This window comes from Lytechinus pictus, unplaced genomic scaffold, assembly GCF_037042905.1.
Source record: "Lytechinus pictus isolate F3 Inbred unplaced genomic scaffold, Lp3.0 scaffold_20, whole genome shotgun sequence".
Classification (NCBI taxonomy): Eukaryota; Metazoa; Echinodermata; class Echinoidea; order Temnopleuroida; family Toxopneustidae; genus Lytechinus; species Lytechinus pictus.
In genome coordinates, this window is record NW_026974141.1 from 1,036,646 (window position 1) to 1,156,048 (window position 119,403).

The 119,403-nt window shown below is 36.2% G+C and overlaps 4 protein-coding genes across 4 annotated transcripts; 3 read left to right on the plus strand and 1 right to left on the minus strand.

The window, feature by feature from the left end:
* Positions 1-3,294: 3,294 nt before the first annotated feature.
* Positions 3,295-25,269, plus strand: LOC135157920 (uncharacterized). The gene is made up of 7 exons (XM_064115115.1): positions 3,295-3,303; positions 3,778-3,902; positions 4,664-4,733; positions 13,393-13,509; positions 19,427-19,612; positions 20,904-21,014; positions 22,672-25,269. The coding sequence occupies exons 1-7, from the start codon at positions 3,295-3,297 to the stop codon at positions 22,834-22,836; spliced, it is 783 nt and encodes a 260-aa protein (XP_063971185.1). The 3' UTR covers positions 22,837-25,269.
* Positions 25,270-39,686: 14,417 nt separating this feature from the next.
* LOC135157921 (uncharacterized) lies at positions 39,687-40,082 on the minus strand. The gene has a single exon (XM_064115116.1). The coding sequence runs from the start codon at positions 40,080-40,082 to the stop codon at positions 39,687-39,689; it is 396 nt and encodes a 131-aa protein (XP_063971186.1).
* Positions 40,083-62,677: 22,595 nt separating this feature from the next.
* Positions 62,678-66,191, plus strand: LOC135157922 (uncharacterized). Its single transcript, XM_064115117.1, has 2 exons — positions 62,678-62,921; positions 66,010-66,191. The coding sequence occupies exons 1-2, from the start codon at positions 62,678-62,680 to the stop codon at positions 66,189-66,191; spliced, it is 426 nt and encodes a 141-aa protein (XP_063971187.1).
* A 9,506-nt stretch (positions 66,192-75,697) lies between these two features.
* LOC129283403 (fructose-2,6-bisphosphatase TIGAR-like) lies at positions 75,698-86,277 on the plus strand. Its single transcript, XM_054919237.2, has 6 exons — positions 75,698-75,851; positions 77,740-77,777; positions 78,401-78,519; positions 80,450-80,524; positions 81,689-81,799; positions 85,302-86,277. The coding sequence occupies exons 1-6, from the start codon at positions 75,820-75,822 to the stop codon at positions 85,641-85,643; spliced, it is 717 nt and encodes a 238-aa protein (XP_054775212.2). The 5' UTR covers positions 75,698-75,819; the 3' UTR covers positions 85,644-86,277.
* The last annotated feature ends 33,126 nt before the right edge of the window (positions 86,278-119,403 follow it).

A 119,403-nucleotide genomic window follows, 5' to 3' on the forward strand; every position in this document is an offset into this window, starting at 1 on the left:
TTGACTTTGTACACGGAATCACAAAACCGCGTACCCGGGCATCGCAAATTTGGTCTCAAAAGATGCAGCGAGCAGCGCAGTCAAAAAATTTCCCGCGACGGCATAGTGATGAATTTGTCAAGGGGGGGGGGGGTCGATTTGACCCCCCCCCCCCAGTTTTATAAGGGTTAATGCTCAGTAGCCTACCTCAAAAATTTCTATGATAAATCCTTAAACAAGACAGGGCCACATCATAATCATTCTAGACTATTTGGGGGATGCATGCATCATGCATGCATGGGTATGCGGTAATGATATGACACAAGTGCATGTCAGACCCCAAATTGATCAAATACGTAAATGTGTAAAGCCAATTGTAAATTCTTGCCAAAATTTGTATCCGTTTCATTATTTGTACATTTTATTAATGATTGGAAAATTATTGCCAATAATTTTCATTAAAAAAACAATTAAAAATGTATTAAAAAAAAGTGTAAATGTACATAAGAAAAAATAAGAAAACAGTTTAAAAACAAATTCTAAAAACATTTTATATATACTGATTATATTTCTAATATGCATTTGATCAAAATTCTTCAATAAAAAAAAGCAGTTCAAGGGCTATATTTCTAGATTTATCCAAGAATGGCATAATTGATTCAAATGAAATAAAGCATATTGGAGCCCCATATATCATGTAATTTCCTTCCATAGTGCAAATTCTTCTCCCCTCCCCCCCCCCCCTAGATTGACAAGACTCAAAATACCCCGAGACTACATGTATATGTACATGTATGAGGAATAAAGTTATAAAATGTAAAAGTGTTCTTTTTAGGCATTCAATTTCCATGATTTAGAAATTTTGGGGGAAATACTTTTCTGTTAAAAATTCAGTATCAAAACTTGTCATCTCTTACTTACTCCAAAAATGCATTTAAAACATAAATCAGACTATATAGTTTAATTGATTTATGAAAAATTGCATCATTCGATGAAAAAAACGTTTTAAAACGATTTAAAACGTTTTAAAACAATAAAAAACGTTTTATTCGTGTTTTTTTATAAAAAACGTTTTTTATCACAACCCTGCGCGACACTGAAAACCGGACGGCGGACGGGTATCCGAAATTTTACCCTGAAATATAAAAAATAATATCCATTTGCACTTATTTGACTTATATTTAAGATTTTCAGTTATATGTCAGTTTTGAACCTATCCGATGATGGCGAGAGTCAGCGTGCGCTAATTAAACTATTTCTAAAAACCACGAAATTACGAGAAGCTGAATGTGAGTTAGCGTGAGGCTACGGCTACAAATGTAGATCGTATGACTGTGTAAGCTATTAGTAAATGACTATTATTTGAGTTATACAAGTCGGGCCTAGTTACGATCCCATTTAATGGTTGCGAGAGTATGTGTGTTTATTTTTTAGTTCCGATCGAATGAAATAAGATGCAATGAATTTGACCGAGGCGAGTGTGAGTGCGAGTCTTCTTTTACTAAAAGTCTAAAACCAGACAGGCCTACATCATTCAGCTCACGCACGTGCTGTCCTGTCTGGACGTGTCTGGAGTGAATCGTCCTATATATATTTGGTCACATTACACTCGCTACACCTTCAAATTGGATCGTACTTGGAATATTTTCATTTTCATGTCGGGTTTCTCCCCATTCCCCAATTTATAGCCAAGCTTCTCATTTCTCAACTTCTGAAACATAATCACACTTCTAACAAAGATTCAAGACAAGATTTAATCACAGTAACAGTAATTAATCACTTACATTCATCACCAGTAAGTTTTACTGCAAATTAAACACGTCGATTCACAACCGACCACAATAATCATTATTAATGACAGTTCAAGAAAGAAAAGGAATGATTCATTATTTCGGATTTGATAAATAAATCAAAAGAAACAAAATAAAACGGCCAATCAACATGTATTTGACGTTTACATGATTTCAAAATTATCTTCATTCATATCGAAAGTTGATGTGCGAAAAAAGTACTGAAAATGAATATTTTCGTTACGCATTTCAATGTAAATAAATAACAAAAAACAACATGACACACGCAGCCAACATTCATTCGACGTTTTCATGGTTTAAAAAATGATCATCTTCATTTGTAACGAAAGTTGCCATGAGAAAAAGTAGAATTTATATTGTATTTGATGAATAAATCACAAAAACAACATGACACACGCAATCAACATTTATTCGACGTTTTCAACTTTTCATAGTTTCAAAAATAATCATCTTCATTTGTAACCAAAGTTGCTGTGAGAAAAAGTAGAATTCATTTTGCATTTGATGAATAAATTACAAGAAACAACATGACACACCCGTGTAACCCGATCAACATTTATTTGACGCTTAAATGGTTTCACATTATCTTCATTCTTCACTCGCATTGAAAGTCGAGGTAAGAAAATAGACGATGATTTACGCATTTGAAATCATCAAAACATAAGACGGGAAAGAAAAACTATCTTAAGCGACACCATAGTAAAATCGCCATCGTTGTCAGAACGGAACTTTACTCCATTCACGGACGGTCATGCTCCGAAATTGATATAAGGTCATGTTTCAAAACTGATAAAAACGATGGTTTTCGGCGGGAATATATTACCAAAGAAGATTAATTGATATTGGTGATTATATTGGCGACTAAAACTTATAAATTTTGTTGGTGAGTCTTACTAAATTTAATGAGTTTTTGTGACAGGATACCCGAACCCGAAAAATGAAAACCGTTATCCGTCCACGCGGGCAGAAACCGTTCGGATATCCGTTTGGTGGCAGCACTACCCGAAACCATGATATAATCATACTAATTATAGAATAGAGAAAAGGTACTGCATAACATAAATATGCGGGTGGGTGATAATTTTAAGCAATTTCCTCATATTTTTCCAGATTTATAGGCATCGATAAAATAAAGGTATTTTTATATCTTTTTTTGTCATTGACTTAATTCTTCGCGAAATGCTCCATAAGCATTGTACGTGAAAATGCATTGTATACCATGGGTGTGTTCAATGTCGATTTTCAAATTTAAACAGTAACACAAATGATGATTGAAAACTCAATTACCAAACACGATCAGCAGTGCACTGTTCTGTGTCAAAAATATAAAGCTGATTATTTGCCAATTGTCTTTTAATTTCCCGCTTTCGTTAACGCAGCTTTAGTGTGCAGTTTGACCCATCACAAGAAAGGTCCATTCTGGCACCTGCATGTGTAGGCTCCCACTGCGAGAGTAAATTTCAAGTCGTTTCAAAACTCAATCGTGTTCAATGTCGCATTCACGATGCTGAAGGTCAGAAAATATGAGCTGATTGCGTTTACAAACACATCTTTTGACATTTAAATTTTCCTCCGAATCATGATTTGAAAGACGTTTACGTTTAGGCATGGGAATGGAGGACATTGAACACACCATTTGTTTCTCATTATATTGCGTTTTGTAATCACGTTTCAATCATGATTTATGTTGCCCATTAAATTTGGAAACCGACATTGAACACACCCCATGTTTAAGGTATGTATAGTAAAAGGAATAGGGCAATTTGTAACTGAAAAGCCCCCACTTAAAAATGTTCATTGTCATGGCAGTTCCCTGTACAGGTTTTCAAAGTCGCAGTGGTTTGAGATGAATTTACCAAAATGATTTCCCGTCAAATTAGTTCAGTTGTGAGTCACAACACAGTGAGATGATGAATATTAAAAATGTTTTCACGCTTATGTAATCCACAAGTGAGGATTTGTTCTCCCATTCTCTCTCCACCCTCAGATACGTGACACATTCACAGCATCCAAGAAATTCTTTGAGCTGTCAGAGAAAACTAAGCTGAACTACATTGGCCAAAATGACAGCAAATTCTCTATTCATGGTTTTGAAGAGACAGAAAAAGAACAGTAAGTTTATTTATACTTTTGTATGTATTTATCATGTTGCATATATACACACCATACATTTCAACTTACAAATCAAGTGAAATGTCAAATCATGCGCATTAATTTGTCCAATATTATAGATTCTATTATATTAAAACAATGTAGCAAATATTCAGTGGAGAGTTTATCAAACATGCATGTAGGATTTGAGTAAAAGATGTCAACTTCTTTAACTTTCTACATTTTATATTCTGGCATTCTTTCCAAAATTTCATGAGTACTACAAAATCCACCTTCATTGGAGTAGACGAGGAGTACTATTGTGAATTTGTTCTTTTAATAACCCAGGGAATAATTTTCATGGTATTGCACTGCAATTTGCTTTGTATTTTTTATGACTGCTATAAAACAAAACTTTGTTTATATAGCAAATTATATAGGACTGTACAGAATACAGAGGCAAGCTTTTCTCTAACAACCAGTACTGGGTGCACAGAAACGTTAATAGCGCTATTATGCTTGTAATGTTCAGGGGCCCCTGTTACAACAGGTAATGTCTCAGCAATGCCTAGTGTAAGATCAACAGGTCATATCTTGAATCAACTTTTGACATCACAACCTGAATGTGACGTGGCCTAATGCTAGCGTTACCAACGTTTTTGTGCAGTCTGTATAGGACAGCTATTAATCAAACTTCAGAAATAATATATTTTCCTGGTTGTAACCCGTTAGCCTTGCCAGTCCATGATGAAGTTTTGTTTTGTTTTTGTTTTTGTTTGTAGGTGCTGTCCAGAAAGAGAACGGGATCTCAAGCAGTGTTTTAACTACACAGTCAAAGCAGCAACAGAGGATGTATGTTCTACTTCTTCTCCCTATGTGAGGGACTTTGCTTGGCATCTTTCTATACTGATAAACACTTTCCCACCCTCCCCCTCCCCTCACTCCATCCTGACACCTCTATGACACTCATCCTGTCTCTCCCTAGCACCCCTCCCACCCTGTTTCTCCCCCTGTGAGTGACTTGGCTTGGCATCTTTCTATACTAATAAACACTTTCCCACCCCTCCTCCCCCTACCCTCACTCCATCCTGACACCTCTATGACACTCATCCTGTCTCTCCCTAGCACCCCTCCCACCCTGTTTCTCCCCCTGTGAGGGACTTTGCTTGGCATCTTTCTATACTAATAAACACTTTCCCACCCTCCCCCTCCCCTCACTCCATCCTGACACCTCTATGACACTCATCCTATCTCTCCCTAGCACCCCTCCCACCCTGTTTCTCCCCCTGTGAGGGACTTGGCTTGGCATCTTTCTATTCTAATAAACACTTTCCCACCCCTCCTCCCCCTACCCTCACTCCATCCTGACACCTGCGTGACACTCATCCCGTCTCTCCCTAGCACCCCTCCCACCCTTTTTCTCCCCCTGTGAGGGACTTGGCTTGGCATCTTTCTATACTAATAAACACTTTCCCACCCCTCCTCCCCCTACCCTCACTCCATCCTGACACCTGCGTGACACTCATCCTGTCTCTCCCTAGCACCCCTCCCACCCTGTTTCTCCCCCTGTGAGGGACTTGGCTTGGCATCTTTCTATTCTAATAAACACCCCCCTCCTCCCCCTCCCCTCACTCCATCCTGACACCTCTATGACACTCATCCTGTCTCTCCCTAGCACCCCTCCCACCCTTTTTCTCCCCCTGTGAGGGACTTGGCTTGGCATCTTTCTATACTAATAAACACTTTCCCACCCCTCCTCCCCCTACCCTCACTCCATCCTGACACCTGCGTGACACTCATCCTGTCTCTCCCTAGCACCCCTCCCACCCTTTTTCTCCCCCTGTGAGGGACTTGGCTTGGCATCTTTCTATTCTAATAAACACCCCCCCCCCTCCTCCCCCTCCCCTCACTCCATCCTGACACCTCTATGACACTCATCCTATCTCTCCCTAGCACCCCTCCCACCCTGTTTCTCCCCCTGTGAGGGACTTGGCTTGGCATCTTTCTATACTAATAAACACTTTCCCACCCCTCCTCCCCCTACCCTCACTCCATCCTGACACCTGCGTGACACTCATCCCGTCTCTCCCTAGCACCCCTCCCGCCCTGTTTCTACCCCTGTGAGTGACTTGGCTTGGCATCTTTCTATTCTAATAAACACCCCCCCCTCCCCTCACTCCATCCTGACACCTCTATGACACTCATCCTGTCTCTCCCTAGCACCCCTCCCACCCTGTTTCTACCCCTGTGAGTGACTTGGCTTGGCATCTTTCTATTCTAATAAACACCCCCCCTCCCCTCACTCCATCCTGACACCTCTATGACACTCATCCCGTCTCTCCCTAGCACCCCTCCCACCCTGTTTCTACCCCTGTGAGTGACTTGGCTTGGCATCTTTCTATTCTAATAAACACCCCCCCCTCCCCTCACTCCATCCTGACACCTCTATGACACTCATCCTGTCTCTCCCTAGCACCCCTCCCACCCTGTTTCTACCCCTGTGAGTGACTTGGCTTGGCATCTTTCTATTCTAATAAACACCCCCCCCTCCCCTCACTCCATCCTGACACCTCTATGACACTCATCCTGTCTCTCCCTAGCACCCCTCCCACCCTGTTTCTACCCCTGTGAGTGACTTGGCTTGGCATCTTTCTATTCTAATAAACACCCCCCCTCCCCTCACTCCATCCTGACACCTCTATGACACTCATCCCGTCTCTCCCTAGCACCTCTCCCACCCTGTTTCTCCCCCTGTGAGTGACTTGGCTTGGCATCTTTCTATTCTAATAAACACCCCCCCCCCTCCCCTCACTCCATCCTGACACCTCTATGACACTCATCCTGTCTCTCCCTAGCACCCCTCCCACCCTGTTTCTACCCCTGTGAGTGACTTGGCTTGGCATCTTTCTATTCTAATAAACACCCCCCTCCTCCCCCTCCCCTCACTCCATCCTGACACCTCTATGACACTCATCCTGTCTCTCCCTAGCACCCCTCCCACCCTTTTTCTCCCCCTGTGAGGGACTTGGCTTGGCATCTTTCTATACTAATAAACACCCCCCCCCTCCCCTCACTCCATCCTGACACCTCTATGACACTCATCCCGTCTCTCCCTAGCACCCCTCCCACCCTGTTTCTACCCCTGTGAGTGACTTGGCTTGGCATCTTTCTATTCTAATAAACACCCCCCCCCCTCCCCTCACTCCATCCTGACACCTCTATGACACTCATCCCGTCTCTCCCTAGCACCCCTCCCACCCTGTTTCTACCCCTGTGAGTGACTTGGCTTGGCATCTTTCTATTCTAATAAACACCCCCCTCCTCCCCCTCCCCTCACTCCATCCTGACACCTCTATGACACTCATCCTGTCTCTCCCTAGCACCCCTCCCACCCTTTTTCTCCCCCTGTGAGGGACTTGGCTTGGCATCTTTCTATACTAATAAACACTTTCCCACCCCTCCTCCCCCTACCCTCACTCCATCCTGACACCTGCGTGACACTCATCCTGTCTCTCCCTAGCACCCCTCCCACCCTTTTTCTCCCCCTGTGAGGGACTTGGCTTGGCATCTTTCTATTCTAATAAACACCCCCCCCTCCCCTCACTCCATCCTGACACCTCTATGACACTCATCCCGTCTCTCCCTAGCACCCCTCCCACCCTGTTTCTACCCCTGTGAGTGACTTGGCTTGGCATCTTTCTATTCTAATAAACACCCCCCCCCTCCCCTCACTCCATCCTGACACCTCTATGACACTCATCCTGTCTCTCCCTAGCACCCCTCCCACCCTGTTTCTCCCCCTGTGAGGGACTTGGCTTGGCATCTTTCTATTCTAATAAACACTCCCCCCTCCCCTCCCCTCACTCAATCCTGTTACACCCAGACACTTCTGGGCCCTATCTTTAATACAAGTATTGATCCGATCAACCTCAGCTATATGGAAATCCATATCTGTCATAATTTTTCTCACAGAAAATATGCACAATGTCCTACATAAACATAGAGGATCACACTGAATTTTCCAAAATAACTATGGATGTATAAGTTCACAACATATCTGGAAAACATCTGGAACTAACATGCTTTTTAGATTATGACATTGCTGGCTTTCCATAGTTTTGGTTGATTGGATTAATCGTAACTCTTTGCAAGACGGAACCCTGAACTCCAACCTTGTTTCTCTATATTAATAAGGGCTGTTAAAATATTGTTTTGTTTGCCATAACAGAGATTTAAAAAAAATGGGTCGGTCAGGCGGATTCTCTTTTTCTTTTTCCTTCCCATGTCATGGATTATAATCTATCACATCATGTGCCAGTAAAAAAAAGAAAAAAAAGGAGGCAAAGCAATTACAATTAGGGTCGGTGGGCACATTTAGTGAGGGAGGGTCAACTTTGAATAGAAAATTAATAAAAAGTTAGCAGATTTGACAAGGGTCGGTCAGGTTACTGCAAACAAATATTTGTTTTTTTGTGGCTAAACAATCCCCCATCTTTCCGAGCACGTTCAACCAGCTTCTCCCTAGCCTATAATTTAAGGGTAAATTTCCAATTTGTCCATTGCTAACTCATCCACCCATCATATACACGGCGGTAGTCTACCTTCATTTAGTCTTTAATCAATGCCATTCCGTCCATTCACATTCCATCTAACAACCATTTCGTCCAATCACCATTTCGTCTGACCATTTCATCCCATAACCAGTTGGTCTAAGATCCATTTCTTTTCATTAATTTGGCACAATTAACACTTAGTCCAGTTAGACCAAATGGTATATGGACTAAATGGCTATTGGACCAACTGGTTATTAGACGGAATGGTGAGTAGACGAATTGGCAATTAGACCATGTGGATAGTGGACGAACTGATGGTAGACCAAATGACAGTAGACAAGTTGGCAATAGGATGAATTGGAGCATAGGACATAAAATATATACAAATTACCAGGCAGTGACATTATCAGTCAGTTCAGTTCGGATGAATGCATCTGTGAGGATATCAAAACAGCTAGGTCTTCATATTTCATTTTAATTGGTCAAATGTTTGTGCAATTTAAGTCTAGTCCCACCCCAGAAAAACTTGATTAGAATCAATAGAGAAAAATGAAATGAATGAAAAACCGAAAACTTAATCAAATTTAATAATTAGATGTAAAATAAGAAAGTTTTAAAATTTTAAAGTTTCCCTTATTTTTCACTTGTACATGTACTTAGAAGAGTAAGAAGGCAAGATGGGGTAGGGATGGGGGAGGCTAACATGGATTCCATTTCCTGGGTACAGTTAGATATACAGGAATAATTATGTCCTACATAAATTAAATCCTGTGTGCTGATTGGTTTAAATAGCATCATGTGACCAAACATTCTCACTATTATGCGATGATGTTGAAAATGAAACACCCACTGAAGAAACTTTACTATTCTGTGCATCAATGATGGAATAGTGCTCTACTGTATTCTGGCGTAGACACTACCGTAATCAGCGTTCTGCATTGGCTTTTGGAAAAGGTCAAGTCAGCGCAACGGGTTATCTATATTTGGTTCAGATTGAACAAGGATTTACTACGAGTACAAGAACTAGATTATCAAGAACTACCCGTATTGCTATAACTTACTAAAGTAGGATATAAAACCAATATACCAGGCCTTTATTTCGGAAGTATAGAGGGAATATTCATCCTCGGTTATACTGGCAAAATTACTAGTAATGGCATGCCAGTCCAATCTCGAACGAATAATTCCCACTATACTTACTCAAAGCCTGGTATATTTGTATAATAGACATCTACATATAACTCCCATTATTTAGTTTTTGCAGTACTGATTATGTCGAGGCTCTTCAAAATCATACTCACAGATCTGGGCCCCATCTTACAAAGAGTGGAGATTGATCCGATCAATCGCAACTATGGACGGCCAGCAACGTCAACATATAAAATGCATGTTCAAAATTTTTTCTAGATATGAATGTATATCCATAAATTGATTGATTTCTTGACAATTTGGTGTGTTCTTTGTTTACAAAGGACATTTTACAAATTTCCTGTAGAAGAAATAATGACACTGATGGATTTCCATAGAGTTACGATTGATTGGATCGATCATAACTCTTTGTAAGACCGGGCTCAGGACTCTTATAGAAATCCTTCAACCCCAGTCCTTGTGCTATGGCTATTATTCAGCGTTATGCTTGAATCATCCCCTGGAATTATGTCTTTGTGGGATTCGTTATTTTCCATTTTAATGTGAGAAGATGACAATTGAAATTCTATATAGGTGCTTTGTAGCGCAATAACAGGAGTGCTCTTCATCTCTTTGAATAGGAATGCTTCTTTAGGCCCCGCAGCTTCATGTATTTAGTGAGCTATATACAACGTAGTCTGCCCTCAGAAAATGAAAAATTCCTGAAGGTCTAATACATAAATAGAAAAATAAGATAATAAAATAGAAAAAGAAATAGAGAGAGAGATAGGGAGAGCCTGTTTCATAGATTGCATTCATTCAGCACAAGAGAAAAAAAAAGGGTATTTGAATATTTTTGCAAGTGAAGTAACTTATATTATTATATTGAAATAGCCCCCCCCCCCCCTCTCATTAATTGCTATTGAGTTTACATTCTGAGTGAGAATGCTTTACTCGTTTACTACTGAATTGTATAATCACTATAGACTTCATATAGACACCAGCAACTTAAGATTTGGCAAAAGGTAAAGTGTGATATTTTCTATTGTTGTCAGAGGAAAGGGGGGGGGGGCAGCGGGGGTGATAAAATGAAGTAAAGCAATCAGTATATTTGATAGTAATGGGTGCTGTCAACAATCATTATCCAAAGAGGCTTAATTTTCATAATGAGTGGACAAAATTTTCTCAGATAGCACGCACTGCGAGTAAGAATGTAACATTGAAGATGTAGTGATGGATCTAAAATTTTCCGGGTGGGGGCGGCATTTTTGTACAGGAATAATTTGACAAGCAAAAAAAAAGGTTATCACTTGCGAATGTATGGCATATTCCCCTAAGAAAATATATTTATGTGTCTCTGAAAGAGATTTGCTAGTGTAAAGATGTATTTAACTCCAAGCGCAGTGAAAAGTGAGGTCCCTGGAAAATCGTAATGTTTCAAAGTTCAAATGAAGTTTACAATCATTTTGAAAGAGATACACAGCGATTAGTGTATGTTGATGGGTAACTGTTGTTGACCAATCTGTCAGGATTTAGTGCAGAGAACAACGACACATTGTCACAATGTTCGTCTTCTCAGCTCACTACACAAGTCCTGTTCATTAATGTCACGATCAGGCCCGCAACTATCACATATGAATTATGTATTATGAAATGCGCTAATGAATACTCCTCAGTCTTTACATTATTTCCTTCTGAACTCTCTACCCTCTGTCTCCTATACTTCATAAAACCATTCTGCCCTCTAACTTTCTCCCTTTCATAGCCAGCAGAGGTAAGTGAATTTGCACCTTGCATAGTTGAATTAGACCTTTAAAAAATTCTTATGCTGCCCCCATCCAATCAACCCTAAAATGTGAAAAAAAAAAAGGAGGATCGCTGTTTTTTTAAGGAGACCAAAAATATACAAATGCAATGTTTTTGTGAGAAAATATCAGATTTAGGTGAAGAATTTGCTCAAATTTTTATTCAGTGGCGCAAAAAAAAGCACTTTAATATGCGTTTTGCCATGTTTGACTGCGGAAACAAATCTCCCATGCTTGATTTTCTTTGTGCAGCGCAGCAGCGAAGGTTTTAAAATACTGACCCAACTTTCCGATTTTGGTCTGAAGAGGGCATTACTGCTCTTTAAAGGCCTCTTGTGAACACCTTTTCTAGCATGTAACATTCCTGTTATGACGTACTAAACCCCAACAGCCAACACTCCCTGGTTACACTTCGTAATTCCAAAGGTTCTTTATTCCGAAGGTTCGTAATTCCGAAACACGTAAATTGCCTATACCTCGATGTTCGTTTATCCGAAAACGTAAAAGGGTTCGTTAATCCGAACATTTGTGGCGTTATTCCGAAGGTTCGTTTTTCCGAAGGTCGATAATCGAAAACGAAATAAGGTTCGATGTTCCGAAGGTTCGTTAATCCAAAAACGAAATAAGGTTTGTTGTTCCGAAGGTTCGTTAGTTCGAAAACGAAATAAGGTTCGTTAATCATTTAGTTTTCGGACTAACGAACCTTTAGAATTACGAACCTCATTTCGTTTTCGGAGTAACGAACCTTCGGAATTACGAACCTTATTTCGTTTTCAGATTAACGAACCTTCGGAATTACGATCCTTCGGAATTACTAACCTTCGTAAATACGAACCTTCGGAATAACCGAACCTTCGGAATAACGAAGCTTCGGAATTACGAATGTATGCGACACTCCCTTGCCTCTTGTAAATCGAAGCACAAAAATTAATTTCCTTAATGGTAACCACCAACCTGAAATCTTTCCTTTCTAATAACCGAATTGCATGCCTTTTTTTTCTTTTTAGTCCAGTCAATGTGATTGTTCTAACCTTTGTGTCTGTGTCAGAACTCAAGAGTAACATTGGTATAATTACACATATCAATACAAGGGCCCTGTCTTACAAAGAGTTGTGAATGATCCGATCAACTATGGAAAGCCAGCAACGACAACTTCTAAAATGCATGTTTGTGCAAGATATTTTATAGATAAGATGTATATTCATACATTCATAATTTCCTTGAAAATTCAGTGTGGTTCTTTTTCCTTACAATTGACATTATGCAAATTATTTGTAGAAAAAATTATGACATCGATGGATTTCCATGCAGTTGAGGTTGATCGGATCAATCGTAATTCTTTGTAAGACGGGGCCCCAATGGTATTGTTTGCATTATGAATGTGATTGATCTAGCATTTTTGTCTTCTTATCTTATTGACTTTGTACACAAAAATATTGTAAATACCAGTTGTGGTATTGATCTCAAAATGAGTTCTTACAGAATCCAATAAAATTACCACCAGTGTCTGCATGTATGAATTAAAAGGTATGAGCCAAATGGCTCTGGAAGAAAATGCGTATTTGCTGCGACATGAGCAAAGTAAGCCTAGAATTCCAGCAAATGTCGGGTGTTTTTCTATGCAAATTTTGATACACTGTCCCACATATGCTTTTCTGTGTTGGTGATCATCAGAAATATTGGTTTTGAGCTATTAAGGTTTCATGATTTTACAAAGATAAGTTTACATTAATGTACCAGATCTAGTTATATTTTATATGATACTCTGGTGACGGTTAGTTAACTTTGATTTGAAATACTTTCTCATGAAATAATTGTCTGCTGCAACTACTTTCTATTACCTTTAAGTATGTGAAGCAAGTAGTTGATAGTCAGTGAAAATAACTGACAACTGTTATAAGCTACTGAAATCCATGCATCTGATTGGTTGATCTATGAGAGCAAATTATATCAGTGAAACACTGACAAGATACTACCTGAGACTCTCCTGAAGTAATATTCAGTCTCTATCTTTCTTCTTGATAGATGTGGCCCGATGAGACGATACCTGAGTTCAGACAATCGATGGAAGAGCTTTATAGATGGTGTACAAAGCTAAACCACAGGATACTTGATGTTATTGGTCATTGCCTCAAATTACCGGTTAGTATTCAACTTAGTATCAAGGCTCTGTCACGTCGTTCCGTGCAAGCCTTGCGGGTAATTGCCTGCAACCCACCCGCGATATTGCTTTGAGCATGTTCAAAACTTTTATGCGTGCAAATCAGACTTGCGTGTACTTCTGCGGGCAACTGCGTGTGAGATGCATGCGAGATTATGTCAACAGACCTGCCAACTAGTACGTTTTAGCCGTATTTAGTACGTTTTTGCAACCAAAATATGGCAGTACGTTTTTTCTTTAAAAAATATGTTTTTTGTAAAAAAAAAAAAAAAAAAAAAAAAAAAAAAATTAAAACAAAATCGTAATTTATTGAGAAAAATCATCTCTATATGTCTCTATTTCATAAAACGTACACAAATATGGTTATTAGATCAATGTAATTTCAGGTAACTTGTTTTTTTTTTCAATCATTTTGTCAAAACCAGGTTGAGATATACACAAGTTTCAATGGTTTTTTTTTTCATCTGCAAGAGCAGTGCGCATTTTAGCTTGCATGCAGCTTGAGCGCCGTGATGGGCGAGTGCGCCAAGAATTTTATTATGAAATACACTTTTTTGGGGGAAAATACAGTTTTTTGTATCACAGAATACAGTTTTTCATTCCCACCGGTTGGCAGATCTGTGTCAATGCGGGCGACCTACGGGTAGCAAAAATAGTTACCCGCAAGTCGCATGCAAGGCTTACACGGAGCGATGTGACAGGGCCTTTATCTTTGAAGGGGAAGTACATCCTGATTGATGATCAGCTGATCCTGAAAAATGCCATAAAATGAGAGAAACATATCAATGAAAGTTTGAAAAAAAGGTTGTTTTTTTTTATTGATAAGAGTAGATTTGGAGTGTGTGTCCCAGTGGATTAGTCTCCGGACTTTGAAACAGAGGGTCGTGGGTTTGAATCCCAGCCATGGCGTAATTTCCTTCGGCAACAAATTTATCCACATTGTGCTGCACTCGACCCAGGTGAGGTGAAATTGTGAATGGGTACCCGGTAGGATATTTCTTCAACGCTTTACCGCCTATTAATATGGCGGCTCAGCTACAGCCGGGGTAATAATATATGTGGGCCATCCTGGGAAAATGGGTATTATAGGTGAAATTTTGGATTTTGTTTTTTTTATGTTTTCTGGTACCTGGACACATGTACAATGTGTATACAAAATATTAGAGTCTAATTCATATTTGAATTAGAGATATGGCCAATTGAATCAGGGGTACCCCCCCCCCCCCCCCCCCCCCCCGCCTGGCTGTATGGGTCGTCTTGGTAGTCGGGCTTATTATTCATCTTTCCATGATAGGGAAATGTTGGTTCTTTTGGAACGCCCAACATATACCTGGCATAGGCGAGGTAATCTATTGTAGTGCAGACATAATTTCATATTTACACAGCTAGGCGAATACAATAAAACAAATTATTCTACATATTCAACCACACCCACACTAGAACCCACACCCACATTACATGCACAAAAACCCTTATGGAGACTATTTATCATACTATAGTTCGTCATAGCGCGAGGTTTTAACATGGGAGGAGATTCCCAGATCCAATGACCAGGGGCAGATGGGGTTGGATTATTCATCTGATTTTGTTGTTGGGGGCAGCTTATCATTCTTTTTTTTTTGGGGGGGTGCCCACCCCCACAGGCGCCGCAGAACATTTTTTGAAAATGGGAGGGGCTGTCCATGCAAAAAAAATCACAATCAAATGGTAATTTTTTACATGTTTATACATGCATTCTGGAGGGAAAAAGTGGGGCCAAAGCCCCTGCCCACCTCCATCCTAGATTTGTTCCTGCCCATAACCCCCCCCCCAAAAAAAAAGACACCACCTTGCTGTGTGTCCATACTTCACTTTCTCGCAAAGTAAAATCTAAAAAAAATCATGCTTAAGCTTTGGAAAATAAACACAAACAAAATTCAATTTTGCAAAAACAAGTTTTTTTCGGTGGCAATAAACAATAGTGAAAAGCTGATGCGAGCTACATTTCATAAAGATTTAATATGACAGCAACTCTTGATGAAATATCATCTTTCATTGAACGAGCGAATCAGGAAGCAGAAGTTTCACTGTTTTCATGGTAGTTTTCATTCGAGCAAGGGATCAATCATATCAACATTTCATGAAATGGGCCATATTTGGTTTCTTTTTAGGGATGGGGGAGTCATGAAAATATATTTCACAAATTGCTGCCAAATTATCTGGATCACTGAAGGATTTTTTTTTGTCACTTCGTTTGAAAATAAGAATAAAACTGTGCATAAAAACTTGGCTCCACATATTAAAACGACAGGTATTATAACAACAAATAATCACAAATACATAATCTTCTTTTCTCCGCTACACTCTGTACACGTGTGTAATGATATGCGTTGTAAACATAAAAAATAATATCAGAGTTTAATTATTGATATGGAAGAGACTACATACATTTACTCTCTTCTATGCAGCAGTATTAACAAAACTCAGGAATGTGCATCGCTCTCCACTGTCCAAATTTGCACAAAAAATGATATAAATCACGATAATCTCTCCTTAGTGTGTGTCTTTAACATTATCACAAACTTCTTAATACAGCAGCAAACTTACCACATTTCAATTTTCTACAATGACATCCTTCTAATGGGTCAGCAAACGTTACAAATTAAGTTGAAGTTTTTTTTATCGAAAAACTTCATAGAGTTTGTTCATTCAAAGTAAAACACGTATTCATTGTTCAATTTCCTCTCCTACCGGGGAGGCCGAGGTGCCTTGTCTTCATCTAAGATATTTCCATATATCATATTCCCTCTATTTGGAAAATCCAGTTGATAGCTTATCTGGGAGTATCTGAGAGAGTATGTCAGCAGGGTTCACCAAAGGGAATAATTTTCTTCCTCTGCATTGTTTGCTTTGTTCCGATGACTCGAATCTGCATGTTTGATGAATACATATATAAAAACAATCACATTACACTCTCATTTCTTCATGATCCATGGACATTTATCCACAACATGATATTTAACATACATTAACTTTTCACTCTTGGACTTTGTGTAAATGTTACTTGTATTTCTAATAAAGGTGGAAGTACTCCCTGATGTCATATTTTTCTACCAAAAATAACAAGATTAAACTATTGTTGGGTAAAAAAAATCCCTCCAAAATTCATGAGATGTTCATATTTAAATGTTTAATTTTGATATATCACTTGCAAAAAGCTTTCTCTGCATGAGCCTTTATCCAAATTTCTATATTTTTTCCATTTTTTATGGTTTTTATCATTTTATATTTTTTATATTTTCCATAATTCTAGATTTCATGTACTAATAGTGGTAAAATTAATTTCAAAACAATACCTTATAAAACGGCAATTAACCAAATTCGTTGAGAAATCGGTTACAACTGAATGATAAAGTCAAAACTGGCACACTATTTCCATATAGAATATAGATAAAGCATGGAAAGCTACCTGGAGCTGTGGTAATGGTGAATCCCATATCAGAGTCTTAAAGTACTTCTTGAAGGGCTGCTGTCAGCTGTATGTTGGTTCTTAGATGTCTTGTCCTCACTGCACTAATACAGTTGCTCTGTAGATCCTGTGCCTTTAACATGTTTAACACAACGAAAGAAAACAAGGCCAATTAGTTAACACATTTTCAGAGTTAAAGTTTATTTAAAAAAAAAAAAAATACTTAAGAAGAAAAAACTTTAAAAAAACAATTAAAACTATAGTAATTTTTTTTCTTCAAAAATATGTCTTTTCATTTTTTTTTAATATTGAATGATTTTGCGTAGAAAGTTGGAGAACCTCATGTTATGTAGCTCGACCAGATTGTAGAAAAAATAAGAAATACCCCACCCCCCACCCGCCCCCCAAAAAATATATTATTTTTTAATAAATTTCTTATAAATTGTGACAATCTGTTTTCTAGTTATAATTTCGATATCATTTGCACAGCTTTGGTGAACCTCATACCAAATGGACCCCACCCCCTCCGATTTAAAAGGGTACTCGGAGCTGAAAATAATTTCATCAAATGTAAGCAAATGCTGCAAATTTCATCAAAAACTAGATCTAAAAGGGTTTTTCATGCATTATAAAAACAGTTATATGCACGTCTTAATAAATATTCGTTAGATGGGCTGATGATGTCACATCCCCACTTTAACTTTTCTTATATCAAAACATGAAATCATACTTATTTTATTTGGTCATACGTGTGTGAATTATATGTAACCTTTTTGCATTAATTAATATCTAGTCTTGGAGGGGGGGGGGATAGAACAAACATAATTTCATGTAACAAGGTGAGACATCTTTGCATCAGTTTGTCAAGTAAATTCATCAAAACATGCATAGAATAATCGATATCTTTAAATTATCATAGCTCTTTTACTCCTTGTCCAATTTTGATTTGTTTTTATATTCATTTTTTACAAACTTGTTGCATGTGATAGATTATCTTAAATGGTTACAAGTATGTAACGAAGGCCTATCTAAGTAGGTGCAGATCTAGATCTAGTTGATAGCCTAGGCAGACATAAGTCAGATCTTAAAAAGGCCGTCAAAGTCCCGGACAAATACCGCGAATCGCTGCAGCAGTCTCATGTAATTTGACGTTTAAAGTCGTTCCTAAAAAAGCTCTCTCTCGATCGATCCACATAAACACGCAACACAAAATTCACATTCACGTGTTTAGTTGCCATATTCCTCGCATCGCAATTATCAATGAATTTAACAAAACAACTCAATCTGCAACATAATTTAACGTACCTTCATGGATTTCAGCCAAGGGAATTAAATCCGATCAACATATATCCGAACCCGCCACCAAATATATCGAGCCGATATCCACAGTTCTGAAAAATAAAAATGCGCCTGACATTTTTTTTTTATTTACCGCGGGTTGTTTGTTTTGTTTTTCCTCGCAACGCGCGCCAGACAAAAGTTTGATGACACGCGTATTTAAATGACGTCCTAGCGCATTTATTGTCTCTCACCAATAGTCTGGTTTTCGCGCGACGCCACACATATATTATCAAAGCGCAGTTGAGTATATGCACATAGTAACTGCGCTATATAAATGAACATATTATTATTATTATATGATTTATAATCATAGCCACACAGTCAAGCCGGGGTAGACACACAGTCAAGCTATGCTTATAGTATCACCTCCTTCAATCTTCTACATTTTCTTTGTCATAGAAAATACAATCATATTCATATTTTTTATTGTTAAATATCTTGTTATGTATACCCAGTGGTTGTGTGTCCGGACGGGTTGGGTGTCCGGACACATGACTTTTACTCTCAATTTTGAAAAGTTTACAAGCAATGTCTTTAATTCTTTTAGCACAGAATATAAGAAAATATTATAAAGAACAAATATTGATGGTGAAAAAAAACTATTCAACCTATATTTTTGGTTTATTCCTGAGATAGAAACAAGGCTTCATTTCTGTTACGTGTCCGGACACCCAACCCCCAATCCTACTATATATTTTCTTTGTTATTTTGTATTTGTAAAATTACAGGAACAATAAATGACATGAAAATGAAATATTTTACCACTATGATAACTTTGCCATTGTGGCAGTTACCATGGTAACCATGATTGTATTTGAGTCCAGAGCCTTGTTACCATGGTAGTTGCCATAATAGCCAAGTTATAGCAGTCCTTTAAGAAACGGCCCCAGATCTGTGCGGAATGCTCAGGGTGCATTTAAATAAAGAAGATATATAGCAAGAAATAAAAGATAATTGAAGGGCAATTTAGAGGAATGTTTCTAAAGCTTACATTTATAACATCAATTTTGACTGCTATATTGTCTTTCTTATTTTTCATTGTTTCTTTGCATAATGTTTTAATTTTTTTGGCCCTTTTTCTCATCGTCACTTTTTTTATTCCTGATTAGGATCCTCATTACCTCAAGAATTTACACAGAGGTCTTGGGACAAAAGCTAATTGTACTATTTTAAGGTCGCTGTACTATCCTCCACCCGAGTTTGAGAAGGTCAAAGAGAATCAGATCAGATGTGGAGAGCATACAGACTACGGTGGAATCACGTTACTCTTCCAAGACAAGCAAGGAGGTCTTGAGGTGAGTCTAACTTTACATTAATCCAGATAGGCTATGATGAATACTTAACTTGTATCAGATCATATTTGGCAAAAGTATTTTGGTAGAATCACTTTACTCATCAAAGATAAGCAAGGGGTTCTTGAGGTGAGTCTAACTTTACATTTATTAAACTGTAATCCAAGCTATACAGGTGAAGTTACAAATTGATGCAGAGGTTCAAGCCCTGGTCTCATTTTTCGGATTGTGACATTGAAGGTCTGTCCCAGATGTAAATAACCATATCTGACTGATACACATCTGTAAAAACACAAACACACACTCATGATTATAATTGCTACCAATTGAATCATATCATATTTGGCCAGCATACTCTGGTTAAATCACTTTGCCCTTCTAAGATAAGTTGTCTAGCTCCTGCCTTTGTTGCAAACCCATCTACCATCTAAATTGCTTACTTCCTGTTCCATAGAGTAATATCATTTTTATGGATCGCAGCAAAAATTGACAATACCCTTATTACTGCGTAGTTCAGTGTCATTTCTTATTTAATGTTTCTATCCAAGATATCCAAGTTTCTTTTTTTCAAGCCGTAAATGACAAATAAAAGACATCTGCTGGTACAGTGCTTTATAAAGGAAAAGATACAAAGTATTTCAAAGTGTTGAAAGGATTATCCTTTTCCCATGTCATCACCATATTGAAATTTCATTTTCAGACTTTTGTATCAAAATATGATCTTTTAGGGTTTGCATGGTGGTATAAAGAATGGAGAAGATGGTTATGCCTGGAAAGGGACTTTGTTTCTTGCATTTTTATTCCAACTCAATCTCTTAAAACTTCTGTTCATTCCACTAGATCCAAACAGTCCTCTTCAGGACTTATCACTTGGTGAACTATAAACTTAAGCCTCTTCTCCCCTTTTAGTTTTTTTTTTAAATTCTTGTACAGGGAATGGATACTCTTATTGTAGCTTTTTCTTTGGTATTAGATTGTACGATTGGTCATTTTCAGTAATAATAGTATTATTGTTGGTAGTAGTAGTAGTAGTAGTAGTAGTAGTAGTAGTAGTAGTAGTAGTAGTAGTAGTAGTAGTAGTAACAGAAGTAGAAGTAGTAGTAGTAGTAGTAACAGAAGTACAAGTAGTAGTAGAAGTAGTAACATTAGTACGGTAGTAATAATAATGATAATATTAATTATTATTGTTATTATCATTATTGTTGTTACCGGTATTATTATTATTATCATTATTATTATTATTATTATTATATCTATTGTCATTATTATTATTTCTTTTATTCCTGGTATCCAGGTTCAAGATGTTGAAGGTGATTGGATATCAGCCAAGCCGGTAGAAGATGCAGTCATCGTCAATCTTGGGGATCTTATGCAAATGTGGACAGCAGAAAAACTCATCGCTTCAGTAAGTAATAATGATGATAATAACAATGATACACATCACTGAGGGCAGTAGTAAGAATTATACCACAAGGCACCTTTGGAACTGTTCTAACATGCCCGAGGCATAGATGAGGGCATTAGGACTGTTTCAAAGGTATTAACAAGCGTGTGTGATCATTCTAATGCCCCATCAAAATGATCTATTTTTTATTAATTGATTTTGTTTTTATTGAACAGGTTGGCCCCATCAGTACCGGTAAGTAGAATATTGTTAGGTGGGCCTAGATAACATAAAATACAGAAACATAAATATACATTAATAAGGCCTGAAAACAGTTTAAATGTTTATCTCGTCTGCATAGCAGAGCAAGACTATAGGCGCTGCTTTTGCAACAGCGGCACTGTGGTCAACATTGAAATCTTAAGTAAGGTTAAGTTTTTGAAATGTCATCACAACTTAGAAAGTATATGGACCTAGTTCATGAAACTTGGCCATAAGGGAAATGAAGTATTACTTAATATCCTACTTGACTCTGAGTTTCAGGTCACATTTGTAAGGTCAAATGTCATTTAGGGTCAATGAACTTGGCCCATGTTGGGGGAGTGAATATCAAAATCTTAACCAAGGTAAAGTTTTTGAAATGTCATAACTTAGAAGTACATGTATATGGACCTAGTTCATGAAATATTGACATAAGGTTAATTGAGTATCATTAATTGTCTTGCATGAGTTTTAGGTCAAATGATTAAGGTTCAAAATTTATGTAGGTTCAATGAACTTTGACCATGTTGGTATTTTTAGAAATGTCATAACTTTGAAAGTTTATGGATCTAGTTCACAAAACTTGGACATAAGTGTAATCAAGTGTCACTGATTGTCTTGCACGAGTTTTAGGTCACATGATTAAGGTCAAATGTCATTGAGGGTCAATGTCGTAGGTATGTTTTGAAAATCATCATAACTTTGAAAGTTTATGGATCTAGTTGATGAAACTTGAGAATAAGGGTGCACAAGTTTCAGGCCACATGGTCAAGGTCAAAGGTCATGTAAAGTCTGATTTGTGAATAATTATTTTATAGTCATTTACAAAGTCAGCACTGCTTCTATATTGAATCATGTAATGCAGGCGAGACTGCCTGAGACGTTTAACTTGTCTACAGTCTGTGATTCCGTGTAAGTCCATAATTTGAATAATCATCAAGAACAGAGCAGGAGCAATTTTATAAAACCATGAAGTACAAAGCGTATGTTATTTCCCTTGTCTGAAATGTTGCCAATGGTGTGGAAGAGCTGTGGTGTAGTGGTTCTGACTGTTGCCTTGTAAACAGAGGGTCGTGTCGTGTGTTCGAATCCCTCCGTGGTCTAGCGTTCTTTGGCAAGGCGTTAATCCACACTTTGCCACTCTCAACCCATGTGCTAAATGGGTACCCGGTAGGATGCGAAAGATATTGTATGTTTGAATTTGCCAATGCCATCGTGAGGCTGCAAGGAATGCTCCCCAGGGAGTGGAAATTGTGCACTCATCGTGCGGGATTGAAATGAATCCAATGACAGGGGGTTCAATATGCTGTAAAGCGCTTTGAGCCGTTCTAGGAAAAGCGCAATACAAAAATTGGCTATTATTATTATTATTATAATTATTAATGGTCCCATTAACTTTGTATTTTGTTATAAACAGGTACATCGGGTTATCATGCCTAAGACTTCTGAACCCAGACAATCCATCGTGTTCTTTGGTCACCCGGATGATGACGCGATCATTGAATGCATCGATGGAAGCAATAAGTACCCTCCAGTAAATAGCTTGGAGTACCTTGAGAAAAGACTATATGCGACGTACTAGACAAGAACTATTTCTACATGTATATCAGATTGTTTTTATCGGCAATATTATAAACTTGTTTTTAAATCGTAATTTGAAATGGAGATGATTGGATGAAATGTATTTACATCAAGAGAACGTTGTGATATTTCGGGCCCGGTCTTACAAAGAGTTACATTTGATCCAATCAATCTCAACTGCATGGAAATCCATCCATGCCATAATTTTTTTCTACAGGAAATTTGCACGATCTCCTTTATAGCAAACAAAGAGAATCGCGCTGATTCTTTGAGAGAACAATGTATGTATGGACATACATCATATCTAGAAAATACTTTTAACAAATCTGCATTTTTGATGTTGACATTGCTGGCTGTCCATAGTTAAGATTGATTGGATCAATCGCATCTCTTTGTAAGTCGGGGGCCTCTGGATGAATGTAATTACTCAATGTATCATTGGTTACTGATAACAAAGATACTACAAAGGGAAGATCAGACAGTACATAGACCGCATAATGAAACGCTCGGGAAGAGCGCCCTACAGCGTTGTGTAAGTAACAAACTTTTTCTACCTTTGCGTATCGCGAGATGGTTGTGTACAAAACATATGAGAGAAATGGTGAAGGGTTGAAGGAATAGACGATTTTTATATTAAGAATTTTTTTTTCTTCAATTTTCCCCCTTTAATTTGTGATGAATATATTTTAGAGGTGTCTTGGTAATAAAACGTGGAATTATTCCCATGCGCCACCCTTAAGCCCTCTCCAAACTCCCCTCTCTCATTTTCCCCATATGTTTTATACACAGTCGCGTGCCGATATGCGAAGGTTTACCTACTCAACGCTGTTGGGCGCCCTTTCCCCATAAGCATTTATCAAGCGTTTCAAATAATCGTCGAAGTGTCCGGTCTTCCCCTTGTAGTATCTTTGTTGATAATCAAAAGAAAACTGCTGAATTTTGTGAATTTTTTCAAAATGGGCTGATCAATGCACTTGTTTTGTTTTAGTCCTAACATAGCACTTCATCCTCAGGCAAGAGCTTAACCTGCCTTGCTTCTCATCACTCTGTGAACGAGATGACCAATAGCTGAAAATGTCCACCAGGAGTGGGGAAGGCACATTATTTATTTAAAGGAGAATGAAACCCTTGAAACCAGCTGAATCCATATCAAAGAGAAAAATCAAAGAAACATATTGTTGAAAGTTTGAGGAAGATTGAATGAATAATAAGAAAGTTATGAGCATTTAAATATTGAGATCACTAATGCCATGTAGATCCTCCCATTGGCAATGCGACCAAGATCTGTGATGTCACACACGTACAACTCCCTCATTACTTTAGTACTTATTTCACTTATATTCTCACTTTTATAGAGTCTAACCCAAGGTGATGTGTTCTCTTTATGAGAGGACAAGTACAGAGGTTTCACAACATTATATCATTGATGAATCGTTTGTCATATGATTAGAATGAGCAAAAAGAGATGTTTTGGGGTATATTTTCAGTGTCCAAAAGGGGAGAGTTGTTCATCTGTGACATCATAGATCTTGGTCGCATTGCCAATGGGAGGATCTCCATAGCATTAGTGATCTCGACATTCAAATGCTCATAACTCTCCTATTGCTAGTCCTATTTTACTCAAACTTTTGTTGATCTTATTCTTTGATTTTTCTGCTTTCACAAAAGCTAACTTGCTCCAAGAGTTTCATTCTCCTTTAAGAGTGATATTTCATATATTATCGGAATTTTTCCTCACACATTGGCAAATTTTTAAGCATATATCCAACTTGATTGCAAAAGAAATGTCTTGAACTGAATAATTATGAATGGGGGACTTATTTTTACCTATGTTAGCATACTATAAACCCAACCCATTCCCTGCGCAGAAAATTTTAGAGTATCATTATTTTTTGCAAAAGTACTTTTTTAAAAACTCAATTTAATTTGTAAGATTTTTTTTGGTCCATTTATCAAGGGGTAAAAATTGTTGTTTTACTATCAGTTATTTCATGTTAGATATAAAGAAATAAAGGATATTTTAGGTTGCCTTTATCATGCAAGTGACATGCTATAAATAGTACAAAAAATGTTTAGGCTAAAAAAAATGAAAAAATGAATAGTTTCTTGTAGCCTTCCAAAAGCATAAGTTAACTTCAAGACTGTATGAAATAAAAACATAAATATTACTAACTGAAATAATGCTTTAGTGTTAAATATATGTGTAAATATCCTTTTCTAAACATATGAAGATGAATAGATAAAATGAAGGAGTACTTCTTTACATTACCATCTTTAAAAAAAAATTAAGATGGTATCTTTGAAGAAAAAGATAAAAAAGAGTAGCACAGGTATCTATGAATTGGTTGAAAATTAGACATTTGTACATTTTTTGAAACCAGATTGATTAAAAATGTACGGTTCGATCCCTTTTAAATTTTTTGCCTTGTAAATATACATTAGACAGTACTCGACCATTTTTTTTTAACTCCTACATTTGATGTATTTATCATGTAGAATTATGTAGGAGCTGCATCCCAGGGGAGAGGGGGGTACCCCCTCCCCTCATGATTATGTTTAACCCTACGTAGGCCGGGGTATTTTGGGAGATCATATGGCCGGGGGAGGGGCCTCCCAGGCCAAGATATGTAATAAGGGAGAAAAATATCTTATTTAATTGATTAGGCACATAATTTTATTTGTCCTGCCTCCCCACAAAAAGATCCTTTCAACATGCCCAGGTGCCGCTTCTACAAAATGTATTTGTCTTTGCATGTGCCATTGTGTGTTGACCAACTATCATAGACAAAGTTTTATTTTTCCCTATTGCCTGTACAATATTGGATTCTAGAGGGCAGTATTCTTCCTAAGCCCTTAAAGGAGAATGAAACCCTTGAAACCAGCTGAATCCATATCAAAGAGAAAAATCAAAGAAACATATTGTTTGAGGAAGATTGAATGAATAATAAGAAAGTTATGAGCATTTGAATATTGAGATCACTAATGCCATGTAGATCCTCCCATTGGCAATGCGACCAAGATCTGTGATGTCACACACGTACAACTCCCTCTTTGCTTTAGTACTTATTTCACTTATATTCTCACTTTTATAGAATCTATCACAAGGTGAGGTGTTCTCTTTATGAGAGGACAAGTACAGATGTTTCACAACATTATATAATTGATGAATCGTTTGTTATATGATTAGAGCAAAAAGAGATGTTTTGGGGTATATTTTCAGTGTCCAAAAGGGGAGAGTTGTTCATCTGTGATATCATAGATCTTGGTTGCGTTGCCAATGGGAGGATCTCCATAGCATTAGTGATCTCGACATTCAAATGCTCATAACTCTTCTATTGCTAGTCCTATTTTACTCAAACTTTTGTTGATCTTATTCTTTGATTTTTCTGCTTTCACAAAAGCTAACTTGCTCCAAGAGTTTCATTCTCCTTTAAATATGTGATGCCCTTCAGATCAATGGGGCAGAATTATTTCTAGTTGCTATTTGCAGTTATATGATATATATATATTTGTTCATCAATCTCTTCTTACAAGCTGGAGTGAGTTTATAAACAATGCACACAAGATGATAATAATCCTCATAATTTCAGTATATTTTTTTATATTTTGCTTATTATATTGGAACTTCCTTTCCTGGTGTTTTCCGGATATTATAATACATTGGTCTTTTGATTATTGCTTGCCCTCATAAAGAGAAAGCCTCTTTTATTTCAGAAATTATTGATAATACCTGTGTTAGCTACAATGTACAACCATACAACCTGGGATAATGGTCACATATATTTCTCTTTGAGCTGTATCATCATCATTATACATTTCATGTACTGTTAATGTGCTATCAATGTCTTTGAGTGCTATTCTTAATGTGCTATTTTCTTATGCACTTTTTTGATAGCTAGATGAAATGATCAGTGCCAGCCACACAGAAACGTTGTTAGCTTAATAACAGAGCGCTAACAGTAAGCCCAGTCACATCTTTCGGATTGTGACGTCAAAACATTTATTTCAACGTGTAAGTAATGCATTGTTGTAACATTAGGCATCGCTGCTACATTACTGGTTGTAACAGGGCCTCTGTTAGCGCATTGTTAGCACTAACAACGTTTCTGTCCTGTCAGTACTGATAATTACCGTTAGTTTCTTATCCAATGAGACTGAGTTTCTCTGTGCTTTTTTTATATATAAATGTTATGTGTCTGCAGATAAATGGAATTTTTGGTCTATTTGAAACCTTCTCAGATGACGGATCTCACTCTGACTATTCCATCATTCAGATTTATTCTGTGTATACTAAAACAATGTACTGTGTTGGAAGCTGCTTTAGCTCATTTGTGTTACACTAATATTGCACATGATCAAAGATTTGGAAGAGAAATAAAAATACAAAGTAAGTATACCATTTTCAATGCACTATTGTTTTTTAAAGAATATCCTATTAATTCTAGTCAAAAATTCATCATTTCACTCTCTGAATTAGCAATGAACTTCAGAATTTTGGATGGATTTAAGATGGAACACCCGTCATTAATAATGGTAATCTGTACTGAAATTTAGTTTGTTTCGATGTACTGTGAGACATAACCAAAGACTTCTTGAGTGCATGTTTTGTATGGGTCATAATTGTTTGAAAAATATTCCCTATTCTATGCATGCTACTCTCCAAAGCTATGTCAATAAAATAGCGATTTTGTTCCATTTATAAGTATTCTATCTTCATTATTGAATACTCTATGGTTTTGCTGTGCTGGTATTTACAAATTTGTTTTAAATACAACTCAAAAAGACTTTACATGCGCACTGTATAATTATCGCTGATTTAACCTCAAACCATTACATTGCAAATCTATGTTTTGAATTTGTTCATATTCACTCATACTCATGAGCAATATATACATTTGTTTATGTGCAAAAGCATGTTCACTTTTTAATCAGTGTCGGACTAACCTCTTACATTTTGATGGCCAATCCAGTAAGGCTTTTGGTATCACAAAAAATTAGCTTTGATATACATGTATATTTATAAAACATCCCTTGTGTGCAAAATGTTATGTAGCACACATTGATTAAATTAGACTCTGAAGACTGTTAATGTACATCTGCCATTTATCCATATCAACCCATTCTATAAAACAAATAATGTATAGGTCATGATGTTAGTAGCGATACAGTCATCATGGGTAGGTACAATATTTTGCTAAAGCAGTCCGCACTTGTACCTTGTACAATCGCGGTAGATACCCTAGAGTGCTAATTATCGTCACAACACACTTACAACCTGTGCATTATTTGTTTCATTTAAATCATTGGCAAATCTTTGATTCGCACTCCATTCTTTGTGAAACACCTGGGCTCGGTAACACATAGATTAGCGGTCAATCGCTAAATGGACTGACCAATCAAGGTCAATGTTACACGTGCATTTGGTTCGAAATTCTGACCAGGAACCAATCTGAAGTATTCTTTCATATTTGCTATTCATCGCTAAGCTTTGTGTTTACGGGGCCCAGGACTGTGAGTTTTGTTTGTTGATTGACTTCTGTATGGTCCTGTCACATCGTTCTGTGCAAGCCTTGTGTGTGACTTGCAGGTGACTATTCTTTGCTACCCGCAGGTTGGCCGCATTGACAGTATCTCACTTGCAGTTGCTTACTGGAGCACACGGAAGCCTGATTCGGGCGCAGACACGTTTTGAACATGTTCAAAACTCACGCAACTCACCCTTACTTGCGGGGAACGATGTGGCACGGCCCTTTGCGAAATGTTTCTCTTCTGTTATAATTATATTTCCTCAGATTTTATATTATTTGATACATAACGTTCTGGCAATGTTGTATTTAAAATTGATAATGTCATATCAGAATGATGTGTAAAATTAGAACATTGTACTTGGGGTATCAGTGGGCAATGATAAAAAGCACTTCATTCATCTTACAAAACAACTGTAAACTGATCTTCTTTACATTTTCTTTTATTTTCATATTCATACGAAATATATAAAAGGGACACAAAATAATGTGTATGAAAGATATACAAGAGAATTGGGGAATGAAACAGAGGGTGTGGGGTTTGGGATGGAAGAGAGAGACGGGGATGAAATATTGATGGAGGAAGAGAGAGAGGGGTAGAGGAGAGGGGAAGAGAGATGATTAGCGGGTAGAGGAAGAAGATAGAGAATACAAGAGGGGGAGGGAGGGAGATAGAGAAAAGAGGGCTTGACGGATTGAACAAAATAATAGAGTAGATTTAATTTAGTTTACTGATTGAAATCCATACTAACTGGATTATTCATAATTTCAACAGCAATCGTTAAGGGAGCAAATATCACAAAACAGTTTAATAAACGGATTAATAGTTAATAAAATCAAAGCAAGTTAATCCACATTATAACATTGGAATCTACAGTAGGCTACATTTAACTGCCATTTAATATTACAGGTATAATTAAACGAGAAGCAACAAATCAGTAAAAAAGTGTATACATGCTTGTGTATTGCACACTTTTGCATGAGAAAAGATAATTGGGGTTATAAGTTACAAGAGGAGAGGGGGCAGTAGGCCTATTACCACTTTGTGGATACGATAATGTAGAAAGGGCGTGGAGGGAGGGGTTTAAAGGGAATAAGATAGCGGTAGCCGATCCTGGTATTAGAAATAAGGGGGCACAAATAGCAAATTTTGAAAATACGAGGGGGGGGGGGCGTCCATTGTGTCTCCACCTGGATCGATCCACCACCTAACATTATATAGACTGAAGTGTGAGTTGTGAGGTAGAGAAAGGTCTTTGACACTTGAGTTGTATGATGTGATGTGATCCGTTGTTGGGTGTGAGAGCGATCGAGGAGGTCTTGAAAGGGAAGAAATTTTAGCGAATGTGTGAGAAGATATGAGATAGGGTGATATATCATTCGTATGGTACTGGAATATCTCTAAATGGTGATACTTTCGACAGATACAGGCTCATTTTTAATATCTTTCTCTCTCTTCCTCTTACCCTTCTTCTTTCTCTCCCCCTTCACACCACTCCCTCTCTAGGCCTAGTGGCTAAAAGTATAATGATGTTGGTAATATACATGATTTATTCATTTTTATGTATTTATTTGTCACACATACTTAAATGGGTAGCCCAAACAGCAGTGACACTGGTTTTCATCAGGGCCCTTTTTATAAAAATACAAATTAAAATATACACGAACACATACAGATACTACAAATATGGTAAAGCAATACTAAAACTTCATGTATACACGTAGTGTACCGAGCAATATGTTACAAAGTAAAATGTGAATATTATGGCAGAATCCCGGTAATGTTTAAAGGAGAATGAAACCCTTGAAACCAGCTGAATCCATATCAAAGAGAAAAATCAAAGAAACATATTGTTGAAAGTTTGAGGAAGATTGAATGAATAATAAGAAAGTTATGAGCATTTGAATATTGAGATCACTAATGCCATGTAGATCCTCCCATTGGCAATGCGACCAAGATCTGTGATGTCACACACGTACAACTCCCTCATTGCTTTAGTACCTTATTTCACTTATATTCTCACTTTTATAGAGTCTATCACAAGGTGAGGTGTTCTTTTTATGAGAGGACAAGTACAGAGGTTTCACAACATTATATCATTGATGAATCGTTTGTCATATGATATTAGAATGAGCAAAAAGAGATGTTTTGGGGTATATTTTCAGTGTCCAAAAGGGGAGAGTTGTTCATCTGTGACATCATAGATCTTGGTCGCATTGACAATGGGAGGATCTCCATAGCATTAGTGATCTCGAAATTCAAATGCTCATAACTCTTATATTGCTAGTCCTATTTTACTCAAACTTTTGTTGATCTTATTCTTTGATTTTTCTGCTTTCACAAAAGCTAACTTGCTCCAAGAGTTTCATTCTCCTTTAATACTCGTTCTATCAATTCCATTGTTGAATTTTGTCATTTTTGAAACGGCTATAAGACGCTCCTTTTCTAGTTATCCCGTAAATCGCGCCTTATACAACTGATTTGCGTTCAAGGTTCATTTCTAGCATGTCTATATAGTTATGTCCCCCTTTGACAATACATCGTTATCATGACATGGGTGATTACAATAACCTGATGTTACCTATTACAATTTATATGTTACCTTCAGTTTTTTTTCAGTTTTATTTTTTCTCATTTGCAACAAAACAGTAAACAAAATCCATCATAAATACATTTATAACAATTGAAATGTATAAAGAAACATGTAACACAATATATATATTTATCTAAATTATACATTTGAAACTTAATATGGATCATTAAATATTTGTGGCTGAAAATAACATGCTGGAAATGGAGAGGTCCACTGTGAAGCTGTGCTTGTAAATCGTGGACCCCTCAAAACAAATTATTCATTAATATTAAATTACATTATTAAAATAATGATAGTGGCCAAAAGAGGGGAAGAAAAATGTGAAATAAACAATAACATGATGCATGAAATGAGTAATTTACGAAGAATAACCACAAGGAGAGACGATGAGAAGAACATACCTGCATGTGGACTAAAATAAGAAAATGTTTCACAGGTGATGTATAACGAGTATGAAGTAGACGCGCAAAGGAAACGGATCAAAGTGTATGCCTGGTTGAGCAATGGTGACGAGTTCTTCGATATCAACAATAATAACAATGATAGTGATAATAGAGATAATAATAATGTTGATGATATTGATAATCACAATAATAATAGTAATCATAATACTTATAACAAAAATAATCATGATAATAGTGAAAACCTTGCCAATCCGTGCTAGCCTCTGTCTCATACAGTATGTGTCTATAATGACAAATGTAATGCTCTATATTTCATGATCCCCCCAGGATCCCTTAGAAATTTCTCTATTTAGGAATATGGTTAAGTATAACGGTTTTCATGGCCCATATGAGGCTCTCCTTTCGCTATTCTCCCTCCGACACCATCCGTTGCCTGTTTCTTTTTATCACTTACATGTGCCGCGAAACGGGTTTGAAAGAGGAGGGGGGGGGGGGGCTGAACCGAAAGTGGGCGGGGGGGGGGGGACTGACCATGCAAAAATCGCAATCAGAAGGTAATTTTGACGTTTTTTGTACAAGGTTTTGGAAAATATTGGGTGGGGATGAAGCCCATCCAGCCCCCTCCCCCGCACTTTCGGCTCCTGACTAATGAAGTCACAGGCCCGTATTCTGAAGTCGGGTTTAACTTAAACTCAGGTTTAAAGTTGTGGTTTAAGTATGGATAGCCAATTGTTACATAAATCACTAGGAGTCGAGATATCATATTCCAGCTCATTTGGCTCTCAAATCATTCGTAATTGTCTAGGAAGTATACATATAGATGATTGTCTTCACCATTGAAGAATCAGGATAGAGCACAGTAAGCATGAGAAACATAGAACTTAATAAAAATTTTGACACGTTTGGCTTCCCATAATTTTAGTACAGAGTTAGACCATGGTCTAAGTTAAACCTGACTTCAGAATACGGGCCACAGAGACGGTCGCTCATCGACACGCCCCCTCCCTCCTCCTCCCTTCACCCAGGAGCCGCCCCTCGATCAATCGGGAAATTTTTTTACGGTTTACTTCAATCACCTAACCTCTCTCAGTCGCTGACCATCGCCCACCTATCACCCCGAAAGACGGGTCTCCATGGTACCCATAATTCCACTGCCATTTCGAGATACCCGTTTCCATTTTCACCTGTTATGTTGTTTTTATCAGCGATCGGAGCCTGACGTCACCCTCTCGTTAATAATAAAGCAAACAGCTCTTTTGTAGGGCCTGAATGTTTTCACCCGATATGTCACCAGAGCATATGTTTAAAATCTATTCTTCATTCAAATGGCGAAAAACATGTCTATATCGGATCTATTTCCTCCCCGCCCCCTTAGTGCGTACTTTTAAATAAAGAATAACATGCGATAGTTTGTTATATTTCCCGTTGACAAACCTCCATATTTCCTCATTCGGTCTAGGTACCGACATGCTTAATAGCTTCTCTTTTGAAACAATAACACATCTTAATAAAAGTTATTTTATATTCTGATTCATTTTTCATAACAAAATAAATTGTGATTAATGGAATTATCATCAATTGGAGTAACGTTACTGTTAATGAGTCATAAATATTAGTTTTGTCATAAACGCACCTTTGATAATTAAATATAAATAGCAATTTGTTTATTTCCTGTTAGATTTGGTTCTTATAAATTCATCCTTTTTTTTCTTCTAACAGTCAACAAAAAAGCATCATAATATATACATTAATAGAATGTCTTCGATTATCTATTTTTTCACACTATAATAGAATCAAATTAATCTTAGCGTTTGATTTTTATTTCACACACACTCACACACCCTTAGTCTCTTTAGCATCCCTTCTATCCCTACCTGTCTAATGCTCATACCCCTCCCTATCTTTCTGTAAATTTTGATAACCAAACTTATCAAAGAATCTATAACAACTTATCTTCGGTCTAATTTTTATCTTGTTCCCTCCACCGCTTCCTCTCCCTATTCAATCCCACACCCCTAGAATAAAATTCTACACACTTATAGCCCCTTCCCTTATAGTGGCGGCTCTTTGGTGAGGCTGGGTTGGACAGGGGGTGACCTCAGCGTGACGTCACATTCCCCCAATTGAAAGGTACAACGCCCGAACCTTCTAATGTTCATACCCTTCTTCCTTCCTTCTCCCTTCCTTCATGACCTTCTTGTATTTATCCACTATTTGAAAAATAAAAGGGGCAGTCGCCCCTCTCCCTCCCCATAGCGCCTCCATTGTCTCCCCCTATGTTTCCAAATTTCGGGAGCCCCCTCCCCTGGTAAATTGCCAATTCGTCTACTGCCAACTCGTCCACTCACCACATGGTCTACTTTCATTTAGTCTAATGCCATTCCGTCAATCAACATTTCGTCTAACAACCATTTGGTCCAATCATCGCTTCGTCTAATCACCATTTCTTCTAAGACTATTTCGTGTCATAACCAGTTGGTCTAATATCCATCTTAGTTTCATTCATTTTGCACAAAAGTCTTAGTCAAATTAGACCAATGGTATATGGACTACATGTCTATTGGACAAACTGGTTATTAGACGAAATGGTGATTGGACGAATTGGCAATGAGACCATGTGGATAATGAATGAACTGATGGTAGACCAAATGATAGTAGACGAGTTGGCAATTCGACGTATTGGCATTAGATGAATCGGAAATAAACCCCTCCCCTCCAAACTCCCACTCTCTTGGGAATCCGTATTGCCACAGATATTCTCACCTGACCCACTTTTTCTTTTCGCACTTCCACGACAACGTTTGCAACAAGAACGTTGCCATTCTCCTCCATTTCTTCTTATATTCCCCCAATGTTTGAATTCTGTCAGCTGATGAAAATCTCTAGATACGACTCCTTGGTTTAGCAGCAGAAGAAGAAGAAGAAGAAGAAGAAGAAAACCATAATGAATTTTCTTTTAAAAGTACACGTTCTTAACCCAGTTTTCTTATGGACAAGCTTAGCACTTTAGCAATCTAGCAATCTTGCATACATATTGGGAAGAAATGAAGTGGGACACAGATATAATTAGTATCCTCAATATTTGCTCCGGCGAAGGCATTTGTAATTCACCAAGATTTGGAGGGGATGGTAATTTATATCGCGAAGTTGTATTAAGACTTGAAAGTTCGCCTGACATCTCGCTTCAAAGCACATCACATTATGCTTGATATGTTTTGTAAGTTTTAAAACAAGGTATCAATGTCTAGAATATATTACAGACATGAATACATTTACAATGTTTTTTTATTACTTCTTTTTTGGAGAATAATCATAACGTGTTTTTTTTTTTTGGGGGGGGGGTGGGACGGGGCAGACTCTCCCCTTATTCTTCTTTTGCTCGTTAAGGACACCGCGCACTAAACGATTGGTCTGCGACCCGATTTTGGAATAAAACGTATAATTTGGTGCTAGCATTTAGACATTGAATATCTTACTGTGTAATTTTCTAAATCATCTTATAATAACCTCCCCCCCACTTGAAAAAAAATAAAAAAGGCACAGACTTGTGTTCCAGGCCTATGTCTCTTACACCTTCAGCAATTACAATAGTTCTGAAAGCTTTGCAATGTATACAGCAATTTTATATAACGATTTTAGGACTGCTGTCAATTTATTCACTAGAGCTTTTCGCACAAATCCTATACACAACGCACCATTTCTTTTTAAAATTCAAGTCAAATAAAAATGACGTCTTTGTCCGACGTTTCAATGCTGACGACAAATTACAAATGTGTCGATTGTCAAGAGTCACGGACGAAACTGAAGTTTCGATTCACCGACCCTCAGGCTCGAAAAAGACTACATAGTGATTTGACTTGCTTGCAGAATTGAGCGAAAAGTCCATATCGCAACAAATCTATGGCAAGGACGCTCATGACCTCAGCTAAAACAACGTGAAGGAATACTCATTTAATATTTCAACAAAAGCGTGATTTGTTTCTAAATGATGACGTTATAGGCAGACATAATATATAGAGTAAGGCGCCATGATTTTTCATTTTCAGATTGTTACTAAACTTGTGAAAAAAGCTTATTATGGTCAATGGGTTTTGACAACCTCCTCTGTGATTGGATATTAATCAATGGTGCAGGTGCTAAAGGCTATCATTAACATCGAACATGTCAAAAAATATAAATGATTAGTGAAAATTACCAAGAATTATACTTTAGGGGCGTGTGAGGGATGTATGGGTGTGTGCGTGCGTGCGTGGTTGAAGGTACACCTGTGTGTATAAGAGTGTGTGTGTGTATGATGGACTTTGTGGTAGAGAGAGGGGGTTGAGGAAAGAAAACAGAAGGATTAGTGGACAAGAGTGAAGAGAGAGAGAGAGAGAGAATGTGAGGGTGGGAGGTTACGATAAATTGGAAAGAGAAAGTGCAAAAGCAGAAAAAGAGACAGAGACAGAAACAGAGTTCTTTCTGTTTCTGTTACAGTAACTCCCGCAGGAACTCGGCAGGACAGCTTTTTGTTTGTATAATGCCAAGCCTGGCATAACCAATTACTTATGAAACATTTCACGTCTTAGTTAATCAGTCGCAGTGGCTGACCATATTACTCTCGGGTCTTTTCATCAAAGTGGAGACAATGGCAGAGCGGGGATTCAAACTCACAGCTTCACGATTATGAGTCCAATGCTCTAACCTCTTGACCACTAGAGGTGGTTAATAATTTTAAGGAGAGAGAAAGATAGTAAAGGGAAAGATTGTAAAAACGAAGGAATAAAGAAAGAAAGAAAGAAAGATACATAGATAGATAGATAGATAGATAGATAGATAGATAGATAGATAGATAGATAGATAGATAGAAAGCAAGAAAGAAAGAAAGAAAGAAAGAAAGAAAGAAAGAAAGAAAGAAAGAAAGAAAGAAAGAAAGAAAGAAAGAAAGAAAGAAAGAAAGAAAGAAAGAAAGAAAGAAAGAAAGGATAAAATGAAGGGGAAGGATAAGAATGAAAAATATAAAAACAATAAATGGACAATAGAGAAAGAATTAGAAAGAACGTAAGTAAAGAGGGAGAGAGAGAACGGAAAAGAGCGTTTACTAAGAAAAAAAAAGAGAAACAGAGAGAGAACGAAATATATATATTTTTCACTTTTCAAATGAAAACTTTATTTACAAAATACAGTCACAAAAGTCAGGTTTACAATAAAAGAATAGTTCGACATGGATGTTTCAAGGAAATTAAGTAACACAATAAATTACAAACAAAGATGCAAAACCAAATGTTCTAAAATGAAAGAGAGAAAGTAATAAAAAATAAAGAAGGATAGAAAGAAAGACAAACGGAAACAAACGAAGATAAAAAGGATAATAATTATCGGCCCCTCACAAAATAATATGAGACAGACATGAGAAAGAGAGAGAGGGGGAGAGGGGGTGATTAATGCTAACTATAATAAAGTTCGGAGGAAAATGCATAAAATTCTTAACCCAAAATGCAAATTTAAACAGTCTTGAAAAATTGTTATGAACGAAATTATGAAATGGATATTCTATAAATAAATAAATATGACTGCTTCATTTTTTTTCATCTCTCAACTATACGAAACACTGCTAAACCAACGTGCTAAAAGATGATGTTGGATGCAAATATTTCATCAAAATGTGGGAAATGATATTGCGAGCATCCAAGCTCATGGTAATGGGTTAAAATCTTATAAAACGAGCTTCTGAAAATGGCCCCGAAATACAAATATATTTTATCTTTAAAGTATGGGAAGGATATTGAGCAAGATTTGTGGACGATCGGATTTACAGGCGGCTTCGGAAATAAAGAAATTATGCGATATTTTGGAGTAGACAGGAAATATACAGATTCGGGAAATATTGAAAAATCATTAGAATGAGGAATCCCGGAATATACATGAATTATGGTTTCCCCTATACAAGGTTGAATAGATCTGGAAAATAAGACCAATCGACCAATCATAAGGTCAATCTTAATAAACTAAGAAACAATAATCAATAAATCATAATGCTATATAGTTTAGATTATAAAAACAGGATGTCCTTTAAATTATATTTATGGTATTACATGCATATATTTATGACCCTGCATGTACCTAATTATGTACATGTATTGTAATGCGAAGTCAACAAAGAGATCTTAAGTTACTACAAGTACAGTTTTGCATCGCCAACTAGAATTCCTAGTTCCGTCCTGGTGGGGTATGGTGCGCCCCTGCTTGCTGCTCAATTCACCGACAATTTAAGGGGCAAAGTCACGGGCAATGTTCAGATTTTTTTTTAGCTTAGGGCACTTTAAATAGAGGGAAAGCTTAATATTCAAAACTTAAAAAATACAAAGCTGTTTGGGTCGGAGGTGGCCATGAAAAACACCCAAACCATTGGGCTATAGAAAATAAATATTCAATAATTCACATATACAGCAAATGAATGAAAATATTATGAGCTTGCCGTATGGGGGCACCCCCCACCCCTAATGCCTATTTTACTAATTTTATCCAATTAACTTTTTAAGGGTTGTTTAAATATAAAAACAGCGCCTGCGGTATTCTTCAACTTGTTCAAGTAATGACTTAAAAGTCCGGTTGACTGTCTTGCATATTGATTGTTATATATTATTGTAAACAGAAGGTTTCATATAAACACTTTCATCGAGGCCACGCCCACATTCTGTTTCTCTCACTGCCGATCAATATGTCAGCTATGTTCGTCAACCGTCACCGTCCTCACGCCCTTCTCCATCTCCCTCCATCTCTCTCTCCCGGCGGACCCGGCTCTAAGGGCAGGTGATTACGGCATTAAAAACCAGCAGGTGTGATTGAAAATACATGTATCACTTTGCGCCCATGCAAGTGTCGCCACCGAACGCAAATCTCGATCAATCCAAACGATTAAATGATTGATATTGGGGAAGTTTCCTTTTGTATTTGTACTAAAGAGAGTTATATAAAAGCAAGCCAGCTTGGGTAACTTCAACACATTGACAGGCCGCTAAAACTCCATCACAGACTTCAACATCAAAGGTCTGGGCTAGATTATCTCGACGTCTGATTGCTTTTTACCTTTAAAATCTACGGTTTCGAGAAAAAAAACGAGAAAGCAGTAGAAGGGAAAAGTTGAACGACGGTTACTCAACAGGTGGATAAGGATCGGCTGAGATTGGTCAGAGAGCCCCGGAGCTACGGCGCAGGCAAAGGAGAAGGGGTGGTGATTAGCAAGAATAGAGAGGCTTTTATAGATTCCAACACCGGGTGAGTGTAACACAATAAGTAGTCAAATTTCACTTCGTGCAATAGAATTTCTTAATTTGTAATGTCTTGATTTTGTGCAACAGTTGTCATGATTGTGCCATCTTGTGAGATGGTCGAATTACGATTCGAATCTTTGTTGAATTTGTAATTTTACATTGAAAGCAAAGAGAGAAGCAATAGCCAATATCTTCACAGATCATTTTTAGAAGGCAAGCTCCCACCAAAAAAAAAAATTAAAATGCAATATATTTGTCAGCATTAAGACATTCACGGAATTTCACTTAAAACAAAATCGAGTTGGCATTTGTACATGCAAAATTTTTTCATTATCGATCATCAAATCAAAAGTTTTGTTATTTCATTTTTTTAAGTGCACCACATTATTCAATCGTTAGCCTCATCATCCCTCCCTTTCCCGTTATCTAGCAGCTGTTAATATCTCAAACGACTGTCGGGTTGGTTTTTATCATGGATTATTCATGATCTTTATAATATTGTGACTATATTCAATTCCTATTCGCGTTTCATTTAGAAAGTAAATTGAATTCCAGCAAACACTGAAAAACAGCTAGATATCTTTGTTAGATGTGAAGTTCGTCGCATCCCAATACACTGCACTGTCTTGCGGAATCGCCTTCAGTATGATATACCTCATACCAGGGGCTGATCCAGAATTTTCCGAAAGGGGGGGGCACATTTTTCCGAGGACAAATTTGACAAGCAAGAAAAAACAAACTTCATTTTCAAAGGGGGGGGGGGGCACATTTCTGTTTCAACGGCATTTTTACATTACAAATTTTGATTTTGCTTCTCAAGGGGGGGGGGGGCACGGACCGGCTGTGCCCCCCCCCCTGGATCCACTAGAGCCTCATACGCAGGTGTGGATCCAAAGTGGGGCATAGGACTATGAGCCCCCGCCCCACCCCGATAAAGAATTTTAATTGCTTTTTACCATTATCTGATAATACCCACTCCACTTTATACGAAAAGACCCTCTTGGTACTGTTTGGGAGTTGTAGCTTCTTCCTATATTCGTCTTCTATTTTTTGTATTCTTCTTCACCTTTTCTCTTTATCTACTTCTACTACTCGCCCTCCTTTTCTTTCTTCTTGTTCTTTTGCTTCTTCTCCTCCTTGTTACAATATTCTCCTTCTTCCTTATTTTCTTATTCTCTTCCTCCGCATCTTCAGTCTTCTCTCGTTTCCTTATTTTCTTCTTCTTCTCCCCGTATTCCATTCCCTCCTCCTCCTCCTTCCTTTTATTTTTCGTTCTCTTATTCCCTTCTTCTTCTCCCGTATTCCATTCCATCCTCCTCCTTCTTTTTCTTCTCCGTTCTCTTATTCCCTTCTTTTTCTTCTTCTTCTTCTTCTTCGTCATCTCCTCCTTCTTCTTCTTCTTCATCATCCTTTTCTTAAAATCCTCCTCCTCTTTCTTCTTCTTGTTATTCTTCTTCTTTTTCATCATCATCTTTTTCCTTTTCTTAAATCTCCTCCTCCTCCTCCTATTCATCCTTCTCCTCCTTCTTCTTCTTCTTCTTCATCATCATCTTCTTTTTCTTCTTCTTATTGTCATTATTATTATTATTATTAATACCATCATCATCATTATCATCATCATCATCATCATCATCGATATCATCATCATCATTCTCTTGGGCCCGAGAATTTGATTGTTGAACAGTTCGAGGGGCGTCGTTCCTTTTCTTTTCCACACGTACAAAATTACGGATTCTCCTTTTCAAATAAAGATCGTCCGTGGTGTTCTATTGTTCTTGTTTACGGTAAGGAGCTAATCATCTTCGTCTCCCTTGTCCATTAACATGATTAAGATGCATAAGATGCAAAAGTAATTGTCGTCTTCGAACTATAATTCTGTCCAGATTGAATAAGGTGTTCTTAATCAAATTGTTTCTAGCACGCATAGGTCATGTAAGTTCATGATTATCATTTTGTTGTTGTTGATAACATACGCCTGTTGCAGGGTAGGATCCATGATTTTCCAAAGGGGGGGGGGAGGGCACATTTTCCCGAGGAAAATTTGACAAGCAAAAAAAAAAGTTTTCACCCCAAAATAAAGGACAATTTCATCCACGTAAAAATTTGACAAGCAAAAAAACAAGGTCTTCACTTTCAAGGGGGGGGGGAGCACACTTGTGTTTTAACGGCATAACGGACCGGCTGTGCCCCCTCCCCTTGGATCCACCAGTGCTATAATTCAGTAGTTCCAGCCATATATATATATATATATATATATATATATATATATATATATTTTTTTTTTTTTTAAGACGGTATTCAATTTCAATATTCGCGGAAGTATGTTTCATTATTTTATTACCACGTACAGAAGCTGCGGAATGGTTTTGAAAGTGGGGGTGGGAGGGGGGCTGACCATGCCAAAAATTGCAATTGGTTTTGAAAAATAGGGGGGGGGGACATTGAAAAATAACACACACAAATTGTTTTGCTTATCAGTTATATACACATCCTGGTCAGTATGCAACAAGAGAGTCATTAGTGTCTTCCTCTTACTATTTTTTTTTTTTTGCATTTTGTATTAGCGTGATCACCCAAACAATTTATAGGGGCATGACATGGCGTATGAGGCAAACATTTCTTAAAAGCTTCTAGCGAGCGAAGCGAGTGAGCAAAATTTTTGAAAACTTTAATGCAAAAAATCGATATTTTTTTCATGGAGGGGGGGGGATAGATTTTAAAGTAACATTCAGAAAATAGTATCACATATCAACCATTTCCTCTTCATTTCTTTCTTTCTTTCCCCTTTTTCTTAATCGTGGTTTTTTATATCTATTTGTTATGGGGAAAGCCCAAAGCCCTCTTCCCTAGATCAGCGAACATTATGCATCTTATTACTAGCATACCCCCAATCTCATACACACTCACACACACACATACATATATATTCACATACGCACATATACACTCCTAACAAGGTTGGGCAAAAAAGGGACAAATTTTTAACCACCACTGAGCAACATATTGCAACTATTGGTTAGAATCTGTCGAAATTGGGAAATAAAAACTAATAATTAGGTTATAAATTTGCTCAAGAATTGGATAATGATTGCCCAGAATATATATATTTTCTTACTAACATACATTACCATGATTACCCAACACAGTGGACAGTATTTTGCCCAATATTTTAAGTGTGCACGTTTAGACTATCAACATAGTCTCAATATAAACACGTCTACTTTTTTATTGAAAATTGTTAGCTCCTAACATTCTTTTCTTATGAATGGAGTATTTAAATTGGTTATTCCATTCGGTTTTAATGATATAAACTTCAATTTAAAGCATAGAGTCTCATCTACCCCCCCCCCTCAAATGAACACAGATTCCAAATTGTTTTGGGCCGAATTATTTTCCAATTTTCGATGAAATTGTCACACTGTATAATGCACATCATATTCCTTTTAGCACACCATATCCCTTTTAGCACATCATCTTATATTGATCTTTTACGACCAGTTTTGTGAAATACCCCCAAGAAAGGATAATATTTCCAAAGTACGAATCACTATGAATATAGAACAGCCTTGAAAATGTAAATAGGAGAACAAAATACCTTCAAGAGCCGCCTATCAGCTGCTTGGAAATATTAAGATGTAATTTATTCGTTAGATTTGTTACTAAATGAAATCTCACTTACCATGATAACACCGTGAACGCTTCATCCATTCATTGGCAGTGTTGTGTTTCAGCTATTGCATTAATGCATTCAATGACAATAGCTACTTACTCTGTCCCGAAATCATTTATATTATGTATTTGTGTGGAATTATTTTAAGCTACTGGAAAGCCAAACAATTATTTTGTATCCGCAGAGTCAAGGGCCAAACTTTTGTTGCCATGGTTTGAGTCTTGCGTCATGTCTGTTTAATTTCAGCGTAATACCTTATAAACCCGTAAAAAAAATCATATTTCATTAAACGAGAAAACAAATCCTGGTCGCCCTCAGAAATTATCCTGATTTTCATAAATTTCATGCAAAACGTCCCTGTTATCAGCTTGGTCCCTTAATTCACACTCTCGATTTGACCTTCATAATACATTTTATTACGTAATACCAGTTATCATGTTGTTGCGGTAATTGCGAATTCGTTTGATTATATCCTCTATACTTCTCAAAATAGCTCAGTCACATTTCGACTCGCCGTTTTATTATTTTTGTTTATTCTAACCACTGCTCAAATGCAGAAGGGGTTAGATCCATATTTCATCAAATTGGAGTGTTTTTTTGTCTCAGTGGATACGTAGCTCTATAAGATGAAACTAACGAAAAATTGATATTCCCATTAAAAAGTGAACAAAAATGGCAAAAGGGTAAGATATATTTCAGTTTGTTTGCAAAAGGGGCTAGATCCACAAAGGTAATTCTTAAGAAAAAAAATATTTGAAAAAAAATATGAAGACAGGCAGATTTCTTTTATACCCAATTTTATGTTCACATGATATACAGTGCGTCCCACAAAAAACGAAACCGAGATTTATCGATGATTTATCACAACTTAATCACAAATAAAATAGACTAATGACCTACCATTTTAAAGCTTATAATCTCCTCGTTCATCTGAAATTGCTTAGATTATATTTCATTCACGCATGAGTGAGAAAAAACAATTTGAAAAGGGGATACCAAAAAGTCACTTGGCGGGCCGTATCTGGAGTTTAAAAAGAAAACCACATTTTAAAAAAGTTCAATATCTGCTCTTTAATTTGATACCTCAGTTACAGAAAATGGTCAGGAAATTTCAAAGTTCTGGTTAATTGAAATAAGGCTTGAATTTCAATAATTTCATAAAATGAAGAGGTTTTACAGGCTAGCGTTCAAACTCCTCGACACTCCGTTTTGTTGACGATCAGCCATGCATTAAGTCTTTTGTTATCGTGCGATAGCTTCTGTGGGAAAGCGGTGAAAACACGTTTATTTAATGAAATGATGGAAATACAAGCATTGTTTCGAAGGATCATAACTTGTTTACTTCTTGACCATTTTCTGTGATTAAGGTATCGAATAAAAGAGCAGATATTGATCTTTTTAGGCATGTGATTTTCTTTTTGAAATTCAGATACCCCGCCAAATGAGTTTTTGGCATCCTTTCTTCGAATTGTTTTTGCTCACTCATGCGCGAATGAGGAATAATCTAAGTAATACCAGATGAAAGACGAGATTCTAAGCTTTACAATGGTAGGTCATTTGTCTATTTTATTTATGATTAAGTTATGATAAATCATCGCTAAATCTCGGTTTCGTTTTTTCTGGGACGTACTGTATAGAGTATCATGAAAATTTAGTTATACATGGCATAAGAATATTGCAATATGGGAGAATAGAAAAAAGAAGATTTTCTTAGAATGGTCTGAAGTGGATCTAACCTCTTTTGCAAACAAACTCTCCTGAAGAGCTCATTTGCAAAGGGGTTAGATCAATTTTTCATTTTGCGTGTGTGTTTTCATTTCTCAATTTTCAGTTGATCTTATTATACCAATTAAGAAAATTCCCATTAAAACATGAATACAAGTTGCAAAGAAAAATCACTTTTTTTTATTCAAATGGGGTTAAATCCATTTCAGTTTGTTTGCAAAAGGGGCTCGATCCACATGTTAATTTTTTGAAGAAAAAAATGTTTAAAAAATATGAAGATAGGTAGACTTTTTTATACCCAATTTTATGTTCACATGATACGTTAGTATATCATGACAATTTAGTTTCGCATAAGAATATTGCAATATGGGATAATAAAATAAATTATTTTCTCGGAATGGTCTTAGGTGGATCTAACCCCTTTTGCAAACAAACTTCATAATTATGGGACAAAATTGTTAAAGATCAAGTCCATCCCAGAAAAATGCTGATTTGAATAAATAGAGAAAATGAAACTAGCATAACGCTGAAACTTTCATCAAAATCAGATGTAAAATAAGAAAATTATGACATTTTAAAATTTCGCTTATCTTTCACAAAACAGTGATATGCACAATTCAGTGACATGCAAAATTATTTCAATGATGTCCTTCACTCACCATTTCTTTTGTTTTTTGTTGTTTGAATTATACAATATTTCATTTTTTTTTTACTTATTTGACAATAAGGACAAACTTGACTAAACCATAATAGTATTAAAGGGATGGTCCGGGCTGAAAATATCTATATCTTAATACATAGAGTAGAATTTATTGAGCAAAATGCCGAAAATTTTATCAAAATCGGATAACAAATAATAAAGTTATTGAAGTTTAAAGTTTAGCAATATTTTGTGAAAACAGTCGTCATGAATATTCATTAGGTAGGCTGATGATGTCACATCCCCACTTTCCGTTTTCTTATGTTATTACATAAAATCATATTTTTTTCATGATTTCATACTTGTGTGAATAATATGTCTCCCTTATAATGAAATAAGTTACATCAATAAATATCTAATGCACTAAATCAGTTGTCAATCCAATTTTTCTAGTTCTTGGATGAAAAAAATTGAATAAACCTAATTTCATATAATAAAATACAAAAGAACAAGTGGGTATGTGATATCATCAGCCCATCCGATGAATATTCATGACGACTGTTTTCACAAAATATTGCTAAACTTTAAAATTTAATAACTTTGTTATTTGTTATCCGAATTTGATGACATTTTCGGCATTTTGCTCAGTGAATTCTACTCTATTTATTAAGCCATAAATACCTTCAGCCCGGACCATCACTTTTAACAATACTAATTCCACATGTGCAGTGAGGAAATAATCGTTGTTTCACTTGACAATGAGGAGAAAATTAGAATATTTCATATTTTATATAATAAAATACAAAAGAAATAGTGAGTGGATGACGTCATTGGTCTCCTTATTTCCATACCGACCAGGCTGTGCATATAACTGTTTTGTGAAAATGAGCAAAACTTAAAAAATTTCATAACTTTCTTATTTTACATCCGATTTTGATAAAAATTTCAGTGTTATGCTCGTTTGATTTTTCTCTTTTATTTAAATCATCTTTATATTGGGAAGGAATTTTCCTTTAAAAAGGCTGTTTCCGACTCACCTTGCGGCCGCCGTAGCGGAAATATGACTGAGGTATTACTGCTTCAAATGTGCGATCTTCGACACCATATCACACTGTGTATATGATGGGGGGACCTAAAGCTACGCACTTTGTTTTCAAATGATAAAAACTATGCCAATTTCAATATTTGAACAAATTATCTTTCACTAATTTGTGGCACATATTCTAAAGATCATTGACCAAGAAGAAAATATCACAGAACTCACTAATACGAAAATCCCGCTGTGTTTTCCGAACACCTCTTGATTTCGCCGCCCGATGTAGAAGGGGTCCTAAAGCTACGCACTCGATTTATCATGCAAAAAAATTGTATTTCCTGTGCCTCAATTTATAAAATATGTTCACATTATTATAGGATATATGAAATTAAAGTGACTATAACTCCGAAATTCCAAAACGGCCATTGATTTCTCTGCATTTAGAGATTTAGTGCAGCCTCTTGAAAAAAAAATGAATTGGAATTGTTCGTCACTCTGCAGTCACAATTCCACACACAAAGTGCGCATTTGCCATTAAAAACTGCTTGCGCGATGAGTGGTGCGTAGCTTTAGGACCCGCGCAGCTTTAGGACCCCCAACCATACTCTTATTTATCGTCACTATTATTATTGTAACAGCAGGTATAAATTACGCCTGACACAGTCATATGAGTTTATGTGGCATAAATTTGATTTTAGATCAACCTTTGAAAGAGATATGATAAAAAGCTAGCAAAAAGATGAGTACAGTATGCATATAATTGTTCTTTTTTATTACAACATCTGCGCCAACGATTGTCAAAGTGTCAACAAATAAACAAAAAATTATGGTTATTCATCAAATAAACTTCTATAATACACTTAATCAATTATCGTTTGAACATGTTGATATGAATATAGCATTATCATAATATTACTCAATAATATTTTCGCGACCTTGCAATTTTGGATCATTTCATAATATTTATAATTATCATTCTGGTTATTGTCCAGCAACATAGTAGTAGTAGTAGTAGTAGTAGTAGCAGCAGCAGCAGCAGTAGTAGTATATAGTAGTAGTAGCAGTGTATAGAAGTATTAGTCGTAGTAGTCGTCGTCGTAGTAGTAGTAGTAGTATCATCATCGTCGTCGTAATTTTCATCATCATCATCTTCATCATCATTCTCCACCACCATCATCATCATCATTCTCCACCACCACCACCATCATCATCATCATCAACGTTACCATCACCATCAACACCATCTCCCTCCCGCTCCTCCTCATAACTTATCCTGTAATTCAACATCTATACATAAAATCCTTGTTTGCTGCATGATTTCAGAGTAGAGTGTCTGCAAGATAATATAACAGCGAGTTTTCGCGCCGCCACGCAAAACTAATTCAAGATCACAGTAAATATATTCAAAATTCCCGTCAAATGACAATGAACAGCTGGGCGGTCTTTGTCAAAAATTGGTGAACCGGACGGAGCAGCAGTTCGTCCTAAGTTTCGGAGTTGACGAAAAATTACAAATATTATGTCGTTCAGAGTCCAGGACAAGAACTTGTTATGAGTCACCAGTTTCGACAAAGACTTCTTGGTTGCTCATTGTCATGAAGGGCATTTGCAAGACATTTTCTATGTTGTTTAAAGTGTTCTGCGAATACTCCTTGATATAATACAGGAACCTACAAAGGAAAAATTATGCTATTATATCACAAGTATTATCATGACAGGCACGCTGGTGTAAACGACCCTAGACCGATCATGGCAATTACGTTATTTTGAATGGCATATAATCGGTAAGTTTGGAGTCGGTTTCATTGGTGTAACTGTATCTATGTCATAAGTCTCAGAACATCAATTTTCTTCCCCTTTTTCATAGTTTACACATGTCTTGAATGACGACTCCGCCCCCCTCCCCCCTTCGTGAAGATCACCCCCAAAATACTTTGGTCATCTTGATTCAATCTTAAGCGGTGTCTTTCAATTTTGTAAGAGGAAGGAGGGCCATTAACGCTCCTGCCAGTCACAAAATTACATCGATTATCTCATTTAGTTAGAGCGTGTTGCCCACTCACCCCTTGTAATTAGTTTCATTCTCAAACTTGCTTGGGTAACTGCGTAAGTTGTAAGGAGGGTTAATTGCACCCGCCTTCGGCTTGGTTGAATTTAGAAAATGCCAAGTGTGAAGGTCATCGGATTGGATAATGTTTTAGACTGGGATGTTTGGTGGATGGCGGAGATGGGGGGGGGGCGTATCGCTTTATTACTATCGTACAACGTTGACCATTTTTGGACCAATGCAATATTGGATACGAATAGAGTATAATGATAAATACGACCGTGATAACATTATCATTAGAAGACCTAAAGGCCACCGCACACCTTACGACTGTTCGTGATCCGATTTTGGAACGAATCGCATTCTGCTCAGTTTCTGAAAAATGTGACTGGAACATATCATTTTATTTGAGGTTAAAATTAATTGAAAGAATACTAATGTAACCATTTTGAAAGATTGCAAGCTTTTATTTTGGATTAAAGGCCAAATTAGTTTCAAATAGTAGCCAATCGTACGACGTCATTACGACTAGATATTAAATTCGCTTTTATTCTAAGAAGGATGATTTGAACAAAGGTATTCGTACGATGATTTAGAATATTACACAGTAAGATATTCCAAGTCTCAATATTAGCATGAAATTCTACTACATTTTATTCTGAAATCGGGTCGCAGACCAATCGTAAGGTGTGCGGTCGCCTTAATACACGTTCACATCCACACCCTCCCACACGCACACATTGAAACTCTTAAACCTATATCCTCATACGATTCATCTAAATTAACACATTAAAGAATTAAAATGTGTTTTGCATCCCATGATAATTATGTACAAGTAGACAGCCTTATATAGATTTTTGAAGAAATTGCTGGTTCCTCAAAAAGTCAACCCCAATGTTTTGTTTTCTATGTAATCAGTATTTGTAAGGCTAAATCAGGAAAAGCACAATATTTCCAGACCTTCATTGTTCAATACGCGCGTTTATTACGCAGTTCCCTTTTCTTCCCATTTCCATCCTCTGCAATGCTGTATAAGATTCGTTATTATCTATATACAGAAATGTAGGCCCTACAGTTGTAGATTAATTAATTACTTTTAGACATCATGGTTTGTGGAGGGGGCTTGGCCAAAGGGGGTCGGGGTGGGCTTAACGTTTGTAATATCATAATTTGACGATAATATCACGCTTTTGTACATGGTTACTCAAGCTTCATCTTTTCAAAGTACATTGCACGGATTGAGCACCAATGCATTTGAAGATGTTATATAACATTGGGCCTTTATGTTTATCACAGAAGAAATGTTATGCTATGGGGAAGGTCGTGAAGCTGGGGGGGGGGGGGCATGTGGCGGACGAGGGTGGTAATTTTGCACTATGCTTTAACGAGTAATGATCGGGCGGGGTCACCCGATATGCCGATTATCTCACATGCTTTCTTATTTAATTATGACGCAAGAACTGTCATACCGCGCACATCTATTGTGACGCAACATTCATGCCCGAAACATAGTCATGAATCATCTAATTTTGGTGAAGAGACGTGCGCAAAGTCCTTGATGATTACGACGATTATTATTTTATTATTATTATTTATTTGGCCATAAAAACATACAAAAATTGTACAATGTAAATAGAAAAATGCAATTTGAAATTGAATAATTAAATATGAAAAGTAGAAATGAAAACAAAGAAGAAAAGACTAAGAAAATGTTTTTTCCATGGGCCAGGGCTCGCAAAAGTAATATTCAATACTATTGCCCAGAGGCATGCGAGCCCTCATATAGAAAACCATTGAGAGAATATTGCACATTCCGGTGTATAAGATTACACATGATTAAAATTCAAATAAAACACATTCAACAAACATTATTAACATGTATGTAACGCCAGGCAAGATAAAAGAAATAAAGAGCGGTATTGGGAAGAATTTGAATACCCATGCCGGACTGACTAAAGAATTTGTGACTGTTTAACATAACATACATGTAGAACGAAAATAATTTAAATTTGTGTAAGGTACTAGAGCCTGAAAAGCAGCGATGAAATAAGGAGGAATGCCCTAGACAACAGCAAGAGCATGCCTCCACATTCCTATAAGCCAGTTCGTAGTTCCTTTCTGCGCATGATCAAAAAATTCTACGCTTGATCAGAGGAAGGTCATTTGTACAAAAGTGACATGGTGGTTTAAAATCTAATGAGATAAGCACCAACTTTGATGTCTTGATTTATTATATTCTTTTGAATTGTGGTTTTCATTTATATCCACAAAAAACAACAACGCGTCTACGAACGACTGGTTTTCACAGTTTGCCAAGTACATTGTTCAACATGCTATGATATGCATTCAAAGTAGGAATGCAACAAATACCTTCATAAAGTGTTCATTGGTGTGCTATTCTAGTCACCTGGTCTATTCAATTTCTTCATCCTGCTATGTAAGGCATTCTTACGTAATATCTTGCTTTGAAATCTGCCTATCATAATGAAAGAAATGAAAGGTCATTTGACCAAAATTGTCCATGAGTAACTACGAACTGGTCTATTAATGACACTGGCGTAAATCCGTGTTGATGGGTGGGGGGGATGACTGAAATATTTTGGCTTTTTTTTTTGCAATCATGTTTTTAGATATGCAAGGAATTGTCATTGATATGTCAACAGTGGCGTACCGTGGGTCACGGCATTGGGGGGGGGGGGGGGGGCACCAGCAAAATTTTTGAATGACTGAGTGAGTGACCTAATAGAGACATTTTAAGGACAATGTCATTAAACTGATTTGTATCTCACTGATCAAATAATGCGAGCGCGAAGCGCGAGCTGAATTTTTTTATATTCACACCTAAAAAGGGACATTATAATCAAATTTGTGTAATCATGATAGGTACCTGTCTCGCTTAACAATGCGAGCGCGAAGCGCGAGCTGAAAACTTAAATAATTCAGACCTGAAGTGGGGCATTCTAAGGTTTCTTTGTAGGAATTAACTAGGACCATACGTATTTCATTAACCAAATGATGCGAGCGCGAAGCGCGAGCTGAAAATTTTTGATATTCAGATCAGAAGAAGGGACATTTTAAGGACTGATTTTAGGAATTCATGAAGAGCAGACATATCTCACCAATCCACTAATGCGAACGTAATCACGGACAGGAAATGTTTCATATATACGAAGACCTTAACATGGGGCAATCACTTTTTGAGTCATGAAAAAAAAGCACATGTCACTACATAAAACAATGATAACTCAAGTGCTAGGAAATATAATTGGTTTATATTGACTTGAAAACGGGATGTTTTAGTACAACAGGATTATATATCTCGTTAAACAGACAATGCGAGCACCAGGAACAATGAAGACGTAGGCCCTGGGCAAATTATGTTTCATAAAGTTATGATAAAAATGTTTCTTATGTAATGTAACTTAACATAATATTATAATATAATATAACATTATAATGAATAATATTTTCTTCTTTCCCACTACGTTTCTCTTCCTTTCTCCCTCTTTTCTCCTTTCCCCCTTTCCCCGTTTTTTTTTTTTTGGTAAGCCGATGGGGGGGGGGGGATGTGCCCCCCATGTCCCCCGTAGTTACGCCACAGTATGTCCATGTGGCAAATACCCCTCCAATATTATTATCTTTTTTACCCCATGATGGTTTAATGGTTTTATTAGAGATTACATTAAAAAAAATTGACATTCCATCTTAATCCCTTTCCAAAGACCCCAACATTGATGAATTGGAAGAAACGGGGGTTTCTCTTCAATGTTATAATAAGGACATAGGTATTTCGTTTGGAAATGGTGAACTGGCTCTTTATTTGCATTTTTATGATTCAATAATATTATTTTATTTGTTTAGCGGTATTTTTGGAAGAATTTTCACCAATAAAACAATTATCTCTTGTGATTTTTTTTCTTCATTTCTTTCGTAAAAAGTGGGGGGGGGGGGGGGATGTTTGTACAGGCCATCCACCCCTCCTCGAAAAGTGGGAGGGATATATCCCCCCCATCCCCCCCGGGATTTACGCCAGTGATTAATGACATGTGTTCTCGCCAGGCTCCAGCACCTAACACATAAGAAATCATTGACTGAGACAACACATGGTAAAATTACAGGAAACTCGCCTCCCTTGATGAAGAAAAAGAAGAGGAATTAAGAACTGCGTAAAAAATAAATAGTACTGATTTTAAAAATTCTTAGATTTTCATGTGCCCCCGACAATTTTGCTAAAGAAGGATTTCAAAAAAAAAATTAACTCTACCAAATAGATCATACAGCAAGTACTCCTGCGAAGCATCATTCAGAAATATGAATTGAATAAAAAGTAAGATTTAATTATGTACTAAATGCTTACTAACAGATAATTTAATCAAATTACAATACAGGAAACAATTATTGAATGCACATCATAGAATGAAATATACAAAGTATATGTAATCATTAAGGTTATATGGCAAGCATATAAAATTTCAGGAAAATTGTAATGGCAAAATTAATTTGGTATGAATGTTCTGGAGGTACGATCTAACTGAAATGAGGAGAAAAGAGGAGGAATGGATACATGCACTGTATATTGCAGCAGACAAAAATAATTCTTTAAGAAATTTTATTGTTGAAATCATACCACAAATAACGAGGTGGTGAAAAAGAAAGCAAATAAAATGGAAAGAAAATTAAGGTATTTATGAGTTGGACAAGAGTGCTCTCTTTAAAGGAGAAAGAAATGAAGAGAGGGAAGTTGAAACAGCATTATCTCTTACACTTAAAGGAAGAGTGTCCCAAAGTCTTGGAAGGCGCCTAGAGGGTGAAAAGAAAAAAGACTGAGTTCTGGAGGGCAGATGACGGAAAGAAAGTGTTTCAGGATGGCGGGGGTTGATAAAGATATTTGCACTATAAAGCTGTTAACAGTTACAAATTCGTTGAAGACACTTAATTGCAAAGCAAATGATGATGATGTTACGTGATTCATTTTAAAGAACAATTTTACATTTTCCGAATGTCCACTGATTGATATTTTCAATTAGTTTGCTCTCGAACCAATTTTACCCTTTCTTCAACCTATGGAATTTGGATAACGGCGCTCTTAGCCTTCTAGGATAAGAAACACGAGCCTCCCACCATTCATATACCATTACGTGCTACGTATGTCACATTAAGCAGTAAGGTTGAGCCATATGACATATCAAACTAATGGATATACCTTTATTATGCCAAATGGGCTGTATACTCTATTACTATTTTTTTGCCTCGACTTGACTAAGATGTCTTACTGGCCTTTGGGTTCATAAGGAAGAACAATCATGATAATAGTGTCGTCAGGACAACTGTCATATCCCGTATGACATGTGTATGAACTCGTAAGTAAAAATAAACACCTTTAACAGTGTATGATATAATGACACACCGGCCAGACTGACACAAGACCTACCTAAGTTATTACATTGTTTCCAATGATCACCATTGTTCGGTTTGAAGTCGGTTTCGTTGGTGAGACCGGTGCCACACGAATGTGTCATCATTCTTCCTAATGAGAGGGGGATCGAATAGTTTTTATTTTGTCATAGCTATCGATATTTTTAAAGAAATGTCACTTTCAAAAATTTGTCACTGGGTGATCTGCAATAGAATTACTTTCACATCTTATGTAGACCTATACAATGCATCGTATTTGCGAATCTGCATCTAAGGTCGAAAGGGGGCAGACTCCACTTCGCTGGAGTACATAATTGTGTGAGGGGCAAGCCCCCACCCTTCAAAAATGGTTCTCTGTCAAGGGAAATAACGGGAGAAAAGGAAAAATAAGGAAAGAAAAATGGTGAAATATGATACGTTTGTGTGGATGTCAATATCTATGACAGTTTTCATTTTTTTCTTCAAAAAGGTCTGAATTTTTGCTGGCTGCCTTGTTTCACCCGCTCGCAAATTTTGGAGAAATGTTGCCCTCACATGAACCCCTGAAAGTTGATAGCTCATTACGCTGAGCTGTTCCACTCCCAGGGGTGATGGAAAGCAAGCGCGAAACAAATTAAAATTCTTGCGATACGAAATCGAAAAGATTTGAAAAAAAAAGAAAACACGTTCGTAACAAGGTGACAAACTATCAAAACGGACACGAGACTCTTCCCTTTTCCTTCATACTCCGGTCTCTTCCGTTTCCTCGCATAATAGCATGACGACGGTGATGATTGCGACCGTCGTTATTTCACGATTCGGTCGCAAGTTTTTGAACCCGCAAGACTTTCATTAGTTAAGTTTATTTTCAGAATTTTAATATATTCATCCATTTCTGGAGTCGAAGGTAAAAGCTGTGAATCAAATACTGCGTAAAACAAATAAAGTGGATAATAGATATAGGATAGATAGATCAAACTTATAAATAGGTAAATAAAAATCAAACATATGTAAGTAGATAATCAAAAATATATAAGTAGATAATTAAAAATAATAAGTTCTTGGAAGAAATGTGTTATTACTAGAAACAAAGAGTGCTTTTTAAACAGCATGGTTATAATTTGATAAAGCTTTATAACATCTCTGCAATAATCTTTTGACTTTCTTCAAAGATATATATTCTACCGGTCAAAAATAGATAATGTGAAACAAAAACAAAGCATGGACAAACAAAATTGGTGAAACTTCAGTGTGCCAGGATGCAGGATATTTATTGCATCAAAAACAAAAATAATAACAGCAAAAACAAATCCCGATAGTTCGGCATGTGCTTGAACTATTTTGGATGTTCTTGACATTGTTTAATATGGGAAGAGCGGGGGGGGGGGGGGGGGGTGGTACTCTCGTTCTTTTTACAATAATATTTACTTTCAAAGGGATTATATTTAATAAATAATGGCGATCGATACAAGGTCAATTTATATCATATTTAAATTTAATACGCATAGTTCGTTGTATTTAAACATTTTTTTAGTCGACAAAAATATGAATCTATTTCAAAACGGAAAATCCTGCTCGTACGAAAACTATTCAAGAATAGCGTATCAACGTCACCAACCCTGGTCGGAACGGATGACGATCATGATGATGTCACAATTGAATGAGATACCGATTCCTTTTCCGATTACAGTTTGATTTGGGTCAGGAATATGTAAGTACGGAAATAATTCATGGGCTTTTGATGAATATTTACAGAGACAGGTGATAACTGAAATGCTAATTTCAATCTCATGCACTCCTCATTTCCCTCTCCGTTTATCTATGTCTCTAAATCTTTCATCTTTCTATCTTTCTATCTTTCTTCTGACTTCTATCTATCTATCTATCTATATAAATATATATATATATATATACATATACATAATTATATAATATATGAAGAGCTTGATTCCAAAAGGGGCTAAATCCACTTTTGATCAAAATTTTTTTTTTTTCTTTTAATTAAATATATGTATCTTGGACGTTAGACACAAATGCACCATATCGCATTTAAAGAAAAAAACAATGGGGACGTTGGTGAAAATTGATTGTAAATTTTGAGTTTTATCCCAAAAGGATATAAATCCACTACCGGTCATTTAAAAATTGTTAATTTTACTGCTTTTCATGAAGTTCTACTTTCAAATTTTAAGGTACGTGTTGTGGATACAAGTTCACACCATCAGTGCAAATTTTGATGAAAATAACAGAATTATACTATATTGTCAATATATTTTGGATTTAGCTGCTTTTTGAATGAAACATTAAAAAGTCACCGTTTTCTTTTTAAAACTTTCAATAAATAAACCCATGAAAAAAAATTCTCAAAAATTGATAATGAATGCTAGATTCATAAAAACATGATTTAATTAATTTAACATGATAGCACTATACATAAGAATAAAACAAGTGGATAAGGGAAAGTGGTGAATTAAAACAAACCTTGATTTACAGAAAAACTCCAAGTCGATTTAACTCCTTTTGGAATAAAACTCTCCATATATATAAATATATATATATACACACTCACATATATGTATATATATATATATAAATATATATATTTATATATATATACATGATATATATATATATATAACAAAATGATGCTTATGATAATTCTTTGATTGCCAATAAAGCTTTTATTTTTCACTCGAATTTTCGACAGTCCTCCGTCTTCTTCAGGAGTTTACAATGTGGTATCATATCAATCAGAGAGCGCATCCTCAGACATACACACACACACACTCACACACATACACACATATATATATATACATATAAACAAGTAGAAATTCATGCATTACAGATCTGTTTCGTAGGAACAGCAAGAACGCTGCTCTCATTCTTCAGGTACAAAGTGAAACGATTTAGTGTAGGTTATACAAGTTCATTTATGAGAAGTTCATGAAAGACTGTGACTGTGACGAAATATATATATATACATATATATTCTCTCTTTCAGTCACTTCTGTAGATTTCTTTCCCTCTTCCCTTATCTTCCTCTCGTAATGTCTTCTTTACATTTCCCTTCCTCTCCCCTCTTTAAACTTCCTCTTCTCTCGCACAGACACACACACATACACACCCACAAACGCGCATCCTGTCCCTGTACGTCTCTTCATTTTTATCCCTCTATCCCTGCTTTTTCTTTGTAAATTTATTCTTTGAAATATAATTTGTAAATACACACCCACACACGCAAACATCCTCTATGTTTCTGTCTCTCTCAATCTGGTCTTGTACGTGTCTTAATTTGTATCCCTTTATCCCTTCTTTTTCTTTGTAAATTTATTCTTGGAAATGTTATTTCTAAATACACATCCACGCACGCAAAAATGCTCTATGTTTCTGTCTCTCTCAATCTGTCCCTGTACGTCTCTTCATTTTCATCCCTCTATCCCTGCTTTTTCTTTGTAAATTTATTCTTGGAAATTTCACACCTACACACGCAAACATCCTCTATGTTTTTGTCTCTCTCAATCTTTCTCTTCTAATATATTCGTTACGTAACCCCCCCTCTCTCTCTCTCTCTCTCTTATTCCCTCGCATTTGCACACCCATGTACCCACTCACCGGATTTTTAGTATACTATCAAATCTTTATAAAAAATTAACTTCATCTCCTTTATTTTCCTCCCATCGCCACTTTTACATTTTTTTCTCAATCAATAATTATTTCCTCTCTATCCCCTTCCTTTCACGCTAAAAAGGGGTGTAACATGTGTAAGGTGACACGACAATTTCGTTTAAGATGTATTTAGGGTTATAGTGAGGGTTGCAACATGGTTTTATGTTAGGTTTATATATGTTTAGGGTAGGGTGGCAACAGTGGCGTACCTAGGATTTTCCACAGGGGGGGCAAAATCGGCCGCCAAAAAATTTGACAAGCAAAAAAAAAAAAAAAAAAAAAAAGAAAAAGGTCTTCAATAAATTTCGTACCAGAAAAAAATTTGACAAGCAAAAAAAAAAAAAAAAAAAAAAAAAAAAAAAAAAAAAAAAAAAAAAGGTCTTCAACCTCGTCAGTCGGGAGGGGGGGAAAAAAGTTCTTTTAAGCCCCCCCTGCCCCCCCCGTAGGTACGCTAGTGGGTGGCAATCCCAGGGTTGTCGTTGGCCGTTCCATTAGTAACTGTTAGTGTGTGGAATTTAAAGCGGAGCAATTGTTGCCGGAGCAAATTTTATGGAACAAAAAAGAACATCTTGATTAATAAAACAAAACATTGTCTTACCTTGGCTTAACATGATATTTATGGTAATTGCTCTCCATAACTTTAAAACCTCTACAAAAGAATGCAGAGACGCGATAGCTCAGTCGGTAGAGCGGGGGTTTCGGATTCCGATGACTCGGGTTCGATTCCCACTTGGTGCGCTAGTGCCCTTTGGTAAGGCATTAATCCTCATTACCAGATCCTCGGAAAAGACCGTAAGCCATCGGTCCTATGGTCGCTTGCTTACAAGCATTCATTCTTTCTAAGCAGTACGGTAGAAAATTACCACCAGTTACCATTAATTTTAATTAAAGTAAGTTGACCTTTCCCCTTTCTTATATTTTATATTTGTCATTTAAATCAATATATTCATCGAACTTCATTTATGCTGAGAGTAGTCGGTCGAGTGATACAATTTCGATGATAATCTTAATAAAATATCTTGATTTAATGACTGCAGTTATCCGCATATTCTAGTTTTGATCCCTCTGAGTTCAATACTAGTCACGATAGATGTATATATTTATCTGGAAACACGTTTAGTACATTATTGAAGGGTTTTCAGAGGTGACAAGCCCGATCGCAGGTGATTTCTTTCTCAAAGACTATACATTGATGGATGCTTAATAATAAGATTTCACCATGTCTACTTTTGCAGACTTAAAAGACCCTGATGAATGTGAACACATTATCGAACTCAAATCATGGTTTTACAAAACATGCTTTAAGTTGCATTTTGTATCAATAGATTAAGTCAAATAAAATTGAACCTCTACATTTGAAACTGATAACGATCATTCTGACTTTGTAGGTCAAACAATCCTTGAAGCCTCGAATGAATAATAATTAAAAAAATCAGACATTTTATCGTTGGGTTGTTTCTTTTTCAAATCTTTTCAAATCAGTATTATCATCTTGTTTTCTGTTTCTGTTACTGTTCATGGTAACTCCCGTAGGAACTCGGCAGGAGAGCGTTTTTGCTGGTAAACGTCAAGCTAGTATACAATAGCCATGGACCTACTACAGTATAGGTCCATGGTATAATCAATTACCTAGGACACATTTTACGTCTAGGTTAATCAGTCATAATGTCTTACCTTATAGACGACATATATTACTCTCGGGCCTTTTTATCAAAGTGGGGACAATGGCAGAGTGGGGATTTAAACTCACAACCTTGTGATTATGAGTCCAATGCTCTAACCACTGGACCGCACGACCCGTGACCCGTTTTATTTCTATTTTCCGGGAAAATACCGGATAATACATTATCATTCGGGCATAACTTTATAAGAGCACTCACTTGAACAAGTCAAACATCTCAACTGTTATTTTATACAGTCACACCTACGAAACCGACTCCATACCGATCAAAGCTACACACTTAAAATGCTGGGCAACATACTGTCCACTGTGCTGAATGTATGTTGGTAAAGAAAAAAATCTATATTCTGGGCAATTATTATCCAATTGAGCAAATTCATTACCCAATCATTAGTTTAAATTACCTGATTTGGGCAGATTTTAACCAATAGTTGTCTGGACAGTATGTTGCCCAGGATTGGTTAAAAGATCGGCATTTTTGACCAACTATTTTAAGAGTGTATTACGTTATTTCCAATGGCATGTATCCTCGGTCGGTTGTGAGTTAGTTTCGTTGAAGTGACCGTCGCAGCAGGTTGTGAAGTTCACGATCCTCATGAATCATAATCATCATCACCTTTTTTTATTTGCTAAATTATCGATCGGTCCGATCGATAACCAGCCAGTTCTATCGTCAAACACTCATCGACTATCAACACCTTTCAATGATCAGATCATATATATTTTTTCTTCGCATGAAACAACTGTAGAATACATTTGCCCGTCGTCATTGTGTCTTAATTACTTTTGGGCCTAAAAACGAATATATCTATTATTGATACACACCGCTGTGTCGTGTAAGTTATGTGCTATTTTAAAGAGCAAGACACGAACACATTTTCATGTCAAACGATGACGTATGGCCGTCAAATATTTATGGCCGTGTTGTATGTTTGGGAAATCAATCAATAACTATTTATAAATATAAAATATCAGACAATTAATGCTTTCATTGATATGAGTTATTACTCATATCAATGAAAGCATTAAATATGGATAAATAAAGGGTCTTCGAGTGATATGTCTGCATGGAATTCAGGAGGTAAACCACCTTTGGCATTTTCATCCGAAACCTGTGCAAAAAAAATGTTTACAAAATACACAAGAGCTGCAAATTGTGACATATCCTTATTGTTAATTTACTTGACAGGTGGGCCAACTATCTTATGGGTATAATGAAATATAAATGACATGTATAAAATGGGGGCATTTTGAGCTATACAGGGTGATGTCATTTCTCTCATTAGAATATTTGATAATTGATACCTGTTGAAGTAATTATTTCCTCGTATGATCCATGCCAGGAAGTTACCATAGGAGTATCTTAAAAAAAGGAAGATGGGTATGTCCTACAATTAAAATTGTACTTCGATAATTGAGAGTACGAACCAGTCCAGACAGCAAACGGTTGTGTACATGCACAGTAGAAACGCTGTTCAAGATTTTATACAACGCTGTTTACTATATGAATTAACCTTACAGCATTTGCTTAACCGCTTAAACAATCATGTTTAATTTATTGAAAATTAATCTTTGTTGCTTAAGATTTAAACACTTGTTTAAAATGTTTAAACAATTACTGTAAGGTTCATATAGTAAACAGCGTTGTATAATTTTTTTACTGTGTACTACTAAAACCAATAACCTTTTATTTTAGTACTCTCTCTTTTCGCCCTCCTATATTTCATTTTTTCTCTAATGAATTCAAGAAACAAAAATTATTTCCTCAACCCTCCATCTTCTAGCGCCCTCACTGGCAATGAAATTATTTTTTAATGATTGTTCACCTTTTCTGAACTATTAACCAACCATCAATCCCCAAATTAATCACGTGTTGTGAAAATCATTTCATTCTTCCTCCATCATGTCTCTTCAAGCAATATATATTACGAATGAGTGATCTATACGACCCTCTTCGCAATTATTGGATTATTATGATCGCCTAATTATGATCAATCTGCGATGAAATCCAATCGTAAACACATTTACAATTCATTTTCGGTCGGAAATATAAACCTGTCCACTATATTTAGGTCAGGAGCCTCGAATTTTGGCAGATGTGTTCATGAAAAGTTGTTCCAATTGCGACCTCTTCATCAGGATCTGCCAATAGTCCCACACGCCCCCGTCTGCGTCAGGAAACTGCCAGGAATCGTCGCAAATGAATACCATCCATAACCTTCTCTTGTCTTAAATGACTAGGGCAGGTGCTTACAAGCTCCAACAAAAGCAAAGCACTCCATCATATAAATTAGCACCGTTGACAATCAGAAACGAAGTACGTATCACCCTCTCAGCTTTAGGGTTTTTTGTCTTTAATCTCTTTCAACTTATTTTGTACGTATGGCTACAAAGAAGACATTTCGCAAACAGACGACTTGATGTACTAAACAACTAAGGGGTTAAAAATGTGTGATTTCCGACCCCCCATGTATTTTCTTTTGTTCCCTCGATTATTATTTAGTGAAGAATGCAAATCAATCATTGAGTCGATTCTCTTTGCCAGCGGATTTATAAGATTGATAGCACAGGCCCTACTGATTGTTCATGGAATAGGCCACTGTATAAATGTGAATACGATTTCAATTTGATTGTACGCATTATTTGCTATACCATTAATCCTTGAAGATTTGTAAGAATCAGAGTAAAGACTAAAAGTTTTGTTTAGAGGAAAATTGAGTACTAAAGAAGAAAGAGACGGGTGGATGCTTACATTATTGAATTAAAGGTGGGACAAAATCGCTCCAAATTAATTGGAATATGGTTTTAAAACGCAAGACTGATTAATATTCTTACAGAACTTTTGACTTTTCAGTTTTACAAAATAGAGCAATTTACATCAAATTATTACATATACTCACATATAGGCCATATCAATCTATTTTATTATTTTGTGACGTATTTGTTTGTCATTAATTATTTTTCGTTTGGTTCTTTAAACAAATCAAAACAAATTACGTATGAAAAAGTGAATATAATAATGTTGTGAAATATCCAGAACCCTTTATCAAGAGTCGTGGGGGCATGTCATACAAGGATTCTCGTGACCCACGCCTTTTAATTAGTGAGTCGTGGATTCGAATTCAAATAACATCGTTTCTTTCAGCAAGAAACACATCCATAATGTGCCGCACGTCGACCCAGGTTTGGTAAATGGGAGGGCCTGGTATGAATATTCATTCCCTAACAAAATTTCGCTACGGGATAATGCCTGGGCTGAGCATGGTATTTGTGACAATAAGCGCGTTGAGCAACACTGCAAAAGGGATAGAGCTGAATTCGAGACAATGGCCCGTATTCTGATAGCAGGTTTAAAGTTGTAGTTTAAATATGGATAGCCAATTGTTACATAAATCACTAACAGTAAATATATCATATTTCAGCTCATTTGGCTCTCAAATCATTCATAATTGTCTAGGAAGTATACATTGATGGTTGTCTTCACCATCGATGAACCAGGAAAGAGCACAATAAACACAAGAAACACACAACTTAATAAAAATGTTGATACTTTTGGCTTCCCATACTTAAACCACAACTTTAAACCTGAGTTTAAGTTGAACCTGCTATCAGAATACGGGCCAATATGTTTACATCTTATTTAGATATCATTCAACCTCACCCAGTGTCAGTGGGTGTGTATAATTAGGGTGTGTACGAGCACGTGTCCGTGAGTGTGTCGGGTTATGGTTGGTGGGAGACTTACGTAAGGTGCGAGTGTGTGAGTGGGTGACTGCGAACGACAATCATTTCACAGAACAATGGGCCTTTTTCTAACAGTTCACAGGTATGTGCGTCCGCTGAAGAAATAGGGATCTTCAAACGTTATGTTATGATTTAGGGCAAGGAACATCGTAAAGTTCAGACCAGGTATTCAGTCTTTTCCCCCCACATTTGTTAACCTCAAGTTGTTCATATCGCAGTGAATAAACCAATTGGCAAATCACAGTAACAAGGTTTTTCTATTCTGAGTATGTTTACTATTACAATGCGGTTTTGCCTTGTATTCTTATGAACAGTTCCTGCAATGTTTTTGTAGTGCCGTCTGAAGTGAAAGAAACCTAAGATTTAAAGGCTATTACGTCATTTTTCGTGTGGAAGTAATTCAAAATCAGTCAGCATTATTCTTTCCTTTCTCTGTCTTTCCAGTTTCACAAAATCAGCCATGTCTCACACGACCAATCTCGTCGCAGCAGCTGCAGCAGTCACAACCGTCCTCATCCTCATCGGGGCAGCCCCGGCCGAGGGGCAGCACCTCACCCGCGTCAGGCTATGTGGTCTCGAGTTCGCCAGGGCTGTCTACAACCACTGCTCACGGGCCAGCAAGCGTTCCGGTCCAGGCACCCTCGGTGAAACACCATTGGCTGACAGATATTTAGCACGTGACACCGGATATGATCAAGTACAAGGTTTGTGAAGTTGCCATAGCAACCGCATGGGATACACCCATTGATAAACACCTTTGATTGTCACACTCCTACACATGCATATGCCACAGTCACATCAATGGAACCGATTCCAGACCGATCAAAGCTATTACATTATTTCCAATGACATTATCATCGGTCGGTTTGGAGTCGGTTTCAGTTACAGCCACACCAACAAAACCGACTCAAGACTGATCAAATGTATTACGTTATTGCCAATGACATATCATCGGTCGGTTTTGAATCGGTTTCTGTTACAGCCACACCAACAAAACCGACTCAAGACTGATCAAATGTATAACGTTATTACCAATGACATATCATCGGTCGGTTTGAAATCGGTTTCTGTTACAGCCACACCAACAAAACCGACTCAAAACTGATCAAATGTATTACGTTATTACCAATGACATATCATCGGTCGGTTTGGACTCGGTTTCTGTTACAGTTACACCAACGAAACCGACTCAAGACCGATCAAATGTATTACGTTATTACCAATGACATATCATCGGTCGGTTAGGAATCGGTTCGGTTACAGTCACACCAACAAAACCGACTCAAGACTGATCAAATGTATTACATTATTACCAATGACATATCATCGGTCGGTTTGGAATCGGTTTCAGTTACAGCCACACCAACAAAACCGACTCAAGACTGATCAAATGTATTACGTTATTACCAATGACATATCATCGGTCGGTTTGGAATCGGTTTCTGTTACAGCCACACTAACAAAACCGACTCAATACTGATCAAATGTATTACGTTATTACCAATGACATATCATCGGTCGGTTTGGAATCGGTTTCTGTTACAGCCACACCAACAAAACCGACTCAAGACTGATCAAATGTATTACGTTATTACCAATGACATTATCATCGGTCGGTTTGGAATCGGTTTCAGTTACAGCCACACCAACAAAACCGACTCAAGACCGATCAAAGCTATTACATTATTACCAATGACATATCATTGGTCGGTTTGGATTTGGTTTCAGTTACAGCCACACCAACGAAACCGACCCCAGACCGATCAAAGCTATTACGTTATAATCACTGACATACCATCGATCGTTTAGCAAGCGGTCCCTGTGTTAAGACTAGGGCCACTGCACTTATCATGGAATAAATGCATTATTTTGAATGCCCACAATCCTGGCTTTTTAGTTGTTAGTTTGAATTCCAAAAAAAATAATGGTATGAAGAAAACTTGAAAGACAGTACATGCAGTATGGTCAGATTTTTATCTATATAATAAGTTCAAGTTCAAGTTCAATTTATTCAAAAACCAGACATATTATGAGTACAAATCAATGATCAGATGGTACAAAAGAATACATGATACAATATGAACGGTTTTCTAGGACCCCGAAGAAGCACAGCTTGTGAGTGGGGCCCTATACCTCTAAATAAGATGTAGATCTAAATGTATAAAATGACAAAGGAGAATACATAATTAACAGATATATCGACTACAAATATGTACAAAATGCTACATTAAACAAGTGTCAGCATAAACAGAAACACACTCACACACACACACACACGCAAACACACATGACTAGGGTGGCCAACTACGAGATACATGTAAAACATAATAGACTCTATGGAAGAAAAAACTTTCTAATTTAACTAAGATAATAGATTGTCAAAGAGGTATTTTTTTACATTGCACTTCATTCATCAGAGCGACATTTTATTGGCTACCGATCTCTTTCCTTTTATTCTTTTATCTATAATCAAATAAATAGCGTCACTGGCTAACATTATTAATATAACTATTATTATTATTATTATTATTATTTTGGCGTCACCTGTGCCTGGAAGGAGAAAAGCAAACTGAATCACCGCGACCTGCAGGTCTCTCCTGACAACTAACATTTACAAGCTCGGGGTGTGTAAAATTGTGCAAAATGATTAATTAAACAACAAAGGGACATTATTGGGTTTCCACTTTTCATACACGTACATATTATTATACGAACAAAATTACGAAAAGACAAGGTAACATAAATATCTTTGGTGAGAGGATCATGAACAGCACACACAAAAAATGACTTGTTGGAAATGATCCCCACACGAGGAAAATTACGAACGAATGCCATAGATATGATCGGATATTCCATTAGGCAATAAACGTGAATTGTAAACATTGTCTTAAGAATTTATGCACGTATGATAAGAGGAGTCGATAGGAATGTAAGCAATACCACTCGCCTCATCTGTTCCTCCTCTTCCCATGCTTCTATCTTACTGTAGGACTACCTTACGAACTTTTCTTTGATAAACTCCCTCCCCCATCCTACTCAAAGACTCTTTTTCATCTTCCCACGTCATACTTTTAACCAACAATCCAAATGACAAGGATATGTTGGAATCGGAGTGCATCATTATTTTACACGAAATATCAAAGTGCAAATTTAAACAACATAATATCAATATTTTAATGAGGTCCCTTGCGATTATGTCGCCACTCTGCATGACATGTTCTGGCAATGAAGGTGTTTACGCTCATTATAATGTCGCTTATGAATGAAATAAAAAAGTCAAATGAACGTTTTTTTATTTAAATATTTTATCTTAATCTAATTTCTTACCAACCTTAGGGACGCACCATTAGATATCCAGGGGGGGGGGGGGGGGCTGGAAGTCCCCTCCCCCCCCAAAAAAAAAAAAAAAAACCTTGACTCCCCATCAGAGTAAAACAAAATAATAATAATAAGATTGGTCCGCTGACAAATCATCTGAACGGGGCAAAAAAAATCAATGTACTAAGGAAAAAAACTTTACTCAAAGAAGAAAGGACAAAATATGCATCAATCCAAACTTCCAGTCCCCCCCCCCCCCGGTATCTAATGGTGCGTCCCTGAGCAATACATGTCCACTATAATTGTGTTTACTTGTGATTTAAAAAAAACCCATATGATTTCAACTTTTATTGAAGGTCTGGTGGGAGGGGCGTCGAAATAAATATTTATATGATACTTGTATATGTCATCATGAAAATTTCATTCTTGGTTGACTAAAACAACATCCGTTTTGCTATTAATTACCTTTTGCAGACACACCCTTTGAATGGTACGACCTCGCAGGACAAGCAGAGGAACGGCTGCGTCCAAGTCTATCCGATATCATTTTTGCTCCACGGTATAGGCGATCGCTTTTCGCTCGTCCAAATACTCCGATGGGTCGGCATTGCTGTGTGACCGGTTGTACGTCTCAAGAACTTGCATCGGTTTGCTGATGTGGACAAACGCTTCAAAAGACATTTTACTTGCCTCTAAAAGGACAGCAGCGAAAAAGAAGAAAAACTCCTTCCCTTGTTAAATATCATTTTGTAATTACACATCTCACTTCTCACTTCCTAATGGAATAATAATGAAATAATTTTGCAAGGTGTCTTTTTTCGGGTAGAGGGAAAGTGTTAAATGCACACACAGGAATAGATTTTAGAATACGTTTTTATTTGTTGTTAGTGCAATTGAAATCATTTTGATATGTATAGTCAATATTATTGTCATTCAAATATGATTTAAGAGCATATTGTGCATTCTTCGGAATTAACATTGTATTAATGCAATATAATAACTTTAGTTGTTTGATATCTATAGGTCTAAATGTTTCTTCCTTTTTTTCATTAAAATGAAAATCGCAGTTAATTCGCAATTTCCTGGACCATTAGTGAGGACCTGATCATGCTGATAGGTTTTTAGATCAACGTTTGTAATTTTTTTGTAATTTAGGAAATGTAATGTTGTATTTCTTTAATAATAATAATATAGGGTATTTATATTGCGCACATGTCCACCTTGTTAGGTGCTCAAGGTGCTCCTATATTACCCGGCTAAGCTAGGCGTTCACACACAGCTTTTTAAGGAATTACTTCCTATCGGTACACATTTACCTCACCTGGGTTGAGTGCAGCACATTGTGGATCAGTTTAACACATCGTGATTTAGTTTTTTCTGGAGCCATGCCCATCACGTATTGACCTGGGCTTCATTAAAACAAATTTGGGAGTATAGAATGAATATTTTCACTATCATAATAACAATAATAATCGAAATGTGTCTGGTGCAATCTAAAGAGAGGCAAAAGGAGTCTAAATTTTATTAAGTACCTTTCGAGCAATAGTTTTAGGGTTGTCAAAGATATAACAGCTCGTATACTACGTGGGTGCTTACATCAATACCTATTATCCTAATTGAATTGTTTATGAAACATTAATTTCATTACATATTTTATGAAAGACTATGTTTATCAAACATTAATTTCATTAAATATTTTATGAAAGACTATGTTTAAAAAACTATTAGTTGTAATTCTTTAAGCGATGACATCACAGACTAATTTGTGATTGAAATGTCCGTCCTTTCGTTTGATTCAAATCTCCTGAAATGTCAAATATTTGTGTATGTCTTCGTAAAGGGAAGCCTTAATGTTTAAAAAGCTATACATGGTCAGAAATATGACAACACAGTTGTGTAATAAATCATTCTTCAATAATAACATAATCCAATTTCGCTAACTATTTCGATTTACAACGTTTACCAGGTTATGTGACTGGTGACAAATATGTTTTGATTTAATCATTTTTCCAGATCATGCAGATGATCGTGTTTTAAAACAATACCATTCCAATAAAACTATTTACATAAACAACAAGGAATCTCAAGAAAAATATACAAATGAGAAGTTGATTCACATTATGAATCAGATTGACCCCCAAACCGGGCCCTTTTGTGCCAAGCCCCAGGTATATATACATACATACATATATATATATATATATATATAAATAAATAAAATATATACACTGAAATGGTCACAATGGGTCTTACTCTGGGTCATTTTGAAAAGAGTGAGGAAAAAAATTAAATAAACTCATTTATTAGATATTAGAAATCCTTGTCAGGTGGCCACATTGCTGCTTTAACTTTACCTTTGATTATGAATCTATGATACTTTGACCATGATACAAACAATAACTTTTAGATATCCTGCGTAAATCCGTGTCGTCATGCTATTCAAGTGGGGGATGGAACAATAGATCACCCCCCCCCCCCCACCTTAACAATAACTGTGACGCAAGAATTTACGTCAGTCTCCTACGCGCCGTCTTCTTGCAGTAATATTTTTGGCGGGGCCCGTAACAATATTGGATGTGAACATGTCAAAAATATATCAAATCAAGGCCAGTTTTGTCTTCATGAAACTTGTAAATTAGAAATGTTGGCATAAATGGTTTCTTCATTTGTATATATGGCGTCGAAATACAAGGCTAGAAAGCCAACCTTAGAGACTGTTAAAAGTGACACAAATGCATCTAACAACTCCCAGACGAACTAATTATCGTGGTCAACTCATCGTTATGAGCACATTGTATGATAAGAACATGTTCACATAAAGAGCATTCAGTGTTTCATTACGCAATACATACGCGCATGACATTACCCTCGTGACACAACGTATAACACTTATTTTAGTCATTATCATGTTTACACAGAAAAGAAAAAAGGAGAATGCATAATTTGGTTTTAAAAAAAATAATAAAACACATTTTTTTTGGATATCGCATAAATTATGCTGTATGTTCGAGAATGTAATTAAAAACGTCAAACGTTGAGCGTTTGGGACCACATAATGTTTCGAATAATTATTTAGTAGCAACAACGGGTAAACTATAATGTATCCAAATAGGGCAGTGTATCTATATACAGTACTGCGAGTGCCCGTATACGTCGACAATCCGATCTGAAAAGGGGAGCATAACACGATTAATACCTCAGTCACAATACTCTACGGCGGCCGTACGGCGAGTCGAAATCAGTCGTTTTATTCATTTTTATTAAAACCAATTATGTAGCTGGTACAAAAAAAATGTTAAAACGGCTATTTTCGACTCGCCCTACGCCCGCCAAAGAGCAAATGTGACTGAGCTATCGGATATTAATCAACGTTGTCATCGTTAAGCCTGGGTTAAGGCCGGGACCAAAACTGAATTCTCCCGAATACATTCGGACCGATTCTGCCGAATACGCCCTGATTCGGATGGTTTCGGCGGATTCGAATGTTCCCAAATCTATCCCGAATTTTCTAGCATTCGCGGAGGGAGAACAGAGTACTCCCGAAACCACCCGATTACATTAGTGGATGGATTCGCAGCTGATTCGGTTCTGGTGTAAAGCTTAGTTACACCGGAACCGAATCAGTAGCAAATCCATCAGAATACACGAATTCGGTTTTGATGTAAATCTGGCTTTCCTCGTTTCAATACGCCTCTTCCGCATTTCAAGGAATAAAATTCTTGCCAGATACACAGTTTACTACACCTAGGTCGAGTGAGGCAAATTGAAATCAATGTTTTGGCAGCGGGATCTGAACCGCGTGTTGCGATCGAGTAATTTCTCACTAATGAACTGAACAAGAATGGCTTTGGGTCAGTTGACTGTTGTTTTTGGACGCTTGCGTGCATGCATTATGCAGCTATTGATTTTCACTATGCTTAGTCTTCAGTTATAGTTTTTATTATAGCACGAATTTTGACTTATATAACCTGTAGTGTCAGATATCTTATCTAAGATCTGTAAAAAAAGAAATGATAAAAATACTTGCTGATATACCGCTTGTCACTTAAAGATGATATGATTCACTTCATTTGAAAGACTCTTTCGTTATCATTTTCTCTGTATTATTTGAGTCGATACAAAATTGATAATGGTGTACCTCAGGGAAACAATCGAGATTTTATCACCTTTGATGTTCTAGAATGATATCAAAAGAAAAATGGGAAGGTTACATCTTTAGAAATCTAGCAAAATGTATGTTATTTACATAGACCTCACTATACAATAATACCCAAAATATTACCAGCAGAATGGGTATTCTGTGTGACCTGACCGGAGGATGGAAACACAAGTTGAAATATGAAAATGATGAGGAGATCAATTAATTCAGTTTATGTTTTGCTTTGTGATGCTATTAAACGCCCACAAAAAGAGGTAAACCCATAAAAATGGAAAGTAATGTGACGTGACTAACAGGTTTAATAGTTTTGAACTTTGACATTGATTTTTTTAATTACTTTTATTCTGTACAAACGAATGTGAATATATGTAGTTGAATATGTGGTGCTCATGTAATAAGTCACCTATGAGAGATATTTCACATTTCCCTTGTTCTCGCTTTTATTTTTTCCCTGTCTGTCCCCAAAAATATTTGATAGAAAAATAAAGAATGGCATACTAAAAACGGTCTTTCGTATCTAATTGCATTTGTGTCTTTGTCATAATTATGATGAGTATATGGATGAGTGGATAAACGTTCATTTGATTTATTCGTTCATTCTTGACTTTAGTCCTTCATTGGTTGATCATTTTTATCAATATTGTTGGAATGGTAAATGAATTAATTTATGAAAACACTCCCACACTGTTAAAAAAAAACTGATTTTACAGAAAAAAGGAAGATTTTGCAGAAAGCAATAACAGAATCATTCTGTAAATTCATAAAACGGGATTTTTTCTGCAATTTAACAGAAGAGGTCTGTTTAAAAAAGGGGAAAAGGGTGTTTTCTTTAAAGGAAATTTGTAAGGTTGCATACACCAAATACCAATTTTCTGTAACATTACGCAATCTGGTAAGATTACAGGTGATCTCGAGACTCTGCTGCAGGAACTTCTTTTATTTTAAGGCTACATTTTCTAACAGTGCAGTCTGTACCAGAGGGTCGTTTCATAAAGCTGTTCGTAAGTTAAGAGCGGTTTTAAGAACGACTGGTGATCCCGCTTTCTTGTGGTAAATGATATTCACCATTAATGTTCATTGGTGATTATTTAGCGCGTAAGAAAGGTTCGCCGGTCTTCTTTGAACTTACGAACAGTTTTTATTATGAAACACATACCAGGTTCATAATAGATAAGATAATCAGTACCAGAAAAAAACCCATCAGACTCATTATTGTGTGGCAGGATCATTAAAATATGTTGTTAAAGTAAGCTCTACCAGCAAAAATGAACCGAATACAAAAAAGATTAGCCAGAGAGCTTTATCATAATAACATATACCAGTATATTAAATGCCCTTCCTGTGTATTAGGTATTTTGATCACGTCTGTTCCTTGAATATTAAAAAATTATTGCAGAAAAGGAAACATTCCTCTCATGCATGCCTTCTTATATATAATTTTCAAAAGAAGCAAAGCGTTGCATATTCATGAATTAAGGAACTCATAGAGCACGGCCGATTTATTTTAAAATAAAATTTGAGAGAAAAAATAGCTTAAAGCTCGTTTCGAGTATATTGGATTGACCTTATCGTTATCATCACTTTTAGCATCCCTTTAAAGTAAAATAAGGAGAACGAAATTGCATTGTGATTTATTTAATAAAGCAAAACTTATAGAAATAGATCAGATAAGCTTTCGAAACTACAGTTGGACATTGGCGTACAGATGGGGGCTTGGAGCGCTTACCCCCCCCCCCCCACTAAAAAAGAAAAATAATGACCAAGAAAAAAAGAGAAAAGGAAATAAAAGGAAATAGAGAAGGGTAAAATGTCATGTTATTTTCTGAATATCATGTCACAATCTATCACAAATTGGACATTTGTAGTAAAAATGTCAAATGTTCTGCCCGTTCGCTTCCCTCGCTCGCATTTTTTTAAATAACTTTTGAAAGATACGCCATATATAGCCCCTCTCATTGTTTTTAGCTCATTACGCCACAGATGTTGTATGTGTTTATATCAATAAACTTTTGAATTCGAATTTTGTATAATCATTCTCTTTAAAAGCTCAGTCTCTCTGGTGAAACCATGTCCAAACCGATCAAAAAATAATATATTGTTTTAAATGGTAGTTTTCTTTTTTTCATTTTCAATCGGTTTAATTGGTGTGACTGCAAAAGAGCTAATCTATTCACACCCCTATCAGAGTGAGACGAGTCAAATATATTGCTGTACACATGCGTGACCAAACAAACGCGTTTAAATGGGTGTTTTGGACGCGGGCCGCACGTGCACTCGTTAAGGGTATCAAAAACACCGATTTTCAGGAAAAAGGGTGGTTTTGAAAGACTGGTCAATGGTCAATCGCGGGGTCAAACGCATATAGGTTTTTTTTCAAAGCTTTTTTTAGACTAGCCAAACGTGTTTAGGGTATGTTTTTCCCCTAGCTTTTCCCCCGGGGTCATATTCTGGCGACAACTTGTTTAGGGGCCAAAATGTGTAAATAAAGCCCCCGAAAAACTTGTTTATGGGGTTATTTTGCACACAGGGAAAAAACTCGTTTAGGGGGTGTTTGGAAATAATTTGGTCACGCACGTCATGCATGTGTAGAGCAATACATTTGCCTGCCCCCCCTCCCCCGGGGGCAAGTGATCATTCATTTTGGAATGGGATTTACATCTTTTGAGAGCGCATTATAGCTCCTGGAGGGAACACTGTGTATTGATTAAAAACAGTGTGCATTAGGTTGTACATCAACAATGAACGAAAAAGTTGTAAATGTTGGAACGAAAATAAACAAAATGAAATGAAATGAAATGAAATATTTTTAGACATTTTCACTCCAGAAGAAGCTCTAATGCACTATCAAAAGATGTAAATCTCACTACATAACGACTGGTCCCCCGTCTCACTCTGAGAGGAGGTGTGATTATAGTCAGGCGCGCCGGAACACTTTCAGTTTTTTTTTTGGGGGGGGCAAAATACCGAAGGGGGCACAATATTTTTTACAGCGTGAGATACCGAAGCGATCGAGCGGGAGAGGGTGTGGGACCCCCATGGTAAGGACTTTGTGTAAAAATGGAGTATAAAAGTTGCGTTTCTAAGAGCATTCAAAAAATAAATTTCTTGAGAATTAAACATAGAATTCACTACGAAAGACTATACTCATAATTTATGAAAACCTATGAAATCTACGCGCAAAGCAGTCGCTTCGGAATGTGTTTTTCATGTCTGATCAATTAAATTACGTATTACCCTTATATTGACTCACAATACCAGAAATTCCATTTTTCATGCAATATCCTTTCAGAAACATTTATTTATGTACATTTACATACACGGACGACGCGAGAGAGCACAATATAAGTTTCAAGTAATTCCTGTCAGAACAAGAAGCGTAACAACAGAAACACATGAAAGAAATTCTAATGACTGTCTTTTCACATTCAAAATGTCATACTGTTCTGACGTGGCAGATGTCGATAAGCACTTAAATCCCCATTCTATGCAAATCATTTCTGACATCAGCATTGGAGATAGTCCCAGATTATCCATGCATGGGCAATACGTTTCATATTTTGTAACTGGAGGAAAAAGAAATATGACAAGCTTAATTGTTTAACAATTTAACCCTTTTCTGAAAATCATTGAAGTTTAAAACGTTTCGATTTATGTGTTTCCTTTTGCACGTTTCATATGGCCGGGAAGCACTTTTGGATGACTCCTTAAAAATGTTCATTTTTCTTTACATATTTTCTGGGGAAAATGTGACCATAACTAGGAAATGATGAATATCAAATTCCAGGAAATATTCATTTGCAGGACTGTTCATTTGTAAATAATCATGAACTGATTAAGAAACTACCGCAGTTCACAATGTACATTATGTAACATTATTTAGAAGAAAACAATTACATTTCAATAGCGGATGTAGTTGACGGTACACCATGTGGAGTTTTCGAAAAAGTGGATAGAGGAAGAAGTGAAATTGATAGAGGAGGAAGTGGACAGTTGGGAGTCGAGTATTTTTTTTTAAATGAGCATAGTCCTGAAAAAGACAGTAAACCAGAAAAGGTTGAAGAGTTGAAGAGGCTTGAGTATTTGATAGATGAGTACTCCTGCTCTGCACTCCATTCGCCGACTCAAGCTAGCATCTTCTCCCCGGGATCTCCAATAATCCAACTCAAGCCTCTTTAACTCTTTAACCTTTTCTGTTTTACAGTCATTTTCAGAACTACACACATTTTCAAGAAATATTACTCTAGGACCTACTCTCAAACTTCCAATTTCTCGCCTATCAATTTTACTTCTTCCGAAGAAAAAAATGGAAGATTGAGAGTATGTCCTAGAGTAATATATGACGATCTCGAGATGTTATGGTTTCTGGGCTTGACAGCTATGACATAGATTCCATATGTTGCTCGAGTAACTAGCGTTCACGCGCGTTAGTGACATCGGGTCCGGTCTGAGCGATTCTGGGCGACCGCGCGTTTGTTAGCCGACACAGCCAGCATGCATTGGTGAACCACTTTCAATTCGCCATTCGGTTTTAGTCTGAAATGTATTAATTAAAAGGTTAAACGTTATCACAATGTAATAAGATGGAAAAGGGGCTTCTCAAAGGTATATTTTACAGAGGGACATGTTCGTCAACAGACGCGAGGCTTACTCTGATATGCAATTGCAATTGAATTTTTTTCATTTTTGACAATGGAAATGACAATTTTTAGGCAGAAAAGTGCCTTCATCGTTTACTTTTGTCCTTAAATATTTATCATTTTTCTACTTTAAGGGGGGCACATGGGGGGGGGGGGAAATCTCGTTTTGCCCCCCAAAAATTGTCTTTGGGGGGCAAGTGCCCCCCCCCTCCCCCCCCCCCGCTTCCGGCGCCCTTGATTATAGTGACTAGATTAGCTCTTTAGCATTAAAGAAATTTGAAAGTCGAAGGCTGACTGTGAATAGTCATTTTGAATTGCTGACGCTCAAATCTAGGGATCAATTTCAAGTGATAATCCGAATCTCTTTACATTCATAAGAAAAACGTTTTTTTAATAATTATAGCCTACAACGGTAATGATAGTGTTACAATGATCATGACCTTATGCTTATAGTATACAGGCATAGTATAGGCATAAATGCAAAATTAACGGCAATACCCGCCCAAAGTGTAAACAATGAAAATAAATAACCCTCTTTAAGTTGCGCAAGAATCCTTTGATGAACACAAGCAAATATTTACTAATTGTATAAATATAATTTAATAGTCATTTGGAAGCGCACAGGGGCGTTATGACATACTGGGATATGCGCTATATAAGAACTGCCTTATTATTATTATCATTATTATTATTATTAATATTATTATTATTTGCTTACAGGAAAGAACACAGCGAGTTCTCCATTGTGTTCGCGTTGTCTTCAGTGTATTCAGAGTGTGAGTGTGTGTGTTAGGGTGGGTAAGTATATGTTCGCAGTGTGTCCCATATTGGGGTTACAATGTGTTCACATAGTCTTCAGAGTGCGTTCGACGTGTGTTCTCAGTGTGCCCCACAGTGTGAAATATAATGTGAAATTACCACACACTGTTAGAATATTAACAGTATGTACATCTTCACATAGTACACAGTGTGAACACACTGTGTACACTAACACTGTGGATGTATTTACACTGTGCAATTATCATCAAACTGTTGCATATAAGCATTTTAGTGTGAAATACATCTTTACACAGTACACACTGTGAACACACTGTGTAACACTCTATTCTTTCCAGCACAGATCATAGCACCCGGATAAAAGAGAGAGCGAGAGAGATTACACCCCCCCCCCCACCCTCGGTTTTTCTCGCGTTTTGATAATAGAACTTAATGCTGGTATTCCTTCCAATGCCCCAGTCTCACATGTGAAACCGACACCAGACCGATCAAAGATATTATGTTATTACCAATGACATATTGCCGATCGGTTTTGAATCGGTTTAGTTCGTGTGACTAGCCGTAAAAACTTCCGACATCGAGAATGTCTTAGTCATTGTTCCATACTCACTCACTACATTGCAACAAGGACTGGTAAGAGGTACGTTAAACCAAGTTGAACTGATCATTAACCATTTGGAGGAAACAAGAAAGACATATTTCTTGATTAAGATGGTGAAATTCATCCTCAGCCTCGCTCGACAGTGAGTATATACAACTATATATTTCACCTCTATATAGGCATCAAACTCTATTTTTGTTGATCTAGAGATTTTTTTAAGTATAGGCCTTTGTACAGATGTCTCTCAATGAGATCAGCCCTAATTATTATGCCATTCATTGTGCCTATCTTACAATTTATTAACTTTGCTTCTAAATGTTTAATTTTGTTTAAAAGGAATGATCCAAGCTAAAAATATTTATATTCCAATAAATAGAGTAAAATTCACAAAGCAAAATGCTGAAAAATTGATCAAAATCGGATAACAAATAATAAAGTTATTGAATTTTAAAGATTTGCATTATTCCGGTGAAACAGTTCTAGGCATGCCTTTATGAATATTCATTAGGTGGGCTGATGATATCATATCCCCATTTGTTCTTTTGTATTTTATTATTTGAAATTAGGTTTATTCCAAAATTTTCTGCTAAGAACTTAAACGATTGGATTGACAACTGATTAAGTGCATTAGTTAATTTTATTGCCGCAACTTATTGTAATGGAGACACATGAAAAAATGAAACATTTATGATCTAAATAGCATAAGAAAAAGGAAAGTGGGGATGTGACATTATCAGCCCACCTATTGAATATTCATGTCGATGTGCATATTTTCATAAACTTAAAAATTCAATAACTTTGTTATTCGTTATCCGATTTTGATGAAGTTTTCAGCATTTTGCTTTGTGAATGTTAACTTATTTATTTAGATATACCTATTTTCAGCCCGGACCATCCCTTTGAAATGATCGATCGTTTCATATCAAATTAACTATTGCTTTGCAATGTATTTAACTGTGTGTTTTCTGTTTAATTGTATACAATGATGTGTGTAAAGAAAATAAAAAGAAAAAAAATCATTTTCGTGTGTAAAATCATTCATTGTATAAAAACATTCGTTCATTTTATTAAACATTCCTGAAATAATATATAAATACAGCACATGCTTTGTGTGAGATGCCATCTAAAACGTGATACTTTATTTGTAATGAAAATGTTAAAATTGGAAAAATCTGGCTCCTGGCCCCCAAAAGATATTCATAATTCTATATTTTATATAATGCCAGTTTGCTGATCCTTTACCAAGACTTTAAACACATTGGCTCGTATTCTGAAGTCAGGTTTAACATAGACCATGGTCTAACTCTGTGCTAAAGTTATGGGAAGCTAAAAGCGTCATTTTTTAATTAAGTTATATGTTTCTTATTGTGCTCTTTCCTGATTCTTCAATGGTGAAGACAATCATCTATTTATACTTCCTAGGCAATTATAAATGATTTGAGAGCAAAATGAGCTGAAATATGATACCTCTACTGTTAGAGATTTATGTAACAATTGGCTATCCATACTTAAACCACAACTTTAAAACTGATTTTATGTTGAACCCGAATTCAGAATACGGGCCATTGTGGCAGTTTTTTAAGTCTTTGACAAGGCTACAATGAACTCATTCCCCCTCCTCTTTATCGTTAATATTTTGTCCATACGATGCTCATTACCAGTAAGGTTGACTATGGGTTGACAGACCTACAAATAGTATATAAGTTATCCGCCTACATGCACCACACACACACTTACACACAATAACAACAACAATATTTGCTTGCATATTTGTCTGTTTTTAAGTCGTATCCCAATAATGTGAAACATAAAATTTAATAACATTTTGGCAAAAGAAGCGTATTTTTTGTTGTTATTCAAAATGGTAAAAATTGCATTTTTTGCGCAAAACAAGGTCGCAAATACGCATCATTAATGTCTAAATGAGATTAGTCGTTGCTTAATGTCAACAAATACGTGATACAAATTTTTTTATATTGCCTTTGACATTTCTGTTTCATTTTTACGTTATCTTTTGTAATGTTCTGCAGCGGAGAGAGCACATTCAACCAAGCAAAACTTGTACAAGGTAATGAAAACTTATTAATGACTCATTGGGGAATTTGCAAGCTCCAAATTCTATGCTCTTGTTTTTTTTTTCTCGAAATGAACGTTCCTATTTTAAGACGGCAACGGATCGTCATGCTACACATAAATAATATCATTGTCTTCTGTATTATCTTTTTCTCTGTCCGTCTCTCTCTTGTTCTCTCTAACCCGAGGCCTCCATCGCTTTCAAGCTCCAAGCTTAAGATGAAGGTCTCCCACATTTCTATATATATGTTCAGTAATTAAAGAAAATGTATATAGATATATAATTTCACAGTACAGTTGATATTTTATAATGATTTATGTGCATTATTCATTATGTTTAAAAAAATATTTGCTTATTATGTAATATTGAAAAAAAATGTTATACTTGTATATTCTTTGTTTTTTGTTTAGAAATGTGGAAATAAAATAAATCAAATCAAATCAAATCTCTCTCTCTCCCCCATATATCTGTATCTATCTATCTATCCTTTAACCTCTTCATTTCTTCTTCGTATTCTAGCAGTTTTTATCCCTTTCTCTGCACCTCTATAGTTCACCGTTTGATTTAAGATATCATTTGAGCTGATTACATGTAATCCTATCATTTTCGAACCGCAGGACAAACTGACTCACCCCTATCGGGAGATGGCGTCCTCCAAGCGGAGAGTTTGGGCCATCGTTTAGCCAATGAGAAGATAGACTATGTTTACACGAGCGACCTCCTGAGAGCAGCACAGGTGAGAAAAGGAAATCTTTAAAAAAATAATTTCAAAACAACTTTTTTTGTGCCCTTTGGAAAAATTGGTGATGCCGAAAAAATGTATCCGCCTGGAATCGAACCCGGCCACCCAGCTTTGAACGCCGGTGCCTTAACCACTAGACCACAGAGACGGGTTAGTGGCTATGGCGACCCAAATCCGATTGACCGTCAGATATAAACAGATGTTCGACACCACCAATCAAATTTCCTTAAAGGACAAGTCCACCTCAACAAAAAGTTGATTTAAATAAAAAGATCCAACAAGCATAACACTGAAAATTTGATCAAAATCGGATGTAAAATAAGAAAGTTATGACATTTTGAAGTTTCGCTTAATTTCACAAAACAGTTATATGCACATCCTGATCGGTATGCAAATGAGGAAGTTGATGGCGTCATCCACTCACTATTTCTTTTGTATTTTATTATATGAGATATGGAATATTCTAATTTTCTCCTCATTGTCAAGTGAAACGGTGATTAATTCCTCCCTGAACATGTGGAATTAGCATTGTTCAAGACTATATGGTTCAGTCAAGACGGTCCCTATGGTCAAATCTGTAAATAATGAAATATTGTATAATACAAACAATAAAAAACAAAAGAATTAGTGAGTGATGGACATCATCGACTGACTCATTTGCATGTCGGTGAGTTGTGCATATCACCGTTTTGTGAAAAATAAGCGAAACTTTAAAATGCCATAACTTTCTTATTTTACATCCGATTTTGATGAAATTTTCAGTGTTACGCTAGTTTGATTTTTCTCTACTTATTCAAATCAATATTTTGCTGGGGTGGACTTGACCTTTAAGTTTGTCGGGTGTAGATGAGTGCAGATAGCTCTGGGGAACTTTGATTTAAGCTCCGCCTACAATTGTTCTCTTTATTCATTTCTTTCACAATATATTTAAATAAAAAGTGTTGCCAAAGCTGTTGTACATATATAATTTCTCACATTTTGTATAATTTATCCAATACATGTACTGTATCTATAAGCAATAGCTTTGATCCAGCTGAGGCATGGCGGCTTGTCATTGTTCAAAACCCATCTACACCCGACAAAGGACATTTGATTGGGGGTGTCGAAAATCTGTCTATCTGACGGTCAATCGGATCGGGGTCGCCCTAGCCACTAACCCGTCTCTGAGGTCTAGTGGTTAACAGGGTTAAGGCAATAATGTTCAAAGCTGGCGACCCGGGTTCGATTCCCGGCGGAGACATTTTTTCGGCACCACCAATTTTTCCAAATGGCATCTGGGGAACACTGATTTAAGCTACGCCTACCATTGTTGACTGTGAGCTTTATTGTATCCCTGAAGAAGACGTGGGATTTACGTCGAAAATTTTGACTTGGAAATAAATCTGTTGGAACTAGTATAATGCGTTACCGCTTTGCCTCTTTTATATATATATATATATATATCAAAAGTCTCTTGGTTTGTGCCTTTTTTCCGTGCACAATCGTAATTCAAATTTAAACACTATATCCGTATTCACTTTTTTTATTCTAATGTCCATTTTATTGAAATAAATCTTTGCTTGAATTAAATGCAACCAGGTATATAGGCCGACATATTTTTTTCTCTCTTCATGAGTAAACTGATAAAATATATTAAGAGCAAATCATCATGCAATATCAATAGCTGTGGAATTGGAAATATGAGCAATTTATTGATTTTTAGATATGGATGCGGGAGAAACAACGAATAGAAAGACGGCAACACAATGATCACTTTTTTTCCAAAACCATTTACAAAAACGCTAAAGTGACCATCTGATTGTAATTTTTTGCATGGTCAGCCCACCCCCCCCCCCCACACACACACTTTCGAAACCGTTCTGCGATCCCTGATTATTGTGTCGTATTTACGAAGCTTATAATTCTGCTTATTTTCCCACCACAGACAACCGAGCTCATTCTCCAATCTTTAAGGACGCCCCCACTCGATGTTGTAAAGGAAGTTGACTTCAGAGAGCGGGTGAGTGTTTTTAAACAATATTTCTTTTTTCTACATCTTCAGTTATCATTACTAATTTTGATAATACAGATCATTTTAGCAGGGGCGGATCCAGGATATTTGGAAAGGGGGGCACATTTTCCCGAGAAAAAAATTGACCAAAAAAAGGACTTCACTTTCAAAGGGGGGGGGGCACAATTTTGTTATAACGGCATTTTTACATTACAAATTTTAATTGTGCCTCTCAAAAGGGCGGGGCACGGGCCTGCTGTGCCGCCCCCCCCCCCCTGGATCCGCCAGTAATTCTATTTACTGGTGGCGATTTCTTATACAAATTCCTTTATCTTTATTTGCTATTAGGATTCAATAAAATCAAACTATTCAGTGTCCACAGTTTGATATAATATTTACACTTTCGATTTTGAGCGTTTTAATAAAGTGAATCACAATAACAGTCCACTACGAAAACACATTGGCCCGTAATCTGAACTCGGGTTTAAATTAAACCCTGGTTTAAAGTTGTGGTGTAACTATGGAGAGCCAATTGGGACGCAAATCCTTAACAGTACACATCCAATTTATTAACTCACATGACACCCAAATTATTCATAATTATCTGGGAATGATAACTGAAGTATTTTTCTTCATTATGAAAGCAAAAGGAAAAAATAGTAAACATAATAAATATACAATATAAACAGAATTTCGAAATTGCTGGCTTCCCATAATTTTAGCACAAAGTTAGACCGTGGTCTAAGTTAAACCTGATTTCAGAATACGGGCCATAGTCTACACCTAGACTGCAGAGGTGTACGCAGTTTGGAATCGTATTCACACTGAACCACATCTTAACGGACACTTATGCACATCAGCAAGGCATTTAATTGTTCTTTTATCTTGTATTCAAATAAACGGAAATGCAATACTCATTCTTGGTAACTAGCTTTGCACACACAAAAAAACGTAGTCCTAAGTGTGAACACACCCAGTGACACCGTTCTGACCTAATATTCATCAGTTCTTTAACATCCATGCTAGATATTTAACTTAACTGTGACGATTGCACAATCTTATCAATTTGTATTAAATCGACTAAATTTACCTGATTTTGTATTTTGTTCAAAATTAAATAAATAAAAAGAAATGACATGATATCCATGGTTCTCTTCTTTCTTATTTTGACAGAGCTTTGGTGATAAGGAGGGCATTAAGATCTCTGAGTATAGAAGCTTTTTGTCTTCGGAAGGGCTGACATTCCGTTCCCATGTTCCAAAGGGTGGTGAATCTTTTCAAGAGGTACGAAGCTTCGGAGTTTATCCTCTTTTTTTTAAGTTTCCATCATATAGATTTCATTTTGAATCTACAGTGCGTATCAAAAATAAAGTTTACACTTAGAAATAATCCTTTAAAATAATATATTTGTAATATCCTGAAGCCTTTTCCACATTCATACCTCGGTACAGATCTATTTAAGCATGACGATATAACTGTCGAAAAATCTTTGAATGAGCACCACTTATACTATTTAAAAGTTCGTGAAAAAAGATATGTGCAGAACTTATAGTGCTATGGATAAAAGTAGAAGTAAATCATGAAGAGCACGTGGACTTCAGCTAAGAAGATTGATTTGAAGATATCTTTTACCTTTTTAACTTGTTTCCTTACCCAAACACTTCATATAGCGCCATTGCGTTCCGCCCCCTCCCCACACACGAGGCCATCGTGATTATATTTGCTTTTAATACACGGAGCTGTGATGAAATGGCTAAGCTTTTAAGCTTGATTTTAGGTTTGGGGAAAAGTGTAAAGAAACAAGTGCAATGTAAACCCACTAAGTGAAACAAAAAGAATGCTGGAGATTTCTGGAATTAACTTTTGTTTACATTTAGTTATGTCCTCAGATCCCACTGTGCTTGACTGTTAATTTGGGTGGCAAAGTTGTTACAAAATGTTAAAATGTATCTGTTAAAAAAAAATGCAAAATAAAAATATGAGAAACTTACTGCACAGTTTGTTAATAACCATTTTCCTTGACACAACGTGAAAATGAGCATTTCTGCGCAAACTGATTACTCCGTACGAGCTTTACAAAAATGGACAGTGCTCACTCAAGTGTAATATCCTGTTAAAATTTTTACTTTCATTAGATGAGACCCAAACCCAAGAGGATATGTGAAGGATTTAATCACCATTTGTATTTTTTTTTAATTCTCAGGACTTTATCAAAGTGTAAACCTTTTTTTATTGATATGCACTATATAGTGGATAAATGCTCCTTACATGCATCTTCCGATAATTCATTATGTTTCACCTATTTTGTTATTCGCCCACGTATCTACCCTTGTCATGATAATACATAAATCTCAACAAAATAATCATTAAACAAAGGTTTGTAAGAAGACGAAACTTCATCAATCTCAGGATTTATGAGGCTATGAAAACAAAAGTATCGTGCATTCATTATATGCATTCATTCATAAAAGTGCCATGTATTCATTTTATATATAAAATCTGAGACATACATTTCTGATCCTTCTTTGTGATATAAGTTGTTATTTAATGAATATGAGGGACTAATTCATATCAATAAAAACGCTCTCGATTGGTTACATAATATGTTTCAGAATCGTTCTATCATTAGCAGTAAAGTTAGAATATATGAAGATATATTTACATTCAATGAACACTATAGGCATACTAAACTTGACGGACCCTACAAAGAAACCAAATCTTTTGTGACTAATTATAGGAACGGAAAGTACCACTCCAACTGCCAATGCACTTTCATAGAGACAAAAAAGTAATTAATTAATATCCTAAGAATGGGATGACATTAAGTAATTCCTCAGTGTCTCTGCCATGATGAAAGCAATTGTTAGTTACAGCAACCTTGGAAATGATATGCATATTCTTTCAAATGATTGGTTAAGATAACATGTATAGCAGGGGGAAAAATACAGGGGGCCTCGTGCGATTTAGCTCCGGAAACTCAAAAGGAACTGAAGCCCTGAAAATTCCCGTTCGTTTTAATGTTTAGCTTATCCAATATTGTGTATAGAATTAGGAAAGTTGTAAAAAGTAGCCCCCGAAAACATGTAAAATTAAAATTAAAAAAACAAAATAAAAGTGGGGGCATAACCGGCTTGTCACCCCCCCCCCCTTGAGAGCCTTGTTTGTTTATTTTTTTTTTCAAGTGGAATACATCTAGCCTACACAGGAGAAGACCTCCCCCCCCCCCCTTTTTTTTTGCTTGTCAAATTTTGGTCTGACATTAATCACCATGATTCTGGAGGAAATACCTTTTTTTTAATCCATGCAGTCAGGGTTTTGAAGGGATGAGGGAGGGGGGGGTGCTGATTAACTTCGCAATCAGATGATAATTATTTTACGTTTTTTGTACACTTATTAAAGTGGGAGGGATGAGGGGCTTTTGCAGTTCCTGTCCGATATGTCAACGCTTTCCCCTTACTAATGTAAAGCCAGGGTTTTTTTTTGTCTTTCCTTTGCTATCAACTACTTTGAAATCATTTCTGACATGTCCGATTAATCCAGAGTAATGACATTAAGATATTTCACGTTTTTCAAAAAAGCAAAAAAATGTTGTTTTTTCATTTAAATACGACTCAAGTTTATGGGCTCGATGAGTGGATTGCGTGATACTTACTTTGCCACTTTCGAAATATACATTTTCCTTCAAGTTATTACACATTAAGTTTTGGAAGAAAGTAAATTTACATATAGGCATACTTGAAACATATCCTAATACCACTCCAGTCAATGGGTTTGATGAGTTCAATTACTAAGTTCGCCACTTTCGGAATATATAAATTTTATTTTTAGCTACTAGTATTACACATTGATTTGAATTGGAGGAATGGTAATGACATTTCCAGTTCAAAGATTGAGCTAAAACTTAGGATCTATAAAACTGGTTTCATGAACGTAAGGAATATTATGGAGTAAAACTTTAATACAATATTCACGATTGTTAGCTATCATAATAGTCTGCGGCACAGACCCGAATTGAAAGCCTGGATTAACAAATGGGTCTTTACATAAGACTAGCAAATATAAAACTTGCTGTTTCAATTTCTGAGCGAGAGTGTCTTACAAAAGCATGTTTATTGAATCATTGTATTATCTGATTATTGTAGCGAAGAAAACTAAGCAAAATTGTATTATTTTTGCAAAGAAAACTTTATATCTAATGACATATCAATATCCTGCCATCTTTTGACTTGTTTATTACCAAATTAAAACAAGTCTACCAAACAGAAAAATATATTGCTTGTAGCAACATTACAATGCGTAGATTTGTTTAAAAATAGAATCGTTTAGGTTTTGGGTAATTAAGACAAAGAAAGCTGTTTTGCTTTGTAGTAGTTCTTTCTTTTGTTCCTTTTCTGTGTTTTTGTTCTTGTTATCTTATGTAGTTTTTATCAAAAAAGTAACTTATCCATACTGTGCAGTGTTATTGTATATATTATATTGATGTTATACACTTGATTATGAAATAGTGTGTTGCTCTGACAAGTCTGTATACGTATGAGATGGTTAAACCAAATAAAACTGATTAAAAAAAAAAGTACACTAGTCATCGTAGGCTGCGAGTTCAGACCAGTTAACTCGAGGAAAGGGTTTGCAAAGCAGACTAGCTATAAAACGTGGTCTGGGTCTTTTGCATGTTAGGAAAGACATAATTTACATAATCTATACTTATTCATCTATCATTATTTATTATGTATATAATATATGTATCTTTAATTTTCGTTCATTTTTTCATTTCTAAAAACCACAGGCAAGACAACGAGTCGTGAAAGCCTTTTACGACGTCTGCAAGAAACAGGTCGAGCTCCAGAAGAACGAAACGACGACGACCAATGACCGCCTCATCCACGTCCTCGTCGTGGGACACGGTCTCCTGTTCAAAGAACTCTTATCTTACTTCATCGAGGAACTCCACGTCGAGATCCCCGGCGGAAAAGACCGAGTCATGAAGGATAGCGCAAACAGTAATCTGTCCAGATTCGAGGTCGAGTACGCCCCCAACGTTACCCCGAAAATGGTCTGTAAATTCATCTACGATTACAGTCATTTGCCAGAAGACATGCAAAAGGCATTGCCGAGTAAAGCCTATTGAAACATACTATCTTAGTCTTGTAAATGTATGAATATCGACCTAGACCTACATGTTTTTCATCGCAGTACACACTCAGCTTCGAAAATATTAAGATAGATTGTGGACTCATAAACATATATTCATTTTCTTCGTCAATCTGAATAGATTGCATCAAAAAATCATCAAAATTTTTATTCAAAATGTTGATTAATATTCAATCAGACGGCAATAATACATGATATACCAGCCTAGTGAAAATTTTATTTAAACATATCAATTTCTCCTCTCATACGCTTCAATAATTTGCAGTCAAATGTTATAAATGTTTTGAAATGACTTGATCGAAAAGTTATTAATTTCACAAATATTATATTAGCTCATTGTCAACCGGCAATTATTTTACAGCAATATAATCTTTTATTCGATAAGCTAGGTTAAGGATTTTCGTGGTTTTGATTTATCAACTAATATTTAGCAACTTCGTTTTATTCAAACTCGTAGATGCACTTGAAACCTAATCAAATATAGGCCTATAGTTGAGTACTCTATTTATATACAATCGGTATCAGAGCAGAACGAATTGTTCTTTATGTGTGACATATTTCTAAGAATATAATTTCATCTATAAATAAATGAAGCAAAACTTAAAAGTTTACTTTCTGTTGTTGTTTTGCAAATTATTGTTTCGTGTCTCTGAATATACCCTACACACTTAAAATGCTGGGCAACATACTGTCCACTGTGTTGGGTATGTTGGTAGAAACTACATAAATTCTGGGCAATTGTTATCGATTGAGCAAATTTATTACCCGATTATAAGTTTTTATTACCAAATTTGTGCAGATTTTAACCAATAGTTGTGTGGACAGTTTGTTTACCAGGGTTGGTTAAAAGTTTGGCATATTTTGCCCAACTATTTTAAGAGTGTACAGTCTTACTGAAAACAAGCTCGTTAAAATAACCCTAACAGCATGATCAGTACGGTCAGCTGAGTACGGTCATCTATGTGCAACTGATAAGTCTAGTAATATTATCATAATCACAAACTACTCAGTTCCTCTTAAATTTGACCAGAAAATAGTCGAATACGACTCAGAATACAAATTGCATCCGGTTATCCTATAACCTAGTAACTATCATCCCATTTCTTTTAAGAGTATATAAAACTTTTAAAAAATCTAACAAATAAAATTCGAGCCGGTTTCCAAGAATCAGTTGGACGCAATAATGTCACGTTTACACGGTCAACTGACGGTCCTGCACAGTTAAAACGCTGTTTAAGATTTTATAATTTGTTTAACCGTTTGAACAATCATGTTTAATTTATTGAAGATTAGATATTGAAAATTGGACTTTGTTGCTTAAGATTTAAACACTTGTTTAAACTGTTTAAACAATAAATGTAAGGTTCATATAGTACACAGCGTTGTATAATTTTTTTACTGTGTGGGAAGCGGGGAGCACCCTCCTGAAGCACACCCCTCCCCCAGATTTCTCTGTGGTTGCTGCGTATGTTATATACCATAGGCAGCACCTCCTGAAAGTTAGGTTGGCATGCTAAATTGTAAAAATTTAACCAAAAAAAATCACCTTCATTTTGGAACGAAAGCTTTTACTTATGTTTGCTTGTATGTTTTTTTTCCAAACCAGGCCCCTAAATGTTTATAAATAACCAACAAATAAAATATCAATGCCTTAAAAAGAATCATAAAAGAACACATACCAGTACACTGGTGCATAAAACTTATTATTCATACCTTGATTTTGATTGGCTGTTCACCCCCACAGCCTACCAATCAGGTTAAAGTTACAATTCTCAGTCTGCAACTTGGCTGGTTGAATATTTCAGTTCAGAGCCCTAACTTTTTGAAATATCATTTTTTGTCTAATAGCTGTCTTTCATTTACACCCGCGAAACCGACCAATCAAAGATACTACATTGATTCCAGTTGCATATCATCGGTCGGTTTGTAGTCGGTTTCGGGTACAGTCAGACCCGCGAAACCGACTCCAGACCGGTCAAAGCTACTAACATTGATTCCAGTGACATACCATCGATCGGATTGGACTCGGTTTCGGTTACAGGCACACCAACGAAACCGAGTTCCAGACCGATCAAAGCTATTACGTTACTACCAATGACATAACTATTTGTCGGTTTGGGGTCAGTTTCTTTGGTATGAATGTAGCGTAATACTGTTGAATTCTTTGGTAGAATTTGAAGAGCTGATCACGGAATTAAAAGTGACGTCGCCGAAGGGACTTGTGATATCGACCTCATTCCATTCGAATACCAAAACTACAGCTCGGGTTGTGATACAAAAAAAAGTGATGTTATACTTCCAAACAGCCTGAATGTTTAAAGGGATATATCCAGGTAGGAAAATTATATGATTTTAATGAAAAGAGTAAAACAAGCAAAGCAAATGGGCATTTCATATGTTAGGATAACAAAACAGTGAATTGTCAAAGATTTCACTATTTCGGTAAAATTGCTGCGCGATCTAAAAAAAAAATGTTTAACCTCGCAGTTTACATCTGGGCCCCGTCTTACAAAGAGTTGCAATTGATCCGATCAATCACAACTCTTGACGGCCAGCAACGTCAACATCTAAGCATGTTTGTTCAAAATATTTTCTAACTATGATGTGTACTCATGCATCTATTGTTTTCTTAAAAATTCACTGAGCTTCTCTTTGCCTACAAAGGACATTGTGCAAACTTTCTGTAGAAAATAATTATGACTGATGGATTTCCATAAAGTTACAATTGATTGGATCAATTGTAACTCTTGGTAAGACGGGGCCCTTGTTAGCAATTCTCAGACTGATGCACAATTTGACTTTTAACGGGTGCAATTATGTAGGCCTACCTATCAGGAATGAAAGGTGCGTAAATGCACCTATAGGCCTATACCATATACTAGTACCCTTTTTCCACGCATGATGCTGTAAAGCATATAGGTATTCTTTTCATGGTCGTTTTCGTGATGATACCTACTTCAAACCGACCAAATCTATTTTTTTTAAATGAACCAGCATCTTCCATAGCACCACCTGACGTCCTTAACTACTCAAACATGGCCAGGATCCTGACCCATAATGCATCATTCTAAAGCAGTATATAGTCTTGTAATATAAGCCCAATTGATGATAACGTGCTAATTCACTAATCTGTAAATTCCTAATGAAGTAATTGTGTCTCAGTGCCAACACAAGAACTTTCGTATGAAACATTCTTTTAGTTTCTCTATAAAAATGAAATCATTGGCTAATTCTTATCTGTATTTTATATACATGTATATTTATCTAAAAATGTACGTTTTAAGACTATAGCTAGTTATGATACCGCAGTCAATGAGAGACCACGCAAAATGTTGGTCAGCAGTTGCCCCCCCCCCCCCTTAACATGAACTCTTCGGAGAATTCTTAACCTAACAAGTAAGAGAATTTGAACAAAAAGAAAACATATTTAAAGGTCAGTAATTTTTAAACCTGCGGGTAACTATTTCAGAAAAAGCCGCGACAACAACTTACTATCGACCGGCACTTATTATTTTTAGAAAATTATGAGGGGTCAATAAAATTCAGATAACAAAGTATTTAATACTGATAAATGGAGCTTGGTCTTATAAATTCATGACCTTTAATACAACTTGTATACAGTTGCGTCATTAGCTTCAGCTATAGCGTTTCGAATAATATAATTCAAAGTGAAACAAAAATTGAAACACTGAAAGACCAACACTAATAATGCGATTTCACAAAATCTAGCCTTGGATGATGCAAAGGGTCGAAAGAAATGCAAAGCAAAAAGAAAACAATCCGACTCGCAATAATCAAATGGTTAATATACCATGTCATTCAACGATACAACAATAAATGGACAAATATAAAAGGCGATGTTATTTTGCATTGTGGCTTCCCGTTGTGCTAAGGGGCGTGTTATTTAACCAAGTTAGAAAAGTTTCTGAAACCAATATTTTACGGTTGACCTAGCCCAAAAGGAAAATACAGTCTTGTATAGAAGAGAAAATGTATTTTCAAACCAACTTTATTAGTTAATAGGACGGGCTTACTCATTTTCTTAAGTGAATAATAGGGATTATATAGATGTGATTACACAACCTAGAACTTTTCTTATGATAATGTTCTTTCTAATTACTTTTTTAAATGTTTGTTCTTCCTCCCCCTCCTTTTTCTTGTTTTTTTTCACCACTTGTTACATCCTGCTCATTGTACCCCTTGCTCGTGTCTATTCAGATGCATCTAATGCATGGGCGGAAATCCCAGGGGGGACAGGGGGACGTGTCCCCCCTACTCAAAATAGTAGGGGGCACAATATCAAATGTCCCCCTAATAATTTTGGTCTTTTATGATGGTAAGAAATACATCATTCAAAATCGAAATAAAACATGAATTTTGGGATGATAACTTTTTTTTTGCTTGCTTGTCAAATTTTCCAGCCCCTCGTCCCTCTACCTTTTGGGAGAGATTTCCGCCCCTGATCTAATGTTAGACTGATATTGGCATTGAAGGGTCAACAAAAGTAGATATGATTAATATTCCCATGAATTATTTATTATGAGAATTATTTTTTTACTCATGATTTTTGTGGTTCTTAATTTTAGATTGGTAACTTTAGCTGAATAATTAAAGGTACTCCTGTTTTATATCTGTATATTACGTTTATTGCGTCAACATATTAATTTACTTTCGAAAGCCATTGGTTGATTAAAGACAAATTGGATTCTGATACCCTAACAACGTTTCAAATCTCCTACTTGCTTCGGGTTGGCCATTAAAACAGATGGAATGGTTTGAGACCTGCAATTAAAGTAATGTCTATATGCATCGGTGATCTGTAATAGAGCGGGCTCCAGCAATTTTAATGTGCATCTCACAAAAAATGACTAATTGATAGGGATTCGGGTGGCGCGTCCGCTTGTTACTTATTGTATTGAAAATTGTATATAATCTAATATTTTGTATTTTTGAACATCAGAACGACATCGAATAGTAGAAGTATTATCTACGATGGTGATTTGTATATAGTATTCATTTTGTTATCATATCATTATTATCATTACTATTATTTTATTTATCATTAGCATTAACTATCTTTATGATTGTTACTAAATGTATTATCATTCATTAATATTGTTTCAATTCTTATTCATTTTGTTATGTTTTACCATAATACTTATCATAACTATTATCAATATCAAGATGATCACTGCTGTCGATCCGTGACGTCATACCATTCAAGTGGGGGGGGGGGGTGAAAAAATCGATCATTCATCCTTGAACAATATATTTTTTTTGTATTAAGTAGTTTTTATTGACAACTTCAATTCATATACAAAATAAAATATATATAACAAATAGAGGTTTGATGTCTTTACAAATTGATAAATATCTTGACAACTTATACATTTAACATCATTTTTTTTTCTTGAATGTTACAATAAAACACAATCATGTCAGACATCTTCTAAAACATAATTATAAATAACATTGATAATAATAATATGCATTAAGAATAAACCTCTACAATAGATTCAACATTTTTTTTCAGTGTCAAATACACAAAAATAAATCATTAATAAAACCTAACGAATTGAAGCCATCAGCATATTTTTTATAAAAAAACCCATCGCCTCGGCCTCTTCACTCAAATAAAATCAAATGAAAATATCAAATCTCCACCCAAATGTTTAGTGGCAAAAATAAAGTACTGTTTCCATTTCATATCTTCAACTTTATTTAAAAGTCTTTTAATCCACATTATTTGCTGTGCCTTTGCCTGCACAGGGAAGTTTAACATCTTTAATCCTCCTTGCTTATAGTCTAAAAACGTTGTATTCCTATTAGATTCACAACACAAATCGATACCCATGATGATTACATATCATATTATTTGTCAACGAATGCATTTTTACCTTTGAAACAAAGTCAGTGAATAATATTGACTCCTTGCAGGATGTAGATAAAATTCACTGAATTGAGAGTGACTTTCACTTGCTTTTGAGTGATTTTCACCCAATTAAAAGTGAAATGATATTCACTTCGAATCGAGCGCTCCTTGACATCACTGCATATACAGGTATAGGGAATTGAAAGGCGAGTTAAAACCCGCTGTTTAAGATAAGATTTTTTTGTAATTCATGTTTTATTGATCCTTTTCATCGAAATATACTTAACAAAACATTCATGATATAATGGATCACATATAAAAGTTCAGATGACGTTGGCATATGAAATAACATGTCTAACATACACAATAGTATAAGATAAGAAAACATATATTTTGTTTGTTTACAACAGAAAAATTCAGGCACTTGTCCTATAAAAAAATAAACATAACAAAAACAGCCTTCTGCTTTATCGCCTCTTTAAAGTATTCAGAATGATAGCCCACTTGCCATCATGTTTTCCTAATTTGCATTTCCTTTGTGCTATGGTATGTTCAACAGTTTCAAATGATAAAAGAAAGTTACACAAATGGGGGAAGAATAGGTTTTGTTTCGTCACATCGACATCTAAAAATATATTGTTTACCTGACAGGAGCAGAAAGTTCAATATAAATATATTTCTGGGAATTTGGGGCTTAGAGATACCAAAAAGAACATATCTTTCTGAGAGGAAATCAGGAAGATCTAGTGAAGCAAAAAGTGTACCAACATTATTCCAAAATTGGTTAACGACGTGGCAAGAATAAAAAAAGATGCACTAGAGTTTGTGGTGATACTTTACAAAATGTACAGAGTGTATCCGTTACCTTGTTAATACGGAATAACCAAACCTTGGTATAGGAATCAAATTATTAAGAATCTTGAATTGTAAAGCTCGAAGTCTCGTATCTATACCTAGTACGTAGAGGTAGTTTTAAGAATTCTCTTACTTCTTCTTGTTGAAACCCATAAGTGTCTTTTAAACGTGTAAATATATTCGAAATTGATGGGTTATTTTCCTTCATAAAAAATGTGTAAAAAATATACTTTGGTATATATAGATCAGATAGTTGACTCTAGCCGGTTTATTTAAACTCTGGGCTAGAGTAATGTGGTTTGTCTATATGGATAGCTAATAGTTACAATTAAGAGGACAGGATATTTATCCTCTTATCATTTGACACTTCAATTATTCATAACTGTCTGAGAACAATAACTAAAATATATTCTCCCCCATTAAAGCAAGAGGAAAGCGCACAGTAAAATACAGAATTATTTATTAATTAAATTATGTACAATATAAACAACATTTTTAACATTTTTTGCTTCCCGTCATTTGAGCACCAGGTTAGCAGAATACAGCCCTGTGAGTATAATTTTTCAACTTTTTGATCATCCTTGAAAGTCTATTTTGCTTGTCACGTCCCATACCAGCAGATCTGACTTTATATCATCGAATGCATTTGAGGCAAGGTAACTGGGACTTGGCAACAGGTAAACGACACTTGAAGCACATAAGGGAGGTAGGTAACAGCGATTGTGGTAAAGTGCGGGTGATGGCCTCAGTGGTTCCACGTTTGACCTGTTGGGGCCCATCGCCTCTTCTTCAACCCATTTCTGACAAGAAAAAGATGGTGGGGGGGGGGGGGTGGGGGTCATCGCTCCATCATTATTCCCCCTAAAAATTATAAATATACATACATAAATAAATAAATGAATGAATTAATGAATAAGTAAATAAATGAATAAATAAATAAATAAATAAATAAAAGTTTTAAAAAATCTTTGAATTCTGGGCGTAAAAAGGAAATTGAACACACCTTTTAAATTTTCTTAATAAATAAATAACAAGGGGCTGTTTTTTCTATCTATTTGCCTTGTTATTTTCAAAACGCAGATCCCTTTACATTCGAACTAACATAATTTATTAATAAAATATAGCAATCACCTAAATAAGTAACGCATGCTTAAAATCTAAATATTTTCAAATTGTAAATCAGTTTTCTACATAGATCGAACAGTAATTAGATAAAGGACATGAGATTCAATATTTGAACTATTTGGAATTCCATAATCATGATGATAAATTTTAAATGAATGAAATACATTTTATATCATCAAACGCTCAAAAACTTTCCTACATTCTTTTATATGTTACTTTGATATTCTGTTTTTGCATTCAATTCAGCTTTAGTCCAAAGTTTACTTTGTCTTTAAAGGTCAAGTCCACCCCGGGAAAATGTTGATATAAAAAGAGAAAAATCAAACTAGCATTACACTGACAATTTCATCAAAATTGGATGTAAAATAAGAAAGTTATGAAAACTTAAAGTTTCGTTTATTTTTCACAAAAAAGGGATATGCACATTTCAGCGGCATTCAAATTTTAGACAGTCAATGATGTTCCTCACTATTTTTTTCGTTTTTTTTTTTTTATTATACAATATGTCATGTTTTACAGATTTGACAAAAAGGAACAACTTGACAGAACCATATTGTATTATAACCAATGCGAATTCCACATGCTCAGGGAGGAATTCATCGCTGATTCACTTGAAAATGAGGAGAAAATTAGAATATTTCATATTTAATATATTGAAATACAGTACAAAATAAATAGTGAGTGGATGACGTCATCAGTCTCCTCATTTGCATACTGATCAGGGTGTGCATATAACTATTTTGTGAAATTAAGCGAAACTTTAAAAAATCATAACCTTCTTATTTTACAACCGATTTTGATGAAATTTTCAGTGTTATGGGTATGTTTATTGGATTTTTCTCTTTTTATTCAAATTAGGTTTTTGTTGGGGTGGACTTGTCCTTTAAATAGTATCAAGTTTAGAGTGTTCTGAAATTTCGCACTGGTTGGGGTTCAAAAGATTGTCCTCATTTTGAATGAATTTATTTCGTTTACTCTTTTGTGAATCTCGGCTACACTAGTCTACTATTGATCAAAGGAAACAATGCAAATTTAGTGTAAATCTCAATATTTCGCTTTGCGGTTCAGAGCGGGACTTTCCCACTTTAACCATGGAGTATGGCTTTAGAAAACAGTTTCCCTTTCGAATAATTCAGGTATTTCCATCATCATTATTTTACAGAAATATGAAAGATTAGCAATAGAAAAAGAGAAATCATGGGAAAATAGGGTTTATTTCATATAAATAAAATATATCAATTCTGATAAACAAAAATCGTTATTGTTTTATCTCTTCCTGATTTTTATTACTATTTGAAAAAATACTATATTTTGTTTATTATTTCATGATCTGTATTATTGTAATTGTGTTTTGGGGGTTATTGTTGTTGTTGCTGTTGCTTTCTGTTAGTTCATTTTGTATATGGTCTTGCTTAAATCATCATTGCGGCAGGAAACATGAGTTTTGAATCACCTTTGGTAAAATTAATGAATAAAACATAACGTAAAGTAGCAATCATAGCCCCATTCATGGTGTACAGGATTAATTTATTTTATTTCCAGGCAAAAGACAATAAGAATATATACAAGAGGAATGAATTATCACCGACTAGTGCCTGAGGATGACTAAAAGAAAAACTAGTTTCTGTTATGAAGCTCTCCTCACTAGTCGGGGTTTACAAATATACAAACAAAAATCAGATAAAATGGCAATATATGTTTAGATGCATTACTTAATAAAACAAAGAACTTAATAATAAAGAGTGTTTGTTTCCATGTGCAATTATAATATCCAGTCAATATGAAGTGTTAATGTATTTAAATAAACAACTTTATGTTATTATCAGATAGTCAAGCCTATGGAGATGGAGTTGCATATATTGTGAGAACTTCAATGTTACATAAGCAGAGAATAAGCAATATAGTCGAACGTGACAACAATGATGATGCTACAAAGTAACACAACAGTAAAATATAGTATCAAAATAATTGTCATATGCATGTATACAATATTCAGAGAGAGAGAAAGAGAGAGAAGTGGGGAGGGAGACAGAAGAAGAACGAAAAGAAGAAGAGGAAGAGAAAGAAGAGGAGGGGAAGGAGGATGGGGAACAAAGAGTTTAGAGAACTGGGGTAGAATGAAAAGAAAGAGAGAGAGGCAATAAAAGAGACGAAGCATGACATACAAAAATGCAAATTCTACTACCATGAATACAGTTGATAACCTAACATACAGGAATAAACATTATGAACAGTACAAGAGCAAATAACTGCATAACAGTACGGTAATTAACAAAATGCATAACAAAGGGCACAATATTTAAGCTAAGAATATAAGGCTAAATACATGGCCATTTAGCCTGCACAGAGTGAGAAAAAACAGAGAAAAGTAAGACGAATGAAGAAGGGGAAAGAGAGAGAAATTAGAGGTCTAAACGGAGACAAGACGAAAACAATACTTTGCATGTCTCATTAAAACGCATTTTCAATTTGAGGCATGGAGAATAAGTGTTCAAGTAGAGCATTAAGGAAAGGAGTGACATAAAAAAGATCTCTGATCTCTGAAGGGATAGATTCCCAGAATCTGGGGAAAGAAAAGAAACAAGAAAATATCAGGGCATTACACTATAGTCAGGAGGGGCAAATAATTCAAGAGGCCAATGGTCACAATCATTTCTTTTAGCATTTCTCCCATCAAACAATATGAGGAGGTAAATAAAAATAATTTTCACTGTTTTTTTTTCCTTTCTTCTTCTTCTTCTCCTCCTCCTCCTTCACCTCCTTCTTCTTCAACTTAATCTCCCTCTCATTCTTCGTATTATTACTGTTGTTCAGTGGGGGTAAAGTGGGGGGCTTGGGGGCTCTTCCCCCTCCCTCCCCACCCCTTTTAATTTTTTTCAAGACTAAGGGGGGAAAAGAGAGAAATGGAAGGAAAAGGAAAGAGAGAAGGGTGAAATATGACATTATTTTTTAATATTATGTCAAAATCTATCACAAAATTGGACTTTTGTGATAAAAATGTCGATATTTTTGCTCGCTCGCATTTTTTTAAAATTGAATTTTACGCGATACACCAATTCTAGCCCCCCTCAAAATTGATGTCTCTTACGCCACCGCTGTTACTATTATTTTTTTCTTTTTCTTCTCTTAAAAAAAATAGATATGCAACCTAACCTTGCACCAATAACATATTGCAGTGTATTCTTACATTAGAAGTCATTACAAGCAATAAACAACGAAGGAATCCACCCTTGGCGCATGCGTATATGGCGTGCAATAACTTTTGTGGTCATATTTTTCCCGGTCCATCAACCGTGACGAAATACTTCATATTGTGACGTATTTCATTCACACAGTCACGCTCTCTCTGACTCAATGTAAATCATTCAGTTGACATCACACAAACCAAATTTACACACAATCTCACGGACGTATTAATATTTACATCCTTGTTTGCGGGACTCACCGAGGACCCAGCGAACCTGCACGCCAGCTCTCCCCGTCTAAACCAGGGGTCGGGAATAGCAGTCAGAGCGCTCGCAAGTGGAATTTGGAATAGATGTGCATATTTTCAATCGGTGGATAAGGAGTTAATATTCTCTTAATTTGTTTGGCGGATTAACTTTCAAAATGAGGCTGGTTGCTTCCCTTCTCATCTTATCGGTGAGTAGATGATTAGTCAGTACTAAATTTAGACTCGAGAAGTCAATAGTGATATTTCGTTGGATAATTATATGGATAATCTTCATAAATAAGCATAATTTAAAAGATAGACGAGCTGTGATATAATTATGTTTTTATTCATATCATACTAAGGCTGGAGGAATTTTCTCTTCAAAATGTGCTATAAAATATAACAACCAAGGGCAACTCCAAATAAATTTTATTGTATATATGTTTTCTGTCATTTATTTTACTTCCACTACTTAAATCATTAAGCTTTGTGAAAAGTTTGACTTTTGTTAACATGGCCAAAGTATCATTTAGCATTATGATCTTATCAGAATTCTGTTTAGAAAAAGAAGGAAAATACGGATTTTTTTTCTTTTCATTTTGGCTCGGACCAAAACACTTTGACGAGAAATTTTCACTTATTTTCACGTTTCGTAACATTATACACTAAATCACGTTTTAATATATAACAGCTCAATGACTTGTACTGAGAAATTATTTTGTTTATTTTCGGGCATTCTTCTGAAATTCATGTGAACTTCTAAACACAAGACATATGGATGCCAGTGAGTAGTACAAGTTTTCTAAAACCCATTCATTTGCTCTTTCATATCTAAATTATGATACACCAAATCCAACAACCAGCAACACGACAAACATGACAAATGTACATGTCCGGATGTGACAAATCCGGTATAGTTTTCATATCAAAAGCTGACCCATGACCAGTAGAAAATGAATGCATTCGATACAAAAAAAATATATATTTCATAAAGAGCAGGAAAAGGCCCGCATTACCTATAAACAACCGCTTAATTTGCTCTCGGGAGTTCAGCGTACTCTTTTGGGGGTTGGATAACCCATTAAAACCTAGATTTTTTGTATATATACTACAGATTAAATATACACATATCATTATATTACCTGTAATCGATTTATGATTTCTGAAGAAAAAAATATCCACTTGTCACCAGAGAAAAATATGATGTTATTATTTTGTTGCCAACCTCTGTTCATGCTGTTAGGAAATTAAACGATCTCTTTAGATATTTCCCCTGCTTTAAACGATGGGAAGGTCAAAATGCGCTTTTACCACAAAACTTACAGAGCTAGGGCATAGTATACTTGAACTTGTTCAGGTAAGTCATGCATGTGTAAAGAATGTTTGCTGGCTCGCAATAATAAACTGCAGATTATACACAATATTTTAATCCAGTTATAGTTACTCGTTTACATAAGTGGCTTTAAATCCAGCTCGGTACTACCCGGAGGGGGAGGGGGGGGGGGGCTTCCCCTATGATTTTATTTTTCAACTAGTGGATAATCAGAACATGAAGAGGAACAAAATCGGAGGAAGAAGAGTGAATAAAAAAGCAGTATGAGTCGTGGATAACATAATATCCGTGTTGTTCAACCGAGGAATAAAATATCACATCACATAGGCATTTTTTTTTTGGGGGGGGGTGAATTGGTAAAGATGGGCATTTACAATAATTCTCCTCTCCGTCGTCCCCTCTTTTCTCGATCATCAACCATCCTGTATTTTCTCGCCATCCCTAATTAACTCTGATATACCATCAATGGATATACTGTAAGATGTGATAAAAACCACAAATATATTATCATGGAGGTGATGTATAATTTATTCTATATCCATACCTTAAAGCTATTTAATCATTTATATGCTGACTTTTAAGGGTGAAACACTAGCGTACCTACGGGGGGGGGGGCAGTCTGCCCCCCCCTTGACGAGTCACAACCCATGCAAAAGACGTATCCATGCCCCCCCCCCCCCCCCCCTGACGAGCTTGACGACTTCTTTTGGTCCCTGACGAGCTTGAAGACCTTTTTTTGCTTGTCAGTATTTTTTCTGGTACGAAATCCTTTATTTTTAAGTGTGAAGATTTTTTTTGCTTGTCAATTTTTTTTTCTTGTACGCAATCCTTTATTTGTGATTGAAGACCCTTTTTTTTGCTTGTCAATTTTTTGGGCCGACGGTTTTGCCCCCTGTGGAAAATCCTAGGTACGCTACTGGGGTGAAATAATGGAGTAAGATATAAAGGTAATCACAGTCCTTCATATTTCACTGAATAGAATAACTTCGCATAAAGAGATCGAAGCAATGGAATTTAGTAAAGTGAATAAAAGCACATTGTCAATTAAATCAAAATCAGCAGAAAATGTTACTTTTCTTTAGGTTTACATGTACTAAACAGTGACACTCATTAAGTACGATACAATTATTTTGAATAGATGTTAGACACACAGTGATCCTCTGTGGTTTGACCACGCCTAAAGATGGCAATCCAATCGCCATGATCGCAGAGAAAGATTGGAATCAGACAGAGAGCCGGGATGCAAAAATTCAAAGAAATGCCACAGGCACTGACATTTATGGATATTTGAAAATTGATGCAAATTCCAAATTGACAATTTGGTTGGTCAGTAATTTACGACGAAATATGATGGATTTCTCTCGCATTTTGTCGTGCAGTGTGTTTGAATATCAACAATTCATTTTCATGCTGGATCGTGGCCTACCTGGAAAGCCTAATAAACAATCTTTTAAAGGGGAAACAAACCCGCCAACACTGTGTTATCTTTCATTGACTGTGTGTTATTTATCATGAACCTACACTGTAAAAATGAAGTGCTAATTTAGCACTTACAGTGCTTGTATAGTGACTGCACTACGAGTGCTGATTTTCTAGTTCAAATTTACACTAGAAAATCAGCACTCGTAGTGCAGTCACTATACAAGCACTGTAAGTGCTAAATTAGCACTCCATTTTTTACAGTGTACTAAAGCCCATGCTTACGCTCTTATTATTTTTGGGCAACATACTGTTCCACACAACAATTGGTTAAAACTTTATCTAATTCCGGGTAGTTTTAAACCAATCATTATTTTGTGCTTACGGTGAAAACTACACAGTATTGGTTGAAAACTACCCAGAGTTGGATAATTTTTTCAACCAATTATTGTGTGGACAGTATGTTGCCCAACATTTTAAGAGTGCATATAAATGAATAGTCTTTTAATATACCCTTGAAATGATTATTAGTAATACAAGGGATAAATTGTCATCAGATTTTACTCGAAGAGAGCGACTTTTGTGTTTTTGAAAAGGAAGGTACATGTATTGCTTTTTGATAACATAATTGTTTTGTATGCATTGAGCAGTGAATGAATGCGTTACCGTTCAATTGGGTCTATATCACAAGACTACACTGCACAGAATGTTGCACTATGGGTAATGAACATGGCCAGATATGAGTAGCTGAGGTTTTGAGGTGGGGCTATATCATGGCTGTTGGTTCGTTTGCCCTTTAGAGTTACGATCCCCTCTCTTCGGCCCCTCTTCCCTCGATCATCAACCATTCTCTATTCTCGCCATCCCTGATTAACTTTTATATACTATAAGATGTGACAAAAACCACGAATATCTCATCATATAGTCCATGAATATTTATATATTCATGGCTTCATAAGCCTGTGCGCGGGTCAGTCCATACGTCTGGGTTAATGACCGGCTTCCATCATCACCACGGGTGAGATAATTTGATAACACCCATTGCTACCCGTCTTCACACGTACTACATCCGTCTCAGCTATTGTTTCACCTTTTAAACAATCCGCACGTGTCGTAATAAGTCTTCTCCTTTCCCGCAAATGAAGTAAGATTTCATCCTTTTCCTGTATCCTGGTTTATAGCAATAAGGACTTGTCACAACAAGAGAACGATAGCCAGACCGATCAAAGCTATAACGTGCATTTTAAATGCCATATCATCGATCGGTTTGGAATCGGTTTGTTTGGGTGACTGGAGCCCAGACTGGTAGAACCAGTTGGCATCATTTCTCAGGGGAAATCACGGTTAGGTGACACGTTCAAGGTCGCCGAGAAATGATAGCATGTTTGTCATCACCATCTTATCTGGCCAAACTTCAACTTCTTACAATCCCACCTGAAAAAGCAAGAGTTGATGACTGGGTTGTTGAAACGGGAATGTATTTTAATCCTATATACGGTTACTGAATGTGATATTTAATAAATTCTAACAGTGAAAATAATCCATCATTTGAACTCGATCGGGTTATTATTCCTGTAAAAAGAGATCATTAAAATATTGATTAATTAATTGATTAATTAAGATGCTGCTATTTTAAATGGATGTGACCAAGGATGTGACATATTCATTTGAGATTCGTGAGTATTCTGAGTTTGTAGTTGGCTAGATAAAGTATTATTCATGCCTCGATACATGTTATGATTTTTATATTATTTGCTTATATCGTAGCTTGTGTACTTCTCAGCTAGTCTAATACCACGTGGGCTAAACAAAGATTACGTAATCAGTCCAGTTTCCCTTTGATCTACACTACACTTGGTCTAATATCCACTTAGTCTAATTCTCATTTAGTCCAATGCCCAGTTAATCTGATTTCCATGCCATCTACTTATGTTTGACTTGGCCAAATGAATGTTTGGCTCATTCATCTATAACCATATAGGTGGTGTTAGATTTCACGCGCTAAACTTGACAGAGTGGCTATATCTGTTAAAGAACAAGTCCAACCTAACAACAATTGATTTGAATAAAAAGAGAAAAATCCAACAAGCATAACACTGAAAATGTCATCAAAATCGGATGTAAAATAAGAAAGTTATGACATTTTAAAGTTCGCTTAATTTCACAAAACAGTTATATGCACATCCTGATCGGTATGCAAATGAGGAGACTGATGACATCATCCACTCACTATTTCTTTTGTATTTTATTATATGAGATATGAAATATTCTAATTTTCTCCTCGTTGTCAAGTGAAACATTGATTAATTCCTCCCTGAACATGTGGAATTAACATTGTTTAATACTATATGGTTCAGTCAAGTCGATCCCTATGTTTAAATCTGTAAAAAATTGAATATTTTATAATTCAAACAATAAAAAACAAAAGAAATAGTGAGTGATGGACACCATCGACTGACTCATTTGCATGTCACTGAGTTGTGCATATCTCTGTTTTGTGAAAAAATAAGCGAAACTTTAAAATGCCATAACTTTCTTCTTTTACATCCGATTTTGATGAAATTTTCAGTGTTATGCTAGTTTTATTCTCCTTTCCTAATTCGAATCCATATTTTGGTGGGGTGGACTTGACCTTTAATTATACGAAATAATTAATGGGTTAAATTGCGATCAGAACAAGTGGTAAGGATAGGAACTGGTTGCAGACCAACTGGGATGAGATCATGTGGGAAGAGAAGGAAGAGAAGCCTTCGACACCATTAATCATGATATTTTACTTAATTATGGAGTGCGTGGGAAGGCCTTGGAGTGGTTCAGGAGCTACCTCTTGAATAGGAAGCAATATGTCTTTTTAAACGGTTGCAATTCTCAAATGAAAAAAAATAACTGTGGAGTTCCCCAGGGTAGTATCTTAGGCCCGATTTTGTTTATAGTTTATATTAATGATTTTTGTAGATCATCAGACGTTCTTTCTTTCATTCTCTTTGCGGACGACTCTAACTTATTTTTTTCACATAAAAATCCTCTTCACCTTGCTAATATAATCAACTCTGAACTAGAAAATGTTACCGAATGGATAAGAGCAAATAAATTGTCACTAAATCTTCAAAAAACAAAATACATGTTGTTTAGCAACTCCATAAATACACTTCCTGTTGATATTATTTTGGATGGAACTCCCTTGGAAAATGTATCCCATATTAAGTTTCTTGGAATAACAGTCGATAATAAGCTCTCATGGAAATTTCACATAGATAACATATGTAAAACTATTTCACGCAACATTGGTATAATTAACAAGCTTAAATTTTGTTTACCATTATCGTCCCTGCTTACATTATATTCATCCCTTATATTGCCTTATTTAAATTATGGAATTTTAGCGTGGGGTAACACACAACAAACACTCTTAGACAAATTACTCCTATTACAAAAGAAGTCTCTACGTATTATATGTCACACGGCATATTTGTCTCATACTGACCCATTATTTTTTTAACATAGAATATTGAAAATTAAGGACTTATATTTGTTTAATCTCGGTCAATTTATGTATAACTATAACAACAACAACCTCCCAAATGTATTCAATTCAATGTTTCCAAAAAATCAATCCATTCACAACTATCCAACAAGGCGATTGGGTGAATTTCATTTACCACTTTTAAGAACTTTGCGGGCTCAGAACACATTTATATACGATGGACCGAAGTTATGGAACTCACTTCATAATGATATAACAAATGCAAAATCTTTGAACTCTTTTAAGACTAAATTCAAATTATCTCTATTAAAACCTTATAATATACTCCCAAATTAATTTTAATTCATCATTTCTGTCAAGTCATCATCATTATTACTTTAAACTAAAATTAAAACATAAAATTATTATCCTTTTTTTATTAAAAAAATCTGACACAAGTCCTTCTCAGATGTGCTCATTATTGTGTCTATCCTCTCCTCTATTTTCTCCTCTCCAGTCCGCTTATCCGCCTTCCTACCGGTTATTTGTTTAACGGCATCAATCACATTTTTCGTGCATTATATTCTTTCCAGGTTATTTTAAAATATTTTTTCTCCTCTTATACACATCATTGAATCCAGTTTGCTTGAGTCCACGACGGCATGTGTTCTATCTACGTACAGCAGCACCCATCCATCTTCTCAGGGCATTCTCCCCCTTTTTCCCCCTTTTTTTTTTTTTCTTCTCAAGTTTTTCTGGGGGGGGGGTGGGAAGGGTAGATATTTTTAGGACGGGTTGTTTTGTCCTTCACCAAACTGTATATTTTTTATTACTTTGTATTTATTTTGTGAGTATTTCCCTCTCAATTATTCATTCTTTTCTCATTTGATTATCTGTATTTATACTTTGTCATTTTGTTATTTGTTGTGTTATCTATTTCTTGAGGGGCCCACATTGTACAAGCATTGCTTTTTAGTGGGTCCCTCCATTTCCATCTTAATTTAATTTATATTGAAAAATAGTATATATATTTAAAACCTACAATGTGTTGCCCAAATCGTCTAAGTGTTTTTTTTTTTTCACTACATATGTATAATTAATTTTGTTTGCAACGGATACAAATATTTATGTTTTATATATGGTATACAATTTGTTTTTGTTTGATGGAAGTGAAATAAATGAATTTGAATTTGAAGCAACAGAAAGCAATTTGCCTTATTAATGACTTAATTCATTTATGACTCCTTGCTTTTTATTGTCGTTTCGGTCATTGATATCCTACCTACTTGAGAGTAGGAAGAGGAATACAAAAATATGAATAAAGAAGAAAAACATAAAAACAAAAAAATGACAAAAGAAGGAATTGGTAAGTACGGAGACCAACAATTTTGGTTTCCAAAAATACTGCCATCACCGGATGTGACGCAGGCTGCGTAGGAATGAAGTTAGAAAGATTAGAGATTTGGTGTATATTGTAGCCCCAAATTGCTTCCAAATCTCATTATAGGAGACCTTTAAAAAAAAACACTCCCAAAATATGTCAAAAATTAAGAATGTTCCATAACGATAATTTCCATACCGCATGATTATGTTATAGCTTTACTGAAAAATGTAATATGAACACGTTTGTATGAAAAAAATCTAATCACTCCCTCCCCCCCACCTATAGAAAAAAAACGCGATACAAAAAAGAAATCCCCTGATAAGTTTTGTATAATATAGCCCCAATTAAAGCAACATTCCTTCGCGAGCAAGAATTGGAAGACTACTTTGACCCCTCCCCCACTACTCCCCACCCCCTTCTCCTCCACCCCTTCCCCCGGTTCGTAAGAAGAAATAGAAATCGCCCCGGTTCAAGCCATATTCACAATGCATGCAGGGAATTGGTGCTTCACGACATGATGTCTTTAAACACAGGATTATTTGAAATTGCCAAAAGTATTTGTTTTTCTTTTTTAAAGAGATTATACTTCCTCGTATGAAGGGAAATAGCAATTGAAAATTGAGAATAGTATTGTTATTCATTATTATCCTTTTGGTGCAATAGTTTGCGAATGTGGCTAAATTCCAAGGTCCTTGGTACGTGAACAGGATACCACTATTCTCGACTTTCACGTAGGCATGAATGCTCTTATTAGATGGCAAAATTGAATCTGATTCTTAATCTGCTGTAATCAAAGACCAGATGAGTGAAAAGAGCTAAATAGAATACAAATATATAAACACTAATTATATAACTATGGTACAAGAGGAGTAAAGATTGCCCACGACATAATTTATTACTCTCTTTTTGATGATTTAAATTTCTTTCTTGTGTCTTCCATTTTTTCCATTTTTTCTTCGTTTTCGCGTTTTTTTTTTCACGGTTTGCGGGAGCGGTTATTCCCCTTCGTACTGCCGCGCCTCCCTCGGTCTTCAAAACTCTGATAAGATCACCAGTTGATGTCTTCATATTATTCTCATTCGCAAGACATACAACCCTCAAACAGCTTGCCTTTCAATCTGCCATTTCTTGGCACAAAAGGGGTGACCTGTTTCTAATCATGCTAATTTTAAAGCGATTTTACCAATATAATACAGTAAATGAAAGTATGAATATCGAGAGGGACTGTCGATTCCGATTCGGGTTTTGATTGACGAAGGGATTAAAATAATCTCCTGAAACTTACCCTGGCGTGGGACCTCTTCAGATGAGGTTCCTTTTATCAAAATGTTCATCATCTCTAATTTTTTTATCTTCTCATTTTTTATGCGAATGAAATGTGATACAATAATAGGTATTATGGGCTTACACAGCTCAAACATCTAGCTCGAATCCACAGCATTTCTTTCCGAGTGAGCTAAATAATATTGTAATAGTTTTTTTCTTTTAATAACCTTTATTTCTAAAATATCATTTTATTCATTTTGCAGATCATTTCGGGCGGCTTATACCTTAAAAAAAACCCTTCTAATGAATTCAACGCAAACGCGGAAGAAACTGAAGTCCTATACCAAGTGTCCATTATTTGTCATATCGGCCATTTCCCATTTTCATTTCGTTCGTGTGTTTTATGAATTATTTTGTCACCTAACCTTGGCTGAATACCTCTTTCCCAATAGAGGTACTTTGTCAAATTTGGTTAATCATAGATTTCAGAGAATGACTAAGGTTATCCACATCGTTTACACTTCTGTTTCTTTCATGATTGTACATGATTGTGTAAACATGGTATAAAGGAAATACAGGAAATTATTTTGCTCACTTCTGATTCCTGACCTTGTCCCAAAAAAATAGTGCTATATAATAACCAAATAAGGTGCTATTCAATATAGATCTATGAATGTCAGTAGATATCCAAATGTAGTTAATGGCAGTGGTGGATCCAGCTAGGGGCACATCAATCCCGTGCTCCCCCCCCCCACCTTTGATAGTCAACAAAAAAATAATAATAAGTGATGCCATTTTGGGAGGTCAAATTTCCCTGTAAGAGAATTTCCTCGATGTGGTTGTCCTCAAACCGTTTTTTTTTTCTCTTGCTTGTCATTTTTTTTCCTGCATACAAACCCCCCCCCCCTTGGAAATTCTGGATCCGCCCCTGGTTAATGGTGTTCAAGGAAAAGATGATATAGCCGGAATGATTGCTGATAAATTTGATGCGTTATATAATAGTGTATCTTTCAATGAAATGGATATGACAGATCTCAGAAATGAAATTGATAAGTTTGTTTGATCATGCAGATACCATGGCTGTGTACAGAATGTTCATGTAAAACATACTTTCACTCAAAATATTAACAGAGTTTGTATATTGACTGTACTTCGGTATAAACGGAGTCCGCCAGGTGACACGAAGGAGAAAAAATAAATCGCCGTGGATTATTTCGTTCCCTCGAAATATTATTTCGTTCCAACGAAGTAATTATTTAGGCCCTACTGAGAATATACATTGGAAGGTATACGTTTGCTGATACATTGATTCATGACCTTTTGATGATCTTCCTTTTGTTATTTAGCCTTAATGTAATAATATTAATGAAAAAAAATATGCATTTGCTTCAAAACTAAAAGCATCCTAGTATGTCATTGGGAACCACGCCCCTCTGATTTATTGATGGGTGAATGGATATGATAAATGATTGTTTCTTTGATATTCAGGTGCGAAATCAAAAGCTATTAAAGAGTATCAGTCTCTCTTTTTTTCTCTCCTGTAGGCGTTTTCGTCTCGTTTTATGAAACGTATTCATATTGCCATAGCAGCAGCGGGTAACCGTCTTTCGCACTTTCGTTTCCGTGTTGTATAGCGCGGAAAGTGAATATGATTTGCCAATATGTGTGATAACATTGTGGAATTTGAAACCACTCTTGACCAATGCTGCAATAAAGAAAGGAGTACTTTTGTTCATGACGATTACCATGGTAACAGGGCTAGATAGCCAATCACAATCAAGGCTTCGATTGTAGCTACAATAATTGCAAAGTTGCCATGATCGCATCTCTTTATCATACGTGTCCAAGGATTTAGAAGGAAAATCATTTCAATCGTAATAGCAACATTTTTGGTGCATTAAAAAAATGTTTGGTAATAAAGAGATATCACTAGTAAGTGAACCCGTGAATGGGATGGAGTCCAAGGGCGGCTTCATAATAAATGTTCGTAATTTACGAACGCCTCAACGCACAACTGGTTAAATGTGCATTGATCCTTGATGTTAAAATGCCGGGTAGGCGAAAAACAATGAAAATTTGTTTGCTTTGTCAAGTTGTCCAATTTATTAGGGGCGATCGCCCCCTATGACCCATTTCTTGTGCTAATGTCTGATATAATCCTTACCAAAAATTTCATTTATTGTTGATCTAGCTCCGAAGAAAGGTTTACTAGTCCTGTCTAAAGCCATTTATAACTCACGAACAGCTTCAATGAAACACCCACCAGATCCGAGAAAAAAACATGTGTATATTGTAAATTTGTTCATTCTAATTACGGAATGACCCGAAAATACATTATTAATTTTCTGTTTATAGTGCCTGATCGTGAAAACATACATCAAGTACATAGGGCGTTACCGATAATTTTGAAATAATATACAGCTGACTCGGGGTTTCAATTTTGTATCATGTGATAATATTTTTGAAGAATATAAAGACTGTTTAATTATCTTAAGAATTCATAAAGTAATGAGAAATACAAAGAGATCAAAGGTATAAGACAAAAACTTGGTGATTGGCGCTGTAAAAACACCGTCCCCCTGTTTGAATCTACTTTAATCTAAATACGAAAGCGAAACATTATGAAGGTAAAGTTTTAGGTATGAAGACCGTCTGCGAAAACTAAATGTGTACACTCGCAGGGTCGTGTGCCATAGAGCTACGTGGAACACAATGTTTATGATATGGTGTGTTCGATGATAACAAAGATAAAATTTGATTATTTATGAAGGGGTACCGACCAATTAGACATAATATCAGGGACTGCTATTAAAGGACACCCCAACAAAAAGTTGATTTGAATGAAAGGAGAAAAATCCAATAGGCATAACACTAAACATTTCATCAAAATCAGATGTTAATAAGATAATTATGAAATTTTTAATATTAGCTTAATTTCACAAAATAGTTATATGAATAGCCTGGTCGGTATGCAAATGGGGGGACTGATGACGCCACCCACTCACAATCTATTTTGTATTTCATTACATGAAATATGAAATATTTTAGTTTTTTTCCTCATTGTCATATGAAAAAAAAACCCTCCTTCCTGGATATGTGGATTACCATTGTTTTAACATTATAATGGTTCAGGCAAGTTGGTCATTATTGTCAAATGTGTAAACAATGGAAATATTGTATAAATTCAACCAATGAAAAAAAAAACACAGAAGGAATAGTGAGTTAGGAACATCACCGACTCTCTCATTTGCATATTACTGAGTTGTGCATTGTTTTGTGAAAAACAAGCGAAATGTCTATTTTTCTTATTTAACATCCGATTTTGATGAAGTTGTGCTTGTTTGATTTTTCACTATTCACTGACATACACACATGTAAAACTCACCAGAACAATCGTATGCGCTTTTTATTTCAAAACTGTCATAAATCGTATTGACAATGTGAAAATGCACAAGTTTAAATTTGTGAGCAGGTGAACGCACAATCCACAATTGATAAATCTCCAATTCCACACTGGATATTAAAGGTATTGTTTAACTTTGTGAGCAGCTGATTAAAAAAATGTTTAAACCAAGATGAAACATGTGTACAAGTGCATGTATTAGAACTAATAAACCCTGAAAACAACCATTATTGATAATGAAAAGCTAAAACTACAAGGCAAACCCCGATTTTGTAAATAGGCGTCTTATAGACGCCTAGATAGTACACATAAAGCTCCTTTCACAATTGACGTACGACCTGTTTACGACCACCTGCAACAGTTTTTTCTTGTTGTTGCACGATCGATCCCTTGGTGTCTTGCGAGCACTCGCAGTCGTTGTAGACGATCGCACAAACTCGAGGTGGTCGGAGGTGATCGTGACTGGTCGCATCTGAACTTTGAACATGTTCAAAATCCAAACGCGATCAAATACGATTGATTCACTCGCAACAGGTCGTACCATCGGTCGGGCGATCATCGTGCGAGTGTTGTTCAACGTTGTACGAATTGGTGCGAGAGGTGGCACAACTAAGTATAGTCGCATTTAGTCGACTGGAGGTCGTACAACACTTGCACATGTGCTGGAGACCTACAGAGACCAGTCTTGCGACTGGGTGCGATAATATGAGACTGTTGCAAGACCGATCGAAATTACGGCTTACCACATTCCACTACCGTTGCATTCGCATGTATGCGACCGTTCAGCCCCTTTCACAATTGACGTCCGACCAGTTTACGACCGCCTGCAACAGTTTTTTCTTGTTGTTGCACGATCGATCTCTTGGTGTCTTGCGAGCACTCGCAGTCGTTGTAGACGGTCGCACGAACTCGAGGTGGTCGTGGCTGGTCACATCTGAACTTTGAACATCAAAATCCGAACGCGATCAAATACGATCGATTCACTCGCATCAGGCCGTACCCGGGGTCGTACCATCGGTCGGGCGATCATCGTGCGAGTGTTGTTCAACGTTGTACGACTTGGTGCGAGAGGTGGCACAACTAAGTAGTCGCATTTACTTGACTGGAGGTCGTGCAACACTTGCACATGTGCAAGCGACCTACATGTACAGAGACCTGTCTTGCGACTGGTTGCGATAATAATATGGGCCATAAGACTGTTGCAAGACCGATCGCAACGGCTTACAACATTGCACTACCATTTCATTCGCATGTATGCGACCGTTCCACTCGCAATCCCTCGTGCAACACTCGCATGTGATCGCACGAGCACAATAAGAGCATATGCGACTTACTCGTGCAACGGGGTTTACTGGTTGTTTTTGTTGTACGACAGCTGTTGCAACTGTGAAAGCCTCTGTGCGATGAGATGACTAGCGATTGATGCCTGTTGCAGCCTGTCGCACGACCAAAAGGTCGCAAATGGTCGTACGTCAATTGTGAAAGGGGCTTTAGTGTATGGGATGAAATCAAGATGGTGTTTCCGGTCACTTTCTATTTCAATTTTTGAAGCACTAAATAATTATTTTCGAACGCAATTTTTTCTGGGCTTCATTTTTGTAACATATCACAGACACAGGTGACAAGTGTGACCTTCTAGCTCAGATTTTTTAAAAGTCAAACCAATGTTAACCAATCACTTTAAGCAGTGCAGCTCGTTGTTTTGAATGTCCAGAGACCGCGTTTTGTTATTACGAGAAAAAAAAATCATTGTCGGTTGTTAATACGGAAAAGAAATGAGGTTTGTTAATCTAAAGAGTAATGGGTCCGACAATTTGTCAATTCCGAAAAAGAAATAAAGATTCATTACTCAGAAAGTTCGTTAATATGGAAACGAATATGGTTTGCTATTACGAACTTTCTATCCTAAGAAAATGAAGTAAGGTTTGTATAGTATATGAGATACACTGTAAAAAAACATTTCAGTTTCCTACCATCGAACATTCTGAATAACGATCTTTGTTTCATATTCAGAATTACAACCCGAGCTTTCGAAGTAATGAGCCTTCGGTAAAAACGAATCTTCGAAATAAAAAGCGCACACCATTGTTCAGGTGATTCTTTTCATATCGCCTATTAAAAAGCGGTTCCTTAAAACCCCTTTTACAATACTCGTAGCGACTGCTTACAACCGTTGCGATTCTGTGCAACGTATATAGTGACCAAATGATCGCACGAGCAATTGTGAAAGCCCGTTTACAAAGCAGGTAAGACATTGACAGTCTCTAATATTTATCTAATTGATTGATGCTCCTTACAAAATAATCTAAACCATTTTTGTTATCAAAACATTAAAATCTATTAAGATAGATGAGATAAGATAGATCCACAGACATTTTTCTTGAGGGTTGTTTTTGTTGGAACGGGAAAGGGGAAGTTACCTGTAAAATACCATTGACTTCCTTGTTGGCAGTAGGCCTATACTAAATTCATAGTTTTAAAGAAAAAGTATGTCATCTTGCTTTTATATTTTAAATAATTTCCAATATGGAATCAAACTGTGAATTCAGTTGAGCATTCAAACGATTGGTCTTTTCGCTTCCCCTACTTATTTTTAAGACTCAATATTCAAAATCATTTTATTGATCCACGAAATTCAATGGAGGTATAATACAAAACAATTACATGTATACGTTCTCTTCTCCGTGCTAGAAAATAGAGGGACAATGATAATATGAAATTAACTGTGTGTTGAAAAGTTGGGGGAAATATTTAAGATTCAAGATAAAAAAAATTACATTCTTTCAATTAATAAAGTTGACGATTGGATATTAATTGTTGTTCAAAATATTATATCAAATATGAGAAATTGCATACAATTCCACATTGACCGTAGACATGGAAAAATGCGTTTATACTACAAGTACAAGACATGTATGATTGTAATAGTGGCCATTACATATACACAAATCAGTGGCGCTACATGAGGCAAATAGTTTAAAGGGGCTAGCTATATGGCATATCGCGTATAATTTATGAAAAATTCAACATCTTTATCAAACAAATCCAGTTTTCACCCTTCTATCTTTTCTTTTCTTTCTTTTCCTTGGTCGTCATTTTTTTTTTTGGGGGGGGGGAGCCCCCAACACGCCCCCCTTGGTATGCCACTCACTGAATATTGTAGTAAGATACTACTTAATGAACAAGTAGAAAAAAAAACAGTTAGAAAGATGAAAGAAATTCAGAAGTGGAAGATAGGAAAATGGAAGAGATGATAAAAAAATTAATAGGTTTGAGTAGGATGAAGCAATAGGCGGCGAATTTTCCTTCCGGAATTTCGAATTATGCACAGCAGTGTATGGGAGACTTGTCCCCCCCCCCTCCTCTCCCCGTGGACCAAAAATCTCACGAAATCGCCACAAATAACAGAAGGGCAGAAGGATCGCGACAAAAAGTAATCAATATGAAATTGATGGCCATGATCGAACTGATTTGTCACAAGTCACGGGTATGCTTTCAGCAAAATGATATATATGAAATAGGATATTGAAAAAGAGTTATCGGTATAAATCTCTTTAAAATCACTGAAAAAAATATTTGTTTTTTTTTTTTTTTTTTTTTTTTGGGGGGGGGGGGTTAAACCTTGGTACAGTGATACTGACGAAATTGACCCCTGACCGACAGAAGTTATTACGTTAGAACTAAAGGCGTATCATCGGTTAGTTTGGGACCGGCTGTCTCGGTGTGCTTGTAGCATTGGGTCCGATATCGTAAAAAATACCCGCGGTTTTTTAATTGTCTAATATGGGTTAATGGACAGTTGAAATGAACTCACTGGGGTGGAGATATTAAGGTGACTTGGTCATATCCCTTGGTGGGGGTAACAAATAGCTTATGATTCATGGCGCGAGACTCAAGTCGGTGTAAATATTGACGAAAGAGATGAAGGGTTTGTAATCCAAACTCGAGCTTTTGAAATGATGAGATTGGAACAAATTTGAAAATGGGAGAGAGAGAGGGGGGGGGGGGGGGCAAATATTCGTAAAATCACAATTTGACGGTCATTTTAACGTCTTTCGTACATGGTTACTGAAAATATATGGAGGTGAAGCCCTCCACGGGTTCGTGGATCCTGTTGCACCCCCCCCCCCCGCCACTCCTCCATATTTTAACGGAGTATACGTTATTATTGGTAATATCATAAGGAAGAAAGTAAAAATCGATTTGAGCGGTCTAATTACACTAATCATTGATTTTATGACAGCTGTATGTAGATGAGAACGGCATCGGACTTGTTGAATAGCAATAATAGAGAGAGAGGGGGTGTAGAGGGGGGGGGGGCAGAGATAGGGGAAGAGAACTAGTCTAGATATCGAGAAAGCCGCACACGTATTTGTAGAGTGTAGATAAAGGAAATCCTTTAGGAGACACGTACAATAAATGTCTGGAACTTGCAGGGGAGTATTATAATCATACATATTTCCTTTAAATCATTATCATAACAGAAACACACTTTAAAAGTAAGTCTATATTTAGAATATAGGCCTACATCTGGGTGATTTCAAGGAACAGTAAGAAATAAGTAATTAAAATTATATGAAAGTGAGAGAAATTACAAGATTAGCAAGAAAAACAAGAATCGCTTTCGAAATTGAATTTCCTTTTATATTAATTTAACCATAAGGTGATCGAATATAACTATGATAAATTGGAATATACATACTTATAATAAGCGAAGCTAGTGCAGTACAGGTTGGTTTCAGAAAATTAACTGAAATACATTGATAAAATTTATAATAAAAAACTGATGAAAAGTAAAATTTCACGAACATGCAACAGCAGGAGAAAAGAGGGGTATACAGTAAATTGAATTACAGATAAATAAAAATTGTGGGAAAGATGTAATTGTTTAATTGTGAGCTATCAAATTATTTCTACACACTTGAAATGTTGGGCAAAATAGTGTCCACTGTGTTGGGTAATGTATGTTGGTAAGTGGGCAATTATTATCCAAAATGAGCAGATTTACTACCAAATTATAAGTTTTTATTACCCAATATGAGCAGATCTTAACCAATAATTGTGTGGACAGTATGTTGCCCATGCTTTGTTAAAAGTTAAAAGTTGGGAATTTTTTGCCCAACTATTTTAAGAACGTATGCAATATCAGGAAATATTGTTCCAGTTCAAATAATGCTCTGATAATCATGTACACAGTAAAACGATGTATGATACCTCGAGTAGTTGTTTAATAGTTTAAACAAATCTGCTCATTATTCATTGAGAATTAAACATTAAAAAGAGCCGTGGTGTAGTGGTTCTGACTCTCGCCTTGTAAACAGAGGGTCGTGTGTTCGAATCCCACCGCGGTCTAGCGTCCTTTGGCAAGGCGTTAATCCACACTTTGCCACTCTCGACCCAGGTGCTTGGCTACCCGGTAGGATGCGAAAGATATTGTATGTTTGATTTTGCCAGCGCCATAATGAGGCTGCGATGAATGCTCCCCAGGGAGTGGAAATTGTGCACTTTTCGTGCGGGATTGAAATGAATCCAATGACCGGGGTAATAATATGCTGTAACGCGCTTTGAGGCATTCTGGGTAAAGCGATTTATAAAAATTGGCTATTAATTCAACTTTGTTGTTTCAGATTTTAAACACTTGTTTAAACTATTTAAACAACTACAGTAAGCTTGGCAAGGTTCATATCGTAACTAGCTTTGTAACAGCGTTTATATACCGTGTAAAACAAGTACAAGTATTACGGTTGTTGCCAGTGACGTAATGGCTCAAAAACCTGTCAGGGTCACAACATGCCATTTGTGACATAATTTCTTATAAGTGCGAGCTAGAGAAGCGAGCAAACGAGCAAAAGCGTTGAACTTTGTAAAATAAATATCATATTTTGTTAAAGATGTTAACATTATAATACACACTTAAAGTATTGGGCAACACACTATCCACTGTGTTGGGTAATGTATGTTAGTAATTATATTCTGGGCAATTATTATTCAATTGATCAAATTTATTACCAAATTATTAGTTTTGTTATCCAATTTGGGCAGAATTTAACCAATAGTTGTATGGACAGATATTGCCAAGGGTTGATAAAAACTATTTTAAGAGTGTACATTATAATGCTATAGTTGGCAAATAATGTCGCAAACGGTTTATCTTGTAGCAGAGGTGAATCTGTAGAAATATTTGTTTTGAAAAGATTTTACAATACTCGTCCAAAGAGTGGAAGTGCACCATGCATGCTGAAGTGAAGTTGGAATTTATCAATTTACTAGGACAGTTTATGTACAAGTATAAGGTTCTTTTGGCATTTCAACATATGTTTTCTCAAAATAAAAATTTTCAAGTGCGATTTTCAACCTTTCTGACCCGTATTTAGAATGCTCAAGAAAAATGTTAACAAAAAGGTTCTTTACGTGCAAAGGAAACTTAAATGTAAAGAACCTACAAAGAAGTTTCAAATTGGCTGTTTAGAAACTTTAGGGAACGCTTAAAAGTTCATAGAACCTTTTTTTCAAGATTATATAAAAGCAAACCACTGTTGTACACTAGATAATATTTTCTTTTCTCTTTTGAAAAACAAATATATATATATATATATATTGTAAAGAAATGGATGAAGAGAACAATGGTAGGCGTAGCTTAAATCAAGGTTCCCCAGAGCTATCTACCCTTTGGAAAAATTGGTGATGCCGAAAAAATGTCTCTGCCGGGAATCGAACCCGGGCCCCCAGCTTTGAACGCCGGTGCCTTATCCACTAGACCACAGAGACGGGTTAGTGGCTAGGGCGACCCCGATCCGATTGACCGTCATATAGACAAATTTTCGACACTATACCAATTATAATTTCCTTTGTCGGGTGAAGGTGGGTTTCGAACAATGACAAGCCGCCATGCTTCAGCTGGATCAAAGTTATTGCTTTGATACAGTACACGTAGGGGGAACGTATACAAATGTGTAAAGTTATACATGTACAACAGCTTTGGCAACTCTTTTTATTTAAATATTGTAAAGAAATGGATATATATATATATATATATATAGGCGAAAAAATCACAAGACGATTTGACGTTGCTTGGAAGACCACTATTTAATCAAGCTTTCGGCCTTAGGCCTTCTTCATGGGTTCTATAAACAAAAGTGAACGAAACATAATCAGTACTACAAAGGGAGGAACAGATGGACATATGGACATATAATACTGATATAATAACATATGTAACATAATCAATGGTACAGAGGGAGGAACAGATGAACATATGGACATATAATGCAGGTGTAGTAACACATGTAACAATGACGTCGTACGTATACAATATATGCAAATACATACATATACAGAATACATGCACATAAACATCTACATATATATATACCTAAATATACATACATACATACACATATGATGTACAAACATGACGAATCTAATGTGGGGTAATTTTACCTGGGTCTTTGGGGTCTTTCGGGCTGACTTGGAGGTGTGTAGTGTCGTGCGTTCGGTTTCTGTGTGATATATAATTTGCGTGACTTATGTTCATTCAAGTGAAACGGTGAAGGTATAGGTCATTAAACGCTGCATTGTTATTACGCCGGTAAATTCGAGAGGTTACATTATAAGGACTTATAATTTATACAGGTAAAAGACCAGATACGATTATAGATGTTCACAAAAAATGTATATATATGTTCATAAAATATATATGTTCATAATATATATATATATATGTTCACAAAAAAGAAATATATATGTCGATGATAACAATCTCTTGTCATTATCGAATAACAAATAGGTTTGATATCAAAGTATAAATAAGTATCGTAAATAGTATGAGTCGTGAATTGGGGCTGGACTTCTCTATTCCTCAACATTTATACCGTGCGGGTGAAGCGTTTTGAGTTTATGTATCCAGAATGATTCTCTATGGAGGATAGTGTTGTGTGATTCGTTGTTGATGAGTTCGATACCGGTTATCATTGCATTTTCTACTGAGTGGTTTGGGAGATTGAAATGTGTTGTGTACGGCAATGTTTTGTGTTGTGGGGTGTGGTAGTTTCTTATTTCTGATCGAGTGTTATTGAAGCGTGTGTATATTGTTGTTTCTGTTTTTCCTACATATTGTTTACCACACTGTGAACATGTGATTAGGTATATTGCCCAGCGGGATTTGCAGTTTATGTTGGATCTTATGGTATATTCTTGTCCTGTGACTGTGCTCCTGAATTGTTTTGTCTCTATGATATTTTTGTGGAGAACACATCTGGGCGATGGGCATTTGAAAAACCCGACAGTAGAGGTTTCATGGGCTTGTTGGGTGAGCTGGGATGGGTCTCGTGCCCGTACTAGTAAATCTTTAAGAGTGCGTCCTCGACGGAAGGATGTTGTAGGGGGTTGAGGGAATATATCTTTCATCTTGTTTGACTGGTGTAGAATGGGAAGGTGTTTGTGTAGATTTCGGGGGATGGAGGCAGTAGGTGGGGAGTATGTAATTGGGAAGAAGATCTTGGTTGGGTCAGATGTGTTGGGGGGTCTGTATTGAAGTAGATCCGACCTGGGTTTGTCAGCGGCCCGTTCAATTTGTTGTCTTACCATGTGTTTATCATAATTTCTATCCATGAAGTGATGTTCCAGTTGTTGCATGTGGTGTTCTGTCCTTGTGTTGTCCGAACATATTCTTCTTACGCGTAACGCCTGGCTGTATGTGATGCCTTTGAATGTGTGTTTTGGGTGGCATGATGATGGGAGCAGATATGTGTGGGTGTCAGTGGGTTTTGTGAATAGTTCGGTGTGTATTTGTGCATCAGAGAGTTGTAAGGAGACATCCAGGAAGTGTGCATTGTGGTTTGAGGATTCAAATGTGAATTTGATCGTCGGGTGGAGAGTGTTCATTGTGGTTTGTAGTTTATTGAGAGTTCTTGGTGATCCTGACCAGAGGAAGAAAATATCATCTATGTATCGTTTCCAGGATGTTTTAAGTGTAGTGCTGTGTGAGTTTGATATTATTTGTTGTTCAAGTTTGCCCATGAAGATATTGGCGTATGTAGGGGCAACAGGTGTGCCCATTGCCGTCCCTTCTATTTGAATGTAGTGTGTGTCATTGAATTTGAAATTATTAAGGGTAAGTATTAGCTCGAGCAGTCTAATGAGTTGGTTTGTTGGGGGATGTTGTTCTTTCCTTTTGTCAAGGGCTTCCTTACACGCTAGTATACCTTCTTTATGTGGAATATTGGTATATAGGGATTTTACGTCTGCAGTTACTAGGATCGTTCTGGGACTGATTTGGGATTCTCTGTTGATGGTAGATACGTGATTGAGGAAGTGGGTGGTATCTTTGAGGTGTGATGGTAGTTGTTCTACGAAGGGTCTGAGATAAAAATCGACAAGTCTAGATATTTGTGCAGTGGGGCATGAACACCCAGATACAATAGGGCGCCCGGGATTGCCCGGTTTGTGAATTTTAGGGAGGAAATAAAGGTTGGGACATGTAGCATCCTTTGGGGTTAGGACTTTCTTTGTTTGGGTATCTGTTTCCAAGTTTTTAACTGCCCTTTTAACCTGTTCTATGTGATGGGGAGTGGGGTCTCTATCAAGCCGGACATAGGTAGTTTGGTCTGAAAGTTGTCTAAGACCTTCAGCAATATAGTCTTTTGTGGACATTATGACAACAGATGAGCCCTTATCGGCCGGTTTTATGATGATATCTTTGTTAGCTCGTAATTTCCTGAGCGCCATTCTTTCATCTCTCGTCAAGTTGTCATAATGTCTCTTTGTGTTGTATTTGTGGGTTTCTTGCTCTACATCCTTTAAAACAGTGTCGAGAAAAATATGGAGATGCGGCTCGTGCACAGAAGGGGTCCAGGTGTTTGGGGGCTTGATAAGTTTGGGCTGCTTGATATCATTATCGTCTGATTGGCTGGGGGTTTTAGGCGTATGATTTTGATCATTTTGGTCATTTCGTTTGTCAGTATAATGGACTTTAAGCATCATACGTCTTTTTAGGCCGTCCATGTCCTTTTTTATGTCAAGGGTGTCTACCTGAGGGGGTGTGGGGCAAAATTTGAGTCCCTTGGATAAGAGTTTTATTTCTGATTCCGATAGTGTGTAATTGGATAGGTTGACGATTGATTATGTTACATATGTTATTATATCAGTATTATATGTCCATATGTCCATCTGTTCCTCCCTTTGTA

Excerpts from the sequence above, each read along its gene's own strand:
- LOC135157920 (XM_064115115.1), top strand. Across the intron at positions 3,903-4,663 it reads GAAGAGACAGAAAAAGAACA|GTGCTGTCCAGAAAGAGAAC; the intron begins GTAAGTTTATTT and ends TTTTGTTTGTAG. Across the intron at positions 13,510-19,426 it reads GTCATTGCCTCAAATTACCG|GATCCTCATTACCTCAAGAA; the intron begins GTTAGTATTCAA and ends ATTCCTGATTAG.
- LOC135157921 (XM_064115116.1), bottom strand. The coding sequence starts at position 40,082 with ATGATGATGAAAAAGAAGAAGAATAACAAGAAGAAGAAAGAGGAGGAG.
- LOC135157922 (XM_064115117.1), top strand. The coding sequence starts at position 62,678 with ATGTCTCACACGACCAATCTCGTCGCAGCAGCTGCAGCAGTCACAACC. Across the intron at positions 62,922-66,009 it reads CGGATATGATCAAGTACAAG|ACACACCCTTTGAATGGTAC; the intron begins GTTTGTGAAGTT and ends TACCTTTTGCAG.
- LOC129283403 (XM_054919237.2), top strand. The coding sequence starts at position 75,820 with ATGGTGAAATTCATCCTCAGCCTCGCTCGACA. Across the intron at positions 78,520-80,449 it reads ACCTCCTGAGAGCAGCACAG|ACAACCGAGCTCATTCTCCA; the intron begins GTGAGAAAAGGA and ends TTCCCACCACAG. Across the intron at positions 81,800-85,301 it reads GTGGTGAATCTTTTCAAGAG|GCAAGACAACGAGTCGTGAA; the intron begins GTACGAAGCTTC and ends TAAAAACCACAG.